At 44.2% G+C, this 126,828-nt stretch overlaps 2 protein-coding genes, 1 long non-coding RNA gene and 1 other non-coding gene across 5 annotated transcripts in view; 1 reads left to right on the top strand and 3 right to left on the bottom strand.

Moving 5' to 3' along the window:
• Positions 1–7,094: 7,094 nt before the first annotated feature.
• On the bottom strand, positions 7,095–74,247 carry LOC147026400 (procollagen galactosyltransferase 1-like). Its single transcript, XM_085881805.1, has 13 exons — positions 73,892–74,247; positions 64,683–64,793; positions 45,799–45,916; positions 41,177–41,311; positions 32,165–32,369; positions 31,886–32,005; positions 28,524–28,600; positions 28,311–28,417; positions 25,975–26,107; positions 25,709–25,836; positions 19,901–20,107; positions 18,714–18,919; positions 7,095–7,642 (listed from the first exon to the last, which is right to left on the bottom strand). The coding sequence occupies exons 1-13, from the start codon at positions 74,125–74,127 to the stop codon at positions 7,476–7,478; spliced, it is 1,950 nt and encodes a 649-aa protein (XP_085737931.1). The 5' UTR covers positions 74,128–74,247; the 3' UTR covers positions 7,095–7,475.
• Positions 74,248–81,147: 6,900 nt separating this feature from the next.
• On the bottom strand, positions 81,148–81,274 carry LOC147026399 (U6atac minor spliceosomal RNA). Its single transcript, XR_015058796.1, has one exon. It is a non-coding gene; the product is annotated as a U6atac minor spliceosomal RNA (small nuclear RNA).
• A 918-nt stretch (positions 81,275–82,192) lies between these two features.
• The window catches only part of PRPF6 (pre-mRNA processing factor 6), a 50,055-nt gene continuing 5,419 nt past the window's right edge, over positions 82,193–126,828 (top strand). Inside the window, exons 1-20 of one of the 2 annotated variants that reach the window (XM_085881804.1) lie at positions 82,193–82,248; positions 82,389–82,496; positions 83,871–84,039; positions 89,064–89,182; positions 89,330–89,408; positions 89,662–89,841; positions 90,263–90,424; positions 90,582–90,676; positions 90,791–90,947; positions 101,710–101,872; positions 102,567–102,685; positions 104,227–104,445; positions 104,810–104,932; positions 118,382–118,503; positions 118,830–118,968; positions 119,158–119,277; positions 121,693–121,869; positions 122,035–122,168; positions 122,297–122,388; positions 124,058–124,172. In XM_085881804.1, the coding sequence (XP_085737930.1) occupies positions 82,423–82,496; positions 83,871–84,039; positions 89,064–89,182; positions 89,330–89,408; positions 89,662–89,841; positions 90,263–90,424; positions 90,582–90,676; positions 90,791–90,947; positions 101,710–101,872; positions 102,567–102,685; positions 104,227–104,445; positions 104,810–104,932; positions 118,382–118,503; positions 118,830–118,968; positions 119,158–119,277; positions 121,693–121,869; positions 122,035–122,168; positions 122,297–122,388; positions 124,058–124,172 (2,558 nt within the window). In that variant the 5' untranslated portion in view covers positions 82,193–82,248; positions 82,389–82,422. Of the gene's footprint in view, positions 82,249–82,310; positions 82,497–83,870; positions 84,040–89,063; positions 89,183–89,329; positions 89,409–89,661; positions 89,842–90,262; positions 90,425–90,581; positions 90,677–90,790; positions 90,948–101,709; positions 101,873–102,566; positions 102,686–104,226; positions 104,446–104,809; positions 104,933–118,381; positions 118,504–118,829; positions 118,969–119,157; positions 119,278–121,692; positions 121,870–122,034; positions 122,169–122,296; positions 122,389–124,057; positions 124,173–126,828 lie in introns of those variants that run through there. The other variant, XM_085881803.1, reaches the window with a different exon arrangement.
• On the bottom strand, positions 92,670–98,969 carry LOC147026398 (uncharacterized). The gene is made up of 2 exons (XR_015058317.1): positions 93,985–98,969; positions 92,670–93,704 (listed from the first exon to the last, which is right to left on the bottom strand). It is a non-coding gene; the product is annotated as an uncharacterized LOC147026398 (long non-coding RNA).

The raw sequence follows: 126,828 nt of genomic DNA, 5'->3' as shown, positions 1-126,828 counted from the left end.
GACACAAGCCGCTTGGGCGGCCCGTTCCGTACTATCGGGATAACCGAGCCGTGTTATCGTCGACCTCGACGGTTCAGATTATTTACCGGGCGTTTTGCACCCACTACGAACCCTTTACGTGAAGCAGGATGGAGGGTCAATCAAGAGAAGACGAAGCGAAACGGGAAAACAGTTCACACAATGCACATTTATATCCCGGCACACGGAAAGCACATATATACAGCCATACAGTAAAAATGCACATATAGCAACCAAAACAAAAGCAACAACGACGCAGAGTTACTACCGACTACGCGCACACACGGCAACACTTACACAGTTCTACTTTACAGACGGCGCCAACACACATTTACACAAAAGCAAAGGAAAGAAGCCACCCTCATAGACAAGGGGGCAGACAGGCCTGTAGGCCAATTGTGCGCATGACCTGGAAGAGCGGCCAGGTCCGCGAGACCGGGGGGGTCCTACCCGCGTCCTCGTGACGCGTTGGCGGGCGAGCCGCAGATGTGGCGGCATGGCTGTGCCCCGACTCCGTGCTCCTTGGCGGGTTTCGTTGGCACGACGTTTGGGGTGGGGTGGAAACGGGGCGCCCTTTTGCACTATCTCAGCGTGGGGGAAAGGGGGAATTGTTGATGCCCTGGGGGAGGGAGATGGCTGGCTGGCTTGGGTCCCGCGACGAGCGATCCCACACCGCGACCTCGTCGCCGACCGCCGTCCTTCTCGCCTCGGACCCGAGCTCCTTTGCCTCTTCCCGCAACTCTTCTCAGCCGACTCTAGAACCCAACTCGATGACACTCTCCTCAGCCGACTGCAGAACCCAACTCTCTGCCACACCGATGATTTCGCCACCCGACTCGACTCACTTCATTCGCCTTGTGCTCGCCTTCTTATAGGCCGGCAGGAGCAGCTAATATGCAAATATCCAGATCAGGATGACCTCGGGGGCGGAGCCACGCTCGCCCATTGGTCGGAGAAAAGGGGGCGTGAATCTCCCCTGATCCTAGAATTTGTATATATCGATTTCACACAGACGTGCCTGGAGGCGAGGCCAAGCCACCCCGCGCTTGCTAATTGGACGGAGGAAAAGTGGGCGTGTAGCGTTCTTGATCCGATTTTTCCCTCGGAAAGGACGCTATTTGCGTTCGCGGCTCGGTGCGTTCGGCACCAATCGCCGAACGGGCCCGAGACAGCCCGACGCTCAGTGTTCACAGGTGGTGCAGGAATGGCCGTAGAAGGAGAGAGGTGAAGGTGGTGGAGGATTTTCGGTAGTGGTTTGATGGTTATGGTGCCGTTGGGAATGGCAGTGATGCGATTTTTGCGGGATTGAGTTATGAAGATAAAGGTCGTGGCTGTTGGCGTTGTTGTTGTTGTCTGAGGGTTGGAGCGTAGTTGTAGTTGGTGACGATGGCTGGCGTGGTGGTTAAGGTGATTGTTGTGTGATGGCGGTTGAGACGTGGTTGGTTCAAAATAAAGATAGAACAGAAAAACGCCTAACTCAAAGGATCGCAGCACGAATGAATCACATAAATTCCCTCCATACAATGGGTTTGGGGCTAACTACACATGTACTTTGAGATATCTCACCTACAGGCCCTGAATGGTGATTTGCGAATTTCCTCAACCGTAACAATATATAAATATATATATATGTACAGATCGGCATCGGTTCACATAACTGGTACTCAGGAACTCGTACACAGTAAAAAAAAACAAAAAAAAAAAAAACATGTGTACTTTAAAGATGCTCAGAAAGCTCAAAAGTGAACCAGCACAACAGAAGCTTTTGATGGGAGGTTTTCTCAGCTTGTGAAGGTAAGATTCTTCCGTGAAAATTCTGATAGACTGTGATTTCAAAATTTAAGTGCACAAAACGAAGTTTATAAATTATAATGTTATCTTATAACTCAAGGTTAAAAAAAAGATCTAAGGACAACACGCAAATGAAGAGGAAGAAGAGGGGGTTTTCTCAGCTCGTGTCGGTAAGATTCTTCCGTGGTAAATACAGCGCGTGCGCTGTATACAATTGCACCGAATTTGAAATGTCCCCGGTGTCGTCTACCACGTCTCCGGTGGGTCCGGTGTCCCCCCCTCCCCCTCCCCCCCAACGTGCCTCAAGACAGCCAATGACGGCCGTCCGGTAGATGCAGTGCGTAACCTCGACGGAAATGGCGACAATTGACGGAAATACCCGAGTATTTCAATGGAAATTTGTGAAACTAATGTTTTATAAATGTGAAAACCATTTAATTTATTGCCTGACGGAAAAAAAAAAGAAACGCTCCCCTCATGTACAAACGAACGAACGAAAGACGTCATTTCCGTCCACCATGGCATTTCACGCCGAACGCAGAAAGCTAAGTTCTTTTGCCATCATTCTCTTTCATATTAACCATAAGCAAGTGTTTCGTCATGCATTAGTCGTTGAAATTTACTTACAACAAGACCGAAAAAAATAATCTCAGATTCAACAAGAATGAAAAAAAAAACCCGAAAACATCACGTGCAGGACAAGACCAATCGAGCTGAAGGAAACGATACTGTAACTGCACTGCTCCTGATTGGTCAAAGGACACCACGTGTGTTGTTTGGGCGGTGTTATGCACGAGGATTCCAGGCTAAGTTCTTCTTATGCCATCATTCTCTTTAATAATATTAGCCATAAACAAGTGTTTCGTCATGCATTAGTAGTTGAAATTTACTTACAATCATTCTTTTGCGGCCTCCTGCCATGCTGTATTGAATGATTTCATTCCTTCTGTTATATATAAAGGTGCTTATCACAATAATAACAAGATTTTTACATTTCAAATATTAAGTATGCTTTTTAATTGTTTTTAAACTGAAAAAGCAAAAATTGCATATTTTAACATTAGTGTACTCATTTGATTCACCACACGCGCTGTATTGAAGGATTTCACTTGTTCTTATAATTGATAAACTGTGATTTCAAAATGAAGTTTATAAATTATAACATAATTTATAAGCTATATTGTTGGGTCGATCTTGTCGAAAGAAAAAATCTGAAAAAAAATTTTTTGAGATTTTTTTTTTCTACCCTTATCAGTATTTCCGTCGACATGTTTGTCTGTTGAGTCGTCGATCTTGTCAAAAAAAAAAAAATTTTTTTTCAAGAGATTTGTTCTACCCTTAGTATTTAAAATGGCGATTTCAGTTACTACAATGGCGATTTCGATGAAACTTGGTTGGTAGGTTCATACCATGACCTAGTTGTGTGCAAATGAAAACCGTTGCTATGGACACCACCGTTGCAAAGCAATGGGACTTTGAAATTTTTGAAAAATCATAAAAAAATTAATTTTTTTGAAAATCAAAAATCGGGCCACGAGCGACTGTGGGCAGTACATTCAGCCATATTGTCAAAAATTTCCAGCCGGAATCTATGAAAACTGTCAGAGAAGATAGACATTGAATGAACCCTGATTGAAAACAATAAAAAAAATGAAGTTCGTTATATCTCAGAGACTATGAGTCAGATATACATGAAACTGGTATGGTAGGTTCATGGTATGTCCGAGTTATGTGTGAGAAAGAATCGTTGCTATGGACCCCTCCGTTGCCAAGCAACAGCCGAAAAACCTCTAAATGTGGGGGTATTTTAACGAAAAAACAATCTGCAGCATTAACCCTTGAAGCAAGAATCATGAATTTTCTTGTGCTTAATCCTTAGGTCATTCCCCATCGAACGGGCCCATCGCGTCAGGTTCTATTGGGTAGGCGACTACCCATGTCCGCCTACCGGCTTGTCTGTCTGTCCCTCTGTTCGGACCAGTGCTCCGTTAATACAATGGCGATTTCGATGAAACTTGGTTGGTAGGTTCATACCATGACCTAGTTGTGTGCAAATGAGAACCGTTGCTATGGACACCACCGTTGCCTAGCAATGGGACTGAAATTTTTGAAAAATCATAAAAAATTAATTTTTTCGAAAATCAAAAATTGGGTCACGAGCGACTGTGGGCAGTACATTCAGCCATATTGTCAAAAATTTCCAGCCGGAACCTATGAAAACTGTCGGAGAAGATAGACATTGAATGAACCCTGGTCGAAAACAATAAAAAAACGAAGTTCGGTATATCTCAGAGACTATGAGTCAGATATATATAAAACTAGTATGGTAGGTTCATGGTATGTCCTAGTTATGTGTGAGAAAGAACCGTTGCTATGGACCCCTCCGTTGCCTAGCAACAGCCGAAAAACCTCTAAATGTGGGGGTATTTTAATGAAAAAACAATCTGCAGCATTAACCCTTGAAGCTAGAATCATGAATTTTCTTGTGCTTAATCCTCAGGTCATTCCCCATTGAACGGGCCCATCGCATCAGGTTCTATTGGGTAGTCGACTACCCATGTCCGCCTACCGGCTTGTCAGTTTATAACTTACTACCCAGGTCAAAAAACCAGTAAAGACCAGTAGCTTACTGGTCAACTGGTACCAGTTGAAAACCAGTAGCCAACTGGTACCAGTAAAGCCAGTTGGTTTCTTACTGGTTTTAATATGGAAATTGGAATAGAGTGATATATTACCAGTTGAAATACAATTGTATTTAACTGACTGGTATCAACTGGGACCAGTACATTGTAACTGGTATCAACTGGGAGACCAGTACATTGCAACTGGTATCAACTGGGACCAGTACATTGCAACTGGTATCAACTGGAACCAGTAAGACTTTAACTGGTACAAATATGAGCTACTGGTTTTTTCAACTGGGAAATTGGAATTCTGACTGAATTTAACTGGTACCAGTTGAAACCAATAGAGACCAGTTAAAGACCAATTAGAACCAATAGAGACCAGTTGAAAATGTGTACTGGTTTTAACTGGTTTTTCGACCTGGGTAGCGGGGTGTGCTTCCCTATCGTCTAGGGTTGCTCACCTGCATTTGATTTTTCATTTATTTATTTTCTTCTTTTTTATCATTTACGAATGCTTTCCGATGGTTGTGTGATTTTTCCTGGTGTATTGGCTTCGATGTCCATCAGCACACAAAATTACTGTGCTTCCCCATTGTCTCAGGTTGCTCACCTGCATTTTTTTCATTTATTTATATTTTCATTTATGGATGTTGTCCAACAATTCTGTGATTTTTTTTTTCCGGTGTAGCAGCTTCGATGTCCATCGACACTTAAAATTTCAGCTTTCTCCATCACCCGGAAGATATTGATCTTTCATATCAGTGAGTGAGTGAGTGTGAGTCAGTCGTTAGAAAGAGCTTTGTATGTTAGATATAAGATTAAAAAAACAAAAAACAGATTTAAGGAGAACGCGTGAGCAAAGAGAAAGAAGAGGTTCAGGAGCGTGCTGAGCATCCGGAACAAAAAAGAGCCACTTGCAAGTGTCTCGTCTGGAGTGGACGTTCTTAGTGAGTGCTTTCAGAGGAGTAAGATGCATACAAAGCTTTAAAAACTGAAGTAGCACTTGGTAAAGCAGATGAGTGTGCTCAAACATGAAAAAACATTTTCCCTGAGTACCAAACCATTTCTGCTGGTACTCATTGGAGAACCTAATAAAAAAAATTGAGTGAACCCCTGATAATAGGCTAATGCCATCTATCTTTCCCCACCTGAAACAAGGAAACGCTTCTCAGAGAGAAAAAAATTGAGTAAAAGTTGCTCCAAATTAATCCAAACCTACAGGAAAATAATGTTAAAAACAAAGTTGTACACTAGAGATTGCATTTTCACAAATATAAATTGCAGATAGTGCAACCTTTAGAACCGAAAACTTCTCTGGTAGATGGATTGGATGTAGTGGGGACAGTCCCATGGCCTCCATGGTCTCCCGATGCGATTCCCTTTGACTTCTTCTTGTGAGAGTACGTCAAAGATTGTTTTCCAAACCTTGATTGCTGATATTGAAACACTTCATGAAAGATTAATCAATTGCATCAGCATTGTGACAAGGGATATGATGGCCAACACATGGATTGAAGTGGATTATCACTTGGATGTGTTGCGTGCCACTGTGAGATTGTGAAACGTTCCGTCATTATTTACTTTTAACATTTGTATGAAAAAAACAAAGTTTAAAAAACAAAGGAAAGTTTAAAAAGTTAAACAAAAAATGGATGACTTTGTATGAAAAGAAAAGCACCCAGTACAGCACATACCTCCACCATGCTGAAGAGTTTACGTTTTTTATCTGATAGGTCGGATCTGGGTCTGCACCTGAACCAAAATCTAATCAGCTTGTTCTTGTCACCTACCTACCCAACCCATCCACCAAATTTTGTCATAACTCGTCCACAACTTTTAGAAATATCATGTTATATATTACATCGTTTTTGGTCCTATCTCTCAATGGTGAAGAATCACTAAAATTCTCGTATCCAGGTCCGGATCTGGATCTTTACCAAAATCGAATCAATTCGTCCTTGTCACACACTCAACATGTCCACCAAATTTCATCTCAATCCGTCGACAACCTTTTGAGATATCGTGCTCAAAAACAAACAGACAGACGGGTGAAAACATAACCGCTATCCACCTTCGGTGGTGGAGGTAATAACTTACCATTGGCTGGGTTGATGCATTCTGAGTTCAGTAAAGGTATTGTGCATTACATTTTGGCCTATCTTTTTCCTGGTGGGGCAAAATAATTCCAGGAAGAACATTTCAAAAGGAAATTAACAGAACAAGTATTGCTGTAAACTGGCATAATGTAAAAATCAAATTTTACTGTTTAAGTGCAAGCCAACAATACTGTACCAATGTTGTATGGCCTTGGAGTATGTCAATTTTCCCAAGTTTGATCACTCCATTTATCAGGTTTGTTGAAAGCTCCATGTATTCCTGCGTTTTGCTATTTGTACACTTCTGTTTTGATATTTGTACACTGTCATTGTCACGGAAGGCCTTAAAAAAATAGCAAACAGCAGTAGCGAGACTTTGAGGGGAAAGTTGCCAAGTTACCTGTTCCACAATCTACGTTTCATATCAATTACATGGCAAGACCAACATGCCATGTGCACAAGAGGTGATTACTAAAGTTAATCTTCCCATCCTGCATGCCATTAAAAAAAACCTTAAGAGTAAAAACACAAAATACACCATTGAATGAGCAACAATAATAAATCCCCAAATCACCAGGTTGGTCCCAGGAATTTAATGAAGCATTTTTGATGCACAAACCCCCAAGAGGCAAATGGCTGAGAAACATCCCATAATAAGTTTAGTCCAAATCCGTCCATAACTTTTTGAGATATCGTGATATTTATTGGTTTTCGGCCGATCACTCAATGGTGACGAATCACTTAAAAAATTATTGGATCCGGATTCAGATTCGGATCTTCACCAAAATTGAATCAGTTTGTCCTTGTCACACACCCAACCTGGCGACTCCTGGATCTGTCCAGAACTTTTTGAGATATCCTGTTCAGATGGGTGAAAACATAACTTCTGTCCACCTTCAGTGGTGAGAGGTAACCAGTGGAATGCAATAAGGTGTAGAACACTTCAGAGTTCATCCGCCATCGTTTTCTTGAAGCTCTGCTGAGAATCCATGGTATCTTTGTCATTAGGCAGGATTGTGGATTTTGGTGCTCCAAGCATAGATTTCAAAATAACTGGCATTTCTGCATCGCTTTCGCCGTCCCAGTCCTCGTAATCAATATTCTCTGCACCTGAAAAAGACAGTTAATAAAAGCCTTTTAAAAACCTCAAAAAAAACTTGTTCTTTGAGAGAGCTGGCTAACACAATGAAAGCTACCAGAAGTCATTTATTATTTTCTTTTTATCAACATCAACTCAATAATCCTTGAAGCCCACCAAAAGCCCACCCTTAAGTCCACCAAAGTCTGTGAAATGGTTATCAACATTTGGTTGTTTGTCCATGTCATATCTTTTTTTAAATTATGAGCGCCAAGCAAGGAAGCAGCACACGTATTTCATTTTTGAAGTCTTTGGTATGACTCGGCCGGGGTTCGAACCACCGACCTCCTAGGCTCAGAGCGGACGCTCAAACGATGTACGGTAAAACATTTTTGGAGTGAATAAAGTTTTACTCAGTCTGTCCAAGGACTGAGCCCATAACAATGTAATTATCACAATTTCTCGTTTAAATGAAAGCGATTTAAAAGCCCACTAACACCAGAAATGAAACAATTACAGAACGTGTGTTTACAGTGAGATCAACTGCTCAAACAAATATGCTCAAACGTTTCCATAAATTCATGAAAATACAATGAATCTCAATCTCAAATAACTTTTTAAAATAAATATCAGAAATGCTTAAAACATTTTAAAATGGAAGTATCTTTTAGAGAATTACATGAAATGCACGAGCCTTAGAATTGTATCAAAATTATAAGCGGATCTGCTCCATGAGGAGAAACAGTGAGTGCCCACTCATGGTGTCCTTTCCCACAATCTTTCCCTTCAGGCTGGGGTTCCACAAGGCAGCATGTTAGGGCCTGCAGTATTCTTCATCTATCTCAGTAATCTGTCTGATTCTCGTTGATAATCCCACCCTGTGCAGAACGATACATCACACCTGTAAAAGGTCAGGTCAGGTAAGGTATGGGAGCATGCACCAGAGCAGCGCATCGCTGCATCCACTTTCCACCGGTACTCCAGGGGCCTCCGTCTGGCCATCCCCCAGGCAGATGCCTGGCCCATCCCCATCTACTTGAGATGCCGATCAACCTGCTGCAACCACGAGGTACGTGGTTGGCTCATTGGCCTCCTCCACTCACGAGACTCCCTCGCTGAGAGAATCTGGTGAGCAGGATCAGCGTCAGGAAAACGAGCCACATGTCCATACAGCTGCAACTGACGCTCACGGACTATGCAGGTAATAAATCTCATTTGAGTCTCTCTCAGCAACCGCTCGTTGGACACAAAGTCCGACCAGCGATAGCCAAGCATTCTCCGAAGAGACCTGGTACCGAAGGAATCAAGTCTCCGTCTTAGATCCCTGGTCAGAGTCCAAGTCTCACATCCTTAGAGCAAGACTGGAAGCACCAAACACCTGAAGACTCGGACTTTCATCCTCCCGTACAGGTACCGGCAGCGCCACACCCCATGATCCAGTGAATCCATGACTCCCCAGGCCGAACCCAGACGTCTACTGACCTCTGGCTCACAGCCAGCAGAGACATGAATATTACTTCCAAGGTAAGTGAATCTCTCCATGACCTCAGCATTCTCACCACAAACAGCAACAGACAGGACAGCAGCATCCAAGATGTCATTGAAAGCCTGAATCTTAGTTTTGACCCAAGAAACCCATAATCCCAGGAGCTCCGACTCCTCATTCAGCACCACGAGGGCCCAAAAAAGGATATCTAAAGTCTCCGCAAAGATGACTGCATCATCTGTGAAATCAAAGTCAGAGATCTTGACATTCCCAAACGATGCACCGCAGCTTGATCTCTCCGACATCCTCCCCAGAATCCATTCCATACAAGCGCTGAAAAGTGTGGGGGCCAGTAAACACCCCTGACGAACTCCAGTAACAACTGGAAATAAGTCACAGATGGTACCACCACATCTCACAGCACTCTCAGTACCAGAGTATAGCTCAGACATTAGATCAATCAGTTTTGGTGGCACCCACGAAGACCAAGAATCCTCCAGAGGGCATCCCGATTCACTGAATCAAATGCTTTACAGAGATCAACATAGGCTGCAAGCAGCCCCTGCCGAAACTCTTGTCTGCGTTCGGTGAGGACCCGAAGAGCAAATAATCGTTGACTTCTTTGGTGTAAAGCCTGACTGCTCTGGACGCTGGTGCTCAAGCAGATGGTGGCGAACCCTATCAAGAATTATCCGAGCAAAGACCTTGCCCGGCACTGAGAGCAGCGTCACCCCTCGGTAGTTGTTGCAGTTTTGGCGATCACCCTTCCCTTTCCAGAGAGGGACAACAAGACCCCTCTTCCAGTCAGTTGGGATGATGCCTGTGTTCCAGGCAGAGCACAAAACTGCATGCAACGACACGAGTGCAGCATTTCCACCAGCCTTGAGAAGTTCAGCGTGGATGCCACAGATCCCTGGAGCTTTGCCCCGTTTCAACCGGTTCACCACAGCCTGTGATTCCACAAACGAAGATGGACCACAGTTGATTGGAGGGTCAGCAACAGGGATTGTAACCCCCCTGACATCCAACTCAACAGCTGGGGGATCAGCCTCGTACAACTGCTAAAAGTAACCGGCCCAGCGGGCCTTCACTTCAGACTCCTCTGTCAAGAGCCTACCACCCTCTGCTTTAACTGCAGTGCACCGAGGGATGGGCTTGGATGAACGCAATGCATGAATTTTCCTGTAAGCGGGACGAGAATCACCTGTCCACAGGTGATGTTCTACCCCCTCACAGATTCCTCGCACATAGGCCTCCTTGTCCACCCTTAGCACACATACAGTTTTACGCCTCAGCTCCCTGAACAGCTCAGCTCTGCCATTCAGCCTGGCCCTGCGACTCTGGTCAATGGTATCCAGTGTCCCTTGAGAGACAAAATTCTTCTTCGCACTCCGGTGAGTTCCAAGACATCTACAGGCAACATCAAGGACGGTGGTCTTGAAGGCACTCCACAACTCTTCAGGACCCCCAAAAGCACACAGACCCCCCAAATCTCCACTCAGCCTGTTCGCAAACTCCTCAGCCACCCTTTCATCCCTGAGCTTGCCAACATCCAGCCTCGGCTGGGATGGTACCATTCTCCTGGATTGAAGGTGCAACTTAAGAGTTGCTATAACAACCCGGTGGTCAGTATTGAGGAACTGAGCACTCCGGTGGACCCTGCGGTTCTGGATCATCCTCCAGTGACCATCAACGAGGACATGGTCAATCTCCTTTGCCGCACCGCCAGCGTTGGAATACCAAGTCCAGCGATGAGATTATGGGCGCTGAAACCATGAACCGGCCACCCTAAGTCCATGACTTCTTGCAAAGTCAAGGAACTTCGTGCTATTCTGGTTCATAGTTCCTGACCTATGGGGACCAACACACGTCTCATAACCATCCCTATCAGTTCCAGTCGATGCATTGAAAACCCCCTAGACTGGAAGAGTATCTCGCCTGGGCCACTGATCAACCACAGACATAAGCGTGGCATAGAATGCGTCCTTCACGGTGAGACCACTCACCTCAGTCGGAGCATATACAGAGACCAGGGAAATGACACCCAAGGAGTGATGAATCCTTAGACTCATAATACGCTCGTTGACCGGTGTTACCTCAATTATCATTGGAGTCAGCTTATTGGACACAGCTACAGCAACTCCTTGGGTATGGTAACCATCAGAGAGACCAGACCAATAGTAGGTGTAACCACCCACCATGATCACGCCGCAATCCGGTCTCCGAACCTCAGAGAGTGCTGCAATCCCGATGTCCAAACGCTTGAGCTCAGATGATAACAGAGACAGGTGATCATCCTCTCTTCGGGATAGGACATTCCAGGCACCCACCTGAAGGGACCACCTCAGGTTAACCCAAGGAGTCCGCCGTCTGGTGGACGACACCTCAGCACCACTTCGACACACTCTCCCGCAATCTGACCCAGGGATGTTACCCCGTGGTTTCCCTCCTATCATCAAAGATTGTCTGTCCCGAAGGCTTTGCCACAATCCCGTCATCCGGTGAGCTGCCCTGCGAAGGGAAGCTGCACAGGAGGTACTCCCACGGAGTGGGTTGTCAGGTTTTTTTATGCTTTGAGAATGTTTTGCGGAATGAAGGGTTTTACGGTGGCCGGAGTGCAAATCCTGCCACCAACCTCCTAATAAGAAGTAACCCAACTGCAGGAGGACGTCTGCAGACACAGTTGGGCACTAGATTATGGATGGCCGTTGGCTCACAAGGAGCTCCTCCGCCCTTTGACAGGTTTTGTTTTTAATCCTGCTGGGTGTCCATATCCAAACACCCTCCTCACCAGGAAACCTGGTGGGGGAGACGGTTTAGTCACCGACAACCCGATCATGGAACAGGTTAGTACAGGTTTACATGATACCTGTAGCAAGTCACAGATCTGATCTGGCCTGACCTGACAATAAAACACTGCCACTGTTAAACCATTTTGCTGCACATGGACATGATAAGCCACTGGTGAGCTACTTGGAAGTGATGTTCCATGTCAGCAAGTAACATGCTCTCACACTCTCTCCACAAGGATCACCAATTAAACTATCCAAATCCACTTTTCTGAACAGCCACGGAAAAGGTGGGATCATATCAGCAGACAAAGGACAGTCGTCATTTGTGTATTTTTTTTTTTTGTGTACATAGTCGAGGCTCGTGGAAGAGCTAGAACACAGAACGGATCAGGAAACTACAAAACAAAAGGAACAGGAGGAAAAGGGGGGAAAGTTGACAGTGATGGACAAACAAGGGATGCAGATGAGGGGTGGGGGAGAACGCAAGGGGTAGGCAAGATGGATACAGAAGCAAAATTTTTGGAGGGGTGCTGTGTGGTTGAACGGGTGCAGGAAATATCAAAATTTGTGATGGAGGATGACTTGATATGGTGGTGAACAGATTTCTTGAAGACCTGGAGGGAAGAATGAGATTGAAGGGAGTGTGGAAGGTGGTTCCACAGCTGCGAAAAAAAAAGACAAACAAGTGAGTGAAGGTGAGCAGTGGTTCTGGATGTAGGAAATTTTACTACAAGGTTGTTGCTGGTGGACCGCATGTGTCCTGCAAACATGGGGGGAGGGGGGGAGGGGGACAAAGCATGGAGGAAGCAAAGTGTGCAAGACCAGAAAGGACGTGGAAGAAGACAGAGAGACCACTGACCTGTTAGCAATGGCAAAGTGAAAGGCCCGTAGACTCAACTTCATCACGAGAGATTCCAACGATCTTGAAGACCCTGGTTTCCATGGTGTCAAGCTAAGCAAGGTGTGAGGCAGGGACACCAGCCCAGATGGGAGAGCAGTACTTCATCAGACTGCAGAAGAAAACTTTGTCAGTGGATAGGAGTTCAGGTGTGCCAAAGAAGGACTTTGCACAATGGTGGATGCCCAGTCGGCATCTGGCTTTAGAGGCCAGCTTTGATATGTGGCTTGCCCAAGAGAGATCGTGGCTGAGGGTGATATCCAGGAGCTTGAGTGACTGAATTTCGAGAGGGTCGTTGAGAAAACAGATGGGGGCAGGTGGCTTGCCAGATGGTCCTTTTGGAGTGAGATAGTGACAGTTGGATATTTGTCAGGATTGAAGGACATATTTGAAGTGTTTCACCATCTTGTGATTTTTTGTCAAGGTCTGAAGAGATGGAAGAGGCTGCAGCCTGCCTGTCTGAAGGATGAGGGATGTCAACGCAGAAGGTGGTTTCATCAGCAAATATATAAAGGGGATTTTCCAGAATCGGAAAGATTATTTCGGAAGATCAGTAACAGGACTGGGCCCAGAACATTGCCTTGGGACACTCCATCCTTAACAGGGTGAGGAGATGAAAGGATTCTGTTGAGAGCCACACATTGGCTCTGAGAGTAGAGGAAGTCAGGAAGCCAAATGTGGAGTTGGTCATGGATGTCATAAGTAGAGTTTAGAGAGTAAGGCAGGATGCCAGACTGTATCAAAAGCATGACATATGTCCAGGGAGACAGACCTTTTTTTACATCTGACATTGAGGGCTTCCACCAATTGTTTAGTGAGTCGAAGCAGCATGTCCAAGGTAGAGTCACATGGTCTGAATCCAAATCGGTTATCTGAGATGAGGTTGTTGGAGAAAAGGAAAAATTTCATATCAACTGCGATTATGGATTCCATGACCTTGCTGATGATTGCAAGTAAGCTGATGGGTCTGTAGTTAAGGGGATCAGTTTTTGCACGTTTTTTATATAATGCAGTGATGTTGGCTGATTTCCATGCAGATGGAAGATGACCTAGTGCAAATGATGGGGTGAAAATGGCAGAGAGAGGATGTGCAAGAGCAGCAGAGCAGGCTTTTAGGACACATGAGATGATGCTGTCTGGTCCAGTTGCAGAGTCAGAGTTGAGGGTTGAAAGAACCTTCTCCACCTTCTCAGGTGCAAAAGACACAGAGTACAGGAGCAGTTCAGTACGACGGGGAAGGATGGGTACTGAGACTGAGGGGTTGGGTACACAAGATTTAGAAGCAAACACACAATTGATGCATTCGGCCTTCTCACTAGACACCAGTTGTGGTGTCATTTTAAGAGAAGGAAGGGATGGAGGGGAGGATACATCAGAGAGGGACTTAACAAGGCACCACCAGGTTTTAGAGGAGGGAGACAAGTTTGAAAGTTAATTCTTGAGGTTGGATAGATGTTGTTTTCTGATTCTCCACTGTAAAAAACAAAAAAAACATGTTGTGGTTCCAATGGTTTAATGTAATGTTTCCAACGGTATGGCAGCAGAAACCGTTTTGAAAAAAAATGTGACGGACATGGAAGGAGTACACAAAATTATATCCAGTAATGCATCTCAAAGGAATAGAAAAACATGTTATAGTATATGGAAGGAGCAAACAAACAACATCCACAGACATGATGACAACAGCAACAACAACAAAAACAATTACGTGTTATAAAACATCTTTTTTGTGTTTCACTCATAGACTCCTATAGAGAAGGACTGGAGCCTCACGATCTCGGGGTTTGTAACCTGAGTCTGAAGGATTAACTTGAGTCCGGGGCTAAAATGACATCTAGAAGGGCTAGAGGCACGATCTCGGGATCCATATAAGGGTTTTTGAGGACGGCGAGTTCAATAGTGTCATTTTCAACACCACCTGAGGTCATCTGCATGGTCAAAAGGTCATATTTCAAGGTCAAATTACTGTATTTTGGTAGTGAAGAGTGAAGGGGAAAGTATATTAGACGGTAGTGAGACGAGCCATGTTGTATGGTTTGGAGGCGGTGGCACTAACAAAAAGACAGGAAGCGGAGCTGGAGGTGGCAGAGTTAAAGATGCTGCGATTCTCGTTGGGAGTGACGAGGATGGACAGGATAAGGAATGAGTATATTAGAGGGACAGCGCAGGTAGGACAGTTTGGAGACAAAGTGAGAGAGGTGAGATTGAGATGGTTTGGACATGTGCACAGGAGGGAAGCGGAGTATATCGGGAGAAGGATGTTGAAGATGGAGCCGCCAGGCAGGAGGAGAAGAGGAAGGCCAAAGAAGAGGTTCATGGATGCGGTGAGGGTGGACATGCGGGTGGTTGGAGTGTCAATGGAAGATGTGGAGGATAGAGCGAAATGGAGACGGTTGATCCGCTGTGGCGACCCCTAACGGGAGCAAGCCGAAAGAAGAAGAAGAAGAAGAAGAAATTACTGAATTTTGGTATTTTTTTGCCCATTTTTGTGTCTCACTCATAGAGGAAATCTTTTGTAAAGTCTATGACAAAACATGACAATGTGCACCTACTGCACCTACTTGCTGATTTCTATCATCGTTAAGTAATGTATGTTTTGTTTGTTTCTCTTTCAGAAACTGTCCAGCTGGTGATCTCACAGGATCTTTTTGTTGTTTCCTGCTTTGGTGACAATATGCCACGTCGTTGCAGCTGCTTTGGTTGTAGAGGAAACTATGATGGGACGCCTTATGTAAAGGTCATATCCTTCCCAAAAGATCCTGAGGAGAGGGAGAGATGGATATTGGCAATGCCAAATGAGAAAGAAAGCTTGAGGTGCTTAAAGGAGATATATATATATATATATATATATATATATATATATATATATATATATATATATATATTTGTGAGACATTTCATTTGTGATTGGGTGTCAGTTAGGGGTGGCAAACGACCCAAAGAACCCCCATCAATATTTCCTGGAGTACCGAAATCAGCTTTGAAACAGGGGACCTCAGCCCCACGCCCAACATCATCTTCTATGTCAGAATCAAGAGCGAAGAAGATGCAGGCAGCTGATGAGGATGCAGACAATATCCAAGATTTCGACCACTTCTGTGCTAAAATCAGCTCCTATTCCTGGCTTTAACGTCATAAAAGACCAGGAAAACCTTTACCTATCAAGAACTGATGCTACTGGACAAACTGTCAAGCAGTTCTTTCATTTCCAACAAGTTCACTCACCTTTTCGATTTCTATTCTTGAATAGAGTTGAGAAAGATAGCATTGAGGTGCCCAAACGACTTTTTCCTTTGCAGAAGAACAGCCTGCTCTCAAAATGGTCCCAGATTAGATCCATAACTGACCAGGTAAACATCTATGAATGCACAAGCAAGGAAATTCTTCAGCTTGTAATAAGCCAGCTCTGTTGGATGACTGAGGCACACGAGCTTCCTCATTTCACCTTCCTTCTGTCGCAGCTGTATCTTATGTTCAAACCTCTTGATCGTCGCCGATTTAATACTGATACGATGATTTTCGCAATGCAGCTTCACAACATATCACCCAGTGCATACAAAATGATTCGTCGATCCGGCTTAATCATTCTACCATCAACAAAAAAGGTAAAACAGATGCTTGCTGGTAGTCAGCAGGACTCCAACCTCAAAACCTTGTTCGACCAGCTTAAACCACAGCAGCGTTTGGTCAATTTAATGTTTGACGACGTAAATCTGGTCAAGACTGCGATTTTCTGGAGGGCATGTTGTAGGATCTGCTCAAAATGCAACAGCGGGTGGTGAACACAAATTGCTTGCTTCACATGCTATGGTTGTTGAAGTTGCCTGCCATTTCGGTGGTCCACGCTATATTCTACACATTTTGCTCTGCAAAAAACTAACTGCCGATTAGCTGAAGGAACTCCTTATCGAAGCTGCATCAGCTGTAGTTGGTGCTGGCGGTACTGTGATTTCTTTGATATGTGACAATTGCAATACCAACCGCAGTGTTTATTCAAAACTTGGAGGACCAGGAAGTTGCCAAGTGCTGTCAATTCAAGAGCAATCTATGTTCTTAGTGTACGACTACGTGCACATCTTCAAAAATGTTCGCAACAACTGGATTACTGTTGATGGCAAGACACTCATTTGTCGTAGATGGTAATGAGTACAAAGCTTACTGGAGAAGGTTTATCCAGAAGGTTTATGAGATCGACCGGGCTACTCCTATTCGCTTAACCAAGCTGACGCACATCGCTGTTTTCCCCAAGCCCCTTCGACGCCAGAGCGTACCATTGGTATGCCAAGTGTTCAATTACAAGACTGTCGCTGCTTTAAAGAACTTCAAGGATTCACTGAGCATCAGCGAAGACACAATCATCCTCACCCAGATAATGAGTGAGTGGTTCAAGATGATGAACGTGAAAGACCGTTTCTCAGCTATCCATCTGCGTGACGAATCCAGACAGCCTTGGACAGCAGACTGTATAAGTTTCACTAGGCTGGAGCAGGCCTGCCAAATTATATCTACCTGCGCATGGCAAGGAGGTGGTGGTCGTAAGCTGAAGCTAACTCAGCAAACTGCTGAAGCCTTCACTGTGTCCACACTTGATAATGTGGATGCTGCCAAATTGCTTCTGGCAGAGAAAGACTTTGACTACGTTCTTCCTGCTATATTTGCAGATAAAGCCTTGGAAAAGTTTTTTTCGACCAAACCAGGCAAAGAAGCGATGGAAACTTGTACATTGACGTAGTTGACATTATGGCTGCAGATAAAATTCTAAATTTGCAAACACTCATTAAGCATGACATTATGCCCGAATCTAGTTATCGTGTGATTGATTGCGACAAGAACTGGACAACTTCCATAAATCCAGATGAGTGAAGTGAACTCGTTGACGAGATTACTCCTCAAGACACTCAGGATCTCTTGGGGTCTGACGATGCCCTTAAGCATAAAGTAGTTTATTTGGCCGGACACCTTGTTCATAAATATGGCGATAGCACTAGTATGGAGGAGATCATTGATGATGAAGATGGTTACGAGGTGTCATCTGAGTTTCTAGATAATTTGAATAGAGGTGGATTGAGTGTGCCGACTATGTCAACAGTCTTTTTTGTACATAATGCCTATAATTTGTATGACAAGACTAAAATGCGTTGCCGATTTCATTTTGCTGAGCTGTTATCCTCTGTAGATACACCTTTAGCTAGTAGTAATGCTGCATGTACTACTTTAGCTAACATTCTGTTGAAAGCTCATGTCCTCAATGTAAGTGACAAAGAAAAAACTTTGGGATGCCTCAGGAGGCAAGAAAAGTTCTCCAACTAGTGATAGACATCGACATCGTTGTAATAGGCATAGTGTCGTGACATGCATATGTTTATGTAATACGATATATGACAATAAATATCAAAGTTTGGCAGCTCTACACACTTGCATCTTATTACAATCAGCCATCTCTCACCGTTTATGAGTTAGACACAAAAGCGGGCAAAAAATACCAAAATTCAGTAATGTGACCTTAAAATATGACCTTTTGAACTTGAAGATGACCTCAGGGGGTGTTGAAAATGACACGATTGAACTCGCCGTCCTCAAAAAACCCTATATGGATCCTGAGATCGTGTCTCCAGCCCTTCTCTAAGTCATTTTAGCCCCGGACTCAAGTTAATCCTTCAGACTTGAGTTACAAACCCCGAGCATGGGAGGTTCCAGTCCTTCTCTATAGGAGTCTATGGTTTCACTTCATTTTACATCCTCATTGAGATTCACATTTAGACATGCAATTTATTTGTGAGGTGTAACCATGCTGTCTTTTGATTAAACCCGTCAGCGAAACGACTGGTAGGCATGGCTAGTGTAGATTAACCACCTCATTATTTGGGATTTGGATAACGTTAAAGTTTCAAACTTCATGAGCCGATAAGGAAATACAATCATCTTACCATCATAATCAGGTGAGTCATTCCCCTCTGGACCCTCCATTTTACCGCCACCAGATGTATGTCGATATTCATTGTCCCAGATGGTAGATGTCTCTGTGTCACTGACATATTTATCTTCTCCAGTATAGTGTGTGGGAAAAGCCAACAAAGGCTCAGCTGAGAATGCTTGGAGGTCACGGTTCTCAAATGCCTCCAAATAAAGCTTACTGTTGCAAATAAAACAAACAAACAAAAAAGCTGTACCATCACAAGCCGATCACGAACCTTATTAGCAGTTATCTACATATTACACATGTGGGGCTGGCAGGATAGCTTAAAGGTAAGCGTATCCACCTTTGAACTGTTGAGCCTAGTTTGGAATCTTGACCAATTTATAGACTGTCACTCTGGTGCCTCACATGCAGGGTGATACATCAATGTGTGTGCCGTCCATCAGAAGGACGTCAAGCAGGAGGGCCCATCGACCAGCAAATGGACACTGTAAAGTAAACTGCCCTCTTGGCTAATATTTTCAGGAAAATATCAATGAAGTAGATATTAAAATTTCCACAGTGTCTTTCGCAAAGAGTATCTGGGTTATCCTTGGTCAGGTCAGGTTTTGGAGCATGCACTGGAGGAGCCTCTCTCACCACTATCCAGTCTCTGAATCTCAAAAAATGCTGCAATTCTGATGTTCAGATGCTGGAGCTCAGATGACAGCAGGTTAACCCGAGGAGACCGCCTTCTTGTGGACAATGCCTCAACACCACCACAATATCACCAAGCAAAGTGGTCCCATGGTTTCCTTCCTATCATAAAAGAATGGGGGTCCTGAAGGCTTTGCCATCTCTCTCATGGAGATCTCAGAGTCATACCAAACACTGAAAATGGTATGTCATCTGGTGAGCTGCCCTGTGAAGGGCAGCTGTGCAGGAGGTACTCTCATGGAGCGGGTTCTTCTTAATTTTATTTGTGTTTTTTTGTGTATATTGCGGAATGAAGTGTTTTACGGTGGTAAGAGTTACAAGGGGAGAAGTGGGAAGGTGGCTATCAGGTCGGTGGGAAGGAGATCAAAGGTTGCTACTTTGCATACATAATATGTATATGGTCTCATGAGACTAAGAAAGTAAAAGTGTTCAAATGAACAGTTACTTGTGCAGTGCAATCAATTGCATGGTATTTTCACCGCACTGAGGTAAAGGCCTTACTTGGGATGCTTGTCAAACATAATGGGTAGGTATTCATCCACAGGTAGTATTTGGCCAAGAGGGTTTCCAGATAGCAACTTGCGTGCCCCACTCTGTGACAACACATAGGCTAAAGTCCAGTAAGAGTAATCAGCCCTCACAAGGTACTTGACATTGTTGACCGCAACCTCTGGAAAGTCGAATTCCATCTTCTTTCGACCCAAGTAACTGCAAAATGTATAGAGGAAAGATGCATGATCTGTTTCACATTAACAAAAAAAAATACAAATTTAATAAATCACAGCAATGGCAGGCATGCTACCTAGATATAAAATGTAGGTTGAGCTCTTGGAGAATCATTTATTATTGCAAATCTCAATTCACCTCACCCAACTCGGTGGTGTAATGGCTAGACTCTAGAGTGTCCTATCAAGGCCGAGTCGAACCAGGCTGAGTCATACCAAACACTGAAAATGGTATGTGCCTTGCTTGACACTCAGCATTTAAAAGGTTAAGAGCATGGACAATCCCCATAGGTTGGCATCCAAGGGGAGGAGGAAATTCCTCTTTCGGAAATGCCCTGCAGAGTGCGGTGAGAAAGGTGGTGCCATTGTTGTGACGTCACTGGTGTGTCCTGGGAAGTGATGACATTTCCCCCAAGCTCAGTGGCTGCGTTGGTCTTGTCCAACAGTCTTGTGTTGTGTGTGTGTGTGTGTGTGTGTGTGTGTGTGTGTGTGTGTGTGTGTGTGTGTGTGTGTGTGTGTGTGTGTGTGTGTGTGTGTGGGGCAGGTCCACAATGAGACTTTGATCATGTATTAAAAATAAAATGTCCCACTCATGCACTGTGCCGTGTCTTGTGTTTTTGTCCACCTGTTGCCGTCCGCCCCGTGTCAATCTGTTAACTTGCCACTTTCTGTCCTTTATCTCTTCCATGAGCATCGACTTCTGAAGAGAAAATAACTTAAAAGTTATTTTTGTAAATCAATTAATGCTACTGATCTGTGTATTCTTGGGAAAACACATTTTTGTTTGGAAGTCCTCAATCTGGTCGATTTATGGTCAACAAAAAAAATGTATAAGTGAACACATGTAAGAGCTATATGAAAATGATGGTGAGGTCAGGGCTGCTTTGGAAACCATTCCCAGGCAAAAATATCATTCCTTTCCTGTAGTAATTCTCTGCAGACTACTGTTGTAGGACCTGTTAGCAACTATAGTATATGAGAGTACTACTCTCATATACTATAGTTCTAACTAGCATTTTTGCCTGGTTTGTGATGTACTAGCCTACAGCTAACAAAAACTACGATCTATTGGTTGGCATTGTCAACACATTTGTCATTCAGTTTGGCAGATTTGGTGCTCCCATCTGAGCACATAGCCCAAGAGGCAGGGATCTAAGGTTCAAATCCCTTATTACCTCTACCACCTTATTAGCACAAGGTGGACGGAGGATATGATTTCACCCCTATTTGTCTCTCTGTTTGCATGATATCTCAAAAAATTATAGATGGATTCGGATAAAACTTTATGGACAGGATGGGTGTGTGGCAAGAACTAACTTATTCAATTTTGGTGAAGATCTGGATCCGGATCCTCGAATTTTTGAAGTGATTCTTCACTATTGAGAAATTGGGCCAAAATGATATACAGCACGATATCTCAAAAAGTTATCGATGGATTTGGATGAAACTTGATGGACAGATTGTGTGTGTGACAACGAAGAAGTGATTCGATTTTGGTGAAGATAAAACATCCGGATCTGGAAACAAGAATTTTTTTTATTTTTAAGTGATTCTTCATCATTGAGAGGGCGAAACTGATATATAGCAAGATTTTTCAAAAGGTTGTCGACGGATTCATAAAAAAATATTTGGTGAATGAATCAGTAGGTGATGAGAACAAGCCGATTAGATTCTGGTTCAAGTCCAGATCTGGCCTTTCAGTGGGATACAAAACGTAAACTGTTCAGCCTGGCGAAGGTATGCGCTCTACTGAATTTAATTCTAGTTCTGTGCTGATTTGTTCATCATCTACCAATGTCCTTGTAATTCATGCAAAAGTAAGAATGATGTCCCCAAGTGTCCTTGTCTTTCATGTGATGTATGTACAGACCATTCTATGAGCATTGTAGTACGTAGCAAGTTTGTTCACCATGAAATATTGATAAGACCTATTGCAATTCACAAGCATCTTGAGAAGAGTGGATTCTCTTTTTTAAATTCTGTAATTCTTTGCTTAGTAGCTGCTTGTCTGTCAGTTTGTAAACATCCAGCAAATACGACAGTGACTCGCATCTATTTGGTGATTTGTTACCAATGACAGTTATATTTTAAACACATCTTGGGGACTTATTTCATTCAAAAATATCATGCTTATAGTTATTATACAATTAAGGAGTTCATGAAACACTATACCCTGTGCAGTCTTAAGAAAAAGAGTACATGGGCAGGGTATGTGAGCGGAAAATTTGATTGGTCGTGATGATGAAAAATGCCAGAATATTTTGTCCAAGTACTGCTCAATGGAAAGTTTTTGAAAGTGGCAACAAGGTAATTTGTGTACTACAGTGTTCAATATTTGCCTGAATTGAAATAAAATAAAGATTTTAAATTTTGAAGAATTTTTTTTTCCGGAAGTTTACTGCAATTGATGCAGGGTCTTTTACGCCACCTCGTTTAACACGTTACATGAATTCTTCATGCCTGTTGTTTGTGTCCTTTATGACGTAGCTAAAAACAGTAAATTTCCTGTTGATTTTCCAATTTTGTTTCACCAGATGACAGACAGGAGTAAAGAAAAAAAATATATATATATATATATATATATTTTTTAATCTCACTCCTCTCTGCACATGCACGATTGGGACAAATTCAGAGCCAAAGTACTGCGAAACGACAGATTCGTTTTCTGATTCATGTTCAAAATCTAACATTCAACTGAAATTTAGTTGTTCCTTGATCATAAACTGACAGTTGTGGACAGACAGACAGACAGCCAGACAACCAAAGTTAACCAATTGCTTAACCCCACTTTTTGCTTCACGGGCGCGGTAATAAACAACGTTTTAAACTTAGACATGGCAGGATGCTAATTGGCCCAACATTCTTGTGCCACATCCATATATAAGCACTCTCATCAATTTCAATTGTACAACAAACCACTAACGGCAAATCTGCATGACCATGGCACCGGTACCAAGCTGTTAATGGGGTGGAAAAGATCGTGGTTTTGGATGGGGAAAAATAAGATATGGTGGTGAACAACTGTTTTGAAAACCAGAAGGGAAGATTGGGATTGAAGAGAGTTTGGGAGTTTGTTTCAAAGGTGGGAGAAAAGAGGAATGAAAGAGTGAATTCTTGAGGGTGAGCAGTGATTCTTGATTTTGGTAGTTTCACCAGAAGGGGGTTGCTGGCAGACCTCGTGTGCCCTGTGGAAATATGGGGGGGGGGGAGATCACAGACAGAGCAGGAGGGGGGGGAGGCCAAGAGAGGGGACAGTAGAAGACAGAAAGACCACCGACCTGCCTGTGATGAGAGAGTGAGAGACCCAAAGACTCTGCTTCATCGTGGGAGATACCAATGATCCTAAAAGATTTGGTTTCCACAGCATGAAGCCGAGAAAAGTGGGAGGCAGGAGCACCAGCTCAGAGGAGGAAGTGGTACTCCATGAAGCTGCGGACGAAAGCTTTGTATGTGGTTCAGAGCTCAGGTGTGCCAAGGAAGTACTCTGCACACTGAAGGATGTCCAGACGGTGACTGGCTTTGGAAGCCAGCCGCGAAATGTAGTTTTCCCAGGAAAGATCATGGCAGATCGTGAGACCAAAAAGCTTGAATGAAAAAAGTTCTTCAAGGAGATTGTTGAGAAAGTACATGGAACATGTCTTTCAATCCGGACAAATCTCACACTCTCACTCTGTCTCTCCGAAAGGACCATCTCACACTCTCACTCTGTCTCTCCGAAAGGACCATCTGGAACCCCCCCCCCCAAGTATTGGACCAGCTTGTGATTTTTTTCCAGATCTGCAGAGAGTGAGGAGGCTGCTGTTTGTCGATCTAAGGGATGACAGATGGTACGGCAGAGGGTGGAGTCATCAGCAAAGAGATAAAGAGGATTTTCCAGAGTCGGGAAGATCATTGATGAAAACCAGAAAACGGACAGGGCCAAGAACACTGCTTTGAGGAACTCCAGTGTGGACAGGAAGCGGGGATGAGAGAATTCGATTCAGGGCCACATGTTGACTGCAACAGGAGAGGAGGTCCACGAGCCATGAGTGGAGGTTGCTTTGGATACCATAGGAAGAGAGTTTGGAGAGCCGGGCAGGGTTCCAGACCGTATCAAATATGTCTAGGGATATGGCTTTGATCTCATATCTGGCATTGAGGACCTCCATCCATTGTTGGGAAAGCAGAAGCAGCATGTTAGGGGTAGACTGACCTGGTCTGAATCCAAATTGATGATCTGAAATCAAACCATTGGTGAAGAGGAAGGATTTGATGTCAGAAACAATGCTGGATTCCATGACCTTGTTGATGATTGGGAAAAGGCCGATTGGTCTGTAGTTGCAGGGATCTGTTTTTGCACCTTTTCTATGCAGAGCGGTAATGTTTGCTGAATTCCCAGGACATGGCAGATGACCTTGAGCAAATGAGAGGGTGAATAGAAGAGAGAGAGAGAGGGTGAGCAAGAGCAGCAGAGCAGTTTTTTTTAGGAAACGAAGGCTGATGCTGTCTGGACCGGTTGCAGAATCTGAGTCGAGGTTTGACAGTAAGCTCTCCACCTTGTCAGGAGAAAAGGACACAGAGTCCAGGAACAGCTGTACTGGGTAAGGTGGGTACAGAAAGCGATGGAGTTGGGACACAAGATTTAGAAGCAAATACGGAGTTTAGACATTCAGCCTTTTCACATGCGGTGTCAGCTGTGCAGCCATTTGAGGTAAGGGTGGGGATGGAGGGGGAACATACACCAGAAACAGACTTCACTAGATGCCACCAGGATTTGGAGGAGGGAAACAGGTTTTTGAGTTCAGACTTGAGATTGGAAAGATGTTGTTTTCTGGCTCTCCTGAGTGTAGACACACACTTGTTCCGAGCTTTATGGAAGGCAATGAGATTGCCTTCATATCAGTAGGATTTGCCTTGATGAGGCAAAGCCAAGTTGTGACAGGACAACTGCCTCACCACAAGCTTCAGTGTACCATGGGTGGGAGGAAAGGGAGGACAACTGAAGGCGAGATGGGATAAATCTGTGCATGAGAGAGAGCAAGTTTCTTTGAAAGAATTCCCAGGATGAGTTGATGTTGCAGAGAGTAGAAATGGGAGACCAGTCTCGAAGTTTCATGGCTGGTTGAAGTCCCTGCCAGTCGGCCTGAGTGAAATGCCAGACTCGTCGACTCGAAAGATCAATGGCAAGCATGCTCTCCACCGAGTTCTCAACAGAGACCAGAAGCTGTCCTAAATTTCACCTTTGACCCTTTTAAAAATCTGAGCTATTTCTTTTTTTTTGTGGTTGGCATTCAAGGTTATTGTGGTTATTGTGGCACATGTATAAATCGGTTATTGTGGCGTTTCGTGGAGCACACCTCCCTGGAAGTAAAAAAATAATAAAAACTAAAAACACATGTGATGAACTTTTAAAATAGTCACTGCTGTTATTAACAATAAGAATAAAATGGCAATGATAATTAGGATGAAAACGTGAACACCCCTTCCCCCCCTTCCAACCCTCCAAACCTGCCACTCTCACCGAGAGCAGGTGTGAAATAATCGGTGACCAACATTATTAATCAATTAAGTTTTCTGACATCTTCACGAGAGCGATCATACTCACATCAGATCCCATTCCAGGTTGGCATGATCAATGTCACGCATAAGATGCATAAGACGACGACGAAAAAACAGCTCAAAGCGCACATCATCCTCCAGGACGAGCACAAACTGCAATCGACGTGCAACCACCTGCAAACCAGCAAGACAGCATGCTGACTATTTTACCATCATCGCATTAAAATTTCAAGTGAACTTCGTGATGCGTTCAGACATTTAAAAGTGCCACAACGAGCATGACATGGTACACAATTAACATTTGGTACACACTTCTTGCCACACTCTGTAGTGGCTCAAGAAACATCCAACTTCTCCCTTGGTAATTGGGCGGTCAGAGTAGGGGTCTTCATAGCTTGGCAACATGGAAATTCCCAAAGCATCCATTGCACTCTTGTTGAGTGCCCTGTGCATGGACAAAAGATGTTCTTTTGTTTCATTAAAACTGCATGTGAGGTTAATTCAAATTGATGAGGATTTGTTGATATACAGTAGATTAACATTTTCTTTGGAGCATTTCCCCTGGTTTTTTTTTTTTTAATCTTCCCAAAGTTTAAAAACAAAACTTTACTGGTACATCAATGAAATGGCAATTGTGCTCTTTGAGAAACGATCACTTTTTGTTTAAAGCTTGAGCAGTATTGTATTTGTATTAACCGTTTAAAATGTGTGCAATCTCATTATAAGCATTCACCTAAATAAAGTTAATTGCACAAAGCTCGTCACCTCGTCTGTCATGTTTCCTTCCAGGGCATTGAAAACCATATTGCTCCACCATGCCTGTTGTAATCTCATTAACTCATTCAATCAATTTACAAACAATCCCGCTATCACACACACCGAGCTTCTAAGTTAACATCAGCATCCATTCATAAGTAACTTACACATTTCATACACCAGCAATGGTTACATGCAAGTTTGTTGAAATAAAATTAATTTCTGAGTCGATGTAAAAGGTAATTTGCATTGTTCACGTCCAAACCATCCGTGCACATAAATCACCTCATTTCCCCTTCCTCGACCACATCGACCACTATCGGAACTTTCACCGGAAGTGGAGAGGTTTATTTGGGTGGGGGGGGCTGGGATTGAAGGGGATTTCCTGGTTTAAAGGGTGACTACCACATTATGAGACATGGAAAAGGAAGGAATTATCTCAAAGCCTAATTTCAAGTCAAAATATCTGCCATGTGTGGAGGGAAATGTGGGTGGAGAAAGAGTGGGGTGGTGGGGGCAGAGGGGTGTGGGGGAGGGGCAGAGGGGTGTGGGAGGAGGGGCAGAGAGGTGTGGGGGGGATACATTTATTCGACACTCCACATCTTGACTGTGATTTGGTGCAGTTCTATAACACTTAAGCAATACGCATGTTAGGATGTGAAATTGTATATGAATCAATGAAAGGTTATTTCTTATTTATTTAAACAATGATTTAAGGGTCAGAGTTTTGTACATTCATTACATATTTGCAGAACTGTATAAAGACAAGCCGGTAGGCGGACATGGGTAGTCGCCTACCCAATAGAACCTGACGTGATGGGCCCGTTCGATGGGGAATGACCTGAGGATTAAGCACAAGAAAATTCATGATTCCAGCTTCAAGGGTTAATGCTGCAGCTTGTTTTTTCACTAAAATACCCCCACATTTAGAGGTTTTTCGGCCGTTGCTAGGCAACGGAGGGGTCCTGAGCAACGGTTCTTTCTCACACTTAACTAGGACATACCATGAACCTACCATACCAGTTTCATGTATATCTGACTCATAGTCTCTGAGATAAAACGAACTTCGTTTTTTTATTGTTTTCGACCAGGGTTCATTCAAAGTCTATCTTCTCCGACAGTTTTCATAGGATCCGGCTGGAAATTTTTGACAATATGGCTGAATGTTCTGCCCACAGTTGCTTGTGGCCCGATTTTTGAAAAAATAATTTTTTTTATGATTTTTCTAAAATTTCAAAGTCCCGTTGCTTGGCAACGGTGGTGTCCATAGCAACGGTTCTCATTTGCACACAACTAGGTCATGGTATGAACCTACCAACCAAGTTTCATCGAAATCGCCATTGTATTCACTGAAATTGCCATTTTAAATACTGATAATAAGGGTAGAATAAATTTCAATTTTTTTTTTTCGACTGGATCGACAACCCAACAAGAACACACATCAGTGCATTTATATGAATTACACAGGTATTTACTGTAGACAATGGACAAATCGTAACTTGCCATTGGCCCAACATTGCCGTCTTGGTGTTTTCTCAAAAGTGTCACAGCTTATTGGGGGATTTATTATTTATTTATTCATATTCAGCCTATGGCTGCTTGGCTCCATCATTTTGTGGAGGCATGGCTGTGCCACTGATGCAATGCCCCATGTCACCTGTAAGCTGGCACTCATTTCATTTTGTCGACCTCAGAAGGATGACAGGCTAAGTAAACCCACCTGGTGTTCATTCAATGGCTGACAGGAGCTTGAACTCAAGACCTTAAGAACTTAAGCCAGCCACCTTAACCGTGAAGCCAACACCAGGGTTGATTTGGGGGATTATATACATTCACTAAAGGAAATGCTCAAAGCTTGAAGGAAAAAGTTATCATCATAAAGCAGCACCTACGCTCCATCAACAGCATCCACCAGCTTGCAGGAAATTGATTGCTCCTGGAGTGCACGTAACATGTACTTCCGACGGTCAGGTCTGCGCACCAGGTTGATTACAAAAATCTGCAACGATCAACAGAGAACAAGAAAACGCTACCAACGCTGGTGCCGTCACGTCGATCAGGACCTTTTTGCAATAAGTTACACAAAAGAAGGAAAAATAACTAACCTCATGAAAACCCATCTTGTCAAGAACCTTTGGAGTGACGGAGATGAACTGCGAAGGCTGCAATGGCGGCTCATAGACTGCAAGAAATATCGATTAGTTATCAATATCGCAGAAGGTTTAGAAAGGCAAGGTCCAACTAGAAATAATCAAGATTGCTCATTTTGAGAAATGGGACAAGCCATTGCTGAGTGGCTTTTGGAGAAACTTGTTGAAACTGTCCATGTTCTTTGGAACACTGATCATTCTACCGAGCCGACAGATGGGATGCTATATGACACGATGTGGAGTCTTCCGTTAAAAGGATCGGAGGTTTTTCCAGCCAGTTTTACCCAACTCAGCAAGACAAGTTTACCCAATTGGTCTGACGTATCCTTTCAGCAACGTTTGATTATTCCCAATGTATTAAATGGGAATCCAGGTGTGTTTGTTTTAACTCTGCACAACACTTTAAATACCAAGACGATCTCTCTGCACTGATTCCAGCACTGTGCTCACAAAAGGGATTGGCTGTTATTGCTAGCATCTGAGTAAATGGCTCATGACGCGAGGAACCCAGCTTCAAATCCCTGATACGATATGTGTTTGTCTATTGTGTACTCATGTCCATGTAAAAGTACATTGATGTCTACTTGTGTTTCACGTACATGTTATATATTGGTATGTACAAGATCATCCATGAGCCTCGGATCACTGTAAAAATATATATATATTAAAATTACAATTGTCTTTTCTTTCTTTTTTTAAACAGGAGCAAGGCTCATGGAAGAGCAAGGTATAATTGACAGCGTGAAAAAAGCATCAAGTGAGAATGAACAGGAAAGAAGAGAGGAAGGAGGGGAATAAACTGAATGTAACAAGTAAAATCGTTGAGTTTGGAAAGGTGAATAGGGATAATAAAGATCATGGGTCAAAATTGGGGATAACAAGAGATGGCGGTGCACTGGTTGCTTTAAGTGCTGGAGGGAAGAGTGACAAAACAGCCTCTGAAAGGTGGTTCAATAGACGGGAGAAGCGACGAATGGAGGGGTTGAGGTGTGCAGTCAGCCTGGATTTTGGAAGTTTAATCAAAACAGCATTACTGGAAGAATGCATGCATCCTGCAGTAAATAGGCAGGGTTAGAGGACTTAGAGAGCAGAAGGAGTAATGTTGGAGATTATGGAGTAGGAAACAAAGACATCACAGACCTGCCTGCAATGTGAGAGAAAGTGGCCTTGTGCTTCAGCCTCATCACAGGAGATTCCAATAATTTTGAGTTTTAGATTTCGTACAATCCAGGAGAGACAGATGTGATGCTGGAGCACAGGCGCATAGCAGTACTCCATTGAGCAACAGACAAAGGCCTTTGTGGACTGTGAGCAGTTCTTGGATTTACGTCGGGTGCCCAGTCTGCGGCTGGCTCTGGAGGCGAGCTTTTCGACGTGGTCGGGTCATGAAAGGTCATGAATGCTAGTTAGGCCTAGCACTTCAAGAGACAACCTTTTCCAGTGGATGACCAAAGAAATAGATTCGTGTGTTTGTTTTAAAATCATTCTGGAGTGATTGGGTGTGACTGAGATTTTCCAGAATTGAAGGACACCTTCCATTCATCGGTCCAGAGTCTAATCATTTCCAGATCAGCAGAGAGAGATGCAGCAGCTGTCTACTTAGCTGACAGATGACATAATATATAACACAATGTGGAGTCTTCTGGCAAAAGGAAGGGAGGGCTTCCCGAACATCAGAGAGGTCATTAATAATGATTATAGATGAAGAACAAGACTGGGCCGAAAACCCTGCCTTGAGGAACTCCAGCCTCCACTGGGAGAGGGGAAGAGAGGGTTCCATTGATGGCAAAATGTTGACTGCATAAGTGGAGGAAGTCAGAAATCCAGGAATGAAGACGGCCTTTAATGCCACAGGCAGAGAGCTTGGCAAGCAAAGCAGGATGCCAGACTGTGTTGAATGCCTGAGATATGTCCAGGGAGACCGTCTTCACCTCTTCTTTGAGATTAAGGGCCAAACGACAACCATGGCTGACAGGAGCACAAGCATGTCCAGAGTTCAGTGACCAGGAAGGAATGCAAATTGATGGTCAGAGATCAGGTTGCTTGAAACCAGGAAAGATGATATCAGAAGCAATGATGGATTGCATGACTTTGCTTATAATTTGAAGCAATATCACAGACTTGTAGTTGGTAGGATCAGTTTTTGCACCCTTTTTGTGGATGGGCGTGATGTTTACAAACTTTCGTGCAGAGGGGATGCAGCCAAAGGAGAAGAACAGACTCAATAGTGCAGATAGAGGGGGAGCAAGAAAGGCAGAACAGAATTTGAGAACAAAGGTGCTGATTACATCTGAAGCCGTCGCTGAAGCAGGCTCGACAGAACTTTCTCTACCCTGTCAGGCGAGAAAGTTGCAGAGTACAGTCGACAGCGGGTATGTCCTGTGCACGCGCCCATTACCGACGCTATGCACAAGAAGAGGACAGAGCGGGATGGGTTGGATACATGAAATTTGAAGGCAAAAACACAATGTGGTGTCATCTGCCACAATGAGAGTTTAGACATTCTTCCTTATGTTTAGACTCTGGGAGAGTCTGCACTAAGGGGTTTTTGAGGTGAGGATCAGGATCAAGGAGGAACATACACCAGAGACCGACTTGAAAAGGTGCCACCATTACTTGGACGAAGGAGACTGGTTGGAGAGTTCGGTCTTGAGACTTGAAAGATGATGTTTTCTGGCTTTCTGCTTGTTATCCTTCCAGATTGCAAGAAAGTTACCCTTAGTCAGGTGAGCTTTCCAGATTGAGAAAGTTAGCTGCTTGACTGCAACTGCCTCCCCACATGATTCAGTATGCGGCAGGGGGAGGGAGAGTGGGATGCTTGGGAGGAGAGAGGGGAGACATGTGGCAGGGGGAGGGGAGGGGGCGAGACAAACGGCAGGTAGAGGGGGAGCGGAACATGCGGCGGGGCAAGAAGAGCGGACATGCAGCAGTGGTAAGGGCTAGCAGACATTTGGCAGGGGCAAGGGGAGGATGAAATAAAGGATTATTGAATGCACGGAGGAGAGTCATGCTGTAGATTTGGAAGGACGGTAAATGGACCAAGCATTGGTGTGATGAACAGATTTGGAAAATAAATTGTGTGAAGAAGAAGAGGAATAAATCGAGGTGAGAAAGTGCAAAATGCATAGAGTTTGTGATGGACAAGTTTAGAAAATGAAACATTATTAAATTCCAATAAAAGCTCTCAATGTAAGAAGCCAACTTGCCAAAGCAGGAGGTATTGAGAATCAAAGATATAAGAACAACTTCCCAATTGTCAGTAAAAGTATCAGGAATGATATTCCGAATCGGAAATTGTTAAAAAAAATAAGACCAACGCATGATCTCGAGGTGAGCATGGATGAAGATATCCACATCATCTTGCATAGTACGATGAGACTTCCATGGCACGATAATGTGACCAAAATGCTCCTGGTTGCACACGTACATCTGAACACCTACGCAAAACAAACAAACCAAGAGTTCAAACCTCATTATTAAAATAACTAAGGCTCCTTTGAAAACGTATAAATTTAAATTTAAAGAAGTTCAAGAGAACATACTTTGCATACCGATTATGCATACTTTGGGTATTTAAAATGAAGAAATATACACACCAGCATGTTGACAGGATGAGGCAAATATGATGATATCATCAAAGGGCTTTCGATAACCATCATGAGGTGGATAAAAGTTTATCCAGTTTGTTGCTTTTCGTCGCAGGTCAATCAGCATTGTCGAGTGAACCATGGGCACGGGGAAACAACCCTGGTGTTCACGCTCTCTGATTGGAAGATAGCGGATTGAACGCTTGAAGTAACCCTGCATGCCATTCCAATGGTGAAAATAAAGGTCTTAAAACCTGCAAAAATGCAATTTACAAGGGCATGTTGAAAAGTAATGAATCTTGTTATTTTTCTCCAAAACAGGTAAAGACATTAGAATTAAAGAAATCACAGTCTGTACAGTAGTTATTCCCACCACGAGGTGTGAAGTTTTGTGATTCTGATATTGAATGTCTTAATGTTATGTCAGTCAAGATGGCAGAGGGCAGCCTGACATTGTCGGTCTGGTTAAAGCAGCATGCAGTTATTGAGTTTCTCACAGCGGAGAACGTGCCTCCTATCAACATTCATCGGCAAATGAATGTTGTGTACGGTGATGATTACATAGATGCGAGTACTGCCTGTCAATGTTCGAGCTGCACTAAAGACATTATGAGTGATGCTGGACAAATCGACCTGCAAGACAAACAGCATGGCGGGAGACCAATAATGGCAACAAATACGGCTCACCAACAACGTGCCAATCAGCTTATCAGAGTGAACCGGCACATATGTCAGCACGCTCACGCTACTGAGCTTGGGATTTTGTGTGATCGAGTGCAGGCTATTGTGTACTCTCTCAGATACAGGAAGATGTGTGCACGGTGGGTTCCCCGAATACTGACTGATGGAATGGAGGAGAAGTGCATGGAAGTGTGTGCGAAGCAGTAGTTGCGCTCTGAACGTGAAGTCGACTAGTTCCTGCTCAATACTATAAAAGGACATGAGAGTTGGGTGCATTATTATGACACCGAGAGGAAGAGATGGTCAATGGAGTAGTGCCACAAGGGATTACCGGCACCAATTTTTTTTTTAAAGATGCAAGCATCTGCCAGGAGAGTCAGGCTTACAGATTTTTGGGAAGTGAGCAGGAGAGTCGGAGAGTCCATTTGGAATTTATGCCAAATGGTACCACGATTAACTCTGAGCATTACAATGAAACTCTAAAGAAACTGAAGGTATGGATTCAGAGGGTTCATTCTGATATGCAGATGGTTCTCTGCCAGTATGACAATGCACAGACTCACACGAGTTCATGAATGACTGAAGCAATCGGTCGCCTTGGTTTCACTGCCTTACATTTACGTTTCACCTTACAGCAAGCAGTTGGTCGCCTCACACCTTGTTCACCTTGACGACATGAAAATCAAGACCTTCAAGATCATTGAAATCTCCTGCGATGAAGACGAGTCAACAGGCCTATCACTTTCCCACTGCAGGCAGGTAAGTGGTCTGTCTTCTACCACCTTCTTTCTGGTCTTGCACTCTCTACGTTTTCCGTGTTTTGTCCTCCCTCCCCATCTCCAGGTTTCTGCAAGGCGCACGCAGTTCACAATCAACCCCCTTCTGTTGAAACTCCCAAAATCCAGGATCACTGCTCACCTCCATTCATTTGTTCCACTTTTTTCCCCACCTAGGAAACAACTTCCACATTCTCTTCAAATCTCATTCTTCCATCCAGATCTTCAAGACAGCTGTTCACCACCATCTCAGATCATCCTCCATCCAAAACCATGATATTTTCTACCCCCATCACTCCAAAGTTCACCTCTCTCCAAAAAAATTCCAGTTTTACATTCTGAGAGTTTGATTGTGTACCTGTCTTGTCCACCTCCTGCATCCTCCCATACCCTTCATGATTAACCGCATCCCTGGATTGTCAGTCTCCATCTATTTTGTCCCTCGGCCCTGCTGTTAGTGTTTCCCTTCTCTTTCTGCTGTTCCTTTTGTTCTATTGCTTCCTCATCCGTTCTGTGTTCTCGTTCTTCCATGAGCCTTGACTTTGCATATAAAAAAGAAGCCGCAATGCAGCCCTGACTTGGCTCCATCAGATTTTCATCTCTTGCCCAAACTTAAGGAAAACCTTTGTGGAGAACGTTTTTCTTCTGAAGATGATGTCAAAGCCACTGTGAAGCGCTGATTAAGTCAGCAGGACACACAGATCTACCATGACGGCATTACAAAAGGAATTGAATGTTGGCAGACACCGCAGATTGTGTTGAGAAATAAATATACACCGCGGTAGAATAAAGATTGATGTCAGTATCTGTCTTTGTTTCATTCAAAATTCTTTACCTGTTTTGGAGAAAATGAATCAGAGGCTTTACTTTTCATGATGATAAAAAAATTAAACATTGACAAAGAAATATATAAACCAAGGGTTAAATAGTTAGCATAATTTCTCATCCAAGAATGTTGTGATAAAACTATACCAAACAATATTTGGCTTCAAATTAGTTTCAAGACCTTATTTAATGCATGCTAAAATGACACAGAATAACTGAATACAAATGCGTCTTAATTTTTGATCAAAGTAGTACAGGCTGTCAGCCAGGAAGGGTGGATGAGGAGGAGATGGGGGAGATGTTTTGTTGAAGGAGATGATCTAATGTTGCTTCTTCCAATGTTGCGTATCGTTAAGGCATAAGTCACATTTGCTCTACGGCGAGGATACGGCGGCCGTACGCCCTCTGAATTGACAGAAACTTGCGGCGGCCGCAGAGTTTCTGCGGTGGCCTCAGGGTGGCCCTACGCCGTTTGGCTATCTTTTACAGGCCGTAGGGGTCGCCGTGGAATTATAACGCGGAGTTATAACTTTTTTCATTTCTACATTCGCCGTAGCAATTCGACAAGCCGAAAAAAAAAACCTGGTAAAAACAAACAAATAAATAAATAACCCATCAGTTACCGTCCGTCTGGCCGCACGTTCGCCTTAGGGCCCCCCTGCGGTCGCCTTGCGGGCACCTTGAGGCTACCTTGCGTCTGCTTTGAAAATTCTATGGCCGCCGCAGGGCCCCCTTAAGCTCACCGTGCGACATCAAATGAAAGACCGTACGGCAACTCCACGTTTTCGGTCTCCACAATTACTAAATACGCCGTGCGGCTCCCCGAAAAATAAAAACGTATGTGACTGCTACATTGTGTGACGGTGGAAATACTGCGGCCGCCGTATAATTGCTAGTGGCCGTAGATTTTGGAGACCCCACGGCCGCCGTGGCAAATGCGACTTAGGCCTAACCATAGAACCAATTCGAGTTACAGGCATGTCAAGTTAGCATCTTCCCATTTTGATATGTTGATTGGATTTAAATTTATAACGATTTATGTAATTGGATGCAAGAGAAATAGCGATTCTATGTCTGATCTGGGTTCAATTCCCGACCCGACGATAAAAGCAGTCCAGTACAGCACAAGTCACTTTGCATGTTTTTAATTGATGATGAAGAAGACATGCCTTCCTGGGTGGACAAAACGCTGCTGAAAAGCATCATAAATCCCATTTCCAAAAAACCTAAATTCATTCTCTCCGAGCCTCTTCCCCGCCTGGTCAGAGTGGGCACAATTCTAACTCAGAATCCACTTTTCATTAAATACATGAACTAAGTGAGGTCAAGCACTGCTTTTCAAACAGTTTCTTCTGCAACAAAATTCTGCAATTATGGCAGTCCACCGTGGAGCTATTAAAATTGGGGAAAATGTACAAAGTGATTGGTGGTTGTTTTTTTTCTGTGAACGCAATGCAAAACAATTTTCTGCATTCTTCCAGACTCGGGAGTGAGTATGGATACAAAACTTGTTGGTATATTGTACATTTTGATCCCAATACGATGCGATTATTACTTACAAGAATAGTGAACAAGTCTTGGGGTGGTAAGTCATGCTGCTTCAAGAGATATGTGGAGTTTACTATTAACATGTTTGTCAATATTTTCCACTTGAGCTTCCCACTTCAAATCATTTTGAATGTAAACACCGAAGACTTTTGCCGTGCATACACTATACTATCGAGCTCATGGTTTCCGATCCACACAATTGGCTCATTTGGAGGATCTGGCATAAATGAAATATCCACTGTGACACACTTTGCAGGGTTTCATCTCAAATTATTGCTGAGACCATTTCACAAGGTTATTCGCCGCTAATTGTACATTTGAAAGCTGGTGCGATTGATGACATTGACCATTCTCAAGTCATCCACATACTTAAACTTATATGGTTCATCAGACAGCAGTGCCTTATTGATCATCGCAAAACAAAAAAAAACAACTAAAGTTCATAGAACAAGATACCCCATGCAGTGTTCAAGTATATACAGGAGACCCTTGCCTTTAGCAGGGGTTACATTCTTGAAAATCCCCATGAAATGCAAATCCACAAACTTAGAGTAATGGGGGAAATAGGTTAAGAGACTTCAACTTTAAAATTTGTGAAAACTGTACCCTTAATTCACATGTTTGTGCATTGTTTTTGTGCTATTTATAAATAAGAGTTATTAAGAACATTAAATAAAGTATTATTTTCCTGTATGAAGAACAAAAAAAAGTTTATTTTCTTGAGTTATTAAGGTCATGAAACTTGCATTTAAAAATAATGGTGATAAACTTGATCCAATAATGTGATGGCGATGTCGATGATGGCGACAATAAAGATGAGTTGGGGAGTTAGAGGTCATTATTGTGTTGATGGCCTATGTTAATTAGGTGAATAAATGTGGGAAATAGTTCGCCAATCCACGATTTTTTGAGCGCATTGACCGCAATCGGCAAACATTGCCTCAATAAACTCATCGTGATAGAGCGAATCCATGAAGGGGAAACCCATGAACAGCAAGCCCCTCCTGTTCTTCTATTTTAATAAAATAATAATTTAAGAGATAGTTAAAAAAAAATCCAGAAGTTTAGTGCGACTGAAGCATTCTTATATACCAAACAAACTTATACACTGTAAGAAGTCGACGTTGAGTCACAATTTAGAAGACGGAGGTTTTATTGATCGGTACATAGCCATTATGGCAGCCGCTTTTTCACCCCAATGCACATGCTACACCCTCTAATGCTATATAATTGATAAATTGCATGGTTCTTGGAAGTATTATGAAGGCGATTTGTGGTCTCCAGTCTTCAAGTGTATAATTTAATTCAAATATAGATTTTAAGAGGTTTAAAGGCGTACAAATAAATAAATTTTGGGTTTTTACCGCCATTTTCCCCAGTGTCTATAACACCATCCTATCTAACACATTACATTAGTTATTCATGGCTGTAGTTTGTGCCCTTTATGACGTCCTTAAAACCAGTAAGTTTCCTGTTTGGAATGATTTATAATTTTGTTTAACTGCCAGGCAGGCAGAAAAAGTAAAATTATCATCTCGCTCCTCCCTGCATACGTATGTGTGGTCAGGACAAATTCTGAGCCAAGGTATGGTAAAACAAAGGCTTGTCTTCCTACACTTTGGATTCATCTTCAAAATATAACATTCAATTTAAATATGTTGTTCTTCGATCATAAACCAATGATTATAAACTTTTAAGACAGATGGACGGACAGACATGAACCAATTGTTTAACCCCGCTTTTCGCTTCACGTGATAAAATGATAGGTCTCAATCATGTTCCTTGAGGAACTCCTGCATTGAGTGATGCACAATCAGATCAAGTAGTATGATGCACCCTGCTCACAGGAGAACAAGACATCACAGATGCAGGGAATGATAGCAGGACGTACACCGAGATCAATGAGCTTTGTGATCGCAAATGTGTGATCGATTTGATGACAAGGTTATGCAAGATGCGTTAAAATGAGAGAGGAAAATGATTTGGCGGTTTTCACATAAACGTATATCAGATGTGTTCATGAGCCAGTGTAAAGTGGAAATCAATTTGCAGTTCCCAAACTGGTGTGGATCAAGTTTTGGAGTGATATGTTGTGGCATTCATCTTGAAATGAATGCTTCAGTGATCTTAGTAAAATGATCTGTAACTCAGAGTGGAGGCTCTAACCATTATACCACCGAATCAGGCCAACATGGTTCTGGAGCTGGAAGGTAAAACCCTCGCACTAAAGGATATTTAGTTGGACATGTTTTCGGAGCTGGAAAGTAAATTCAAATCAAGAGGGTCAAGGTCAGAAGAAACAGAAATAAAACTAGAATGGCACTTGGTAGAGAGCATATCTCTACCAAACTGATTAGTTTACGTTTTGTATCCCAATGATAGGCCGGATCTGGATTCAGACCTGAACGAAAATTTAATCGGCTTGTTCTTGTCACGTAATCAACTCACCAACCAAGTTTCGTCCAAATCTGTCCATAACTTTTTTCAGATATCGTACTATATATCATTTTAGCCCTGTCACTGAATGGTGAAGGAAGCACTTAAAAAATTCTCGGATCTCGATCTTCACCAAAATCGAATCAATTTTCTTGCTATATACTCAACATGCCCACCAAGTTTCATCTGAATCTGGCCACAACTTTTTGACATATCATGCTAAATGTCGTTTTTGGCCCTATCTCCCAATGGTGGAGAATCACTGAAAAAATTTTGAGATGCAGATACAGATTCCGATCTTCACCAAAATCTAATCATTTCGTTCTTGTCACATACCCAAGCTCTCGTCCAAATTTCATCTGAATCCGTCCACAACTTTTTGAGATATTTTGTTCACAGACAGACAGACAAACAAACAAGCAGTCATAGACTGGTACTTACGAAATCGTCAACTTGACCTCAAACATGCCTTGCTAATAAAAGCCGTCTCTAGAGAAGGTAGCGACGCAAACCAGAAGTTTCTACGATGATTCTGTACCAAACCATCAAAAATCGAATGTTTGACCTCACTGTGACCTTTACCTTTGACCGATTTTAACCAAAATCTAATCAGCGCTAGCCATCACCCTCCTGAATCACGTGGTGTAATTTGACATTGGTAGCTTCTTCCGTTCTCGAGTTATCGTGCCTACAAACAAACAAACTAACAAACTAACAAACAAACAAACAGAAACGGAAGGCATCAATATACTTACGAAATCTTTAGATTTCGTAAGTAACAAACAAACACACAAACAGATGACGGAAGTCATCAATATACTTCCAAAATCTTTAGATTTCGTAAGTAACAAACAAGCAGTCATAGACTGGTACTTATGAAATCGTCAACTTGACCTCTGACCTTGTCTAATAAAAGCTGTCTCTAGAGAAGGTAGCGACGCAAACCAGAAGTTTCTACGATGATTCTGTACCAAACCTCTCATAAAACATCCGATTTTTACCAGAATTTCGACAACCGAGTGTTAAGCATACTTTACCGTTACCAAAAGTGAAAACAGGATTGAAATTGACTTTAAAACGAGCGCGTAATGCCGTGTGTTACAATCCCCCTCATTAGCATAATCTTCAGTTCAGCCTCAGACACGACACCCGATATAAATCTCATAAAACATCCGATTTTTACCAGAATTTCGACAACCGAGTATTCAGCATACTAAACTGTTACCAAAAGTGAAAACAGAATTGCGATCCGAGTTAAAACGAACTCGTAACGTCGACCGAAGCAAAAATCTCCATTTCTCCACGCAATTCTTTAATATTATTTTATCAAAGTCACAAAACCATAATATTCGGCCATCCACCAACAATCTTTACATAATCCGACGGCTTAGCGAGTCAGGCATGCGATGATAACCTTTATTGGGATAAAAAATGACTTTTAAACACCATCTTTATCGAAAACACCATCAGCGCGCACACGCAAAACCTTTACGCGACAACGCCGCGTCTGCTCGAGCGCGCTGCACCACGTGACGAGCCGTGACGCGGCGAGTGAAATATTTTTTATACAATCTTAAAACGTCTCCAAAACATCCGATTTTTACCAGAATTTCGACAACCGAGTGTTGAGCGTCCTAAGCGATCGCAAAAACCGAAGACAAAATTAAAATCGAAGTTAAAACGAACTCGTAACGTTGACCAAAGCAAAAATACTCCATTTCTCCACATGAATTTACGGAATTATGTTTGACCTCACTGTGACCTTGACCTTTGACCGATTTTGACCAAAATCTAGTCAGCGCTAGCCACCGACCTCCTGAATCACGTGGTATAATTTGACATTGGTAGCTTCTTCCGTGCTCGAGTTATCATGCCTACAAACAAACAAACACACAAACAGAGGACGGAAGTCATCAATATACTTACGAAATCTTTAGATTTCGTAAGTAACAAACAGACAGACAGACATGAAAACATAATCTTCATTCACCTTTGGTGGCGGAAGTAATTATCATCAATAGTGTTTGCAATCATCAAATCATCCTCCATGTCGACTCCAGGCACAGATATTGGCACGTGATCCTGTTGGCCTCCAGATAAAACACAGATGTAGGGGTACCATGCGAGGAGATGGTACATTCCAGACAGTGGATGCGTGTGAAATAATACTCTGTTTTAGCTCTAATTACACTTGATTTGACTTTGCTTCGAAATCTTTTTCAATTCTGGACATCTCCAAGGTGAAAAGCAACATGCTGTTTGTGGATTCATGACTTAATTTGGGGGACAACCATGCTTTGTCATGTGAGTTCAACTTCCCTTTGGAAATTGGAAGATGCGATTCAACAGCAGAATGCAGTTTGGTTTAAACATTCACATTGTGAATTGACATCGGCATTGCTTATTACCTTTTTTTTTGGATGCAAATTCGAGGCTCGTCGAGGAGCTAGAACATAAAATGGTTTAGGACGAAACAGAACAAAAGGAACAGTAGAAAGCGCGGGGAAAAATGATCAACAGCAGGGTTGAGGGACAAAATAGAGGAAGATATGGACAATTAATGGGTGTGGGGAGGAATAATAGGGTATTGTCTTTGGTAGGCATTGATTTTGTTGAGCATTTTCGTTTTAAGGATTCTTTGAAGGAGTTGTACCTAAATTACAGTTTAAAATTCACAAAAATTAGACAGCATGATTTCCCCAGCTAAGACTCTTGTTATACACCTGAAATACACCTGCCCACACACAAAACGTACCTCTTTCGTCATTGCACACCAGTAGTTGGAATACGCCATCCGTGAGTCCAGCATTGGTGACACTAAAGTTTTGTTCTGTTTGATGAGGAAATTAAGTGTCTGAGGATTCACGATAAAGTTGTCCGTGTCAACAAACTGGTGTGAAGGGAAAAACAAAATTGAGGACAATTGAGGAAAACAAAACATCATTGCCTACTATATATGTGTGTGTGTGTGTGTGTGTGTGTGTGTGTGTATCTATATATATATATATATATATATATATATATATATATATATATATATATATATTATACATATATATATATATATATATATATATATATATATATATATATATATATATATATTATACTCGACTACGATATATGAGGCCCCGCGAGGAGGAGTGATGTAAGCGACATTTTTAATGATGATTTAATACCTCACCACCATAGTATTGTTATGAATCTGAAAGCTTACTGCACTCAACATTCAGAGTCCCGATAGAACAGTTATATCTGTAAGTATGTGTTTATAGTTAGTGCTCTCGACATGTGTCTAATGGGTAATTAAATGTTCAAGCACTGAGGAGTTATTTTGATAGTTAGGATTTTTACATCTACAACTACAACAACAACAACAACGCTATCTTCGCTCTCACAGCGACAGCCCTCTACTCCCGGCATTCTCCGCGCGCTCGCTGGTATGCGGGTGTGATCGGAATTCGTTCGAGGATGGAATTCCATTCCCAAATATGGTCATGAACCGGTTCACTTGGCTGCGCGCCAAATAAGGGAATGCGTCGTGTCCCACCCAATGAGAGCGGGCCACGATGAGCGGACCACGCCCGAGAGCGACAAAAGGAATGGAGAGGAAATAACCGGGTCGATCTGCTCGAGCGGGTAGGAAAGAATCTGCGCCCCGTCTTCACGAGCACGTGTTCTGGTTCCCGGCTCATCTCGTCGCCGGCATGCTCTGGTTCCCGGCTCATCTTGTCGCTGGCGTGGTCTGGCTCTCTGCGATCATCTCGTCGTCGGCGTGCTCTGGTTCCCGGCTCATCTCGTCGTTGGCGTGGTTTGCGTCGGCTGCCCTTGGTCCGTTCGTGCCGACTGGTTCTCCAGGAAGGTGTGGACAACGAGCCGTGTACTCGGGTCCAGGTAGACAGCCACTCCCTCGTCCCTCAGCTCGACTTCCCTCCAAGCTGAAAGGATAATAAAGACCATTTTGGGTCTGTTTCTTTTGGGTGTGCGTCTGTCTGTGGGCCCGTCTTTAAGTAGGAATTGTTTAAGTGCTTGTGTGTAAATGTGCATTCTCTATTAGTCGTGATCACTCTGCCCTTACGTGCTTCCCTCGTTTCCCCGATTACTGTGAATAAATACCCCATTTGTTAAATGTATCAGCTCGTTTTTGTGTTTCTTCCATTGGCTTAGCATGGTGCGTGTTGGTGAATTACAAAGGCTGTTGCCACTGCAAATGTACATTTGGACCGACGGGACTTCGGCAACCATCCGCTCGGGTTGCACACGGGTCGGACACGGTAACGGCTCGACTCGACGAGTGCCGTCGAGGGTGTGAATACTCGGTAGCTCGGCACGTGGATCTCTCGGTATTTTGTAGATTGGCAAATAACCCTGTACCACGTGGTGGAATTATTGACCATTCACGGTCCGGTAAGGGATCCGTACCCTCGGAGTTTTCCGAAAGGTACGATCTCAATTCTGAGTGTTTGGTAGAGTCGACTCTACTGCCCCACCTTGTGGTCGTGCTCGCAGCGATACCCGGCTCCACAACAGTCTTACAAACAAGTCACTGCCTCGTAATTCAAAACACCTCATCACCACATAACTTCCACGTTATTAAAAACACATCGCCGCCATGGTATTAAAAAAAGCACACCACTACATAATCGTCACATTATTAAAAACACCTCACCACCACATTATTAAAACACCTCACCACCACGTTATTAAAAATACCTCACCACCACATTATTAAAAACACACCACCACGTTATTAAAAACACCTCACCACCACGTTATTAAAAACACCTCACCACCGCATAACTTCCACGTTATTAAAAACACATCTCCACCATGGTATTAAAAACACCTCATCACCACGTTATTAAAAACACATCGCCGCCATGGTATTAAAAACACCTCATCACCATATTATTAAAAACACATCGCCGCCATGGTATTAAAAACACCTCATCACCACATTATTAAAACATCTCATCACCACGTTATTAAAACATCTCATCACCACGTTAATAAAAACACATCGCCGCCATGGTATTAAAAACACCTCACTACCACGTTATTAAAAACACCTCACCACCATGTTATTAAAAACACCTCACCACCACGTTATTAAAAACACCTCACCACCACGTTATTAAAAACACCTCACCACAACGTTATTAAAAACACCTCACCACCACGTTATTAAAAACACCTCACCACCACGTCATTAAAAACACCTCACCACCACGTCATTAAAAACACCTCACCACGACGTCATTAAAAACACCTCACCACCACATTATTAAAAACACCTCACCACCACGTTATTAAAAACACCTCACCACCACGTTATTAAAAACCTCACCACGACATCATTAAAAACACCTCACCACCACATTATTAAAAACACCTCACCACCACGTTATTAAAACATCTCATCACCATGTTATTGAAACACCTCACCACCAAGTTATTAAAAACACCTCACCACCACGTTATTAAAACACCTCACCACCACGTTATTAAAACACCTCACCACCACGTTATTAAAAACACCTCACCACCAAGTTATTAAAAACACCTCACCACCACGTTATTAAAACACCTCACCACAACGTTATTAAAAACACCTCGCCACCACGTTATTAAAAACACCTCACCACCACGTTATTAAAAACACCTCACCACCACGTTATTAAAAACACTTCACCACCACGTTATTAAAAACACCTCACCACCAAGTTATTAAAAACACCTCACCACCACGTTATTAAAACACCTCACCACCACGTTATTAAAACACCTCACCACCACGTTATTAAAACACCTCACCACCACGTTATTAAAAACACCTCACCACCAAGTTATTAAAAACACCTCACCACCACGTTATTAAAACACCTCACCACAACATTATTAAAAACACCTCGCCACCACGTTATTAAAAACACCTCACCACCACGTTATTAAAAACACCTCACCACCACGTTATTAAAAACACTTCACCACCACCTTATTAAAAACACCTCAGCACCACTTTATTAAAAACACCTCACCACCACGTTATTAAAAACACCTCACCACCACGTTATTAAAAACGCCTCACCACCATGTTATTAAAAACACCTCACCACCACGTTATTAAAAACAACTCACCACCACGTTTTTAAAAACACCTCACCACCACGTTATTAAAAACACCGCACCAAGACATCATTAAAAACACCTCACCACCACGTTATTAAAAACACCTCACCACCACATTATTTTAAAAACCTCACCACCACATTATTAAAACACCTCACCACCACATTATTAAAACACCTCACCACCAAAATTATTAAAACACCTCACCACCAAAATTATTAAAACACCTCACCACCTCGTTATTAAATAAATACATAATTCAAGATTTATGTTGGTAGTGAAATGGTAAGTAAAGTGAATATAAATAAACAATGGATCCAAAAACATATATAATCCTTTACTAACTCTCTGCCTCAAAAAACACTTTAGAAAATTGGCAAAACTCCAAATTGGTGCCAATCCCAAAATCATTTCACATGTCTCATGCCCAGATATTACTGCATACATGTAAGTACCAAATATGAAAGAAATGCGTCATTTTCGAGTGGAGGCTCCAGTCGGATTTATGGAGGAACTGGCAGAACTGGACCGAGTCCAGACGGACCCATACAAGCCCCCAGCTGGGCTGACACCTGGTTTGGGGCTAAAAATTGGTATACATTTCAAAATGCCATTCGGAAATGCCCTGTTACCCAGGGACAAAAACTAAAAATGCTCGGATTAAATTTCCTTTATTTGGCAGTAAAAAGTCAAACGTTCTGAACTGCAAAGCATAGCAAACTCATGACAGTGATGTCGCAAACAGCACATCAGCAGTTCACTTTCCCGCAAGCACCTGTGGCAAACTACCTGCACCATGAGCAACACAAGGCATAGGTACGAAAAAGTAAACATTTGTGTATTTGTAATTTGCAATTGTGCATATTGAGTATCAATAAAAGGCACTTTCAATGTTCGAACGGATATAACAAAGTATTAATTCATAACAATTACATATTTTGTGTTGAACCTCCTGCTTTCTTTCCGACATTGGCAATTGTGTTGAAGGTGAGATAATCAGGAAGAAATCAAGTAACTACTGCGTCGATTAAATTTATGCATGGCGTTTTCTTGACTTCCAAACATTATTCACCACGTAGAATGTAGGCACAATACAGATATCTTTTTTCCCCACAAATCTTTAAATATGACAATCCAAGTGGTGGAATGAGGAAGTGAGGATTGGGAGTGGGAGGAGGAAGGGATGCTGCCACATTTGACAAAATTACTGGGGAAAACGATGAGTGGTTTCAATGAGAAAATACGCACAAATATGTAGTCTGCCCAGCGATCACGAGCACTGCGCAGTGCTCCCTGCCTTAGCTTCATGACGTACTCGTACCGAGAAGCTGACCAGTGCTTGGGGCTTAATTCATCAGGGTAACCTCTACAACACATACACAATATTATATGAAACTGTGAACCTTCAGGGAGTTATGTCACCTTATTAAAACATGTTCAGAAATTCAAAGGCTCATCCCTTGTACGAATATACTGAAGGATACTGTATTTTTGGGGCTTTCAAGTCGATATGGCGTGTAAGTCAAATTGGCTAATTTCCCCATTTTTCTTTCCTTCATCCATAGGTAAGTCGATTTGGAGTACAAGACGAAGCTAGATAAACTCGCAGCGAGCTTGACCATGTGAGCCGATCGGGAAGTTAGCAAAACTGTCAGTCACGACAATGGAGGTATTTATTTCCTCCATGACACCCAGCGCATTGCTGCCCACAGTACTTTGCTGGGCTCATGAATATTAATAAACTGTTTTGTGCATATTATTTGAACTATTTTGTGGGAAGGCCTTTTGGATAAATTAGGAATGTAAATAGCTTTTCAACATGTTTATTGCCATATGTATAGGAACAATAACAACACTGGCTCATAGCACATTACAATTTATTGCAGCTAACTACTCCTAAAAAGAAAAATGAACACCTGCCACTTATCGTAATAACTTATCCTCAATGTTTGTCCACCGAGCTTTGCAGCCACAATTTGCCTTCTTGGTTTTCTTGGTAGTCTGCATACATATTCTTCGCTTTACGCCAGTCATATTTCCGAGTATTCGTAATTCTCTGGCACTGTGGTGATCGCACCATCTCGTGGCACCATGGTGACTGCTTTTTCCCTCCAGATTAGCTGCACCGCTCATTCGATAGCTCGACTGGAGATTTCTCGATTCCAGATTTGTCGTATGATTCCTCCAAAAGCCCGATCAGGGCGAGGGGAGCACCGTATCGCTCCTGGCGTACCTCTCCACTTGCCTTTTCAGCTCACAAATGATTCAAGCAATCCGTCCGAGCCTCTCCCTCCCTTCCACACTCGCACCTCTCCCGTCCCGACAGGCAATCTCGGCCCTACATTTTGGTGAGTAAGCTTACCCCTGTAACTGTTCAGAAATGTTTGCTTGCCTATGTATTTCATTTGTGTTCTTCATTAATTAGTTTAATATTTGTCTCTAATATGTAGTTAAGTGAGGTTAAGTTATGTCAGGGTGACTGAAAATGTGCCCTGAGAACGCCTCCCCCCCCCTACCCCCTCCAATAATAACACTACATGCATGTGGATATCTCATCTGCTTAACGTCACACTTGCTGGGAACGCATCCATAACATTAACTGGAAACTTCCTATAATGTGTTTCAAATTAACAATTCAATGTCTTAAACCATAGAGAAGTCGATTCTGAGTACAAGCCGATGCCCGAACTTTCTGGAAAAAAAGCATCAACTTATACGCTGAAAAATACGGTAATTTAACGTGAAAATTCCCGTTTCAAAACAACTTGGTCAGCAGAAAAATTTCATAACAGGCAAGCCATTCTGAATTTGAGGTAACAATCCTCATTTGCCATCTCCACCACCGAAAGGGGACGATGGTTGTGTCTTCACTCCTGTTTGTCTGTCTGTGTTTGTTTGTTTGCTAATTACTGTATATCTGTCTGTGAGCAGGATATCTCAAAAGGCTATGGATGGATTCGGACAAAATTTGGTGGACTTGTTGGGTGTATGGACAGGCCAAAATTATTAAATTTTCGTGAAGATCCAGATCCGGATCCAGATACTTTAATTTTAAAAAGTGATTCTTCACCATCGATAGATGGAATCCAAAACGATATATACAGTTCCTTCAGAAAGTATTCACACCCCTTGACTTTTTCACATTTTGTTGTGTTACAGCCTGAATTAAATTGAGATTTTTTTTGGGCACCGATCTACACAAAATACCCCATGACAAAGTGGAATATATATATTTTTTTGAAAATTTTACAAATTAATTAAAAATGAAAAGCTGAAATGTCTCGAATCACAAAGTATTCAACCCCTTTGCTGACACTCCAAATTGAGCTCAGGTGCATCCAATTTCCTTTGGTCATCCTTGAGATGTCTCTCCAACTTGATTGGAGTCCACCTGTGGCCAATTCAATTGATTCGACATGATTTTGAAAGAAACACATGTATGAGGTCCCACAGTATGAGGTCCCACAGTTGACAGTGCATGTCAGAGCAGAAACTCCACTGTGAAGTCCAAGGAGCTGTTCGTAGAACTCAGAGATAGAATTGTGAGGAGGCAGAGACCTGGGAATGGAATAAAACAATTTCTAGAGTGTTGAAACATCCCAAAAGCACAGTGAGCTCTATCATTAGGAAATGGAAAAAATGTGGAGCTACCCAGACTCCTCCTAGAGCTGGCCATCCGACCAAACTGAGCAACCGGGCAAGAATGACCTTGGTCAGGCAGGTGACCAAGAACCTAATAACTACTCTGAAAGAACCACAGAGTTCCTTGAATGAGACGGGAGAACCTGCTGGAAGGACAACAGTCTCTGCAGCACTTCACAAAACTCGGCTTTATGGGAGAGTGGACAGATAGAAGCCACTCCTGAGAAAAAGGCACATGACAGCACGCCTGTAGTTTGCAAAAATGCAAGTGAAAGGCTCAGAGCATGAGGAAAAAAGATTCTGTGGTCTGATGGGATGGAAATTCAACTCTTAGGCCTGAATGCAAAGTGCTACGTCTGGCAGAAACCGAGCACAGCTCATCACCCATCTAACACCACCCTTCCCATGAAGCATGGTGGTGGCAGCATCATGCTATGGGGATGCTTTTCAGTGGCATGGACTGGGAGACTTGTAAGGATAGCGGGAACAATGAATGGAGCCAAATACAGGCAAATCCATGAGGAGAACCTTGTTCAGAATGCAAAAGACGAGACTGCGGCGAAGATTTACGTTTCAATAGGACATTGACCCGAAGCATACAGCCAAAGCAACACTGGAATGACTTCAGAACAAGAACGTGAAAGTCCGCGTGGCCCAGCCAAAGGGCAGACTTGAATCCCATTTTGAATCTGTTTGCCATTGGAAAGACTTGAAGATGGCTGTTTACTGATGCTCCCCATCCAATTTGACAGTTTGGAAAAATCTACGGGGGGGGGGGTGGGGGTGGCTGCATATCATCCTTGGGCCTGTGGACACAGCTCGGCTCGCGGTGAGGCAGAGTGGTTCGGCGGATTGGGCTGCATTTCACCCTTGCGCCTGTGGACTCGGCTCGGTTTTCCCTCATGGGTCGGCCTTGCATGGCAGGGTACTGGCGAACCGAGAGTGAGGCTTGGCAGAGAGGCTGAACAAGGAGGATTGCACATGCGAGATGAGGATTTGGCAAGGAAGACGAGGAGGAGCACAATGAAGTGGAGGGTCAAACTGAGGGTTGGGAATTGAGTGTTAAAGGCAAAGACTGACTGTGTGAGTGACTGTTTACTTCAAAAATTTTGATTTTTTTTATTTTTTGAAACTTTTTTGATGGAGAAGAGAGTCAGGTGAGGGAGAAGAAGGTTGGGTGAGGGAGGAGTGAATCAGAGGAGGAAGGAGTGAGTTCGGTGAGGAAGGAGTGAATTAAGTGGTGGAGAGGAGTCGAGTGTTGAGGGTGAAAATGAAAATAAGGGGAGGAGGCGAGCGACAAAAGAGGTGGATGTGTATGTGTGCACATAGGATGGGGACAGCAGGCTGGAGTAGTAGGTCCAGCAGGTCAGCCAGGGCAGCGCTGCTGATTGATGACCTGAATGTCCCAAATTATCCAAGATGGTACAAGCTTTGTCAGGCAGGCAGTAATTCACAAGTGAGGTTCGGCTAGGTAGTTTGAATGTGGGATCAATGGTGAGGAGAGGGGTTCAAGTGGTGGAGATGATGCAGAGAAGGAGGTTGGAAGTGTTGTGTGTGGAGGAGACCGAATGGAAAGGAGACAGGGTGAGGAGGTTAGTAGGAGGTTGCAAGCTGTTGCTCGTGAGTGAGGACAGAAGGTGTAATGGCGTGGGAATAATAGTATCGGAAGAGATAAGCAAGCAGGTGGTCAGAGTGGAAAGATGGGAGGGACGGATAGTTATGGCATGCGTGGTGATACAGAGGCAATTGGTTTGTGTTATGTCGGTATATGTACAACAAATGGGAAGGACTGGGGCAGTGAATCAGGAATTCAGGGACACACTTGAGAGGATGATGGGAATGGTTGAGCTGGAGGTGATGCTGTGCATTGTGGGGGACTTTAACGCACAAGCGGGAGTAGCGGAGTTGGGTGAAGAGGAATGTGTTGGTAAATTTTGGTGGGGAACAAGGAATAGAGAGGGTCGAGAGCTAGTTGAGCTGGTGGCTAGGAATGGGATGGCCATAGCTGGTTCATCCTTTAAAATGTGGGAAAGTCACAAGATTACCTATGAGAGTAGACCACATAGAACAGAACTGGATTTGGTAGTGGTAAGGAAGTGACAGTTGTGGGGGGTTAAGGATTGTAAGGCAGTGGTGGGAAAGCATGTGGTGTTTGTGGTATGAATGGAAAGAAGGAGGGAGGTTAAAAGCAGAGGTCAGACGATTATTAGGTGGGGGAAGTGGAGGAGAAGCGTCCTCATTGAGTACAAGGAGAGGTTAAGGGTTAGGTATGAGCAACTTAATGAGAAGCGGAAGGTTTGGAGGAGTGGACGAAGTACACAACCGGTATGAAGTTTTAGAGCACCTCCATTTTCAGTTCAAGTCCACTAAATAACTTGAAATGGTACAAAGCTAAGCGGTAAACTGCCAGAGGATAAAAAAAGGGTTAGGGTTCCAAAAAACTGAAAAATAATGTAAATTTCAGAGTTGTTAAAAAAGGCCCTTTTCAGCGAACAAGTAATGGGTTAGCAACTGCAGCTGTTCTGCAGCAATGGAAGTAAATTAAGCCTTGAAAGTTGAGGAAAACAATTCCTACAGGTGTCCCAACTTTTGTTGATTAGTTACAAACCCTTTGTCTGTATAAAAGCAGTGTTGGAACAGACTGTTGCTACACCCTCTGAAGCATTATTTGGACAATATTTCACTGCAGGAAGTAGTATATCCCTATCATAATGGCGAGAAAAAGACAATTAACAAGGGAAGACAGACAGACCATTAGTTATAGAGCTGGCTGAGCTTCATTCTCAAATTTGCGCCCAAAAGGTTTGTTGATCTCATTGGCCAGTGAAGACCATCCGATTTATAAAAAGTGATTTCTTAAGTGCGGCTTTCTTGGGGTTCAGGATTATTTGATCCTTCAAGTAGACCCTTCTAGCCCTTCCAATCTAAACATCGCGCCCAAACTGCCCCTTCGGTATTTGGACACATAGTGCGAGATGTGTTTTAATTACATTTGTTAAGAAGTTTTAATCCCTGTGGTTAACGGATAAGAAAGGGCTAATTAAGGGTTCACAAAGAGTTAAATCTCAAATTGGCGCCCAACACCCGTTCTGATCTCATAAGATTGCTTTACCCGTCCACCAACTAAATTAATCACTTAAGAATGATTTTTGTCTGGGGTTTATGGATAAGAAGGGTCTTAAGGGCGCAAGGGTCTTCACATAGCCCTTGGAAAAATAATTTGATTGAGCTGACGCCCATTCATTTGCATGACGGGGGTCTATAGATAGTTACAAAAAACACAAATTACAACCATTTAAGAAACCATAGTGCCTGGGGTTAATGAATAAGAAAGGGCTAATTAAGGGTTCATTAAGGGTTCAATCTCAATTTGGCGCCTAACATCCGTTCTGATCTCATAAGATTGCTTCACCCACCCACTAACTAAATTCATCACTTAAGAACGATTTTTATCTGGAGTTTACGGATAAGAAGGGTCTTAATGGTGCAAGGGTCTTCACATAGCATCTGGAATACAAATTACAACCACATTCCGAATGCCTGGTTCCATTGCGTTGTCTTCATCGACAACCGTTTAATGAACGTACAATACGCTCCGGAGGTGTAGATATAAATTAGGAAATAGATGGGAAAATATGAATTTGTGGGACAGGGTTAAAAATTTTCACTTTTTCGAGATCCACTTCTACCAGTACAGGTAGCATTTTCCGGGCCGACCCTGACAATGAGATGATTCGCAAACTGAGAAATCCTCTACTCATCTGGTATATGCTTAAAGTTTATATGAACTTCGCCGGTGTATCACCGTACAAATAAACGAATTAGATAAGACCAGAATAATCTCCACTTGTCTTTCGACACGTCTCTGATGACCAGCGCCAACAGCTGTAGCTCGGCCCATGTATGGCATGGCACTCACTGAGCTGACTGATTTGTTTTTCGCCATGAACCGGCAGAACTACGCGAGATGGATGGCAAAATACAGTTTGGATCTCATGAATATAGAAATTACGCATCCAGGATTGACCGACATACTGAACGCTGGAGCGTTCTCGGTTAGAAGGACCAATAACGAGTTTGCACGCCTTCCAGTTGACCTCACATTAGAGCAGACAGTCAATGCAGATGCAGCATCGAGGATGACTGAATTCACATCGGCGACAAACAACTACACTGTGCGCGTTCCTTGGAGTGTCACGAAGGGCAGTCATGCAGCAATTGCAAGTGAGGCCTTAGCTATGGCCGGACTGGTACATCATAGCGACACTCAAATGGAACTCAGTCCATCGAGAATCAAACGCGACAACGAGGATCTCAAGCGAATCACCTCAAGCATTGTCTCGTCGGTAAATCCATTTGCCATCGATACCGATGCGCCGCTAATCAATATCAGCACAGGGAAGAGTGTCCCCGTTGCTGTCAAGAATTCTCTGCTCAGTGTACCGCAGGAAGGTCGCAGGATGCATGAGAAATTCGTTCGTGAATGCCTTGATGATTCGACACGCTTTGAGCGACCTATTACCTGCAACAAACTTTTGACATTCGCGAAACAGTGCGTAACCAACCGACGTACCCCACAGAACTCAAAGGAGGCAGAACTGAAATGTACAAGCCAGTTACTCGGAAGACTAGCCTTCATCACGGCTAAGGCCGAAGTGGACCTCGAATTCCTCTTCACATTTCCACTCACACCTGTGCCGCTGTCTCTGTGTAAGCGCGATGGTTCAATGGTGCACACAGCAAAGAGCGCCCTTTTCGACAAGCTGGAGAAAACAGTACCTGATCACGGCCATCCGACTGATGTGAAGGTACATCTGATAGATGAACATTTTCTCCTTCACTGTCTACCACCAAACCTACCCCCGACTTACGGTCGGGTATCCTCGTTGCGGCCTTATCCCACCAGTCAAAACGTATAGACATAGCGTTTGACACTTACGAGGAACCTTCTATTGAGGACTGCGAACGGGAAAGACGAGGAGCCAAAGAGCAACGTTACGTTATCAGTGGCCCGGACCAGATAAGACCGAAGAACATTGAGAAAGCTCTGAAATCGAGTTCCTTCAAGAGAGGTCTACCGGAATTCATGATGGATGACTGGGCTGGGGAGCAGTACCGACACATTCTGGAAGGAAGAATCGTTTTCCTCGGTGTCAACGGTAAATGTGCCAAGTATTCTGTTGTGAATGGTGGAGTGCAGAAAAAATTAATTCAAGATCTGTTCTGTAATCACCCAGAGGCAGACACGAGATTGTGCTTCCATTTGACAGTGGCTGACCTTGATCGTCAAGATGGCGACATTGTAGAATGTGCCTCGGACACCGACATACTGGTGATTCTCCTTCACCATGTTCGTCGATTTACATGTACAATTTGGATGGAAGTTGGGACGTCCGGTAAGGATAATCGACGCTACGTGAACGTTACTAATGTAGCAGCGCAAATCGGTCCGGATGTGTGCGCAGCTCTGCCTGGCCTGCATGCATTCACGGGATGTGACTACACACCAGCATTCGCAAGGAAAGGGAAGAAACGGCCGTGTGATATAATGTGTGCCCACGACAAGTTCATTCGGGGTTTTACATCCCTCAGCTACAAAGAGCCGGACGATGAAATGTTTGCCGCCCTCGAGGAGTTCGTCTGCCTCATGTACGGTGGGAAAAAGACCACGACGCTGAACAACTACCGATTCGATGTTGTCGATCGCACGTATAACCGCAAATCGAATTCCATGCGACCGTTCGACAAACTGAAGAGCATCAAAGGCAGCAGCATCCCGCCTTGCTCAGCTGAGTTGCGGTCACATAGTGTAAGGACTGGTTTTGTGGCTCCAATGTGGGGCAGTTCCCACCTGGCTACCATACCGAAATCTCCAACTGCGGGATGGGAAATCGTTGATGGTCACTATCGAGTCATCTGGTTTGATGGACATCAACTGCCCCAGGTTCTTGTTCCAGAAATACCAGTTGAAATGGACGCTGACGGTGATCCATCCAGAACGGATGATCTGATGATCGATTCATCATCTGAAGGTGAAGCAAGAGGTGATGATGATGATGTTGAAGATGATGATGACGATGATGATGAATGATCATGATAGTGATAATTCTGAAGGGTGAATGAGCCAAAATACCTGAAATGTCAAGCCTGTTTAGGTGGGCCGAGATCCTCAAAGTTATTTTTAGCTTGTAATGGTGAGTAATTTTTATTTGTTATAGTCTCTGATATGTAGCACGTTTAGTTTTTGATAACCTATCATTTTATTCGTATAGCTGGCTCTGATTCAGAGAACAGTTGAGAAGTGGAGTCGAGACACGCATCTGGAGTTTGTTAAAAAAAATGCATCTGTTCGTGAACCAGACGTAGACCCATCTTCGAGCACATTCGACAGATTTCTTATATCATTCTGTGTTTATGGCATTGTCATGTCATCTCCCTCTGACTGTTAGCACAGGGACGATATTTTGAAGTAACCTAATAAAACTCATAATGACAGTGACAGTGCCTCGTATAGTCACCCTCTTCACTTTCAATTTCCTTATGCGATGTTCATTTTTCGACCCCCAATGTGTTGAATTGTCCCCTGGTTATCACAACATTGCCCGTCAGTGTATATCAAATCGATTTCACTGAGAATGTTGTGTGTTCATCTTGCCTTTATATCACTTGCGTTTGATGATCATCGTGCTACATATATTACAATACACATGAGAATCAACATAGACTACACGCGCGTCATCGCTTTTTTTTTTTTTCATTATCTCAATGTGCCCTCTGCCTCTCGTGTTTCCTTCTCCGGCTATGTGAAGACCCGTGCGCCCTAAAGACCCTTCTTATCTGTAAACCCCAGACAAAAATCGTTCTCAAGTGATGAATTTAGTTAGTGGGTGGGTGAAGCAATCTTATGAGATCAGAACGGATGTTGGGCGCCAAATTGAGATTGAACCTTTAATGAACCCTAAATTACCCCTTTCTTATTCATTAACCCCAGGCACTATGGTTTCTTAAATGGTTGTAATTTGTGTTTTTTGTAACTATCTATAGACCCCCGTCATGCAAATGAATGGGCGTCAGCTCAATCAAATTATTTTTCCAAGGGCTTTGTGAAGACCCTTGCACCCTTAAGACCCTTCTTATCCGTAAACCCCAGACAAAAATCGTTCTTAAGTGATGAATTTAGTTGGTGGACGGGTAAAGCAATCTTATGAGATCAGAACGGGTGTTGGGCGCCAATTTAAGATTTAACTCTTAATGAACCCTTAATTAGCCCTTTCTTGTCTGTTAACCCCAGGGATTAAAACTTCTTAACAAATGTAATTAAAACACATCTCACACTATGTGTCCAAATACCGAAGGGGCAGTTTGGGCGCGAAGTTTAGATTGGAAGGGCTAGAAGGGTCTACTTGAAGGATCAAATAATCCTTAACCCCAGGAAAGTCGCACTTAAGAAATCACTTTTTATAAATCGGATGGTCTTCACTGGCCAATGAGATCAACAAACCTTTTGGGTGCAAATTTGAGAATGAAGCTCAGCCAGCTCTCCTACTACATTATAACCCTTAAAAGTGTAGGTCTTTCCTTTAGAGAAATTGCAAAGGAAAGCCAAGGTGTCAGTGAGTACAGTTTCCTACACCATCAAAGGGCACTTGGAAACTGGAGGAAACTCTGACAGGAAGAGGTCTGGCAGACCCAAAGCCACAACACAATCAGAAGACAAGTTTCTGAGTCAACAGCTTGTATGATAGGCGGCTCACAGGACAGGAGCTTCAAGCACAGCTTAACACTGGTCCAAGTCAGGAAGTCTCAGTTTCAACTGTGAAGAGAAGACTTCGAGCTGCAGGTTTGACTGGTCGAGTGGCAGTAAGAAAGCCATTGCTAAGATGGCAAAATAAGAAAAAGAGGCTTACCTGGGCCATGAAGCACCGCCAGTGGACTACTGAAAACTGTAAGAAGGTCTTATGGACCGTTGAATCAAAATTTGAAATCTTCGGTTCATCACGCAGGGTTTTTGTACGCGGTCGAGTAGGCGAAAGGATGGTTCCTCAGTGTGACACCAACTGTCAACCATGGAGGAGGAAGCATGATGATCTGGGGCTCTTTTGCTGGATCCAGAGTCGGTACCTGGTACCCTGAACCAAAAGGGCTACCACAGCATTTTGCAGCGCCATGTAATACCCTCTGGTCTACGCCTAGTTGGTCAGGGGTTCATCCAACAGCAAGATAACGACCCAAAACATACCTCCAGGCGATGTCAGAACTACCTTAGAGGAAAAGAACAAGACGGTCAGCTTCAAATCATGGGATGGCGAGCACTGTCTCCAAACTTAAACTCCATCGAGCTGGTTTGGGATGAACTGGACAGAAGGGTGAAAGCAAAGCAACCTACAAGTGCAACACATTTGTGGTAACTTCTGCAACAGTGTTGGGAAGAACTTTCTGAACAATATTTGATTTCCATTGTAGAAAGAATGCCATGAGTATGATCGGCTGTTATATCTGCAAAAGGTGGCTACTTTGATGAGTCAAAAATTTAGATTAAATTTTGTTCAACAAAACGATTCCATGATTTATTTTTTATCTGCAATTGTTTATTTGTTCTGTGCTTTAATTGCAGAGTACATGGAAACATTAAACTGCTTAAATTTCAGTGAAAACTGGAAAAATGGGGGTGTTCTAAAACTTTCGACTGGTAGTGTATGGAGAGGCGTTCAGGGGAATTGCAGCAGTTTTGTGTGGAAGGACATCAGGAAAGGGTGCATTGGCATGGGATTTAAACCAGGTATGGTGGATGGAGGAGGTAGCGAAGGCAGTTGGTGAAAAGAAGGTTTGGAAGAGGATAAAGAAGTTCAAAGATAGGGGGAGGGAGCTGGATGTGGGGTTGCTACATCTGTACGGGCAAAAGAAGAAAGCAGCAAGGAGAGCTGTGGGTAAGGCGAGCAATGACATGGAAGAGGTGTACAACAAGTTGGAAGAGGACGGTGGGAGGAAGAATATATATATATATATATATATATAAATATATAAATTGTCTCGTGACAGGGATGAGGATAGTCAGGACATGGGGGGGGGGGTGGTGGTGATTAAGGATGGTGGCCAGAGGCTCGTGACAGAGAGGGGGGCAGTATTGAAGGTGTGTGAAGGATATTTCAAAGAGCTGTTGAACCGGGAAAGAAGCAACGGCGAGCTGGAGCTACCGCGTTATGTAAACGGGAAAGTGGAGTTGGTGGAGATCACAGAGGAGAAAATACGGACAGCATTGAAAATGATGAAGAAGGGAAGAGCACCAGGCATTAATGAGGTGTGAACAGAGATGATAATTGCAGCAGAGAAGTTAGAGTTAGTTGGACAAAGAGGCTGTTGAATATTATATATATATATATATATATATATATATATATATATATATATATATATATATATATATATATATATATATATATATATATATATATATATATATATATATATATATACATACATACTGTTGCGGTTGAGGAAATTCGCAAACCACCATTCAGGTCCCGTAGGTGAGGTATCTCTGTAAGTACATGTGTAGTTAGCCCCAAACCCGTTGTTTAGAGGGAATAAATGTGATTCATTCGGGCTGCGACCCTTTGAGATAGTCGTTTTTCTGTTCTATCTTTATTTTGAACCAATCACGTCTCAACCGCCATCACACAACAACCACCAACCACAACGCCGCTTCACAACAACAACAACAACAACAACGCCAACAGCCACGACCTTTACCTTCACAACTCGCTCCCGCAAACATCGCATCACCGCCATTCCAAACGTCGCCATGGCCATGGACTACCACTTTAAACCCTCCACCACCTTCGCCTCTCCTTCTGCAGCCATTGCCGCACCGTTTGTGGGCACCGAGCGTCAGGCTGTCCTGGCCTCGTGCGGGACGCGCGCCGAGCCGCGGGTGAAAAGTGCGGCCTTTCCGAGGAGAATTCGGATCAGGAATGATACACGCCCACTTCTGATCTGTCCAATCAGCAAGCGCGGGGCGGTTTGGCCCCGCCTCCAGGCACGTCGGAGTAGAATCGATATATGCAAATTCTCGGATCAGGGTAGACTCAAGCCCCTTTTTCTCCGTCCAATGGGCGAGCGTGGCTGTTCAAGATTCAACCAGCTCGTTTCAAGATTCAACCAGCGTGGCTGGTTCAAGATCCGAGCTCGTTCTGATCCAGAAATTTGCATATGGGTTCTCCTGCCGGACTATAAAGCGCCGAGCGCGGGGCGAATTGAGTCAGTTTTTTTCGGTCGAGTCAGTTGGAGAAGAATCAAGGCGAGTTGGAGAAGAGTCAAGTCAGTTGGAGAAGAGTCAAGTCAGTTGGAGAAGAGTCAAGGCGAGTTTGAGAAGAGTCAAGTCGGGTCTGGAGGAGAGTCAGTCTGTCGGGGTTCGGAGTCTGTCGGGGAGCTGCAGAGAGAGGAAGCCTGGAGCCTGGAGCGCGGTCGAGGTGATTTGTTGCAGTCAGCTGAGGAGAATTGCGGAGGGGACCGGATAGCTCGGGTCCGAGGCAAGGAAGACGGCGGTCGGCGACGAGCTCGCAGTGGAGTCGCTCGTCGCGGGACCCAAGCAAGCCAGCTATCCTCTTTCCCCAGAGCATCAACAATTCCCCCCTTCCCCCCCCCCCCCCGTGCTGAGATAGTGCAAAAAGGGGGGCCCCGTTCCCACCCCACTCCAAGCAGTGCCAACGAAACCCGCGAAGGAGCGCGGAGTCGGGGCACCGCTGCGCCGCCACATTTGCGGCTCATCACAAGACATGGGTAGGATCCACCCGGTCTCGCGGCCCACAGGCCCCGTCTGCCCCCTTGTCTTTGAGGGTGGCCCTTTTCTTTTGCTTTTGAGTAAATGTGTTGCCGGCGCCGTCTGTAAAGTAAAACTGTGTAAGTGTTGCCGTGTGCTCGCGTAGTCGCTAGTAGATCTGCGTTGTTGTGTTTCTTTTGTTACATCTGCTTTTGGTGCATAATTGTTGTAATTGTATATGTGTGCTCTCCGTGTGCCGCGGAATAAATGTGCATTATGTTGAACTCTTTTTTCCCGTTTCGCTTCGTCTTCTTTAATTGAATCTCCATCTTGCTTCACGTAAAGGGTTGGTAGTGGGCTTAATACGCCCGATAATTAATCGGAACCGTCGAGGCCGACGATAACACCGCTCGGTTATCCCGATAGTACGGAACGGGTCGCTTAAGTGGCCCGTGTCCGGAGTCGACCTGCGGCGAGGTGCGATCGCCCGGTCTACCCTCCGCGTGGGTACTTAGGTAGGTCGAATTTGGCGAACAACCCTATCCCACGCGGGGGGCCGATTGGCACGATCGTGGTGAGGCCGAAAGGCCCACCCGTGACTAGCTCCCGGCGTTAGTCTGAGAGGGTCACGACAGAATTGTCCGTCCGGTGGGCGAAGTGCCGCGATTCGAGTTACGTGGCCGTTCGCATGCCGGCGGGCGCGAATTCGCAACAATACATACATACACATACATACGAGTGAGGGTTCAATTCCTGAGGAGTTGAGGACAGGGTTAATCGTGCCGATATAGAAGGGAAAGGGCAATGTTCAAGATCCGGGGAAGTACAGGGACATTATGCTCCTCAGTCATGTAATGAAGGTGCTGGAGAGGAATCTGGATGGGAGGATAAAAACGAGTGTGGAGATGGAGATTGGAGAAGAGCAGCAGGGGTTTAGAAAGGGGAGGGGGACGATAGATGAGATGCTCGTGCTGAGACAGCTGGTGTAAAAGAGGTTGAAGGTGCAAGGTGAGATGGCATTGGGATTTGTGGACCTGGAGAAGGCATACGACACTGTCCCTGAGAGAGATGGTGATGGTGACACTAAGATAGATGAGAGTGCCGGAAGCAGAAGTCAGCTTGGTGGAAGGATATATAAAGTGAACGAAGGGAAGAGTTTTGGTTGGTACTGGGATGTCTGAGGAGTTCAGTGTTGTGGTGGAGTCTGCGGGCCTACGGGGAAGGGCATGGTGATGATGCATGATGGGCGTGATGATGAGAGGAGCGTCCGACACGGCTCAGAGATCGTTTTATTTCTGGTCTGCGAGACGCAAAGATGGTAGCAGCCATCCTGCGATTGACCGACATCACATTCGACTCGGCGGTCGTGACTGCTTCGTCTGTCGAGCAGACACTCACGGATGTCCGCGCCATTGCTGGCCAGGACGTAATGAGTAGCTCCAGCTGGGGCATGTCGGCTAATCCCGAGGTCCACGCGGTGACCGCACAAGTGCCGCAGGTCGTGCAGCCCGGAGTCCGAGCGATGGCTCAAGTGCCGCAGGTCGCACGCGCGCCTGGCGGTGCGGGACGAGGGGCACCGCAGCACGGTCGCACCGGGGGCGAAGGGGCACCGCAGCACGGTCGCACCGGGAGCGAAGGGGCACCGCAGCACGGTCGCACCTGGAGCGAAGGGACTTTCCGCGGCTGCTGGGGGTGTGGGGGTCCGCACCTGCGACAAATGTGCCCGTATAAGAACACCGTGTGTTTGCATTGTCACAAGGTGGGACATTTGAAGCGTGTGTGTCGGATGGCGGGGGCCTCTGTTGGGATCTTGGATGACGAGGTGCGAGAGGACCCCAGTGACCTGGAGATCGGCCTGCAACCGGGGCCTGACGATGCCGGCGAGCCGGAGCGGGAGATGCAACCACGGTTGAGTCTGTTTTCCGTTGGTTCGGAGATGACGACGCCTTTCACGGTGGAGGTTGAAGTGAATGGCCAACCGACTGAGTTTTGCGTGGATACCGGGGCGGCAGTGTCGGTCATGGATGAGCGGGCGGCTCGTGGTCTTCGCGGTATTCGCCTGGTCAAGACGGCCTTGTCGTTATACACGTACACCGGTGAGGCGATTGCACCGCTTGCGAGGGCCGACGTCTCAGTGCGCTACCGAGATCGACGCGCCCGGCTCTCGGTGTTCGTTGTACGAGGGGAGGGGCCCGCCCTTTTGGGTCGGGACTGGCTGGCGCACCTCGGACTGGATCTCCGGTTCGTACCTCCAGATGTGCCAGTGCTCTCTTCGAGGCCTTCGTCGAGTATCGAGGGCGAGGTTCTGGCGGCGGGGGCCGCGTCGATGCAGCGGGAGCGGCCGTTCGTTGCTGCCTGCGGCGGTGATGTGCAGTTCGGGAGCGGCGAGAGCCGGATCAGCTCTCGCGATGAGTTCCCGCGCTTCGGCAGGGTTCGTGAGGCAATGCGCGTCGGTGTTGTGCAGGCAGCTTCAACAGGTGACGGTGAGCCCGTGGCGTTAAAGGGAGTCGCGAGTCACAACATCGAGTCGACAACCAAGAAGCGGACTCGTGATGTGGGTTGTGGATTGTTGTTCATGGCATATGTGTTTTTCCTTGCTCTAGTGATGCAGTTTAACGTTGTTGAAATAAATGCCAGCAGTTCTCGTGTAAAAGTGGATTTGGCGGAGATCAGTCAATGGGAGTTGTATTATGGTCAATGTGATGTGGGGGCTTCAGGAGCGGTGGTGGCGAATAAAAAGGTTGGGTTGGCCTTCCATTGTCCCGGGCCGCAGGTAGTTGTTTTGTCATGTGCTGGGATTTTATCAGAAAAGCGCGCTGTACGGAAAAATGAGTTTGCAATGCTTCGAATAATGTTCGTAGTGATTTATAACGAGCCTATGATTGCAGTGTGGTTTAAATGGAGTTGCTCCCGTCTAGCTGCCGTATGGGTCTCGGAGGTCGACTCGGAACCAAGACTGGTGCCCTGGTCGGCGTTACCCCCACCTCTGGTTGCGAGCGCAGCTCTCTGTGTTCGCTCAAGGCCGTTGGGGCGGGCGTTGGCGTCTCAACTGATTGTGGTGCGTGAGTTGTTTTGGAGCATTAAATGCGTACAGCCAGCGGCGCTGTTCAGTGCCCCCGGCCAAGGTCGATCAAGGCTGGCGCCACGGCTTCCAGACAGCGGGCTTCCGGCCTCGGAATGTTTATCTACGTCGGGTCTGCCTGGGGGGAGTGGGCCGGAGGCGTTTGATGGTGCCGGGGGAGGTTGGCTCGAAAGGTCCCCACGACCTCGGCGAGGGCCATGTCAGCATGGGCCGCCTGGGGGCGTTTTTGCTGCGTAGTGCTGCTGTGCTTCTCATTTGCTGCTTCATATCGGTAACGCGGTCAGGGTGGGGGGGGGGGGTGCTTTGTACACCTCCGTCTTTGGAACCTGGCCTTTACTGCTCCACTCGCTCGCATCGACACATTATATGATGTGCTGTGCTGTTATACTTCACTATTTTCATTTTACTTCCATGATTATTATACGGAGTCCTTCGTGTTCTGTATGCTTCTTATAATGGTAATCATTTAATAATCATAGTTTTAGGGGGGAGGAGTGTGGTGGAGTCTGCGGGCCTACGGGGAAGGGCATGGTGATGATGCATGATGGGCGTGATGATGGGAGGAGTGGTCGTGGGGGTCAGTGTATCGGCAAGGGATATGAGGTGTGCGCGCCGCCTGAGGCGTCGTAGTAATGCTGGAGTTGGCCGGCTCGTGAGTGTGCCGAATACGGAATAAAGGGGAGCCGCGGGCACAGTACGCCCGCGCTCGCACTTGTGCAACACAGCCCGGCTCGACTGTTCCTCCGCATCGTGTCTGCCTGCTAAGCATCTCCCATTTCAGTACATTACAAGTGTGAACATCAGTTTGAGCAGGGAAGCTCTCTCGGCCAACTCATGTTCATCATGGTGATGGAGCTGGTAAGCAGGAAGCTGAGTTTGAGGGGTAGTATGAGGAGGATGCTGTATGCAGACGATCTGGCCGTCGTGCTGGAGAGTGGGCGGGAGATGCAGGAAGTCCTGGGAGAGTGGAAGGAGGCATTTGAGGATCCTGGGCTGAAAATGAGTATGGAGAACACTGAGGTGCCATGGGATGGGCAATCGAGAAAAGAAATGAATATCAGGTTAGAGGGGAAGGAGATCAGACAGGGAAATAGGTTTGAGTATCTGGGAGGGACAGAGTGACTGGGGATGATAAGTCTGAGGCAGAGGTGCGGAGGAGGATTCAGGTGGGTGCAAATGCGTGAAGGAGGGTAGAGGGAGTAATGGCAGACAGAAATATGTCAAGAAAAATGAAAGGGAAGGTTCTGATGTCATGTGTAACATCGGCCTAACATTAAGGCGTGGAGATGGTGGCACTGACAGAGAGACAACAACAGGGGCTGCAGATTTGTGAGAACAACTGGGTCAGGAGGACTGTGGGAGTGAAGATGGTGGATAGAAAGAGGATGGATGAACTGAGGGAGGAGATTGATGTGCAGATGAGCTTGACGGGGAGATTGGTGAAATACCGGCTGAGATGGGCTGGACACAGATGGGGGGAGAGAGAATGGCAAACAGAGTGGATAGCTTGAGGGAGCAAGGTAGGAGGAAAAAGAGGTAAACAGCGGTTTAGATGGGAGGATTGTATGAGGAGGGAAATCCATAAGGTAGGGGTGGTTCTGTTCTGTTCTTGCGTTTGGCAGCTTGGTTGCCTGGTAGCTGTAATTTCTTGGAGCGTGGCTGTGCCGCTGATGCTGTACCCCTCTACCAGTACACTGCTACTCATTTTGCCGACCTCGGAACGATGAAGGGGTGGTTTGAGAGTGGAGAGAGTTGGCTGACGACATAGTGAGATGGAGGAGTATCACGGTCAAGGCAGGGCAGAAGCTTGGAGCCATCGGACCTCACCCCTTATAAAAGGAAGAGGAGGAGGAGGAGGAGGAGAACGAAAATTAAATTCAGGCTGTAATACAACAAAATGTGAAAAAAATCAAGGGTGTGAATACTTTCTGAAGGCACTGTAGCACAATATTTCAAAAAGTTGTGGATGGATTATCACAAAACCTGGTGGATGAGGTGACAAGACCAAGCTTATTATATTTTGGGAAGGTCCGGATGTAGATCTGGCCTGTCAGTGGAATACAACATGTAAACTGTTCAGCCTGATGGAGGTATGTGCTCTAATGAGTGCCATTCTCGTTCATCTCTGCTTTACATGCTTTGCCTGTAATTCCTCCTTATCTCTCCCAGCCTTCAAATGACTACTTTTTCGAAATCCAAATGCAATTTCTATCTTACACATCCTGGTATCAAAAATTCCTCTCTTCTCCACTGTGACTTGTCAGTGCTTCAACTCAGCCACACCCCACTCTTCTTATTTATGAAATCCACAAGCCCCAATAGCCTCACAGGAAGTTGATATTTAAAGTCATCTACAAACTAAGAAAGGAAACTTCAACTTAGATATGCAAAATGCTTTCATCAAAGTATAATCTTTCTTGTCCTCTACCTATCTACAGCCCCCACCCTCAAACTTCCCTTTCTCCAGATATTGAGTTAATGTTATCTTTAAAACAAAACAAAGAGCTTAAATGCACAGCTGGGCAGGAAGTCTCACTTTATTACAATTATAATGACTGTTGCAACTATAACAAAATGAAAAACAATACACATACATGCAAAAAAATACCATGTTCCAATAACTTTTCTGCAGAAATGGACCTTCCTTACCTGGGTTCCTCCATTGGTCTCCACTCAATGTAATGGTACTCGTGCTGCACTTTCACCAACCATTCGAGCAACACTGATGATGTGTTGTCCAAATTGTGATCTGAGGCTACCCTGCAAGCAGCACAAACACACAAGACAGACAACAAAATAACAAACTTCCAAGTGGCCAGTAAGCTTACATCCAATTATTGTACAAGCAAAGTCGTGGAATCCATCATTGCTGCCGATGTCAATTTCTACTTAATTTCAAACAGCCTGATCTCTGATTGTCAGTCTTGTTTGTCATTGTCAGTCTTGATTGTCAGACTTGTCAGTCAGGTCAGGTTCGATCTGTGACCTGCTACAGGTACCATGTAAACCTGTACTAACCTGTTCCATGGTCGGGTTGTCGGCGACTAAACCGTCTCCCCCACCAGGTTTTCTGGTGAGGAGGGTGTTTGGATATGAACACCCAACAGGATTAAAAACAAAACCTGTCAAAGGGCGGAGGAGCTCCTTGTGAGCCAACGGCCATCCATATCTAGTGCCCAACTGTGTCTGCGGACGTCCTCCTGCAGCTGGGTTACTTCTTTTTAGGAGGTTGGTGGCAGGATTTGCACTCCGGCCACCGTAAAACCCTTCATTCCGCAAAACGCAAAAAAATCTGAAAACCCACTCCGTGGGAGTACCTCCTGTGCAGCTTCCCTTCGCAGGGCAGCTCACCGGATGACGGGATTGGGGCAAAGCCTTCGGGACCCCCAATCTTTGATGATAGGAGGGAAACCACGGGGTAACATCCATGGGTCAGATTGCGGGAGAGTGTTTCGGAGTGGTGCTGAGGTGTCGTCCACCAGACGGCGGTCTCCTTGGGTTAACCTGAGGCGGTCCCTTCGGGTGGGTGCCTGGAATGTCCTATCCCTAAGAGAGGATGATCACCTGTCTCTGTTATCATCTGAGCTCAAGCGTTTGGACATCGGGATTGCAGCTCTCTCTGAGGTTCGGAGACCGGATTGCGGTGAGATAATGGTGGGTGGTTACACCTACTATTGGTCTGGTCGCTCTGATGGTTACCATACCCAAGGAGTTGCTGTAGCTGTGTCCAATAAGCTGACCCAAATGATAATTGAGGTAACACCGGTCAACGAGCGTATTATGAGATTAAGGATTCGTCACTCCTTAAGGCCCAGTCACACCTTGACGTTTTAGCCAGCGATGGCAACGTATTAAAATGTATGTAAAACGCTGGCTTACGTTGAACTTTTGATGTTTTTTTTTAAAGATTCGGACGTATTCATAGCGACTTGGTCTTATGTATAACGCATTGGTAACTACACAGAATGTTTCGTTGTGTTATAGATAACTTATACCAACGAATGCTGAACCTGTTGTTGGCCTACACAACCTATGCCCAACGATAGTCTAACTCAGGCATAGCGCGTTGCATGCATCGCCGACGATGTCGTGACGTAGCCTATGAAAAGGCTGACGCACAACGATTCGAATCATAACTGCCATAGAAATGGAAGTGACAACATCGCGGTCACACCTTGGCGATCTTGCCAGCGTATGCCGACGTAACAAAAAGTGTGTCTAAAACGTTGGGGCACGTCAAATACGGTATGGGTAAGTTTGGTATGCGCGAGTAGAACGCTAAATACGCTATCATAAGTCGTAGTAAGTAGAGTACGTCAAGAAATTTTAAACATGTTCAAAATTTTACGACGTACTCGGCGTATGACACACGTTCGCATGCGATGGGGATAAGTTTTACACACGATATGTGGACGCTTACACACGTCCACAAAGGCTACTTATAAGCTACTCATAAGTTGAAACACGTCGCGGTAATGTCTTTTTTACGCGAAACTTATTTCTAACTTATGTTTGACGTGCTTTGAACCAATTCTTTACGTAGCCCCAACACACATCGACGTATGTAGACGTATTCCAATGACGTCTTCCGGTCGACAAAAAAAATAAATGAACGTGTTTCTAGCTTACAACTGCCATATAAAGACGTGTTCCCAGCGGTTTTGGGAATTGGTATATAAAAATGCTGCTCATAAAAGGGGAACCCAACAGTGTTTTCAAGTCCTTTTTGAGTCGATGTCCATGTCAGCAGTAACAGTATCAGTATCAGTATCTGTATTAGTATTAGTAGTAGTTTGTTCATGTTGGCAGTAGTAGGTGGGTGTGAGGGGGAAGGTGTGGGTTATGATGGATCGTCCTTGCGTCCGCGTGTCCACGGGTAGGTTCCTAGGCTGCCACTCAACGATTTAAATGGCTGCATCTCCACTATTGAAACCAGACGCTTGCGCTCAACAATTTGAATTTTTTTACACTCAACGACTTTTAAACGGTACCACTCAGCTAGTTTCATTGTTTACAATGAACGATTTAAATTGCTGTCACTCGCCTTTGTTTTATTTTGTTTTTTTTTTTGACGCTGGGGTTTGGAAATTTGAAGCGTTTCTTCTGAACGTGTTAAAACGCTCAAACTCGACTATTTTAAATAGACGCTGCCGATGGACAATTGGAATCATAGCCAAGCTAGACATCGAAGTGTGAACATCCTCGTCATGCTGAAGAAAAGCTTGAAGAATGCTGCAAATAAGTGTCCTGGCCGTGGCCGTGGACGCTGACGCAAGGACGATCCATTATACCGACATCTTTCAGCCTATGAGTAACTTAAAAGTAATGTCTGTCGACGTGTGGCAACGATCGCGTAACGTGCCAACAACATGTTAATCATAGGTTAGAAATAAGTTTCGGGTACTCTAAACATTACCTCGGCGTGTCTCAACTTATGATTAACTTACAAGTAGCATGTGTTGACGTCTGTCAACGATCGCAGACCGTGCCTACAACTTGTGGCCAGCGTAGCGGAATGTGTGAGTCATACGCCGGCATACGTCGTGAAATTTCAAGCATGAAAAAATTTGAGGACAACCAAAAAGTACAACGTTTAAAGCCAACGTACAACGACGTATGGCAACGTACTACGACGTATGCCAGCGTGCTCTCAATGCTATCAAAACTTACCCATAACGTATTCAACGTGTGCCAGCGTTTTAGAAAAAAAATTCAAAAATCGGCATACGTTGGCTAAAACGTCAAGGTGTGACCGGGCCTTTAGGTGTCATTTCCCTGGTCTCTATTTATGCTCCGACTGAGGCGAGTGATCTCACCGTGAAGGATGCATTCTACGCCACACTCGAGTCTGTGGTTGATCAGTGCCCCAGACGAGATACACTTCTAGTCTTGGGGGATTTCAATGCATCGACTGGAACTGATAGGGACGGTTATGAGGTGTGTGTTGGTTGTGTGTATGAGGAACTATGAACCAGAATAGCACTAAGTTCCTTGACTTTGCAAGAAGTCATGGACTTAGGGTGGCTGGTTCATGGTTTCAGCGCCCACAAGCTCATCGCTGGACTTGGTATTCCAACGCTGGCGGTGTGGCAAAGGAGATTGACCATGTCCTCATTGACGGTCGTTGGAGGATGATCCAGAACTGCAGGGTCTACCGGAGTGCTCAGTTCCTCAATACTGACCACAGGCTTGTTGTAGCAACTCTAAAGCTACACCTTAAATCCTGGAGAATGGTACCATCCCAGCCTAGGCTGGATGTTGCCAAGCTCAGGGATGAGAGAGTAGCTGGAGTTTGCGAACAGGCTGAGTGGACACTTGGGGGGTCTGGGTGCTTTGGGGGGTCCTGAAGAGTTGTGGAGCACCTTCAAGACCACCGTCCTTGATGTTGCCGGTGGATGCCTTGGAGTTCACCGCAGGGCAAAGAAGAATTTTGTCTCTCAAGGGACACTGGATACCATTGACCAGAGTCGCAGGGCCAGGCTGAATGGCAGAGCTGAGCTGTTCAGGGAGCTGAGGCGTAAAACTGTACGTGCACTGAGGGTGGACAAGGAGGCCTATGTGCGAGGAATCTGTGAGGGGGTAGAGCATCACCTGTGGACAGGTGATTCTCGTCCCGCTTACAGGGGAATTCGCGCATTACGTTCATCCAAGCCCATCCCTCGGAGCACTGCAGTTCGAGCAGAGAGTGGTCGGCTCTTGACAGAGGAGTCTGAAGTGAAGGCCCGCTGGGCCAGTTACTTTGAGCGGTTGTACCAGGCTGATCCCCCAGCTGTCGAGTTGGACGTCAAGGGTGTTACAATCCCTGTTGCTGACCCTCGAATCAACTGTGGTCCACCATCGCTTGTGGAAACACGGGCTGCGGTGAACCAGTTGAAACGGGGCAAAGCTCCAGGGATCTGTGGCATCCATGCTGAACTTCTCAAGGCTGGTGGAAATGCTGCACTCGTGTCGTTGCATGCAGTTTTGTGCTCTGCCTGGAACACAGGCATCATCCCAACTGACTGGAAGAGGGGCCTTGTTGTCCCTCTCTGGAAAGGAAAGGGTGATCGCCAAGACTGCAACAACTACCGAGGGGTGACGCTGCTCTCAGTGCCGGGCAAGGTCTTTGCTCGGATAATTCTTGATAGGGTTCGCCACCATCTGCTTGAGCACCAGCATCCAGAGCAATCAGGCTTTACACCAAAGAGGTCAACGATTGACCGTATCCTTGCACTTCGTGTCCTCACCGAACGCAGACGAGAGTTTCGGCAGGGGCTGCTTGCAGCATATGTTGATATCTGTAAAGCGTTCGATTCAGTGAATCGGGATGTCCTCTGGAGGATTCTTGGTCTTCGTGGGGTGCCACCGAAACTGATCGATCTGATGTCTGAACTCTACTCTGGTACTGAGAGTGCTGTGAAGTGTGGTGGTACCATCTCTGACTTATTTCCAGTTGTTACTGGAGTCCGTCAGGGATGTGTACTTGCCCCCACACTTTTCAGCACTTGTATGGACTGGATTTTTGGGAGGATGTCAGAGAGATCAAGTTGCGGTGCATCGTTTGGCAATGTCAAGATCTCGGACCTTGATTTTGCAGATGATGCAGTCATCTTTGCGGAGACTTTAGACATCCTCTTGGGGGCCCTCGAGGTGCTGAATGAGGAGTCGGAGCCGTTGGGATTGCAGTTTCTTGGGTCAAAACTAAGATCCAGGCTTTCGGTGACATCTTGGATGCTGCTGTCCTGTCTGTGTCTGTTTGTGGTGAGGATGTTGAGGTCGTGGATAGATTCACTTACCTTGGCAGTGATATTCATGTCTCCGCAGGTTGTGAGCCGGAGGTCAATAGACGTCTGGGTCGGGCCTGGGAGTCATGGATTCACTGGATCATGGGGTGTGGCGCTGCCGGTACCTGTGCGGGAGGACGAAAGTCCGAGTCTTCAGGTCCTTGGTACTTCCAGTCTTGCTCTATGGGTGCGAGACTTGGACTTTGACCAAGGATCTGAGACGGAGACTTAATTCCTTTGGTACCAGGTCTCTTCGGAGAATCCTTGGCTATCGCTGGTCGGATTTTGTGTCCAACGAGCGGTTGCTGAGAGAGACTCGGATGAGATTTGTTACCTGCATAGTCCGTGAGCGTCAGCTGCGGCTGTATGGACATGTGGCTCGTTTTCCTGATGCTGATCCTGCTCACCAGATTCTCTCAGCGAGGGAGTCTCATGAGTGGAGGAGGCCAGTGGGCCGACCACGTGCTTCATGGTTGCAGCAGGTTGACCATCATCTCAAGGAGATGGGGATGGGCCTGGCATCTGCCTGGGGGATGGCCAGACGGAGGCCCCTGGAGTACCGGCGGAAAGTGGACGCAGCGACGCGCTGTTCTGGCACATGCTCCCATACCTGACCTGACCTTATCTCTCAGCATCAGCTTGGATTCCATCCCAAACTCTCAACGATGGCCATGCTGCTGTTTTTTCTCTCAGCAATGGACAGAGGCCACAAATCTTAAGCACGAGGACCTTCTCACTGCACACACCACATCTTCGGCAGTCAACACAGTCTGGCATCCTGCACCACCTGTCAAGCTCATGACTTGCTGCACACAAGGCCACCTTTATGCTTGTCCTTCTAATTTCCTTCACTTGCACAGTCAATGTAACGCTATCAATTTAATGAATGGGATACCTCCTTTTCTCCCCCATTGGAGGTTGGAGCACCTCAAAGTCAGTGTTGGGCACAGTCGTATTCCTCAGCCAGATAAATTACCTATCCTATAATCTGGAAAACTCTCTTGCTTTATACAGGTTACTTTACATTGCACAAGCAACCCACTGACAGACAAACAACAGCTGTGTCACTCTCTGCTAATGTGGAATTAATTTGGACTTGAACCTGTGAGCCATGACAGAAGGAGGCTACATAATGCTGCCGCCATTATGGGAGACGAAGCGAGGTGCTTACAATGACAATTATAGATGAGCTGGTGCAATTTCAAAGTGAAAATGCCATCCTTTTGTGCCGTCTTAAGGTGCTAAAGGATAGATCGTTTTATTGTGCCCCACGGTCCCAGGAATTGTAACATATCAAGCAACATAAACAGGAATTATCAAGAAAACAGCGGGCAAAGTGGCTCAACGTTTAGTGCTGTTCTGCACAAACAAATTATGAAATAATTAAACAAGAGAACACAGTCATATTCAAGCCCTGTTAACCTGGTCTGGGATGAAAAGTTAACCATGTTCAAGCCCTGTTAACCTGGTCTGGGATGAAAAGTTAACCATGTCTTCTTTCATTGAAGACACAGCGAGGGGCCCTTCAGAAAGAGTTGTTTCGCATAAAAGAAAGTGATAGTCCAATCTAGGAAACCTCATGTGGAGACCGTGCAGATAGTGCAATCTAGGAAACCTCATGTGGAGATCGTGCAGATAGTGCAATCTAGGAAACCTCATGTGGAGACCGTGCAGATAGTCCAATCTAGGAAACCTCATGTGGAGATCGTGCACATAGTCCAATCTCGGAAACCTCATGTGGAGACCGTGCACATAGTCCAATCTAGGAAACCTCATGTGGAGACCGTGCAGATAGTGCAATCTAGGAAACCTCATGTGGAGATCGTGCAGATAGTGCAATCTAGGAAACCTCATGTGGAGATCGTGCAGATAGTGCAATCTAGGAAACCTCATGTGGAGACCGTGCAGATAGTCCAATCTAGGAAACCTCATGTGGAGATCGTGCACATAGTCCAATCTAGGAAACCTCATGTGGAGACCGTGCAGATAGTGCAATCTAGGAAACCTCATGTGGAGACCGTGCAGATAGTGCAATCTAGGAAACCTCATGTGGAGATCGTGCAGATAGTGCAATCTAGGAAACCTCATGTGGAGACCGTGCAGATAGTGCAATCTAGGAAACCTCATGTGGAGACCGTGCAGATAGTCCAATCTAGGAAACCTCATGTGGAGACCGTGCAGATAGTCCAATCTAGGAAACCTCATGTGGAGATCGTGCAGATAGTCCAATCTAGGAAACCTCATGTGGAGATCGTGCAGATAGTCCAATCTAGGAAACCTCATGTGGAGATCGTGCAAATAGTCCAATCTTGGAAACCTCATGTGGAGATCGTGCAGATAGTCCAATCTAGGAAACCTCATATGGAAATCGTGCAGATAGTCCAATCTAGGAAACCTCATGTGGAGACCGTGAAGATAGTGCAATCTAGGAAACCTCATGTGGAGATCGTGCAAATAATCCAATCTTGGAAACCTCATGTGGAGATCGTGCAGATAGTCCAATCTAGGAAACCTCATATGGAGAATGGAGATCTTGTGGAGAGCTGAATATAGGAAACCTCATATGGAGATCTTGTGGAGAGCCGAATATAAGAAACCTCATATGGAGATCTTGTGGAGAGCCGAATATAGGAAACTTCATATGGAGCTGTACAGATAGTTCGATATAGGAAACCGATGACTGAAAAATGAATATCCAGCACTGCAAGCGATAATTAGAATGGCACTCGGTAGAGAGCATATCACCACCAGGCTGATTACTGATTAGTTTACATTTTGTATCCCACTGATCGGCCAGATATGCATCCGCACCTTAACCAAAATTTAATCGGCTTGTTCTCACTAACTCATCAACCAAGATTTGTCATATCATGTCCACAATGTTCAGAAATATCATGCCACTGTATATATCGTTTTTGGCCCTCTCTCTCAATGGTTAATATAATCACTTTTTAAAAATAATTTCATTCTCAGATCCAGATCCAGATTTGGATCTTCACCAAAGTCTAATCAATTTGTCCTTGTCACACACCCAACCTGTCCACCAAATTTTGACCAAATAATTCCATAACCTTTGAGATATCTTTCTTTACAGAACTAATATATAGTTATTTGCCCTATCTCTCAAGGGTGAAGAATCACAGAAAAATTCTTTCCCTCCAGCATGTTGCACCCACACCTCTTGCTCTGGCATGTTGCACCCACACCTCTCCCTCTGGCATGCTTTACCCACACCTCTCCCTCCGGCATGCTTTACCCACACCTCTTGCTCTGGCATGTTTCACCCACACCTCTCCCTCCGGCATGCTCCACCCACACCTCTCCCTCTGGCATGCTTTACCCACACCTCTCCCTCTGGCATACTCCACCCACACCTCTCCCTCCGGCATTCTCCACCCACACCTCTCCCTCTGGCATTCTCCACCCACACCTCTCCCTCTGGCATGTTGCACCCTCACCTCTCCCTCCGGCATGCTCCACCCACACCTCTTCCTCCGGCATTCTCCACCCACACCTCTCCCTCTGGCATTCTCCACCCACACCTCTCCCTCTGGCATGTTGCACCCTCACCTCTCCCTCCGGCATGCTCCACCCACACCTCTCCCTCTGGCATGCTACACCCACACCTCTCCCTGCGGCATACTCCACCCACACCTCTCCCTCCGGCATGCTCCACCCACACCTCACCCTCCGGCCTGTTCCACCCACACCTCTCCCTCCGGCTTGCTCCACCCACACCTCTCCATCCACCCTAGTCCATCCCCCACTCCCTCTTTGCGCTCCAAATTTCTCCTCCAACCCACCCTCAAAACTGTCACCCCCCCCCCAACCATCCCTCAAATCTTAAATTTTCCCTCCACGATAAATCCCGATCACTAAACTCACCCTCATCCAACAACACCTCCAAACTCTCTCCCTCCACCATACCCACATCCCCCCCATCACCTAAACTACTTCACCCCCTCCGCCGGCCCCCATACACCTCCAAACTCTACCTGCATCCTCTAATCGGCCTAAACTGTCAATCCATCAGACTCCACCCCACTTCGTACTAACCCCCCTTCAACCCCCCTCTGACCCCCACTGGAGCCGCACCATAACGCCATGCGGTTCTTGGGGTATTCCAGCCTTTCAATGGCGCCCAAGAAGAATGGAAGGGTATGCGCCGTATTTCTGGCGAGCAGAGCGAGCAGGACGGTCGGCTCCGTGAGGTGGGATTCAGGAAGGACGCGCTCCTCGGCGAAGAAAGCATCGGATGTCCGCACAACGAACAAAAAGAATACCAGGATACCCAGTGGAACAAAACACCAAACTTGCCGTGGAACGGCCATTGGGGGTATGTGGGGACGAGGGGAGGGGGGCACAGAATAGGAAACACGTGAGGGAAGAATGGGAAGACAGAGACAACACGACACAACCGCAAAGAAGGAACGGAAACCCAGGGGGTGGGGCTTGCGATTGGGAGGAGGAGTAAGGGGAGGGGCATGATCAAGAGGCGGAGCATGATAAAGAGGCGGGGCATGATAAGGAGGCGGGGCATGATCAAGAGGCGGGGCATGAAAAGGAGGCGGGGCATGATAAGGAGGCGGGGCATGATCAAGAGGCGGAGCATGATAAGGAGGCGGGGCATGAAAAGGAGGCGGGGCATGATAAAGAGGCGGGGCATGATCAAGAGGCGGAGCATGATAAGGAGGCGGGGCATGATCAAGAGGCGGGGCATGATAAGGAGGCGGGGCATGATGAAGAGGAGGGGAATGAAGAGACGAGACGGCAGATGGCAGGGAATTCCCCATCAGAACAACCGATAAGGAACATCATGCAATGGCTACTACTCACGGACATTCCCATTTGGGTTGTTTTTATTTTTGTTTTTTTTATCAATACCAGTGTCGGAAAAAGGTTTTCGATTGAAAATAATAAATAAATAAATAAAATCGTTCATTGAATAAATTCCCTTTAAAATGATCACAGAGTGGGAGATGTTTGCAGATCCATTCGGTAACAAGTTACGACTACCTAATTCGAGCCGGAATATTCATTGCGCACAGAGACGCAGAATTCGAGATGTATTCTTTAAATGTATTAGTTTAAAAAAATGTATCATTAACATGAATTATATTCACCTTTTAAATCTTGGCACGAATTAACAAATTAAATCTCAATTCAAACAGCAGCACAATGTCAACCTTGGTAACATACATCTGCCCTTTCCACTTTGCTCTGTCTATATAACCGATCGTCGGCATCGCTCCCTCTGGAGCCTTCGAGCTCGCTCTTCCATGAGCCTCGACCTGACCTGCATTGAAAAACAAATACATTTGAAAAAACTGAACGGCACTCCGTGGAGAACAGAACATATAATACCTCTGCCAGGCGAAACGGTTTACATTTTCGATGCCATTGAGAGGTGGCATCTGAATCCGGACCTCAACAAAAACCCAATTGGCTTGTTGTTGTTGTTGTTGCTGCCGAACCAGCTCATCCTCCTCGATTTGTCAGAAGTTGTGCACAACTTTTAGATATATCATGCTGTACATATTTTTTGGCGCCATCACTCAATGGTGAAGAATCAATGAAAAAAAATTATCGGATCTTCACCAAAATCGAATCAATTCTTCCTTTTCACACACCCAACATGTCCACCAAGTTTAATCCGAATCCGTTATCAACTTTTTGAGATATCGTGCTACATTGTTTTTTTTTAGCCGCATCTCTCAATCGTGAAGAATCAGTTGTAAATTCAATAATTCTGGTATCTGGATCCGGATTCGGATCTTCGAATCAGTTGTAAATTAAATAATTCTCGTATCTGGATCCGGATTCGGATCTTTACCAAAGTTGAAACGATTTGTCATTGTCACACAATCCACCTGTCCACTAAATTTCGTCCGAATCCATCTATAACTTTTTGAGATATTGTGCTATATATCGTTTTTGGCCACGTCTCTCAATGGTGAAGAATGAAATCACTTCAAAAATTCTTAGATCCAGATCCGAATTGGGAACTTCGCCAAAATTTCATTGATTGCTCCTCATCACACTCCCAACATGTCCACCAAGTTGTATGTGAATGCATCCCTAACCTTTTGAGATATTGTGCTATGTATCGTTTTTGGGCCCCATCTCTCAATGGTGAAGAATCATTTTAAAAATTCTCAGATCCGGATCCGGATTTGGATCTTCACTAAAATTAAGCATTGCTGTCCTTGGCTGGTCAACTACATACAAAAAAAAAATTCAGAAGATTGTTTGAAAACTGTGGCCAAAAATCATGTGACAAACAGACAGACAGACAGACAGACAGACACAGTCAGAGAAATACTACAGAGCAACATACTTGGAAAAAAAAATTCCCGCCAATTCGTGATTGTTAAAATACTATCGCACACAACAACACTGTCATCAGGGGAAAGTGCAAATTTTGAATGAGGAGGGATTGGGGTGGGGGTGTGGGTGGAAAATATCAAGGTTTTGGATTGGGCAAAATCTGAGGTGGTGGTGAACAGCTGACTTGAAGACCTGGAGGGAAGAATCAGATTGAAGAGGATGTGGAAGTTGGTTCCACAGGTGGGAATAAAGAAGAATGAATGAGTGTAGGTGAGCAGTGATCCTGGATTTAGGTAGTTTCACCAGAAGGTGGTTGATGGTGGACGGTGTGTATCACTGCAGAAATTTGGGGGGACAAAGCAAGGAAAAAGCAGAGGGCGCAAGTCCAGAAAGAAGGCAGTAGAAGACAGAGATCACCAAACCGTCTGCGATGGCGAAGTGATAGGCCCAAAGACTTGGCTTCATCACTAGAGATTCCAATGACCTTGAAGGCCTTGGTTTCCAATACAAGCTGGAATATGATGTAGGGGAGCCAACCCAGAGGGGAGAGCAGAACTCCATCAAGCTGGAGATGAAAGCCTCGTAGGTGGATAGGAGTTCAGGTGTGCCAAGGAAGGGCTTTGTATGATAGAGCATGCCCAGTTGGCGGCTGGCTTTGGAGGCCAACTTGGAAAAGTGTTTTTTTTTTTTTTTGTATACCTTGGTCGAGGCTCGTATGAGAGCTAACACACAACTCACAGCAAGGAGGTATGAGACAAGAGGGGCGGGAGTGGAAGGGACAAAACAGTGGGGAACAGACACACTTGGTGAACTGTGGAAGGGAGAGGGATGGGGATGGGACGGGGAACATGGTGAAGAGAAGATGGACATTATAGGGACTTTCAGGAAGGAAAGCAGGAGAATTGAAGGAAGTGGGCTTGGGTGGATTATCGGGGGTAGAAAAGATCGAGGATTTGGATGGGGGAAGATAAGAGGTGGTGGTGAACAGCTGTTTTGAAAGCCTGGAGGGAAGAATGGGAAAGAATAGAGTAAGGAAGTTTATTCCAAAGGTGGGAAAAAAGAGGAATGAAAGAGTGAAGATGAGCAGTGATTCGTGATTTTGGTAGTTTTACCAGAAGGGGGTTGTTGGCGGACCTTGAGCGCCCTGTGGAAATGTGGTGGGGACAAATCGCAGAGAGAGCAGGGGGGCAAGGCTGGAGAGGAGTCGGTAGAAGACAGAAAGACCACCGACCAACCTGCGGTGATTGAGTGAGAGGCCCAAAGACTCAGCTTCATTGCGGGAGATGCCGATGATCTTAAATGCCCTGGTTTCGACAGCGTGAAGCCGAGAAAGGTGGGAGGCAGGAGCACCAGCCCAGAGGGGAGAGCAGTACTCCATCAGGCTACGGACAAAAGCTTTGTAAGTGGTCAGGAGCTCAAGAGGGCCGAGGAAGGACTTTGCACGACGGAGGATTCCCAGTCGGCGACTGGCTTTGGAGGCGAGGTTGGAAATGTGACTTTCCCAGGAAAGGTCATGGCAGATAGTGAGACCCAGAAGCTTGAAAGAAAAGACTTCTTCCAGAGGATTGTTGAGAAAGTGGATGGGGGGGTTTTCTAAACTGTCCTTTCGAAGAGACATAGTGAGAGTGTGAGATTTGTCTGGATTGAAAGACATGTTCCACGTGTTGGACCAGTTTGTGATTTTATCCAGATCTGCAGTGAGTGAAGAAGCTGCTGCTTGCCGGTCTGAGGGATGACAGATGGTACGGCAGAGGGTGGAGTCGTCGGCAAAGAGAAATAGAGGATTTTCCAGAGAGTCCGAGAGATCATTGATGAAAATCAGAAAAAGAACAGGGCCCAGAACGCTACCTTGAGGAACTCCAGCCTGCACAGGAAGAGGGGATGAAAGAACTCCATTTAGGGCCACATGTTGACTGCGACAGGAGAGGAAGTCTGCGAGCCATGAGTGGAGATGGCCTTGAATACCATGGGAAGAGAGTTTGGTGAGTAGGGCAGGGTGCCAGACTGTGTCAAAAGCACGTGATATGTCAAGGGATACGGCTCGGATTTCCTGTCTAGCATTGAGGACCTCCATCCATTGATGGGAGAGCAGAAGCAGCATATCCAGGGTAGAGTGACCTGGTCTGAAACCAAATTGATGATCGGAAATCAAGCCATTGGAGAAGAGGAAGGATTTGATGTCTGAAGCGATGATGGATTCCATCACCTTGCTGATGATTGGGAGAAGGCTGATTGGTCTGTAGTTGCAGGGATCTGTTTTTGCACCTTTTTTATGCAGGGCAGTGATGTTAGCAGATTTCCAAGCAGATGGCAGATGACCTTGGGCAAATGAGAGGGTGAATAGAACAGAGAGAGGGTGAGCAAGAGCAGAAGAGCAGGCTTTGAGGATACGTGGGCTGATGCCGTCTGGACCGGTTGCAGAATCTGACTCGAGGTTTGAAAGCAAGCTCTCCACCTTGTCAGGAGAAAAGGATACAGAGTCTAGGGACAGTTGGGTGCGACTGGGTAAAGTGGGTAGAGAGAGTGATGGGTTTAGGACACAAGATTTAGCTGCAAACACCGAGTTTAGACATTCAGCTTTATCACGTGTGGAATCCGCAGTGCGGCCATTTGAGGTAAGGGAGGGGATGGAGGGGGAACATACACCAGAAACAGGTTTGATTAAACGCCACCAGGATTTTGAGGAGGGAGAGAGGTTTGAGAGTTCAGACTTGAGATGAGAAAGAAGTTTTGGTTTTTCCCAAGAAAGATGGTTTTCCCAAGAAAGATCATGGCTGATATACAAGAGGATTGTTAAGAGGATAAGAGGACTTCAGCAGGATAATGATCCATGCTACAAGGCTAGGATTGCTAGGAATGGGTTCCACATGTCCATACAGCCACAACTGACGCTCACGGACGATGCAGGTAACAAATCTCATTTGAGTCTCTCTCTCAGCAACCGCTCGTTGGACACAAAGTCCGACCAGCGATAGCCAAGGATTCTCCGAAGAGACCTGGTACCAAAGGAATTGTCTCCGTCTCAGATCCTTGGTCAGAGTCCAAGTCTCGCATCCAAAGAGCAAGACTGGAAGCACCAAGGACCTGAAGACTCGGACTTTCGTCGTCCCGCACAGGTACCGGCAGTGCCACACCCCATGATCCAGTGAATCCATGACGCCCCAGGCCCGACCCAGACGTCTATTGACCTCTGACTCACAGCCAGCAGAGACAAGAATATCACTGCCAAGGTAAGTGAATCTCTCCACGACCTCAACATCCTCACCACAAACAGACACAGACAGGACAGCAGCATCCAAGATGTCATTGAAAGCCTGGATCTTTGTTTTGACCCAAGAAACCCATAATCTCAGCGGCTCCGACTCCTCATTCAGCACCTCGAGGGCCCACAAAAGGATATCTAAAGTCTCTGCAAAGATGACTGCATCATCTGCGAAATCAAGGTCAGAGATCTTGACATTCCCAAACGATGCACCGCAGCTTGATCTCTCTGACATCCTCCATAGAATCAAGTCCATAGAAGGGCTGAAAAGTGTGGGGGCCAGTACACACCCCTGATGAACTCCAGTAACAACTGGAAATAAGTCAGAGATGGTACCACCACATCTCACAGTCAAAGTCCTGACTTGAACCCAATTGAACATTTATGGCGAGACTTGAAGATTACAGTCCATCGACGATCCCCACAAAACGTGGCAGAACTAGAGAAATTTTCATGTGAAGAATGGACAAAGATTTCACCAATGTCACTGTGCAAAGCTGGTAGAGACCTTCCCAACAAAACTCGGGGCAGTCATTCATTGCTGCAAAAGGTGATTCCACCAAGTACTGGGGCAGAATACTTTTACGACCAGTGAATTTTGATTTGTACATGTTGTTTGCAGATATTCCTGACATGTAACCTCCTTCAACTATAACAGTGTTTAGTTTGATCTCTTCAGCTATGAACAAAAAAGTTAATTTGGAAAAATTGTTTCTACATAATTAGTAATTCATCTAAACGTGAAATTATTGGAAGGGGGTGAATACTTTTTGCAGGCCACTGTGGATAGATGATGCGATGCAGAGATACGATGGACTGAATGGTCTCCTCCTGGCTCCTGCGTCAAATTTCCTTGTGTATTTAATGGCCACAATTAATCGCACGTTCTTTTCGATTTGGCCGGCAGAAGCTTGGTCCAAGTATTTCACGAACCAGTTGGCCAGGCCTGCCGGTCGACTAAGGTTTGGGCAGGAGTTTGGAATTTGTTCAAAGTGCCGGCGATAATTCGCCGACTCTTCGTGAAGGACCCCGGGGGATCTTTAATGCTTTAAACTGATGCCAGCTCAAAGACGGGGAAACCCGATTAACGTCCATCATCCGAAGGACGGCACACACATTGAACGAAACGACAGGACAGAACACAATCACCCAGGCAAGACAGCTTCGCAGGTGAGTGTCTGACATGTCTTGTTAATGAAAGTGGTTAACAAAACTAAAAATAATAATCTATCTATAATTCGAGAAATCTCTGTCTGTCTGTCTGTCTGTCTGTCTGTCTGTCTGTCTGTCTGCGACCGCTGCTTCTCGACAACCCGTGGTCCGATCTAATTGAAACTTGCCAGGTTTGCTGGAGCCCTGTGGATGTGCCTTTTCAAGGTTTGATATTAATCGGACAAGTGGTTCCCAAGTTATGGCCATTTATTTACCAAACGAATGACAGGACACGGTGCTATGACATCACAATTGACGCTGGGGACCCGAGTATGTGCCTTTTCAAGGTTTGATATTAATCGGACAAGTGGTTCCCAAGTTATGGCCATTTATTTACCAAACGAATGACAGGACACAGTGCTATGACGTCACAATTGACGCTGGGGACCTGTGGATGTGCCTTTTCAAGGTTTGATATTAATCGGACAAGTGGTTCCCAAGTTATGGCCATTTATTTACCAAACCAATGACAGGACACAGTGCCATGACGTCACAATTGACGTCACAATTCTTCGATTGTTTTTTTGCACGTACGGCAACGACCTCGTAAATAAAAATTGGGTAAGACGCCACAAGGTAGGTGGCAATGCCTTAACCGTATATGTATTGTAAAGGCCCTGGAGCCTCTTCCGTCCTTGTCAAGGGGAGTGCTAACCTTCTCTCCTTTCATACAACACAATAAACTGCTCGTCATGTTCGCTTATATAGTAGATATCGGGTAACCACATTTACGAGATGGTGACAATTATTTCTTATTAAAGCTATGTGAAGAATAATCCGCCTTTAATACATTGAGACAAAATTAAACAACCTGAAATAGATGATTTATTCATGAGTTGCTGTGTTTGATATGTATTTTTATCCTCATGTCGCTTTGTGGAAACAAACATTTGAAACTCACGTGACTCGGTTGTCCAATCGGTCGCGCCAACGTTTAAAAAAATGTATTTGTACTTCCTTCGCGTTGCTGATCCTTCAGAGAAGAGTGATGTTCAACTAAGCATTCGGTACGAATGAAAGCGATATTTTTTTTGTCGACACAAATAATCCAATTAAACGACGATGCCGAACTGAACCGGAAGTATAATGCCGCAGGATGAAATCAGCTGTCACAAAGTTCGGACAGCTGGTTGGTATGTCTGCAAGATAATTTTTTTCCCCGTTTTAATCCGCTGTCAACTGTGATTTATAAGATCGGGTTGGATTGTTAGTTTTCCCATTTGAATCCTTTGGTTATATCACCGAAGTCAAATCACTTAAAAGCACAAAAACATATTCATTATAAGATAAATTGTATTTCTGAAGCACCTTTTGCCCATGGAAGCAGCATGTACCATATTTCGTCTTTGGTACGGTATAAGTCAGCTGGGATTCGAACCAACGGCCTCCTCCAAAATGAGCGTGGACGCCCGAAACATTAACTGACCGAGTCTGGTTGTGTATAAACCAAGAAAAAGCAATTGTTTTTTCAGTTTCTTTCATAAACAGCTGAAAAAGAAGAACCAAATCATAAAATGACCAAAATGTTTGAAAATTATTGACCCCCTCAAACTTCTAAGTACAAAAAAGTGAATAATACCCTTAGGCGGTGTATACGTCAGCCACTACTAGTGGGTTGCTAACGTTTTGCAACGCAAAATTATACACGAAGGTAATGCCTGATTAAATATAATATTTACATGTTTCCGCGTCGAATAAATGGATTTAATACTAAACTTGTGACTTAATGTGAGGACGAAGGAATTGTGAAAAGAAATAATCACGATCCGTCCCCCTGCGGCCTTGATCCAGATTGGCCGACTCAGTGGACTTGAGCGTTGCGAAAATGTCCTCAAAGAAGAAGAAACACTTTCTGGGGATGCCCGCTCCGTTGGGCTACGTCCCTGGTTTGGGCAGAGGGTAAGGCGAGGTCGGACCTGGAAACATTGTTTAAACAACCATTATTGTACTTGTATTTGTTTCTAGGATAGTTAGGCCTACACCTGATTTTGTGTTTATATTGTTTTCTGTTTTTGAAACAACAATTGCATGTTCCATCACCATGAGGAAACATCATTGTTTTATATGTGTAACAAGCTCAAATGAGCTAAGATCCTCGTCCTCTTAATGATGACGTCATAAAAACGAACATGACGTCATTGTGATGTTTCAGGTTTGCCATAAATTATCTGTGCTAATGCCCGGCTTGATTCCCGCAAACAAAATTCAAACAGCTTGCCTAGTTTCTGAGATAATGGTATAGGCGATTTCCATTAGCGGCGATATTATGACGTCAACTTTATTTCTCGGAAGAATTTCCAAAACCGGAGATGGTTACTGCCTGCGCGTGAGCTTTCTGCATATACATGGCAAAAAACAAAAACAAAAAAAAATGTCAAAAATAGAAATGACGTCATACAAAAATTGATATGACGTCATAGTGATGTATCATATGTACGGTAATTCATCTCTGATAATGCCCTGTTCGATTCCCACAAACAGAATTCAAAAAGCTTGCCTAGTTTCGGAGATAATTTTTAGGCGATTTCCATTAGCGGAGATATTTTGACGTCATAACTTTTTTTCTCGGAGGAATTTTCAAAATCGGAGATGGTTACTGTCTGCGCAGGGTATTTTTACATATATATGCCAAGTTTCAGGAAGTTTCGATGAAAACTGTAGGCTGTGAAACAAAAAAGTCCACAAGAAGAAGATGAAGGACAACAACGTAAGTAAGACTTCGAGATCCTCCATGAGGATCTGAAAAGTCCACAAGAAGAAGATGAAGAACAACAACGTGAGTAAGACTTAAGATCCTCCACGAGGATCTAAAAAAGTCCACAAGATGAAGAACAACAACGTGAGTAATACTTAGAGATCCTCCACGAGGATCTAAAAATCAACAATTAACTTTCTGAGGGTTGTCTTGCAATTTGCAGCTATTTATATTTATACGATTGAATTAACACCAGGTGGGTTGACTCGCCTGATCATCCTTCTGAGGTCAATAAAATGAGTATCGGCTTACTGGTAACAGGGGCACTGCATCAGCAGCACAGCCAAGTTTCCAGAAAATGATGCAACCAAGTAGCCACTATCTACATAAGAATAAATAAATAAATCCCCCCCTCCCCCAAACCAAGTTTCATTTTTGCAATAGGGAGGAATGGTGGTCTGATCGTGGAAGATCTGATCAATAGGGAGGATGTGATTCATCTTGTTATGGAATGTGTGCCACAAATTAATTTACCATCTAAACTGGATTGTTGAATGTCTGCTTTTGTATATCCGTAGAGCGACGGGCTTTACAACACGTTCGGACATTGGGCCGGCACGTGATGCCAACGACCCGGTGGATGACAGACATGCTCCACCTGGCAAACGGACTGTCGGTGATCAAATGAAGAAGAACCAGCAAGAAAACGATGATGAAGAAGATCTTAATGATTCGAACTATGATGAGGTGCGTTTGATTGGCGAACATTTCCATCCAGCAAAAGTATTTTGCAAGACCTGCATTTCTATGAGTTGTTACCCCACGTGTGCAAAGCGAAAAGCAAATGGTTCACTTTGTCCGTCTGTCTGTCTGTCCATCCACAAACCTTGGTTTATGATCGAGGAACAACTTTATTTCCATTGAATGTTATATTTTTAACACAAGTTGAAACGTGAATCAGAAAACGAACCTGTAGTTTGGCAGTACCATGGCTCTGAATTTGGCCCGATCGCACATGCACAGAGAGCATCGAGATACATTTTTTTTCCTGACTCCCTATCTGGCCATCAAACAAAATTGAAAATCATTCCAAACACTAAACTTACTCTTTCTAGGGATGTCATTAAGGACACAAAGAACTAATGTAATGTGTAAAAAACGGTGCGTCCAAAGACTTGGACAGATGCAACAGTTGTCGGGACAGGTAAATGTAAAACCTACCCGTCCCATAAACAGGCTGTAAAATATGCTAAAGTTGAACCCTGCACTACAGGTTAAATAATAATAATAATCACACTATTATTATTCGTGTGTGGCACTCGGTAGAGTGCATACCTTCGCCATGCAATGCCTGATCCATGAGAACATATCTCACCCAATACATTTTTGAAATATCGTGCTGTATATCGTTTTTGGTCCTATCAATGGTGAAGAATCACTTTAAAATTACGTAACTATCATATCCAGATTCGGATTCAGATCTTCACCAAAATCGAATCTATTCGTCTTTGCGACACACCCAACACGTCCACCAAGTTTCATCCAAATCCGTCCACAACTTTTTGAAATATGCTATATATCGTTTTTTAGCCATATCTCTTAATGGTGAAGAATCACTTTAATAATTCTAGTCGTCGGATCCCGATCTTCACCAAAATCTAATCAGTTCATCTTTGTCACACACCGAACCTGTCCACAAAATTTAATCCGGATCCATTAACAACTTTTTGAGATATCTTGTGGGTCATTTCGTGTGAAATCAGCCAAAAAAATGAAATTCTGTGATGACCCCCTCAGATTTTCCTGAAAAAATTCTCAAAGCTACCTTAACATATATGAGGAAGGTTTGACGAGTTATAGCTCAAAATTCAAAGTAGTGTCCGAGATATGGCCCTACAAACACCCTCGGGGTGTTTCAATCCTGGCAGTCGCAAGTTGCAGATTTGTATCTGAAGCATTTTTGGAGGGCTCTAAATTCCAGTGTTTTATAAACAGAGTTGTGAAAATTCACACAAATGGTGTCTATTAGTGAGGCTTTCAGAATCTGACATAAAAAATGTTCTACTTAAAATACTTTTGAAGATGAGTACTCTCAAAAGTAATGATTTGTAACATGCAGTCAAAAAAATTTGAGTTTTCAAATTGCTGCCAACACTCAGTTTATTCATCATGAAGAATTTTTGTTGCCTGATTTACATAATCTAGTGACTGGATCATTTACACAAGAAAACTGAAACCTTTTGGAGCAAAATATTGGGTGCTATAGGTGTCTGAACTTTGCTCCAGACTCAACGACACTGAAATTTACCCCAGTTTTACCCCAAGTGTTCACCATGTTGACAGTTACACAGCTCTTTTAAATTTTTGTCACTTAAAGACATACATAGGCAAACTGTGGTAGAAAATTCAAGAGTTGTTCTCAATCCCTTCTATTTTTAAACGATTTTTAAAAAGGCCTACTATTTAAAAAAAACCATGTTCGATGAAAGATGTAGAATAAAAGCAATAGGTGTGCTTTTGAAGTGGAAGCCATGCCAAACATTCATAAGTTGGCACCACAATGATCAAATTGTTGTGTTTTTTTGGTCAGAACAAGTATGTGGTTACTTTAATTTGGCTCACATTTTTTTAAAAGGATATTTTAGTTTAAGGCCGCCGCCAATCTCAACTACAAATTAAGACACATGATGTGATCATAATAATCACCATTATAAATATTCATTTGCATATCTAATTGTTTATATACTTAGCGTACATTGTACGAAAGTCGACATCCATTTGTAAATGTAGGTAAAATATCTGATTCAACTTTTTTTTTTTCATAATTTCATATCAAATTGTTTGGACAAATGTACTTGGATCCGTTGTACAAAGTGAACAGTGATTAGTTTTATAATTGCCAGGATGTAATAAAATGTAACAATGAGCATTGGCAGTTACTACAGGGCTGTGTATTAGGTTAAAGCCTAAATAAGATAGAGTTGTGCTTCATGCCTAACTTTGGAAATGATTTTGGTACACTTCTTTAAGCTTTACTAAACTGATTTATATTTTGTTAGATTCCACTTAAGTCATACTTCCTTACAATATCTTTATTTTTTTCTATATGTTTGTTAGTAAAAAATTATTTTTAAAAAAGTAGCTTTTGGGACTGCAGAATCATTAGAAATTGATGCATTTTAAAAAAAATTTCGTTTAAAAATAGAAGGGATTGAGAACAACTCTTGAATTTTCTCCCACAGTTTGCTGATGTATGTGTCTTTAAGTGACAAAAATTTAAAAGAGCTGTGTAACTGTCAACATGGTGAACACTTGGTGTAAAACTGGGGTAAATTTCAGTGTCGTTGAGTCTGGAGCAAAGTTCAGACACCTATAGCACCCAAGATTTTGCTCCAAAAGGTTTCAGTTTTCTTGTGTAAATGATCCAGTCACGAGATTATGTAAGTCAGGCAACAAACTTCTTCATGATGAATAAACTGAGTGTTGGCAGCAATTTGAAAACTCAAATTTTTTTGACTGCATGTTACAAATCCCTACTTTTGAGAGTACTTATCTTAAAGTTTATTTTAAGTAGAACATTTTTTATGTCAGATTCTGAAAGCCTCACTAATAGGCACCCTTTGTGTGAATTTTTAGAACTGTTTTGAAAACTCTGAAATTTAGAGCCCTCCAAAAATGCTTCAGATACAAATCTGCAACTCACGACTGCCAGAATTGAAACACCCCAAGGGTGTTTGTAGGGCCATATCTCAGACACTACTTGGAATTTTGAGCTATAATTTGGCAAACCTTCCTCATATATGTTAAGGTAGCTTTAATAATTTTTTTCAGAAAAATCTGAGGGGGTCACCGCAACCCCCGGCTGAAATGACACGGAATGAGCCCTGTACTCAGACCAACAAACAGACAGAAATGGGGTGAATGGCCTCCTTCACCTTCAGTGGCGGGGGGAATAAGATAAAAGATGGCTTCATGAAAGTTTCTCACTTTCCTTTTCTCATCGATTTCCTGTAAAGCGGCGTGTTCTTGTTTTTATACATACTGTTGCGGTTTTCGCGCCCGCCGGCGTGCTGACGGCCACGTAACTCGAATCGCGGCACGTCGCCCACCGGACGGACAATCCAGTCGTGACCCTCTCGGACTAACGCCGGGAACCAGTCACGGGTGGACCTTTCGGTCTCACCGCGATGGAGCCAATCAGCCCCCGCGTGGGATAGGGTTGCTCGCCAAATTCGACCTACCTAAGTACCCACGCGGAGGGTAGACCGGGCGATCGCACCTCGCCGCAGGTCGACTTCGGACACGGGCCACTTAAGCGACCCGTTCCGTACTATCGGGATAACCGAGCGGTGTTATCGTCGACCTCGACGGTTCGATTAATTATCGGGCGTATTCATCCCACTACCAACCCTTTACGTGAAGCAAGATGAGGATTCAATGGGAGAAATGACGAAGCGAAGCGGGAAACAGTTCAACACAAAAGCACATTTATTCGCGGCACACGGGAAGCACACATATTCAATTCCACCAAAAGCACACAGAAAAAACACAATTCCATTTACACAAAAAGCAAATATAAAAGCGAAGACAATGCAGAGCTAATACCGACTACCGAGCACACGGCAACACTTATACAATTCTACTTCACAGACGGCGCCGACAACACATACCCAAAACCAAGGAAAGAATACCCTCAAGGATGAGGCGGGCCTGAGGCCGAGACCGGGTCGCGCCTACCCGTCTGGTGATGAGACGCGGAGCGGCGATGGCGCCTCACTCCGCGGGCCTCGCGGACAGTGTCTGGCAGGGGGTGGGAAAGGGGCCCCCTTGGTCGCACTATCTCAGCGCGGGGGGAAACAGGAGGGGGTTGCTGATGCTCGGGGTATAGGGGATCTTTATTATCCCTGGTGTGCGTCTCCACCTCGGCCAGGTCGCGCTGTCGGCCTCCCTCGGGCGTGCAGCTCCCGGCACCGACGCGAGCACCCCCTCGTCTGCCTTCGCCGCTGCCGCCTCTCCACAGCTCGTCCCCTCCGTTCCGACTCCGGACTCTCCGACTCTGGACTCTTCTTTGGACTCTCCTCTTTTCTTTGGACTCTCCTACTCTCCACTCTTCTTTGGACTCTCCTCCTGACTGACGAACACGGTCCTTTTATCCCCCCGTAGCTTCGCCTTTGACCCCCTCCCTTTGACCTTTCACCTCGCTCCCCATTGGCCCGAGAAAAAGTGGGCGTGAAGGCTTTTTGATCCACAAATTTGCATATATCGATCGTCCTGGAGGCGGGGCCAATTCGCCCCTCGCTTACCGATTGGACGGCAAAAAGTGGGCGTGTGTCGTTTTTGATCCGTTTTTGAAGCACAAAATCCGTGATTTTGTACACGCTGTTCGACGCGCGCTCTGCACGAGTCCAACACCGGTACCCACAGCGGGGCAAGAACGGTGGCGATGCAACGGCTGCGAGGTGTGACGTGAAGGTCGTGGCGGTTGTGGTGAAGCGGTGTTGTGGTTGGTGGTTGATGTTGTGGTTGTGGTGGTAATCATGGCGGTTGGTCCAAAATAAAGATAGCAAAAGAAAAACGGCTATCCTGAAGAGTCGCAGCTCGCATAAATGACATGTATTCCCACTAGACAACGGGTTTGGGCCTAACTACACATATACTTGCCGAGATACCTCACCTAAGGGACCTGAATGGTGGTTTGCGAATTTGGTAACCACAACAATACATTGCCAATCACCCTTGCATTGTGCTCATGTTACATTTTGATGTTCCAGTTTAATGGATACGCAGGAAGCCTTTTTTCCAGTGGTCCTTATGAGAAGGATGATGAGGAAGCTGATGCCATCTACAATGCTGTGGATAAGCGTCTTGATGAGCGGCGCAAGGATCGACGGTACTGCACAGAGCTTGTTGAATTTATTACAAATTTTGCACAAGCAATGGTATTTAAGTATTTTTTGTTTTGTTTTGGAGCTGTTATTGATTCAAGCTTCTTTTGTCGTGTTGGTGAATAAATGAACACTTGTAATCTTAACACCAGGGAGCAAAGAGAAAGGGAGGAAATAGAAAAGTACCGCATGGAACGACCCAAAATCCAACAGCAGTTCTCTGATCTCAAGGTAAGCGTTTTTCTTGATTGGAAACTTTGCAGCCAGTCGCATTCAAATAATGTTTTTTGTTTTTTTTGAGGGTTTTTTTTAATGCTCTTGGCCTGACCCTGAGTACCCCCTGCTCATATGCAAAATTTGGTGGAGATTGGTTCAAGGGGTGTGAAATTGTATAGACATCAAAGAAAAGTCTTCACACTGACACACACTCACAAACACACACCTTGCTCTTTATGTATTTATTTAATGTCTATTTGGTATGCAGCGTAAGCTGGTAGAAGTTTCTGAGGAAGAGTGGTTAAACATCCCGGAGGTCGGTGATGCCCGTAACAAGCGGCAGCGGAATCCACGACATGAGAAGCTCACTCCAATTCCGGACAGCTTCCTGGCTAAGCACATGCACGGCTCCAGTGACCAGCATAACTCAGTTGACCCACGGCAGTTGGTGTGCTCTCATTTTATTTTGTTTCGTTTACAATTTTCACCTTACGATACTGCCGTCAATGTCTTGTCCTCAGCATGAAATGTCCATCTCTATCTTAAAAATGCAATAATATCATTTCTGAAACCCCTTCCTTGCCTTTCTGCATGCCTGCTACAACACCCCTCCCCCATTTCTTTCCTTCTATCCCATCCCATCATGTTTGGAACCCTGATTCAAATCCCATTTATATGTCCATTGCCTACTAATGTCCTTGCAAGTCGTGTAAAAGTACACTGATGTTGACTACATTTTTTTTCTTGTCCTGCATGTACTTTATGTACAGGTTCCACTATGAGCCTTTGATAAATGTCAAAAAAAAAACAAATTATTGAAATAACTATAACAAAGTTGTCCTTTTCTGTTCCGACCATTCTCCTGGTAGAAATATGGTGCTGGACTGACTACGCCTTACCCTCGCACTGGGCTGAACACACCTTTCCCTGGAGGCATGACCCCAGGCTTAATGACTCCTGGATCCGGAGAGTTAGACATGCGAAAGATCGGACAGGCCAGAAATACACTTATGGACATGAGACTTAGTCAGGTATGCATGCTGTGTAATAGTTGTCAGCAGCTGTTACTGCCAACGTTGTAATAGCAACAATGATAACATGGCTATTGTGAGTCTCTCATAGTATATGACTTTCTTGGAGACAGTGTCTATCTGCGTTTAACTTGTTGAAACGCTGTTCCATCCATAGGTCTCTGACTCTGTGAGCGGACAGACAGTTGTAGACCCAAAGGGCTACCTCACGGATCTGAATTCGATGATTCCAACTTACGGTGGGGACATCAAGTATGTTTGCCCACCGAGGGACGAGAATGGTTCAGCGAATGTTAAAAGTAAAACAAAAAAAATCCTCCATATCATTGTCACGCAAATGTAGTCTGCAAACCTTCATTCCCACAGTGACATCAAGAAGGCCCGATTGTTGCTGAAATCTGTGCGTGAGACAAACCCACACCACCCACCGGCATGGATCGCTTCGGCCCGGTTGGAGGAGGTGACGGGAAAGCTTCAGGTTGCACGCAACCTCATCATGAAAGCAACAGAGATGTGTCCCAAGGTAAGCAGACCTTCACAGTCATAGTTTATTTGGTTTCACTAACTCTTAAAATCATTGAAGGTTCACTCTTTTGGTTTTTTCTCGATTTGAATTTTTTTTTTAGCAAAGAAACAAAAATCAAACTAGGGCAAAAGTCTATGGCGTGCCATCACAAATCCCCACGCTTCCCACCAAAAGCAAAGTTGAAAGATGGCAAAAAGTTCCACCAGGAATGACCCAACATGAATTTTTGAGTTAATTCCCCCTCCCCCCCCCCCAGCCCTTAGGGCTTGGATCAGGGGTCAAATCCCAAAAAATCGTTACATATTTCATGCATCCCCCTAATATTGATTGCATATACAGTTTCATTTTAAAATGTGTCCATAAATGTATTTTTTGGTATTTCACCTTTTAACCCCACTCCAGGGGGTGGGGCCTAAAATAATACTGCTCTCATACCTTCTTGCCATGTGGTGATCATAACTCCCCAAGTTTGAATCTCTGCACAACCGTTTAAGGCCCGGTCACACCTTGACGTTTTAGCCAGCGATGGCAACGTATTAAAATGTATGTAAAACGCTGGCTTACGTTGAACTTTTGATGTTTTTTTTAAAGATTCGGACGTATTCATAGCGACTTGGTCTTATGTATAACGCATTGGTAACTACACAGAACGTTTCGTTGTGTTATAGATAACTTATACCAACGAATGCTGAACCTGTTGTCGGCCTACACAACCGATGCCCAACGATAGTCTAACTCAGGCATAGCGCGTTGCACGCATCGCCGACGATGTCGTGGCGTAGCCTATTAAAAGGCTGACGCACAACGATTCAAATCATAACTGCCGTAGAAATGGAAGGGTCAAAATCGCGGTCACACCTTGGCGATCTTGCCAGCGTATGCCGACGTAACAAAAAGTGTGTCTAAAACGTTGGGGCACGTCGAATACGGTATGGGTAAGTTTGGTATACGTCAGTAGAACGCTAAATACGCTATCATAAGTCTTAGTAAGTAGAGTACGTCAAGAAATTTTGAACATGTTCAAAATTTTACGACGTACTCGGCGTATGACACACGTTCCGCATGCGATGGGGGATAAGTTTTACACACGATATGTGGACGCTTACACACGTCCACAAAGGCTACTCATAAGTCGAAACACGTCGCGGTAATGTCTTTTTTACGCGAAACTTATTTATAACTTATGTTTGACGTGCTTTGAACCAATTCTTTACGTAGTCCCAACACACATCGACGTATGTAGACGTATTCCAATGACGTCTTCCGGTCGACAAATAAATGAATGTGTTTCTAGGTTACAACTGCCATATAAAGACGTGTTCCCAGCGGTTTTGGGAATTGGTATATAAAAATGGTGTTCATAAAAGGGGAACCCAACAGTGTTTTCGAGTCCTTTTTGAGTCGATGTCCATGTCAGCAGTAACAGTATCAGTATCAGTATTACTATTAGTATTAGTATTAGTAGTAGTTTGTTCATGTTGGCAGTAGCAGGTGGGTGTGAGGGGGAGGGTGTGGGTTATGATTGATCGTCCTTGCGTCCGCGTGTCCACGGGTAGGTTCATAGGCTGCCACTCAACGATTTAAATGGCTGCATCTCCACTATTGAAAGTAGACGCTTGTGCTCAACAATTGGATTTTTTTTTACACTCAACGACTTTTAAACGGTACCACTTGTTATGACTCTTCACTCGGCCGAGTAATGACAGAGTCGAATGAGGGTTCTCAAATGATACGATTTATTTCAGAAGATGGCACTACGCATGCGGAATGCAGCCCAAAGGCCCTTCAGTCAGGTGCCCCCGGACCACATTGAGATTTTTACTTCAAAACGGTTGTATATATAATCACACAAAAGCAAAACTGGGTGTGGACTATAAATGTGTGCTAAGGGATAAAGAAATAAAGAAATAAATGCGGCAGTGGGCTTCTTTCCCCCCTCCCTAGGGGCCCTCAGGGAAGTTGAATCAATCAATCCTCAGATTCGCAACCCAACAGTTCATCTTGCAAACTAATAACTTTCTAAGACTCCTACACCCCTACACTGGCACCTGCTGATAGCAAAGGCGAAACTCTGGTGATGACTAAGAACACGAATGTGTGGGATATCAGCATACACAGTTTTCCCAAGGACATGCTGTTGTGCAGCTGCAGAGCCATAAAGGGTTATCAAAGACATAGTGAAAACAGCATGATACATTTAAAGCAACATTTTAAAGCAAGGTTTGAATCCTGACAGCTGATTAATATACAACTATTGACTATTGATTATTCAACTATGGCTCAAATATGACCACCTAGCATATCATCATCATAACAGTTCCCTCCTTGGTCATATTTGACCATACCCAGCCATACCTGATACTCACCAACCGAGTGGATCCCTATTTGGTTCCTGTAGCAGCTACCCCTAGGCCCCCGTGCCTGCCAAACGGGATTTGCGAATGCCGTGGATAGCCATCAACATTCCCCAAATGAGAAGTCCCCAACTGCCGGTGGTTCAGGTTAGCTTCTGTTGCCTTTTGTCTTGCCCACTGCCACAAGTCTCCCATTAAGTTGTCATATACAAATTTGATGTTAAGTCCACACAATATTAAAGGCACTACAAGTCTATACAATATTAACAGCAACATTATTATTTAGGCAATTATACTCGACACTAATTACAACAATAATATTTACAATATGCAAATGTATAATGGGTGAGCAGCACTGTGAGCGCTCAAGGCATGGTGTAAGCTCCTTTCTCAACTTGCGCTAGAAGACAAAAGAGTCTCATGAGATGCATATTTACATATAAGGGTCATACAAGTATTTTCCATACATGCCTTCACTACCTAGTATTGTCCATTTTCCACGATTATGCATATGCTAGTCAAAACACTGCCACATCTATCATAAACCTCCATCAGCATTTTACTTGTAGATTTCCTTTCTTTCTTGTTACAAATTCCTGTATCTTCGTGTGTAGTGAGATGCGTGAGTCCATGTTTGGCTTACCTTTTCACTTGAAAGTTCGTTGAGTAATCAGTAATACCTGGAAGAGTCTTCCCCAGGGTGCCCCTCCACCAGAACACCTTGTTGGCTCCTCAGCTGGTGGGGGGTCGGGTCGGGTTGTGGCCCCATACAGAGGTCCTCGGGGTCTTCCTCCATGAGTTCGCTGTTAATTATTATGATGGCCTGGGTGAGGGGTGAGGCTTCACAGCATTTCTTTAGACAAATGGAAATGAGACGTTTGATCAGAAATACTCCAAAAATGATTCCCATGATGATTAGGATTGCTGCCCCTACCAGGCACAGTAACCAGTCTCCCCAGTCATGAAATATAGATCTCCACCCTGCGTAACCCTCCTTGCGTTCCACTCGATCGCTCGTGAGAGCTTCAAGCCTTATAGGTGAAAACACCTATAAGTGAAATGTGTTCTTCTCCGGGAGGTTACTGTATTTTCACAAGATTTCACAACTGTACTCCAAAAGGGTTCTTTAGGGGCCCATGGAACTTGGGTAATTAGAGATGCGTGTTGACCCCATATGAATCCTATTTGTGCAAAGTGCCCCCGCTGGGTTTTGTCTTGCGTTTTGTTCTGCCAAGCCACTTCTGTCTTTTCTGCATTTTCTGACGTCCCCCCCTCCCAACAGGTTTTGTCATAGCATAAGACCATCTAATCGATTTTATTTCCTCGTTTCGTTCTATCAAATCGTAAGTTTCCTCGGCTTGGACGCAAGACAGTTCTATGAGCTGCTGTGGCTGGATGGTTGTCAGCCCTCTGGAAATGAGTGGTGCGGTCTTGCCAGGTTCCTTTGAAAATATCTTTACCTTATCAAGTTCTTGGTTGTATGTTTTCCCCAACCTTGCGTATTCACCTGCTTCCATTCTTTCTCCAGCCGCTCCCCTCCTATGTCGCTGTGGGGTTGGTACTGGTTCATTTCCGTGTCCCCCTTTGCCACGGAGGTGTATACGGTTTCTTTGGCTTGAGTGTGTTAGTGTGTTGCCTAGTGATAGGTCCCCCCCACAAAGGAGTAGTGTGAGTACCAGGAGTTGCATATTGTGTCGTCAAAGGTTCTGTCACTGTCTCCGTTACTACAAGGTTTACAGCATGCCACTGCACTGAACACTGCAGTCAACTGCAACATAATGACAAGTATTTGTGTAAAAGATTATTTTTAAATGATACCTCCGTACGAGGCTCCCACCATGACTAGAGCTTGCAGGACTGGAAGTTGCTCTGGGTGCGTGGTGAGTGGATGTGAAGGCCAGAGACCTTACTGTACACTACTGTAGATTTTGATCAGGCAAGCATACCTTCCATCCATCTCCTTGTCTGACGGCCTGTAAAGTGTTCTGGTGTTCGTTGCTCCATCTTGTGGTTCTGGGGCGCATCTCAATCTGTTCACCATTCTTCCTAACTCCCCTGCACTATGTCTGTTACTAACTGCCATTGAGATGTGCGGTGTTAGTCCTTCTCTGTGCTTCATTAGTTCGCGCTCTCTGGCGGCTTGTTTCACCTCCACCGCCGCTCCTTCCTTCCCGATCCATCGGTTGGTTGTCATCAGAGAGCGTTTGACGGTGTAATCTCTATGTGCTTTGACCACGTATTCATAATCCTGCCCTGTTTCATCGTAGTCGACAGTGAGTGCAGTGCAAAGCCAATTCCATTCCTTCCAGATCGATGTCGTTGCTAAGCAACCGTTACTCTACATCCCTTTAATTCCGCTTATGCTTCCCAAATCCAATGAATTTATCCTGACAGATAGAGGCTCATATAAAGACAACAGACATGCTTTTCTGTCTGCTTCCAGACAAACAGCTCGACCCCGACAGGCAGAGAATCGAAACGCTCCCTCGTCAAGGCCCACGATGGCTGCGTGTTCAAACAGCACGAGCTCCGCCCGTAATTTTTCCCAAAAACACCGCTATCCTCATCAGTGCGTAGCCTACCAAACGTCCTTGTTCGTGGATGTCTGACATGTAAACAAGGACAAATGTGTCCAAGAGCCACGTCCTAAAGGTTTTGTCTTCACCAGAAGAAGAATAATAAGAACAACGCGGAGCTCTCTTAGAGCCGGCGTTCACTACGCGAGATGCGGCTAAAAAGATAAACCCACTTTAAATAAAATCCGTTCCTTGTTCAAAGCATTTAAATCCCCTTTTCCATCTATCCTAAATCCCTCGGTCCTGCGCCTCTTCCGCGTCTCTTTTTTTTTTTTTTTTTTTTCTTTTCCTCTTCCGGTCACGAAGCCCAATCAACAACAACAACAACAACAACAAAAACAACAACAACAACCGGAACAAACATATATATATATATATATATTACAGCCTTGTTTCAAAGCATTGTCGCTTCCATGTTCCGATAGCGCGTGCACTCGCCCCGAAACAAAAAAATCGAGCAATCCTTTGAAACGTCAATGTCCTTATTAATTAATTTTACCACAAAGCTATCTCTTTAAAATCTAGTTTGTCCACCATATTCAAAATCAGCGGCCTTGAGAAATTCTCGTACATTGCTCCGACAAGCAGGCACGTTCACAGCAGGGTGTTAATTGCACTTTCAAGTTTGACAAAGCCCGCTGGGCCCATGCGTGATTACGTCATCACGCACTCACATGAGCAATACGTCTTATCAGCGCGTTGGTTTTTACGATCAAACTCACGTAACAAATATTTGACGACATCTCAAATACGTTCGTTTTAAATCGGAATTTTTACAGAATCCTAAGAAGGGCGTCCCCATCTTGTAAAATGTGCTAATCCATCTCGTAAACCCTCACGATAAGCTGTCCTTCGACGGGACGATTTCGTGCTTTCGTCGCGCCTGTTAAATCCTACGGCACGTCACGTGACTCGCAAAACCCCATAAAATAAGTTTTTTTCCCAGATTTACGAAAATCAAGTATAAAACATGCTTAATGACCCCAACAATGAATCAGAATTGAAACTGACGTTAAAACGAACCCGTAACGTCGATCAGCCTTACGAAACATGCAAAGTGGAAACAGAACTGAATTTGAATTTGAAATCAAAATGATGCTCCGTGGAGACCATCCATTTATCACGTATCACGTACAGTGTTCAAAGCCAAAACAGCATACAGAGTTTATCGGACCATGAGAAAACCCGAACGTTGGTCCATTTGACATCCCACAGCACGAGTACTGTAGGGAATTCTCACACATAATCCCCAAACTGTCTGCTGAAGTGGTTTTAATTATTCAATTCCCCATCCAGTTCGCACACACACACACACACACACACACACACACACACACACACACACACACACACACACACACACACACACACACACACACACACACACACACACACACACACACACACACACACACACACACACACTCTCTCTCTCAATGACATTTGCCCATCACTGAATTAACAACACGTGCAGAATCGGTCATCATCGTCCTTCCTCCGGATTTGGTGTGCGCAATTCACCTCGTCCAAAGTCTTCGCATTAACGATGACGACCAATCATTATCTCCATACAAACATACAAGTTGTTCCACACATACAAGTTCCAGGTTGGAACACTCAACTTACGTCTAACACAAAACTCAACCTTCCCCACCACATTGTATTCACAAATACATCCAAATAGGTAACTCTACAAACAGCCCTTCTCCTGGCTCATTAACTTTGTGTTCTTTTCCCGTTGGTTCAAGATTCCCTCTGAATCAAATCGCTTACGTCCTGTCTCACTTTGTGACTCCGTTAGCCACGCTGCAAACGCTCTCCAGTGTTTTCCACTTTCACCGATAACTTTAAGTGTTGTTCCTTTGGGTAACTCTATGTTCTTTGCAGAGTTATTCCCCATCTTTTGTTCTTATCTTACCAACCGCCTAATAGCTGTAAATCGTTTCTCCTTTTACACCGGGACCGAAATCCCTTTCAATCAGCCGCCTAATAGCTGTAAATCGTTTCTCCTTTTACACCGGGACCGAGATCCCTTTCGACCCGCCGCCTAATAGCCTCAAACCCAATGAAGGCCTCTAACCTTCCCTCTCTATGGTACAGGATTGCAACCTGTTTCCTCCTTATTTCACACGGATACCTTTATCCTCGACCCTTACCGGTTCTAACATACGGCCTGCCAGCCCTCTTTGTGCCCTTCAAACAAACCGCATTCGAATCACCTCATATGTTTTTACCGTTACAGTTCTTGATTCGAGCAGATCCTGGAGCTGCGTCCAGTGGGGCACTGCCCACCAAGTGTACAGTTTTCACCTAACTAGGCTCCCTGTGTTAGGTGCCCTATACGTGCAATTTCCACGTACCTTTAGCTGAACCCTTGCGATCGCTGTACACCAAGTGGAGTCCCGCCGTCCACACCGCCAGCATCAGTCGCATCCCATCCTCGTCGCCAATTGTTATGACTCTTCACTCGGCCGAGTAATGACAGAGTCGAATGAGGGTTCTCGAATGATACGATTTATTTCAGAAGATGGCACTACGCATGCGGAATGCAGCCCAAAGGCCCTTCAGTCAGGTGCCCCCGGACCACATTGAGATTTTTACTTCAAAACAGTTGTATATATAATCACACAAAAGCAAAACTGGGTGTGGACTATAAGTGTGTGCTAAGGGATAAAGAAATAAAGAAATAAATGCGGCAGTGGGCTTCTTTCCCCCCTCCCTAGGGGCCCTCAGGGAAGTTGAATCAATCAATCCTCAGATTCGCAACCCAACAGTTCATCTTGCAAACTAATAACTTTCTAAGACTCCTACACCCCTACACTGGCACCTGCTGATAGCAAAGGCGAAACTCTGGTGATGACTAAGAACACGAATGTGTGGGATATCAGCATACACAGTTTTCCCAAGGACATGCTGTTGTGCAGCTGCAGAGCCATAAAGGGTTATCAAAGACATAGTGAAAACAGCATGATACATTTAAAGCAACATTTTAAAGCAAGGTTTGAATCCTGACAGCTGATTAATATACAACTATTGACTATTGATTATTCAACTATGGCTCAAATATGACCACCTAGCATATCATCATCATAACACCACTCAGCTAGTTTCATTGTTTACAATGAACGATTTAAATTGCTGTCACTCGCCTTTGTTTTTTTTTTTTTTGTTTTTTTTGACGCTGGGGTTTGGAAATTTGAAACGTTTCTTCTGAACGTGTTAAAATGCTCAAACTCGACTATTTTAAATAGACGCTGCCGATGGACAATTGGAATCATAGCCAAGCTAGACATCGAAGTGTGAACATCCTCGTCATGCCGAAGAAAAGTTTGAAGAATGCTGCAAATAAGTGTCCTGGCCATGGCCGTGGACGCTGACGCAAGGACGATCCATTATACCGACGTCTTTCAGCCTATGAGTAACTTAAAAGTAACGTCTGTCGATGTGTGGCAACGATCACGTAACGTGCCAACAACACGTTAATCATAGGTAGGAAATAAGTTTCGGGTACTCTAAACACTACCTCGGCGTGTCTCAACTTATGATTAACTTACAAGTAGCATGTGTTGACGTCTGTCAACGATCGCAGACCGTGCCTACAACTTGTGGCCAGCGTAGCGGAACGTGTGAGTCATACGCCGGCATACGTCGTGAAATTTCAAGCATGAAAAAATTTGAGGACAACCGAAAAGTACAACGTTTAAAGCCAACGTACAACGATGTATGGCAACGTACTACGACGTATGCCAGTGTGCTCTCAATGTTATCAAAACTTACCCATAACGTATTCAACGTGTGCCAGCGTTTTAGAAAAAAAATTCAAAAATCGGCATACGTTGGCGAAAACGTCAAGGTGTGACCGGGCCTTTAGGAGGAGATAGTGTGACGGACAGACAGAGCCGATTACAACGTCCCCTCCCCTTTTTTTTAAAGTGTGGGGATAAACATACTGTTACGGATTCGCGCCCGCCGGCATGCGGACGGCCACGTAACTCGAATCGCGGCACGTCGCCCACCGGACGGACAATCCAGTCGTGACCCTCTCGGACTAACGCCGGGAACCAGTCACGGGTGGACCTTTCGGTCTCACCGCGATCGAGCCAATCAGCCTCCGCGTGGGATAGGGTTGCTCGCCAAATTCGACCTACCTAAGTACCCACACGGAGGGTAGACCGGGCGATCGCACCTCGCCGCAGGTCGACTTCGGACACTGGCCACTTAAGCGACCCGTTCCGTACTATCGGGATAACCGAGCGGTGTTATCGTCGGCCTCGACGGTTCGATTAATTATCGGGCGTATTCAGCCCACTACCAACCCTTTACGTGAAGCAAGATGAGGATTCAATGAAGGAAATGACGAAGCGAAGCGGGAAACAGTTCAACACAAAGCACATTTATTCGCGACGAACGGAAAGCACACATATTCAATTCCACCAAAAGCACATAGAAAAGAAGAGAAACACAATGCAATTTTTACACAAAAAGCAAATGCGACAATGCAGATCTAATACCGATTACGCGAGCACACGGCAACACTTATACAATTTTACTTCACAGACGGCGCCGACAACACATATCCAAAACCAAGAAAAAGAACACCCTCAAAGATGAGGCGGGCCTGAGGCCGAGACCGGGTCGGGCCTACCCGTCTGGTGATGAGACGCGGAGCGGCGATGGTGCCTCAACTCCGCGGGCCTCGCGGACAGTGTCTGGTAGGGGGTGGGAAAGGGGCCCCCTTGGTCGCACTATCTCAGCGCGGGGGGGGGGAACAGGAGGGGGTTGCTGATGCTCGGGGTATAGAGGATTTCTACTCTGCCTCGAGTCCCGCGACGAGTGTCTCCACCTCGGCCAGGTCGCGCCGTCGGCCTCCCTGGTGTGCAGCTCCCTGCACGACGCGAGCACCCCCTCGTCTGCCCTCGCCGCCTCTCCACAGCTCCGTCCCCTTTGCTCCGACTCCAACGCACACGACGACGACCAACTCCTTCTTGCTTCTTCTTCCCAACTCCACCGACTGCGAAGTCTTAACTCTCTATTCACTTGACTGACGAACGCGGTCGCTTATATAAGCCCCGTGGCTTCGCTCTCTCATCTTTGACCCCCTGCCTTCGACCTTTCACCTCGCTCCCCATTGGCCCGAGAAAAAGTGGGCGTGAATGCATTTTGATCCATAAATTTGCATATAGCGATCGCCCCTCGCTCACCGATTGGACGGAACAAAAGTGGGCGTGTGTCGTTTTTGATCCGTTTTTGAAGTGGAAAATCCGTGGTTTTGTACACGCTGTTCGGCGCGCGCCCTGCACGAGTCCAATACCGGTACCCACAAGCGGCGCAAGAACGGTGGCGATGCGACGGTTGCAAGGTGTGACGGGAAAGGTCGTGGCTGTTGTGGTGAAGCGGCGTTGTGGTGGGTGGTTGATGTTGTGGTTGGTGGTGGTAACAATGGCGGTTGGTCCAAAATAAAGATAGCAAAAGAAAAACGGCTATCCTGAAGAGTCGCAGCACGCATAAATGACATGTATTCCCACTAGACAACGGGTTTGGGCCTAACTACACATATACTTACGGAGATATCTCACCTAAGGGACCTGAATGGTGGTTTGCGAATTTGGTAACCACAACAATACATTGGATGCAAGGGAGGTGTATCCGTGTAGGTGTGGTATTCAGGCTTGATCCGCATCTGCATTTGAATGACCCACAAACGGTGCTTAATGCATTTTAGAAGTAGAATGATGAATGCAAGCATTACCCAGCCAAACAGGCATACCATTTGCAGTGTCCTTGCCTATCCCATCAGTGTTCTAATCCTCTCATGATGTCCTGCTGCAGAGTGAGGACGTGTGGCTGGAGGCTGCTCGACTGCAGCCTGGAGACTCTGCCAAGGCTGTGGTAGCCAATGCAGTACGTCATCTTCCACAGTCCGTGCGTGTTTGGATCCGTGCGGCTGACCTCGAGACGGAGCTGAAGGCCAAGAAGCGCGTACTCAGAAAGGGTGTGCTGACAGTATCATTTTGGACGTTTCATGTCTTGTCATTGATTGGAACACCAAGTGTTCACAAATTTGATTGAACTTTGTCAAACTGGTGAATGTAAAATCTCATTTTTTTTTTTTCTTCAGGTTGTTTGCTTCAGTCTTGTCTTTACCTTTTTGATTCACAATTATTATTATTTTTTTAAAACAATATTTTTATGCCTCCGCAGCTGAAGGAAAGAGGCATTATGTTCTTGAGTTGTCCCTACGACTGTCTGTCCATGTGACCGTCCCTCTGTGTATTGTCTGCTTTTGTTACCGCGATAATTTGTGAAGTGCAGTACTGAAGAGATTTCAACCAAACTTGATGCATTTGTGGACTGTAGAAAAACCTTAAACCATTTGGTTTTGGGTTCAACAGGCAAAAGGTCAAAGGTCGTCACATCCTTTGAAAATCATTTTGCAGACCATAACTTAAGTTAGAAGCATCTGATGTCTTTCTTTGACTTATTTCTCTTGCACTCTCTGTCTCTGTCTCTCTTCCTCTCCCCTCTCACGTGACCTTTAATTGAGATCAAACGTAATGGTGAGGTGGCGACTAACGCAGGCGGAGACATTTCCACCGACACATTTGTGTCAAATTCTATTTTCTGGTTCACTTTAATGTTATTTCCTCTAAAAATCACACTGTGAATTTTCTTCCTGGCCCTCACAGCTCTGGAACAAGTGCCGAACTCAGTGAGGCTCTGGAAGGCCGCTGTGGAACTCGAAGACCCGGATGATGCCCGCATCCTCTTGAGCCGTGCGGTTGAATGCTGCCCCACAAGTGTGGAGGTTGGGATTTATATATTTCTTTCTCTATAGTCAAGGCTCATGGAAGAGCTCGAACACTGGATGGATCAGGATGCAACAGAACAAAAGGAACAGTGGAAAGAGAGAGGGTGGCAGGTGTTGGGGGGGGGGGTGACATTAACAGCAGGGTTGAGAGAGAGGAGGAAACACCAACAGCAGGGTTGAAGGACAAATAGAGGGCAGACTTCGACAAATAATCAGCATGGGAAGGAATGAGGGGTAGGAGAAGATGTCCGGGGTGGACATTATGGATACAAAAGTAAACACTCAGGACGGAAAAAAATGGAAATTTGGAAGGAGGTGGGCTTGGTGGTGTATCTCTGCTTATTTTCACTGTCCAAGCTGAATGAACTGATTTGGTGCATTGAATGTTTCCCTCCATTTCAAGATCGCTAAAGTTATGAAAAGGTCCTGACTCATGATTGGAGGAACTCTGTGCTCAGCCAGTTTGTGGAATATAATTTGTCATTGATGTTGCTGTCCTCACCGCTGGTCATGTTTTGAAACCTCGTGTGCAAAGCAAAAAGCACGATGAAGCAATTGGTTCACTTTGTCTGTCTCTCTTCAGAAGCGTCAGTTTGTGATCGAGGAACAACTTGATTTCAATTGAATGTTATAGTTTGAACATAAATCGGAAAAGGAACCTGTAGTTTCGCAGTACTTTTGGCTCTGAATTTGTCCCAATCGCACAGGCACAGAGAGGAGTGAGATCATTTTCTTCGTTTGTCTGCCTGTCTGGCAGTCAAACAAAATTGAAAATCATTCCAAACAGGAAACTTACTGTTTTGAAGGATGTAATAATAGACACGTACGACAGGCACGGAGAACTAATAGAAGGTGGTGTAAAAAAAACTCTGCATCAACGGTGAATGTTTTTTTTTTGTTTTTTTTTTCAACCTCTGAAAATTTTTTTTTTTCTACAACCTTTAAAATCTTGAGTTTTATGTCAATTGAATTATATACTTGGACACTAGAACACAAATCGCCTTTTTGGCCATTTCATAAAGCTTCCGTTGGCAGTACTTGGACAAAATATTATGGCATTTAAGTCATCACGACCAATAAAATTTTCCGCTCACAGACCCCACCCATGTCTTTGCCCCTCAAGACTGCATGTGGTAAGGTGTTCTAAGAACTCTCCAGTTTTTATTAATGGATCGAAATGTGTTTGTTTTGTTCCTTTTTATGTTGTTATTTGTAATATTTTATGGTATCCTTATTATAATATCTCTCTCTCCTCTCTCCTCTCTCCTCTCTCCTCTCTCCTCTCTCCATTGGCCACTTGGAAGGGCATATTGTTTTTTGATCGTCATGATAATCTATCCATACTCTGCCAAGCACTCCACTCTTGTCCTGTCTTTCTAAATTCCCCCCTTAAGTCTTTCGATTCATATCTCACTTTCACATTTGACGTCTCCTTTAATTCACATTCTGATTTTGCTTATCTCCTTTAATTTCTCCCATTGTCAGCTTTGTGCCTCTCAACAGCCTTTCTATCTCATCCCATCCCCCATCTTTCCCAGCTTTGGCTAGCGTTGGCACGGTTGGAAACGTACGAGAATGCACGGCGGGTGTTGAACAAGGCTCGAGAAAACATTCCCACTGACCGGCACATTTGGATCACTGCTGCCAAACTGGAGGAAGCCAATGGGAACACCACCATGGTGGATAAAATTGTGGACCGTGCTATTGCATCCTTGCGCGCCAATGGTGTGGAGATAAATCGAGATCAGTGGATACAGGTTTGTGAGCATCGCCTCTAAAAGTATTACAGGAAGGGAGTTTCATCGTACTTGCACAATTCACAATAAATATTTTGCTTGTTTCTTTTTTCTTCTAATAATGAACGCGCTTTGCAGATCTTTGTAGAATGAAGTATTGTGATAAAGTCACCGAATTTGCTGTTGTGATGAAGTCACGTTTGAAAAAAAAGTACTTAATTTTATGACTTTGAGCCTTTGAATGCAAGAAAAATAAATAAATGAGAGTTGAATCACGGATTCATCTCACTGGTTGCACAATTACACAGACATGGCTGACTGGAGGAACTGTTTGGACACATTGGTTTTGTTCACATGTTCCTGCAATGCGTGTTTGTAACGACAGGATTCCGAAGAGTGTGACAAAGCAGGAAGCGTAGCCACGTGCCAAGCTATCATTCGGGCTGTCATTGGAATTGGAGTGGAGGAAGAAGATCGCAAACATGCATGGATGGAAGATGCGGAGAGCGTGCGTATTTTGGTTGGGGTTGAAATGGGAAATTGCCTTGTGATTAAATATGAAGCTTTTCTGGAATGTTTATTATCCTTTTTATTGACATTTAATTTTCAAACATGTTAAGCTTTGGTATTGAAACTGCTGTATTTTTCGGCTTACAAGTCAAATTGGCTAATTTTCCCATTTTTTACCTCTGCCACGAAGGTGAAGGAGGTTATGTTTTCATACCTTTGTCTGTTTGTGTACAGGATATCTCAAAAGTTGTGGACAGATCTGGATGAAATTTTTTGGACATGTTGGGTGTGTGACAAGGATGAACTCATTAGATTTTGGTGAAGATCTGGATCCTACTATGCAATTTTTTTAATCATTCTTCACCATTGAGAGATAGGGCTAAAAATGATATAGTATGATATTTCAAAAATGTATTGGGCCCGAAAAGTTCTTGTGGATCAGGCATTATATGGTGGAGGTACACGCTCTACCGAGTGCCCTTCTAGTTACCTCTGCCACCGAAGGTGGACGGAGGTTTTGTTTCCACCCCTGTTTGTCTGTGAAGACGTCTCAAATAATTACGGATGGATTCCGACAAAACTTGATGGGCAGGTTGGGTGTGTGACGAGGAATAATTGATTCAAATTTGCTGAAGATCTGAATCCGGATCTGTGAATTTTTTTCGGTGATTCTTCACCATTGATTGGTAGGGATAAAACCGATATACAGTATAGCACAATATCTGAAAAAAGTTGTGGATGGATTCAAACCAACCTTGTTGGACAGGTTGGGTATGTGACGAGGACAAATCGATTTGATTTTGCTGAAGATTCGATTCCGGATATGATAATTTATATTTTTTATTCTGCAAGTGATTTTTTTTTTCACCATTGAGATGTGGGGCCAAAAACGATATATAGAATGATATCTCAAAACACTATGGACGAGTTATGACAAAACTAGGTGGATGAGTTGATGAGGTGACAAGAACAAGCCGATTCGATTTTGGTTCAGATCCGGCCTACCAATGGGATACAAACCATAAACTGTTCAGCCTGGCGGAGTTGTGCACTCAACTGAGTGCTTTTCTAGTTTTTTTCCTTCATTCATAGGTAAGTCTGTAGTTAGCAACTCCAGTAGTTGGCAAAACGCACTCAGAGCAATCAAGGTGTTAATTTCTCCCTGACACTCACAACATATGCTCACTGAAGTACTTCCAGGTTAATTTATGGGATGACCTTTTGCATAAATAAGGAATGGAAATAGTTTTTTTTAACATGTTTGTTATCATATCGATGTACAGTCATATCCCGGTTTGCGCAAAGGATAGGTCACTGAGAGATTTATGCAAGAGCAATTTCACACAGAAGGGCTCGTAAAGCATTGTGTTGATGAGGATACATGGACTGGACGCGCGGTCTCCAGTGCGGACGCGCGGTCTCCATTGCGGGCGCGCCGTCTCCATTGCGGGCGCGCGGTCTCCATTGCGGGCGCGTGGTCTCCAGTGCGGGCGCGCTCTGTTCATTGCTGGCGCGCTCTGTTCATTGCTGGCGCGCTCTGTTCATTGCTGGCGCGCTCTGTTCATTGCTGGCGCGCTCTGTTCATTGCTGGCGCGCTCTTTCCAGTGCAGGCGCGCTCTTTCCAGTGCGGGCGCGCTCTTTCCAGTGTAGACGTGTTACCTCCGGGGACAAGAATGACGTATATTAACTGTAATATGCCAAAAACATTAATGTATCATGGAGTGCAGGAGTACTATAGAGAGATGAGAGAGAATCATGTCGAGATGATTCAGGAAATGGCCTCCCATTCAAATGTGTTTGCAATGATAGGCTTATACACCACTATGGAGTGAAGTCATAAGCATTTAAAAGCCATACCTTTAATTCTCAAGCGTTTTCTGAACTACCAAGACTTATTATAATGTCAGAATACATTGTGAAAATACCACAAGAGATCGCTAAAATGCCAATTTGTACTTGTTCTGCTTCCCCTCTCAAAACAATGTAAAACTGTAGCCCAACCTCCCTCAATAACTGCTGAAGCTATGATGGTGATTCCAACGCAAAGAAGTTACTTTGTCTCTGGGCTAGTGCATGCAACCCCAAATTTAAAAGTATATCAAACATTAATCGTAAATCAAACATAAATGTGGACTCGACCAAACCAGGCCAGGATCGTGGGAGGGGGGAAAATTGACAGTGGACAGAACCATTCCTAAAGCGATACATATCCAAACCATCACACAAATCTTAAACAATTAAAAAACATAGATGGATTTAATCCATACCAAAATACCAAAATATCGAAAACATTAGGCATTTAATGATTTTTAAAACGATATTCGCATCGATATTTCCACACGTATGTGATCATCCACATCGTGGACTATGACAAAAGCCAGGATTGAGTGGGGAGGATTTAAGCCATACCAAAATGACAAAACATATAAAACATTAAGAATTTTATTGCTTTATGAAATTCTACGTGAAAAATAAAATTTAAAATAATATAAAACGCCAGAAAACAAAGGCCGTCTGCATCCGCCTTTGGGATCTGTATAAAACTTGGTGGGATGAGGAGCGAAGAGGGGGAGATTGTTCATGTGATATTCATTTAGATGCTGATCTCTGTAAGGTTCTTCTTCATCATTCCTGTTGCTCCAATGATCACTGGTACAATTTTGGCACTCTTCAACTTCCAGGATCTTTTCACTTCATTTTTAAGATCTTGGTATATGGTTATTTTCTTGCTTTCTGCATTGTTTAGGCCAAATTAGCTGGGAACTGACACCTCAGTGTGTGTGTGTGTGTGTGTGTGTGTGTGTGTGTGTGTGTGTGTGTGTGTGTGTGTGTGTGTGTGTGTGTGTGTTTCGGTAATAAAGCATATCATTCCCTTTGATAACCCCACCTCCTCTCTCTCTCTCTCTTCTCTCTCTCTCTCTCCTCTCCTCTCCTCTCCTCTCCTCTCCTCTCTCTCTCTCTCTCTCTCTCTCTCTCTCTCTCTCTCTCTCTCTCTCCTCTCCTCTCCTCTCCTCTCCTCTCCTCTCCTCTCTCTCTCTCTCTCTCTCTCTCTCTCTCTCTCTCTCTCTCTCTCTCTCTCTCTCTCTCTCTCTCTCTCTCTCTCTCTCTCTGTGTGTGTGTGTGTGTGTGTGTGTGTGTGTGTGTGTGTCCCCCTCCTCACTCTCACCTAATTAAATGCAGCACTCTCCTCCCACACCCCTGTCTCTTTCTCTCACACCCCTTCCTCACACCCATCCCTCCCACAGTGTATAGCGACATTTGGTGAGGCGTCGCTCTCTCCACCCCTCTTTCCTCACTCTTCCCCCAGCTCCCCCCCTTTCTTACCGCCTCCTAGCTTCTCCACTCCTCTTCTCTCTCTCCCTCCCTCCCACCTCTCTCTCCCTCCCCTCCCACCTCTCTCTCCCTCCCCTCCCACCTCTCTCTCCCTCCCCTCCCACCTCTCTCTCCCTCCCTTCCCACTTCTTCCCCTCCCACCTCTCTCTCTCTCTCTCCCTTCCACCTCTCTCCTCTCTATGCTACCACCCCATTAATATTCCCTTTAGTGAGCGACGGGTTGTACTTGCTAGTATTGAATAATATACAACAACACACTAAGAGGAACATCAAAATAGAAATGCAAAATGCAAAGCTCGTCCACATTCAAAATGTATAGCCTTTTTATATTCAGTCTTCTTTGTTTTTTGAGGGACGCAGGTATGTATGCTGACACTGAGCTGGAGTGTCGGCTACTTTTATATGTAGTGTTCGCATTTTACAAAAACAAATTGAACTTACAAAAAATGTTTTTTTTCTTGTACTATTAAGGGATTAAATATTAATAATTACGAATTAAAAATAAATAAATAAATAAAAGTAGCCGGGGAGGGTAAACTTCCACAAGGGATTTAAACTTGGATGAAAATTCAGCTGCTACCTGCTCGTTTGTCCATGCCAGTTATGCGAATGTTATCCATATTGTTGCAGCGCTTAAATCCATCAAACCACTCTCAATTTGCTGTAATCGTCTCCTTGGTAGATCCCTCACTTTCCTGTTGTTTTCCTTCATCATATAAACTCAGTGTCTTATCCCTCGCCTTCCTCCTCTTTAACTTCATCATATAAAAATCAGCGCCTTATCCCTCACCATCCTGCTCTTTAACTTCATCATATAAAATCAGCACCTTATCCTTCACCATCCTGCTCTTTAACTTCATCATATAAAATCAGCACCTTATCCTTCACCATCCTGCTCTTTCGCTTCTTCATATAAACTCAACACCTTATCCCTCGCCTTCCTGCTCTTTAACTTCATCATATAAAATCAGCGCCTTATCCCTCACCATCCTGCTCTTTAACTTCATCATATAAAATCAGCACCTTATCCTTCACCATCCTGCTCTTTAACTTCATCATATAAAATCAGCGCCTTATCCCTCACCATCCTGCTCTTTAACTTCATCATATAAAATCAGCACCTTATCCTTCACCATCGTGCTCTTTAACTTCATCATATAAAATCAGCGCCTTATCCCTCACCATCCTGCTCTTTAACTTCATCATATAAAATCAGCACCTTATCCTTCACCATCGTGCTCTTTAACTTCATCATATAAAATCAGCGCCTTATCCCTCACCATCCTGCTCTTTAACTTCATCATATAAAATCAGCGCCTTATTCCTCACCATCCTGCTCTTTAACTTCATCATATAAAATCAGCACCTTATCCTTCACCATCCTGCTCTTTCGCTTCTTCATATAAACTCAACACCTTATCCCTCGCCTTCCTGCTCTTTCACTTCTTTATATAAACTCAGCACCTTATCCCTCACTTTCCTGTTCTTTTCCTTCATCATATAAACTCAGTGTCTTATCCCTCACCTTCCTCCTCTTTAACTTCATCATATAAAATCAGCGCCTTATCCCTCACCATCCTGCTCTTTAACTTCATCATATAAAATCAGCACCTTATCCTTCACCATCCTGCTCTTTAACTTCATCATATAAAATCAGCGCCTTATCCCTCACCATCCTGCTCTTTAACTTCATCATATAAAATCAGCACCTTATCCTTCACCATCCTGCTCTTTAACTTCATCATATAAAATCAGCGCCTTATCCCTCACCATCCTGCTCTTTAACTTCATCATATAAAATCAGCGCCTTATCCCTCACCATCCTGCTCTTTAACTTCATCATATAAAATCAGCACCTTATCCTTCACCATCCTGCTCTTTCGCTTCTTCATATAAACTCAACACCTTATCCCTCGCCTTCCTGCTCTTTCACTTCTTTATATAAACTCAGCACCTTATCCCTCACTTTCCTGTTCTTTTCCTTCATCATATAAACTCAGTGTCTTATCCCTCACCTTCCTCCTCTTTAACTTCATCATATAAAATCAGCACCTTATCCTTCACCATCCTGCTCTTTCGCTTCTTTATATAAACTCAACACCTTATCCCTCGCCTTCCTGCTCTTTCACTTCTTCAAATATACTCAGCACCTTATCCCTCACCATCCTGCTCTTTAACTTCATCATATAAAATCAGCACCTTATCCTTCACCATCCTGCTCTTTCGCTTCTTTATATAAACTCAACACCTTATCCCTCGCCATCCTGCTCTTTCACTTCTTTATGTAAAATCAGCACCTTATCCTTCACCATCCTGCTCTTTTGCTTCTTTATATAAACTCAGCACCTTATCCCTCACCTTCCTGCTCTTTCACTTCATCAAATATACTCAGTGCCTTATCTCTCACCTTCCTGCTATTTTAGTTCATCGTACAAACTCGGTGCCATATCCCTCGCTTCTTGCTTTTCCACTTCACCTTATAAAGTCAGTGCCTTATCCCTCGCCTTCTTGCTTTTTCACTTCATCATACAAACTCTGTGCCTTATCTTTTTTTTTTTGAATACATAGTCGAGGCTCGTGGAAGAACCAGCACACTGAACGGATCAGGATGTAACAGACAAAAACAGGACGGAAAGCATGCATGCATGGAGAAGGAAATTCCAAGGAGGAAAAACTGGAAAATTTGCAGAAGGGATTTGGGTGGGGTTAACGAGGGTAGAAAAGATCATGGTTTTGGATTGGCGAAGATCTAAGGTTGCAGTGAACAGCTGTCTTGAAGACCTGGAGGGAAGAATGAGATTGAAGTTGATTCCACAGGTGGGGAAAGAAGAGGAACAATTGAGTGGATGTGGGCAGCGATCCTGAATTTTTGTGGTTTTATCAGAAGATGGTTGATGGTGGACTGGGTGAGCCCTTCATGAACCTGGGGGAGGGGGGAGGGTGTGTGACAAAGCACAGAAAGAGCAGAGGGTGCAAGACCAGAAAGAAGGCGGTAGGAGACAGAGAGACCACTGACCTGTCTGCGATGGTGAAGTGATAAGCACATAGACTCAACTTCACTGTGAGAGATTCTAATGATGTTGAAGGCCTCCATCAAGCTACGGATGAAGGCCTTCTATGTGGATAGTTCAGATGTGCCAAGGAAGGTGGCTGGCTTTGGAGGCCAACTGTGAAATGTGGCTCGCACAACAAAGATCAGGCAGATAGTGAGACTCAGGAGTTTGAATGACTGAACCTCCTCAGGGGGATTGTTAAGAAAATAGATTGGGGGGAGGGGGGTCCAGGATGGTCCTTTTGCAGAGAGATAGTGAGTGTGTGATATTTGTCAGTATTGATAGACATATTCCAAGTGTTTGACCAGCATGTGATTTTGTCAAGGTCTGAAGAGAGGGAAAAGGCTGCAGCCTGCCTGTCTGAAGGATGAGGGATTTCATGGTAGAGCGTGTGGTCATCAGCAAATAGATAAATAAGATTTTCCAGTCAGACAGATCATTGATGAAGATATGGACTATGGACTGGGCTCAGAACACTACCTTGGGGCACTCCAGCCTTTACAGGGAGAGGAGATGAACAGATTCCGTTGAGTGCCACACGTTGGCTATGAGAGACTTCATCATATAATCTCGGCGCTTTAGCCATAATTACTGCCTGGCTTAATGGCATAGTGTGCTGATTGATATCCTCAATCCAGGAGGACAAACGTTTCCCCATGTTCGAAATTAAACTACTTATAAATCTCATTGATTTTGTAGCTCCTACGGGAGTCGTGGACTGACTAGATGCTTCAATTGGTGTTGCCCCAAAGGGGATGCGAGACGATTGCAATTCCCGTGTGTCTGCGTCTGCGTCTGCTTCTGTATATTCTCACTTTAAAAATGTTTATCTCTGCAACCGCTTGCTTTTTCTCAGTGAAGAAAAATAAATTGAACTTACAAAGTTTTATAAAGTACAGAACTTACTGCTTTTTTTTTTCTTTTTCTCAGTCCTCAGTGAAGTGGTATTCCAGCCACAATTGCTTGAATTGAAATCCTTATCCAAAAAATCTGAAAATCCATATATCTGATCTCTGACCCAATGTGAGTGAAGAATTTAATTAATGACGTTCATAACCCATGCCAAGAAACTATGTGACATAATACGGTGCCTAGATGATTCGGGTATACGGGCCGTCATTGTAACGCGTTCAGTTAACGATGGTAATTTTGTTCAGAATGAACGTGAGGTGAGACAATGCGCTCTTTGGGTGCCTTTCAATTTTTTCTTTGTTCTTTACAATTGTCATTGCAGATGACTGGAAAACCAAATTCACACCCAACAGTGGTGGCACCAACTCCCGACTCCATCTGCCTTGATACTTTCAATTTCAGCTCTAGACTGTTGCTTTTTCTTTACACGTTCAGCATAACTAGAAAGGGTACCCGGTGAAAAATTAACTTTAACTCTTTAAAAATTGTGTGAATAAATGAATGAAATATCAGCTGCTTTTTTCTTACCTTTTCTCACCTGTATTGTAAGTTGTGTTCAAGGTGGTGTATAATCAGAAATACTGTTTGATATGGCGCTATATTACTGTTGTATGAATATAATGGAAATGTTGAAAAAAAAGTATTGAATATAGCAAGCGTTTTCTGAATCCAATCAACATGAGAAATGGGATTGAATGAAACGCACCATTATTACAAGTGAAGAGGAAGATTAAGGAGAAAGAGTTGTTTTTTTTTTGAAACCAACTCTTCTATCCTCATCTTGCTCAACTATATCAGGTTGTTTGAAACCTTACTCAACTATAATCCTACTGTTTGTAGATTAGGCTTGATTTGTGGTATCCCCTATAGGACAATTGTGGACGGACGGACGGACGGACGGACGCTGGCACGCCGAGAGTGAGCTCCTTTTATATTATAGATTCCCAAGCCTTTCAGCACAATTACCAATATGGCAGTGCATAGAGCAGGAAGACAACAATGCGTGCGCTGATTGGTTGAGAGGAAGGGTGCTCAGATACGTGCTCTGATTGGCTGCCTTTATATCAACACCAGTGGTCGTGTTTACGGTCGAGGCGGTGCGTTTAAACTTATAACTTTTGACTCGCTTGATGGATTTCACTTCTTTAGGTAATTTAAAATTGAATATTTAATTTCTGTTAAAGCAAAATGGCGGGGTGTCACGACAATATTTAAAACAAGCTGCAGAATCCTTAAATCAGCACTGGCTCATACCACATTGCATTTTGTCTCAGCCATATTCCCTCCATTTTCCTCAACGAACTTTACTTCTGACTTAAAAGCTGCCATGTATGACTTATGTGACTTTACGGGAGGCATTTTGACATGACAGAGTAAGGATGGACACATATGATTGGGATTGAAAGGGATAGATCAAACGTAATTGGTGAGTGCGTGCTTGTTATTGATTAGATAATTTTGCATGCGTCAGTGAGCAGATTAACGTTCAGCTAGAGCATCTGCTTATAACTGCGAGCAGTGATGCCGGGTACCAAACGACGCCCGTGCCAACGACGATGCTACCTGTTCATGCTACCACCCTCATGCTACCTGTACTGATGAGGATGCCATTCTATTACGTCATTTTATCAAACGATATTTCTCATTGCTGGTCGATGCCAAGAACTGCCACATATAACTGTGAGGATTGATTTATATGTAGCCGCTTGCAAAACTGCGAGCCATGAGGAATAAAGTTTGACAAGTACGATGTCATAGTACACATTGTTTGGTAGCCATATTGGATCGAATGAAATTTTTTTTTCTAAAACCACTTCACCAATGATGTTTTAGTTATCAAACTTTTATTGCCATGCTTACTCTGATAGACCTAAATTTTTGCATTGATTGGTTCAGCAGTTTGATAGAAGAGGGTTTTTTTTAAAAGGATTCAGCTTCAATCCAAAATAGCTGCCCAACCACATGACGTGTGACGATTTAATTACGTAATTTTATCGTGGTTAATCAATTATATATATATATATATATATATATATATATATATATATATATATATATATATATATATATATATGAAGTTTCGCATAGATCTGTTAAGCGGTTTGGGGGGGAGGTTTTAATAGGATCTGTTTTTCATTCTAATATGGCTGTCTGACCACGTGATCTATGACATCATAAATTTAATACCAGACTTTCACTGGGTAGTCGATCACATATGTAGTTTCTCATTGATCGGATAAAGTTTGTTTTTCTATCCAATTTGGCTGCCAGACAATGTGACCGATTATGTCATCGTTATCATGTTCTATGCCTCAATGGTAGTCCATCATTTGTGTGAAGTTTGTCATCGATAGGTTCAGCAGTTTTAGAGAAATCATTAAAAAAAAATTTTTGTTTCATTCTAATATGGCTGCCAGACCACGTCACTGATGTTTTATTGATCAATTGTATAGGGTAGTAGATGGTAGATCCCCAAGGGTAGACGATGACACAGTTAAAGTTTCAGGTTGATCAGTTTGGCAGTTTGAGATAAGATTGTTCAAGGTTTTCGCTAAAATCCAATATGGCTGCCAAACCATGTCATTGATGATGTCATAGTTGTCAAACTTTGTTCCACGTGGGTCGTCGGTCATACATGTAAAGTTTTGTTTACGTGGGCTTGAGAAATGTCCAAAGTTTTTCCTTTTTCACATGACCTATGATGTCATAGTTATCATTTAAAAAATTCTCCAAAGGTAGGTGCTCCGATGCTGAAAGTTTTATGTCGATCTAGTCTGGCAGCCATTGGCTAAAGTGTGTTTTGGAGTACATACACAATTTTATTGCAGATTCTGGTAACATAGACTATACTAAACTCAAGTCCGAGTGATGCCACTTTGTCATGCTTGAGCAATTTTTTTTGGAGCAAAATTCAAAATGGCCACCATCAAAACCGTTTTTTGGCCGTAACTCGGCCAAAATCGAGATATGAACCCGATTTCAGTGGCAAACCCTGTTTTGGGGGTTAAGGAATACACTGATATGTTTAAATAAACCATATCATCCATATAAATCGTCCATATTGGCATATCAGATACCATATTTTGACTAAAATTGTAATAAATTATTGACCAATTGTTGAAGTTTAGACCGATAAAGCTTGAGCCAAATAATATCAAGGGTACATACGATGAAGACACTGAAAGGTTGCTGATGTGCTTTTATTGCACTTTTATTGTGTTTATATATACTGTAGCTGTAGCACAGTTCCAATTCAGTTTCATGGTATAGCGAGAAAAGTGTTAAAAAAATTTTTTTCACAGAGCAGTTTTTCCCCAGTACAGTTGTGACAAAAAATGGCTGCCATGAAGATCAATGAACTGTGTCAACAGATCAAGTAAGTTATATATGCTTGGATATTTTTAAAGAAACATGCAAAACTGTGTGTTAATTAACAGTAAAGTATTGTTATCAGTAGACTAATCAATTTTCTTTTGAAAGCAAGACGTTTTTGTATCTTCATATCATGATTGTTTTGATACCATAGCAACCGTTTGTGTTGATGATGTTTAAAGTACACAGGGTGGGAACAGGTTTTCTGATATTTTTATTTTATTATTATTTTTTTTTTATACATGTATCTTACAAATAAATGAAATGATTAATTTGTTCATCACCACTTGTAAATGTCTTCCATTTAAGAATGCATCGGGGTGTTTAACTTTCTGAACAATTAATATAAGAGATAGTTATTTCGTGATTGTTTTGCATTATATTGATCTAACAACAATTGAACATTTCTGCTTGTCTTTTTCTAGTGACAACGTTCGACAGCTGTGATCTTGAATCCACTTGAACTGAACGATGGCATCACAGCTTAACATTTCTTGCCTGCTCAATAGTCGCATGAAATGCAGTGCCAGTAAACAGCCAATGAGTGTAGCTGGACGTGAAAGGCTCAACACCATTGTAGAAGCGAGCAAACGTAGAGGTGATGGGTAGCATGTCGCTCTAGAAACCCTGTTACAAGACTCATCAGGAGTTCCGAGTATCCGGGTAATTTCAGACGACACAGATGTATTCATATTGCTGTTGCATTTTTACCAACTGAAGGAACTGGCATGCAACCTTGTGATGGCTGGTACAAGTCATGACAGATCGTCTGTTGACATCAAGGCGACAGTGCAGAAGCATGCACATATTGTCACCCAAGTTCTGGCAGCACATGTGGTGTCTGGATGTGACGCAGTTGCCTACCTGTGGGGTATCGGAAAAGGCACAATTGTGAAACACCTCAAAGATGGTCATCAATTAAATTATCTTGGTGATCTTGATGCAGAATTACCAGATGTCATATCTTAAGCAACTGCCTTCTTTGCTGCTTGCTATGGATCCCAGGAAACAGAAGACATGTCAGCTATTCGATTTGATGTCTGGTCTTCAAAGATGGCTAACAAGAAGCTGACATCAGCACCAGAGTTAAAAACTCTACCACCAACCACTGTGGCTTTCATCCAACACGTTCTCAGGGCGCACTTGCAGGCAGCAATATGGCGGGCTGCATTAGATCCAGACCCACCATTGATCGATCCAACGAGTCATGGATGGTCACATGAAGTGTCGAGCATGTTGCTCCCCGTGTCTCTGCCTCCGGATGTCATCAGAGCTCCTGATAATGTTCTCAAGATGATCAGGTGTGGGTGCAGCTCAGTGCGACCCTGTGCACCGAATAGATGTAGTTGCTCTGCCGCCAGGCTCTCCTGTTCATTGTTCTGTGGCTGCCATGGTATGGAGGAATGTCAGAACGACCAAACAAAGTCTGTATCAGCAAGCGAAGCTGTGGAACTTGAGTGAACACTAGTTATTTGATTAATGCAGCTGTCTTGTATGTGAGATCGAGTGAAAGCAGAATGAAAGAAGTTCATCAGCAACCAATCAGTGTATTCATAGTTCATAACATGTACAGACCCCTTTTTGGATTTGAATTTGTGTCAAATTTGTGTAAACCTTGCTTATTACGTTTATTTGGTTATGTGTTAATATAATTAATTATAGTTTGTAGTTACCTAATCATTGTATTACTCAACTGTACTGTTGGAAATAAATATATACAATACAATATACTGTTACAATACAATACAATATACTGTTTACCACTTAAATCAGGTTCATATAGATTTTGGGCATAGTTACGGCTGAAAATAGTTTGATTTTTGGCCGAGTTACGGCCAAAAAACGGTTTTGATGGTGGCCGTTTTGAATTTTGCTCCCAAAAAAAATTGCTCAAGCGTGACAAAGTGGTATCACTCGGATTTGAGTTAGTATAGTCTATGTTACCAGAATCTGCAATAATATTGTGTATGTACTCCAAAACACACCTCTGGTAAAATTCCAGTTCTGCATCCAGACTAATCGTTCAAGTGATTACTGAGAAAACAAATTTTAAAGCAAATAAGCAGTGAAAAAATATGGCAGAAGGAAAAAAAAATCTGTACAGAAACAATAGAGTACTATATCCACCCATCTCTACTCTGTGCAGAGCGTTGGTGCTGCCGAGGAGGCGTCGCCACTCTGACGCAGGATACTCGAATGGCTCAATCATCCCAGCAAGTTGGTACTCATTTTGCCGACCTCGGAAGGATGACAGGCTGAGTCAACCCCACCTGGTGTAAATTCAACGGGAACAAGCGGGATTTGAACTCAGGACCCGAGTATCCCAAACCCGCGATACCAAGCCTGATACTTTATAGTACCTTCATTACTCACTCAATCGGCAAACGTTCCAGGCAATGATTTCTGTAGTGTTTTAAATTAACAATTTATTACATAGTTTATTTCAGAAAATATCACACTTTGCAACTTTTTTTCCCATTTCTGCAATTCATTGTGTTGAACCATAGACAAGTCGATTCTGAGTCCAAGCCAAGACTCGGACTTCATGGAAAAAAGTATTGACATGTACGCCAAAAATTACGATACGTTTCAGTACCAAAGGTTCACAAAACCTGAAAAAAAAAAAAAAAATATATATATATATATATATATATATATATATATATATATATATATATATATATATATATATATATATATATATATATATATATATATATATATATATATATATATATATATATATATACTAACCACTATTCTGTGCCATCCAACAGTGCATAGTGCATGGTGCATTGGAGTGTGCCCGGGCTATCTACGCGTATGCCTTACAAGTATTTCCCAGCAAGAAAAGCGTGTGGCTGCGTGCTGCGTACTTTGAAAAGAATCACGGCACGAGGTGTTTCCTCACTTGCTTCAACCCTGCTTTCTGGAGAAATCTTTTTGTCTTTTATTCTATTTTTAGTTCAAAGTTCATGGAGGAGCTTGTACAGAGAATAGATGCAGTGCAATCACATTGAGAGACATTGTTGTACTGTGGATTATTGTACATAGTTTGTATAACTTTTTGAACACCCTGAGCATGCATTTCTTTTTTTTGGAATGGAAATGGGGAAGAGGTAGCATAAGTGGGAAAACTGGGTTGAGCGCAGTTGGATGACAGTTAATTTCTGAATGATGTCACATTTTATCTTCCAATACATTGCATTGTTTTGTGTGCGGTAGGGATTCTCTCGAGGCACTGCTACAGCGTGCTGTGGCCCACTGCCCTAAGGCAGAGGTGCTGTGGCTCATGGGAGCAAAATCCAAATGGCTGGCAGGGGATGTTCCATCTGCTCGCAGCATCCTTGCATTAGCTTTCCAGGTGAGGGATTTACAGTTGGGGAGGTTGGTTGAAGTGAAAGGAAGTGGATTAGAAAAGGGGGCAAAACTCCCCCCCAAAAACGAGCATTTAAACACCAAAATCTGAGCTTGTAAATGTTAATGTAATCGCACTCTCCGGGTCTGCCGGATGTGATGTTACCCATGAAAAATGAATTTTTTTTTTTGCAAGGCTAATCCTAATAGTGAAGAGATTTGGCTCGCAGCCATAAAACTTGAGTCGGAGAACAACGAAGATGAAAGAGCAAGGCGTCTGCTTGCTAAGGCTCGCAGTTCGGCTCCGACTGCACGCGTGAGTATCTGTCGTCCTCTTTTATGTTCTTGAACTGTGGTTTTCAATTCACCTTATTTAGTCACTGACACCATTCTATGACTCAGCTGATAAAGAGGGCTGGGGATTTCATCCTCTTGTGGGCTGAGAAGGCAATTATAAGCTTCTTTGTTGTTTCTTGATTGAGAAACAGTAGATACAGCCTGTTGTGTGTGTTTAATGAGGTTTCAACATTTTTATTTTTGACAACGCTCATGAAAGAGCATTATGACAGAGGGTGAGTGGCCATTGCTCTGAAGATGGCGTAGAAAGAAACAGGCAAGACAACAAATAGGTTCACAGAGATACAATCTCATCACCAGAGATGGAAGATAAGTGGATGACGGGTAGGTAAATCTTCTTTCAAATACAGCACATGGCTGCGAGTAGCATCATTTGCTGAGGGCACGGCGGCAGTGTTGCTGATGCAATGCCCTCTGTCGGTTAGGGCAAGAATTTGTAATTTATTCAGGGTGCTGTAGATAGCTCGACTACCCTCTGCGAAGGACACTGGGATCTTTAATGTCCACCGACTAATGCTGCCAGATGAGAAGCCCAGTTTAACGACCATCCGAGGGAAGACGTACACATTGATGAATCAGTTACAGGTTGCTACATATAAAGATCAGCAACGGTTGGAAGGATAATTAAATAGATGTGGGGAAACTACATGGGGGAGGAGGGGGTGAAGTCAGGGTTAAAATTCCTATCAGTTGCACACACAATTATAGATTTCTCCTAAAATGTTTAAATTGTTGATTTTAAATGCATGTACCAATTATGCTGTCTTGCTTTCTACAATAATGAGACATGTACCGTATTTAATTTTAGTTATCAGGTTTTATCATAGTTGATTTAAAAAATGACTTGGGGGTTAATTCGGTCATTATTTCAGAATCAATAAGGCATCTTTTAGCACCCTGTTTAGCAACTGCCAGGATTGTGCATTTTCGAGAGCTCCCTGTCACCATCAACCTCATGTCTGTTTTTTTCCCCTTTATCCATCTGTATTTGGTGTCTTAATCCTTTCCCTGTTGTGCATTCTTACCTTCTGTGCATTTGCTGGGTCAAAATGGCATAACCACGCATGTTATCTCCCAAGCGCTACAAGGAAATGGTGCACACACTTGTTATATCCATCGGGGGCAGGACCGATGGCATGTGACGTCAGAGCCATGACAAAGAAATCGCAGAAACAAAGATCACAGTGTAGCCCTTGAGTATGTATCGATGCAGTTTGTGAGGGAGTGGCGGCCTGTGAGTGAAGAGCTCACTGAGGATGATTAGGAGGAGAGGACAAGGAGGATGAGGCCGAAAATTGCACACACGCGGGGAAGTGGGAGAGGGGTGGAGGGGTTGGGTTTGATGCAGAACGAGTCCAACTCTCGCAGTCAGGATGAGCTGCACAATTGCCGAGCTACCTGCAGGCCCTTAAGCGAAGACCTACAGACCATGGCCCTTGAAAGAGAGGCCACCTGCCTCTACCTCCCTGTCTGTCTTCACTTTTGTGTGTTACGTTCTCTGCACATATCTGGTGTGTGTAAGATTAGCTTGAGATAGGTAGTCTCAGTAAGTAGGCAGTCACAAGATGTTTTATGTCTCTGTAAGTGGGTCTGTCATGCATCTCCCCCCCCCCAACCCCTTTTCTCTTTAATTAACAACTGATTGATTTCTTGTTTGTGTCTCAATCCATTTTGATTATTTATTAAACCCCCTTATTTTTAAATCATTGTTGTCATCGTCGGAGCCAAGTATTCACCCTCGTAATTAAATTATATACCTGGTGTTGGCTTAATGGTTAGGGTGGTGGCCTTGGGATCCTTGGATCCTGAGTTCAAATTCCACCTGGCTGTTGAATTAATACCAGGTGGAGTTAACTCTACCTGTCATCCTTCCGAGGTCGGCAAAATGAGTGCCAGCTTGCTGGTATCCTGTGTCGGAGTGGCGACCCGTCCAGGATTGTGTCCAATAGCTAAGGAGACTGCTTAGGCAGCACCAACGCCTCTGCACAGAGTGTGGTCCCAATGGATGGATGGATGGAAAAAAATGATCATTGAACAGAGGGCATGCTGAAACCTCAGCCCACAGACCCAATTCGTTGGTCAACCATTACACCACATGGCTTGTGCATCACCTCCAAGCTTGCATCAAAACCTTGCCAGCTCAGTCACCTTCATATTTTCATAATCTGCCTACCCCACCTTGTCTGGTCTTTATGTGATGCTTGTTTTGGTCTTATTTCTTTCCATTTTTAATGGTCATTCTGAATGACTGTGGGCTCTTCTCTTGTCTTATATTTTCCACAAAAAAACTGCACCATATGTCATCCAGCAAACAATAATCTGAGTTCACTCAAATAATTTTCTTAAGCAATTACTGTGCATCTCGTCTACACAGGTTTTCATGAAATCCGTAAAGCTGGAGTGGGTTCTCGGAAACATTCCACGAGCACTGGACTTGTGCCATGAGGCCTTGCATCACTATGAGCAGTTTCCTAAGCTGTGGATGATGAAAGGACAGGTTTTCCAGCAGCTGGATAATGTCGAGGATGCACGGCAGTCCTACTCGCAAGGGGTAAGTGTGCTACACTGTCTGTTAGTTTTGATAATACTTTGTTTAAAATTTTTTTTCGATGTTTGATAAGTGGTAGACATTCAAAGAAGACCTTGTCATTCACTGAACAAAGGACCGAGGTTTATGATTCTCTCCAACTTGCTCTGCTGTTCTCCACCCTCACAGCTCAAAAAATGCCCACAGTCGGCCCCTCTGTGGCTTCTACTGTCTCGGCTTGAGGAATGTGCCGGGCAACTCACGCGAGCTCGAGCCATCCTGGAAAAAGCTCGTCTCAAGAATCCACAGCACCCTGAGCTCTGGTGGGATTGCTATCTATGAGCTATGAGAGTGCCTGGGACACTTACAAGATTGGCTGAAAAATGGGCATTAATAACTGTTGCTGATAAAACCATAACCACTTCATGTTGTTGTTTGTCATTGTGCACAGGCTGGAGTCCGTGAGGCTGGAGTACAGGGCAGGCCTTAAGAACATCGCAAGTACTCTCATGGCAAAGGCCATGCAGGAGTGTCCAAACTCTGGTAATCCTTTGTCTTTGTTAAATGCTTCATGAAGACTTCGGGAATTGTTTAGTCAAACAGAACAACAACTTTGAAAACTAGAACGACACGCGGTAGAACGTATACCTTCACCAGACTGAACAGTTTGCATTTTGTATCCCACTGATAGGCCGAATCCGGATCCGGACCTTAACCAAAATCGAATCGGCTTGTTCTTGTCACCTAGTCAACTCATCCACCCAGTTTTGTCATAATTCGTCCACAACTTTTTGAAATATCATGGTATATATCGTTTTTGACTCCATCTCTCAATGGTGCTGAATCACTTAGATAATAAAAAATAACTCTCTTATCTGGATTCAGATCTTCACCAAAATCGAATGGATTCATCCGTGTCACACACCCAACCTGTCCACCAAGTTTTGTCTGAATCCATTTACAACATTTTGAGATATCATGCTATGTATATATCGTTTTTGGCCTTATCTCTCAATGTTGAATTATCACTGAAAAAATTCTCGAATCTGGATCCGGTCTTCACCAAAACCGAATTATTTTATCCCTGCCACACCCAATGTCTCCACAAAATTCACAAACAGACAGACAGGGGAGAAAACATAACCTCCACCCTCATGTACATATACATGTATATAGCTGAGGAAAGTGTGTTGTTGGTTGTCAGTTTGTAATTAATTTTCCAGACTTGTGATTTATCATGCCTTGCTAATATGTACAAAATGTAATTTAAAATATACGCTTATGGGCAATTCCGCAGTTAGTAACGTTACATTTTAGGGACATTCTCATTATTTAGATAAGAGTCCTTTCTCTATCTGTGGATGTAAAGTCTCATTAATGTCACCAGAGATCAACCTAGTCTAGACGTAGAACAGAGCAAAGAATGAAATCATTTCATGAAACATTCTAGAAGAAAGAACTGCTTTTAATGCCGGTTAGTAACGTTACAAAAAAAGGACGTTACATTTAAAAAGGACGTTTCAGCATATGATGTTCTTTATTCTTCCTATCTTACTATATAAACTAAGGCAATTATCTGTATGTACGTGTGTATGTGTGGACGTCTGAAAATGATAAAAAAAAGGGCTGGGCCGATCTCCACCAAATTTTGCATATGTGCTGGTTCTACCTTACGTCAGGTCAAGGGGGCGTACACACACACACACACACACACACACACACACACACACACACACACACACACACACACACACACACACACACACACACACACACACACACACACACACACACACACACACACACACACATCCCCCCTCCCAAGATTTCGCCTGTACACATGGCACAGTGTAAGTGGTTTCTTGACCCCTGTTGCAGATGGGGGATTATTAGCCATGACACAAAATATATTTTCCCCACCTCCCCACTATCCACCCAGATTCCTCCCGAAGGGAGTGTGTCTTTCTGGTTTTCAAAGTTGATAATAATTGATACCTCTTAGAGGTCATGATGAAACCCAGTATAGTTTGCGAATGATTATTCGTCTAGCCATTGCACTCGCACACTGCAGTTTGTGTATTAATTGTGATTTGCTTCTCAGCTGCATAACTCTTGTAAGACTCTTATGTTACATGGAAACTACTGATGAAGAAATGTTATTGGTGATAACATTGTTGTATGATATTATGTGATATTATATTTGTGTGGCCAGGCATTTTATGGGCAGAAGCCATATACCTGGAGTCACGGCCGCAACGCAAGACCAAGAGTGTGGATGCACTGAAGAAGTGTGAGCATGACCCTCATGTTCTCCTTGCTGTTGGCAAGTGAGTGAGTTTCTTGCAGAGCTAGAGTACTGTATTTTCCCAAACATGTGGATCTTCTGTGAAACATCCAATACCAGGGTCCAGAATAGTCGAAAGCCAACTTGTTGAGATTTGCCCAAAAACCAACAAGTGGGGGGGGGGAGGACCCTCAACCCTGACGACTAGCCTTAACCCATTGGCCCTGTAGATCCAGAGCCTAATAGATTTTAGCGAGCTTTTATCAGCCCACCCAATGCTTAAAGAGGAACCCAAATGTTCAGACTACCTCTACGCTAATCTCTCCCTTGATACCCTACAAAATAGATATTATGTGTCTTTTTCCGATTTCCGAATTAGAAAGTAGATAAATTTGCTATTAAAAGTCAAAATCTTCTTGAAATTACCTGTGACATCACATCAGGAAGTGGACAGTCATATCCGTACTGTCTCTGGGTAACATCGTGGTGCGATTTAACTAAAACGGCAAATAATTTCGATTTTCTACAAACATGCTGAGTCGATGCGTCTTTGGTGCTTGTATAGTAATACAAACTGAGATGGTTTCATGCTACACCAATGGTCGAAAGACCCGAAGTTTGCTCGAAATTGGATGAGGCTTGTCGGAAATACCCGCGTATGGATCTAGCTTATAAAATGTTCGCTTTTGTGCTCGGAGCATTTTACAGAGAACTGTTATAAAACGACAGAGATAGCTAGATCTTGTGGTTTTCTGCCAGGATTAAGTGGAAGCAACAACCGTCACTCTACTACAACACCATCTCTCCCAAGCTACCAGCATAATTATGTGCACAGGTGATTTGAGCAGTGAATCAAACACCAGTTACCACAAAGGCACCTGAAATTAACTATGTATTATCAACACAAATGTCTGCAAGCCAAATGAACCACCATCTATTTATAGTGGAGAGAATGTATGCATGATTCATCATATACTCTGAAAGCTACTTTCATCTACTCTGAGATCTGAAATCCAAGGATTCACCTTGGATGCTAAAACTTTCAGGGTGCCATCCTCCTTCACCCCCTACTACCCCATCCACAATCCCCCATCATCCATTACCCCCATAATACCCACCACCATCCCTCCACAATGCCCACCACCACCACACCATCCCCTCCCCTCCACCACCCCCCTCCCCTCCACCATCCCCCTCCCCTCCACCATCCCCCTCCCCTCCACCACCCCCTCCACCATTCCCTCCTCCACAATGCCCACCCCCTCCACCATCCCTTCACAATGCCCACCACCACTCCACCATCCCCCTCCCCTCCACCATCCCCCTCCCCTCCACCACCCCCCCTGCCGTCCCTCCACCACTCCACCATCGCCCTTCCCCTCCACCATCCCCCTCTGTGGATAGGGGCATTGTCATCCTGGAAGACGCACGCACCTTCTGGCAGGAAAGAAATGCTGCAACATGGGGTGAAGATGATCACTCAGTACCAAAAAGTTGCAATTGGCATTAACTTTCTGAGGGAATGACTGCACCCAAACTATGCCAGGAAAATGCACCCCACAACATTACAGAACCACCAGAACCCTTCACCGTTGGAACCAAGCACTCAGGGTTGTTCAGTTCACCGCTCAGGGTGGCACCACACATGCACTCATCCATTTGTCGAGAACCTGGTGAAGGATGATTCATGACTATATCGCATTTCTCCACTGCTCAGTTGTCCATTAGCTGTGCTCTTTGCATCACTGGACTCACAAATTTGTATTGCCAGGTGTGACGTTTATGCAATGCAACCCGACTCTGGGATCCGACTCTGGGGAGTTCTCGGCAGACTATTTTTGATGAAACTGGCTGCTCGTGCCCCAGGATGAAATTTACAGTCAATTGATCTGCAGTTGCTCGCCTGCTTTGCCTTGCACTTCAAATTAATGTTCAGATATCATGATCCTGGAGTACGTGCATCCTGCATCCGCACACTGTTGCCCTTTGTTGATGTCTTTCCCTCAGAGTTCCATGCCAATATTACCTGAAACACCATTGCTCGTGAACCATTGGCAAGTTGAGCTGTCTTTGTCACTGAAGCTCCTGCCAAATGCACCCCAACAATCATATCTCTTTCAAAGTCACTGGCGTCTCCTCTTGCAGCCATGCCAGCCATAATTATAGGCAACCAGGCCTGTGCAGCATTTAATACATGACTCAAAGCATGATGGGATGTCATTTGCTTAATTAACACATAGGCCACACCTGTGTTGAAGCCGTTGCTCTCGATATACTTGGTGTCCCTCATTTATCCAGGTGTTTCCATTTTTTTTTTGTCCACTACCTGTGTGTCAATACAAGGCAGCAATGCTAACTGGTCATGCCTGTCAATCATTTGGTGTAGTCTGTACACTTATTTGCAAAGGCTCTGTGGACACTTTTGCAGTGGACTGTGTCATTGCATTGTCGTTTGTCTTTAACAACGATTTCCAGTAACACTTGGCATTCAGCCTGGTTGAGGTGAATTTTTCCACAGGCCTTCTCTCAGCAGGTAATGCAGCACCCCCGACTGTAGCTGCTATGACCACATCAGCAAGCTCCAGAGTACCACACATTGGCTCAATTGCAATCACAGCTGCTTTTGCTAATGTGGATGGTTAACATTAGTCACTTGTTTTCCTCTCCAGTAGTGCTGCATCATAGAAAAGTATGCCTTC

The sequence above is a fragment of the Eptatretus burgeri genome, chromosome 5, assembly GCF_056783735.1.
Source record: "Eptatretus burgeri isolate ZD-2024b chromosome 5, Ebu_testis_v1, whole genome shotgun sequence".
Classification (NCBI taxonomy): Eukaryota; Metazoa; Chordata; class Myxini; order Myxiniformes; family Myxinidae; genus Eptatretus; species Eptatretus burgeri.
Note: the sequence above shows the minus strand (reverse complement) of the source record. Positions and strands in the feature narration are given on the sequence as shown.

What these genes read in the sequence shown, in the direction of transcription:
- LOC147026400 (XM_085881805.1), bottom strand. Translation starts at nt 74,127, where the DNA reads ATGGCCGTTCCACGGCAAGTTTGGTGTTTTGTTCCACTGGGTATCCTG. An exon ending in GGTGTGCAATGACGAAAGAG is followed by an intron (nt 32,370 to 41,176) that starts GTACGTTTTGTG and finishes AATGGCATGCAG; the next exon opens with GGTTACTTCAAGCGTTCAAT. An exon ending in TGACTCACCTGATTATGATG is followed by an intron (nt 7,643 to 18,713) that starts GTAAGATGATTG and finishes TGTCTTTTTCAG; the next exon opens with GTGCAGAGAATATTGATTAC.